At 37.1% G+C, this 144,179-nt stretch overlaps 3 protein-coding genes and 1 pseudogene across 6 annotated transcripts; 2 read left to right on the top strand and 2 right to left on the bottom strand.

Moving 5' to 3' along the window:
* The first annotated feature begins 4,686 nt into the window (after positions 1-4,686).
* Positions 4,687-5,265, top strand: LOC113315366. Its single transcript, XM_026563657.1, has one exon. It carries the CDS (start codon positions 4,687-4,689, stop codon positions 5,263-5,265), a length of 579 nt encoding a protein of 192 aa, XP_026419442.1.
* A 733-nt stretch (positions 5,266-5,998) lies between these two features.
* LOC113315365 lies at positions 5,999-6,511 on the top strand. The gene has a single exon (XM_026563655.1). The coding sequence runs from the start codon at positions 5,999-6,001 to the stop codon at positions 6,509-6,511; it is 513 nt and encodes a 170-aa protein (XP_026419440.1).
* Positions 6,512-29,392: 22,881 nt separating this feature from the next.
* On the bottom strand, positions 29,393-141,178 carry LOC113315364 (annotated as a pseudogene).
* Positions 63,668-70,659, bottom strand: LOC113317202 (ABC transporter B family member 19-like). Of its 4 annotated transcripts, XM_026565341.1 has the most exons (10): positions 70,399-70,659; positions 70,253-70,307; positions 69,755-69,930; positions 68,284-68,484; positions 67,629-67,888; positions 67,214-67,530; positions 66,901-67,124; positions 65,954-66,773; positions 65,558-65,799; positions 63,668-65,174 (listed from the first exon to the last, which is right to left on the bottom strand). In XM_026565341.1, exons 1-10 carry the CDS (start codon positions 70,657-70,659, stop codon positions 63,966-63,968), a joined length of 3,765 nt encoding a protein of 1,254 aa, XP_026421126.1. In that variant the 3' UTR covers positions 63,668-63,965. The 4 variants fall into 4 exon arrangements, with proteins under 4 accessions (XP_026421126.1, XP_026421129.1, XP_026421128.1 ...); XM_026565344.1 differs by lacking the exons at positions 70,253-70,307; positions 70,399-70,659 and adding an exon at positions 68,675-68,740 and having other exon boundaries at positions 63,966-65,174; positions 69,755-69,888; XM_026565343.1 differs by lacking the exons at positions 70,253-70,307; positions 70,399-70,659 and adding an exon at positions 68,617-68,740 and having other exon boundaries at positions 63,966-65,174; positions 69,755-69,807.
* Positions 141,179-144,179: the final 3,001 nt, after the last annotated feature.

Below are 144,179 nucleotides of genomic sequence, written 5' to 3'. Positions count from 1 at the left end.
GAGAGTCGGGTCATTACGTATATACATGCTTTCCGAACAGGTGTTTCAAAGGTTAACCCCACTGCTACCCGACTATAAATAACTATAAGATAATTATTAGCAAAGGTTTAAGGTTTATATGGGTTACTGATTAAAGTCTAATTATCGAGAAATTGTTCTTAAACTTGGTATGGCTCCGACTAACTCGTCTCTTAGCAACGGTTGAGCTCTAGTCGTTGTCCACAGTACCTAGTCAATCTATATAAACTCTTACTTTATCGTATTTATTGGTTATCTACATCCTCTGAGTACCAGTTGTAACCTGGTGTCATGTAGGTTTATAAAGGCTGATACATACAAATGTATCCCGATACTACAGATACATATATAGTAGAAATAGCCTTTTAATGTTAAAGATTGCACAATTTTTCTGATTTTTAAAAAAGAGGGAGGATCCCCTCACACTCTTAATTCACACTATCTAACATTTCAGGTGACATTATTCTTAATAAAACTTAAGTACTAACGTATTTGAAGCTAATATTTTGAGAATAGGCTCTTTTACAAAGCTCTACATACCCATAAGAAATAAGTGTGTCCCCAAAATTCCAAAAAAAATCAAAAAAAAAAATCAAAAACCTAGGGTTTGGTCTAGCTCCGGTTTTTTCTCTCCTTTTTTTCTCCTTGCGTTCTTTGTACTAAGATTTGGCGTCAATGGCGCTGAATCAATCAATTTCGCTTGATCTAGGAAACCATCAAAATCAGCAACGTCATGATCGTGCTCAAAATAGAAATCGATCACGTTCAAGGCCAAGATTTACTTACGCTCCAAAAAAAGGTAACCCTAATCATGGCGCGGACAATTCCAAAGATGGGAGTAGTTCGTATGCAAATATAGTTAAGAAGAAATCAATTGTTTTGTCCAATATTGATGCGGATTCTTTGTCACATCCTCCGGTTCGAGCCTCTACAGGGGAGATTGTGATCACAATTCCTAAGGATGTCATTAGACGTTCCAAAGAAATATGGAAATTCAGTATTATAGGCCGTTTTGATTTTAAAACCCTAGGTGCTAAGTTTGAAGATGTTAAGCGCATTCTATGCGATCAATGGAAATTAACAGGCCAAGTCCAGTTTATTCCATGGGTGAAAGGTTATTTTGTCATTAAGCTTAACAATGAGGTTGATCGTAAAATATTTAGCTACGAAGGTACGTGGAAAGTTAAGGAACAACAATTAAAGATGCTGCCATGGACACCTACGTTTAATCCTGAATCGGAAAAAAACTCAATGGCAACAGTTTGGGTGCGTTTTCCATATCTTCACTTTGAATATTGGGAGGAGGAAATCTTATTTCGAATAGCTCGTGGCCTTGGTAATCCTGTAGCTGTTGATCCGAGAACATTAAGAGTAGAATATGGTTATTTTGTTGCGATACTTGTGGATATAGATTTTTAAAAAACTTTGCCTAAGCTTGTCATTGATGATGAAGATTGTCCGGAGGGTTTTCGTCTTGATTATGATTTTTTGAATAAGCCATATTTTTGTGATCATTGTAAATCAGTTGGTCACACTTTATCCTAATGCAAAACGGCTAAGTATAAAGATTTGGAGAAGCTTCATGATGCTTAGGAGGATGCATTGAAACGTGCGGCTCTCAAGGCTGAAATGGATGAACTGAAAGATTATTGGAAGAAGGAAAAATATGTTAAGCCAAAAGATGAGCCTCCACCTCCGGCATACACTGGAGGAGGAGGAGAATAATCATTGGATCCCAAGGATAACAATGATTGGTTATGTATTGGAGGAGTTCGACATACTGGGCGCCGTACTCTGATTCCTAGTCCATCTTCGAGTATTGCTGGAGATGGCAATATTGCATACATTCCGCATGCCTTGCCTGAATCCGCTAGTACTAATCTTACAGCTGGTTCAGTTCCTTTGCGTGACCTTGTTGATGATGCTGCTACAATCTCTTTGGACCTTGAAAAGGAGGAAGAAGAACTTTACAAAGTCTATGATGAACAAAAAAATATAGTTGATGATATGGCTAAAGCTGCAGATCTTGCAAAAATAGAACAAGATGCTCTATTGGCTAAATTGCAAAATACTAGACAATTGCTTATGGCAAATATGAGGCAAGAGGTAGAGAAGAGTGCTCAAGAAGAAGATGGTATTTTGGACTTAGAGAAACAACAACAAGAAGTTTCTCAACAGGATGTTTCAAAAACGCAACAAACTCAAGATGTTACAGATGAGCTGCAATCTAATACTGTTTTGGAAAAAATTGATGATGGTTTTAGTTCTCCAACTAGAACGGCTAGAAGATCCTCTCCAGTTCGAACTGACGAAGTACTTGAGACTTCTAATATGTTTTAAACTGGTATTGAAGATAGAAAATGAAGAAGAAAGCATTGAAGCTGATGCATTTCCTATTAAGGAAAAGCCGCTAGATTCTTTGCAATCTGCTCGCAACGTTGAGACTGAGGCTGAAAAACTGGAATGGAGTGCCGCTAAAGATGAGGAAGATAAACTTAAAAGGGAGTTAGCTGAGAATAAGAAGTTGGATAATTTGGATAAGAAGGGCGCTGTTAAAACCGCGCCAAAAAGAAAAGCAAACCTGGTGCCAAGCCGGTTGAGGATGATGGCCAAGTTGTTAGAAGAGGTCGAAGTCAGACACGCAAAGAAGATGATAAGGGTTCAGCAAGCCCTTCAAGGAGCATGGTTAATTAATACGTGTTTTTTATTGGAATGCTCAAGGCTTGGCTAAGGATGGTGCAAGAGCCAAGTTGCAGGAGCTTACTTTCTTGCACAAACCTGACGTAATTTGCATTGCAGAGCCGCATGTTTTCTACAATGTACATTTTGTTAGGTCTCTTAAATTTGTTGATTTTTCTGAAGATGTTATTACAAATGAGATTGATGGAGAGAAAGGTAATATTTGGATTTTATGGAGGAATACTCTTTTAAGGCCTGATATGTTATCAACTTCAAAGCAAGCAATTACTGTGAATTTTGCGGGGGATTTCATTACGGTCGTTCATGCTTCCTATAATCCGGTGGTAAGAAAGAGACTTTGGCATCAATTGGGTTTAGGTTTTATATTTACTCCTTGGTTGGTGTTGGGAGATTTTAATTGCGTTTTACTTCTGAAGGAAAAGAAGGGTGGAAGGTCGATCAAAGAGGTTTATATGAATCAGTTTCATAGCTGGATTTCTGATAATGGTTTGGTTGAGGCTGATGCTATTGGTAAAAAATATACTTGGTCTAATTATATAAGTGGAGCTCAAAGAATTGTCTCTAAACATGATAGAGCGATTGTTAATGATGCTTGGTGCTATGAGTATGCGAACTGGAGATGCAAGGCCTTTCCTAGAGTTTGTTCAGATCATTCCCCCCTTTTTGGGTTTTCTTTTGAAAATCCAAGGCCGGCTAGAGTTCCTTTTGGAATTCAGAAGATGTGGATTTCCCATCCAGGTTGGAGTTTGGAACTTAATGGTGCTCCCCTTTTGTTTTTACTTATAATCTGAAGAGACTAAAGGAGGTGTTGAAGATTTGGAACAGAACTATTTTTGGAGATGTGCAATTTCGCTTGAAGCAGGCTGAATTGAAGCTTGAAACTGAGAATGATCTTCTTGATTATGATCCGGCCGATGAATTTCAATTCCTAAGGGTTGCGGATGCCAAAAATGATGTTGATGATGTGAGAACGGAGTTGGTTATTATGCTTAAGATGAAGTCGAGAGTAACTTGGTTGGAGGATGGTGACCAAAATACTCGTTTCTTTCATAACAACATCCGCATGAGGAGAAGTCAAAATACCACCTCAGAGCTTAAGATTTCTAATGATACGACTTTTTTTTTTGCAGGATGAGATAAAGGATTACATTGTTAACCATTATCAGGCCAAGTTCAATGGTGGTGACGTTCATATTGATCCAGTTTTATTTGATATTGATCATGAGAGCATTTCAGTTACTGAAAGTTCTTATATGGATGATATTCCATCTTTGGAGGAAGTTAGATTGGCGGTTTTTTACTTGGGAGCTGATTCTGCGCCTGGCCCAGATGGCTTCATAGGTTCTTTCTATAGACAGTGCTGTGACATTATTTCTAGAGATCTCTTTAATGTAATTGCAAACTGTTGGTCTATGCACAAAATTCCCAATGGCATTAACTCTAGTTTTATTGTTCTTATTCCAAAAAATAACAAGTCTGATGCTATTAAAGATTATAGGCCAATTGGCTTGAGTAATTTTTTATTCAAGATCATTACTAAGATTATGGATACCAGGCTTGGTACTGTGTTAAATAAGCTGATCTCTGAAGAGCAAGTGGCATTTATGAAGGGTAGAAACATTCATGAGAATATAGCTTTGGCGTCTGAATTGATCAATGAGATCAACACGGAAAGGAAGCATGGAAATGTTGGCCTCAAAATGGATATTGCCCAAGCTTTTGATACGGTAAGTTGGGATTTCATAGCTGAAGTTTTTCGTAAATATGGATTTTCTGATTCTTGGTGCATGTGGGTTCTTAATATCCTTAGCTCAGCTCGGATTTCTGTTATGATTAATGGCTGCCCTGAAGGTTATTTCAGTATTACTAAAGGTCTGCGTCAAGGTGATCCTCTCTCACCTTTGATCTTTGTTCTTATTGAAGATGTCTTAAGTCGCAAATCTTTCCAAGTTGTTTGCAAATAATAGTATGAATGTTATGGTTAGTAAAAAAGGAGTGGCGCCTACTCACTTACTTTTCGCGGATGATATCCTTATTTTCTGCAAAGGTAATCTTCATAGTTTGCAAAATTTGAAGAATATGCTTGTTTTGTATGAACGTGCGTCTGGTCAGTGTGTAAACTATGCAAAGAGCAAGTTTTATTTTGGAGGTGATAGAATTTCTCGTGCTATTGCTATTTATAACTATTTGGGTATGGAGAGAGCTATGTTTCCGGATAAATACTTAGGTATTCAATTGAAACCTGGAATTGTTCGGCATATTCATGTTCGCCAAGTGGTTGAGAAGATTATGGACAAGTTGGCGGGCTGGAAAGGTAAAATTTTATCATTTCAAGCGAGGCTTTTTCTAATGAAGTCGGTGATTTCTAGTTATGTTATTCATTTTATGGTTGTTTATAAGTGGCCATGCACGATTATTAAGCAAGTTGAGAGGGCCATTAGAAATTTTCTTTGGTCCGGGGATGCTGAGAAACGTAATATTTTACGGTTCTATATGATGATCTATGTCTCTCAAAGCGTGAAGGTGGTCTTGGCATTAAGAAGTTAAATGATGTTAATAGGGCTATGCTAATGAAGCTTTGGATTTTTATTCGGGATTCAAACAAGATTTGGGCCAGATTTTTGAAGGCCAAATACTTTAATATCAATGGCAATCTGATAAATTATAAGTTGGGTTCTTCAGTTTTTCCTGGAATTCGTTTGGTTTACAATTTTTTGCAGAATCATACACGCTCAATTATAGGTAATGGTGCTAATACTTCCCTATTTTTTGATAATTGGTGTAGTGATTTTTTTATTGCGCAAAGACTTGGCATCACTTCCAAAGGCCCTAATGATTTTAAGGCTAAAGTAAGTGATATCATTTTTGATGGTGCTTGGGTTATTCCTGAAAAAACAAGAGATTTGATGATTCGTTGTGATATTGATGTGGAAACTTGCCGGTTATTGCTGGTGGTGAGGATTATAAAATTTGGGATTTAGATAGCAACGGCGTTTTTTCAGTTAAGTCGGCTAAGGTCGCTCTTAAGATGCCGGCAGAAGTTGTGCCTTGTGCAAATCTGTTTACTAGACAGGTTTTTCACCCTTCCTTGAGTGTGAAATACTGGAAGATTTGGACCAAGCAATGATGTGCTAGTGAAGACAATAGTATTAAGAAGACTGGTAGGAGCATGCCTACTATGTGCCGCTTATGCAGGAAAAGTTGCGAAACTCTTAGCCACATCACTTGGCATTGCAGAGTTGCTAGGAGGATTTGGGCTTGGGTGGCTAGAATTTTCAAGATGGATCCAAATGAAGACCTGGTGGACTCGTATAAGGCTGCTAAGGGTCGAAGTAGAATGATAAAGGACCTGTGGTTGGTTGAAAATCTTGCAATTGTCACGGAATTATGGAAGTTACGTAACAAGTCTTATTTTGAGAATATGGTTGTTCAATGGCTAGGCTTTAAAGGGAGAGTTTATCAGGTTATTCGTGATAATTCAATTAAAATGAAAATCCACGTGCATAATACTTTAGAGGAGTTACGCATTCTGAATTATTTCAAAGTGCGACATAGATCATGCAAAACGTCTACTCCAATTGAGATTAGTTGGACTCCTCCTAATCAAGATGAAATAATGATCTGTTGTGATGGTGCTTCTTTCGAAAACCCAGGCCAAGCTGGTTCAGGTGTTGTTTTCCGTGATGAAAGTTCGGAGGTGCTTGGTGTTCTCTGTGTTGGCCTTGACTGGCAAACAAATTTCTACGCGGAAGTATGTGAGATTATTTATGGTGTGATTATGGCTAAGAGATAGAATCTGCGGATTATTTGCATTCGTTCTGATTCGAAGAGTCGCATTCAAGCTTTTCAAAAGGATGAGCTGCCTTGGCAGTTGGTGCATAAGTGGAAAATTGTGAAGTCTTTCTACACCAATGTTCGTAATATTCATAGCTATAGGGAGGTTAATTTTTCAGATGATGCCTCGGCCAAGCAAGCCTGTTTGCTGGCTGAGGATTTGAGTTTTTTGAGGGTAGGCCAGGTTTTATTCCATCTGTGGAATGGCCTGAAAGGGTTTATTATCGTTTCAAATAGGTTTTCTGGTGAGTGGCCTAGCGGTTAATCATTAGGAAGTCCTAGTCCATGTACAGATTTTTCGCTTTTTTATTTTTATTTGACCGAGAAAAAAAAAAGTATCCCCAAAATTCCAAACCTCACCGTCTACCAACCTTAAATTTAATGGTTGAAAATCCGTTTAATTTCGAATGTTGATTTTCAAAGTAGTAGATGGTGGGGTTATATGTTCACGGATGTGCTCTTTTTTTTTTTTGGGTATGTAGTGTTTTATAACATGAACATATCCCTAAAATATTAGCATCAATTGCACTACCGTTTGATTTTTGTTAAAAAAAAAAGGACCCAAAATATGAGATAGTATGAAAATAAGAGTGTTAGGGGATCCTTCCTCAGAAAGAGAAATGACCTATTATTTGTTTCCAATATTCAAGTTGAGTGCTTATTTAGAAAAACTGTTGAGTTGAAGTATAAAAAACTGAAACATATGTTTTTTTGCATGTCGGAAATATATATCGAGAAATCAATGGAAATTCAATCAACATTCTCAATATCCAAGTATTGTTGTTATAGCTAAGAGGAACCCTTGGCAAGAAGAAATTAAATTACTAGTGACACAATATAAAATGCTCTGCCAATTTCATTGTAATAATTTATGTGAAATACAACATTTTTCGAATTCGATATAGTTGATCATTTTACTTAAGTTATCTATTATTTCCACAAAATCAAAGCATGCGCGCCACTATACAAGATATGAGCCGACGAACTATATTGGGATGCCTGGTTTGGGACGCGTTAGATGCACGTACGAGGAGGAATCTATAAATGCAATGAAATTCATCAACCCAGGAAATTGAATGAATTACGCAGGGAAAAGGCTATCCAAAAAATCTAAAAAACAAGAGCATTAATGGGCATACATGCAGGGCTTAACTAAAATTGTACAAAATTGTGAAGTATACCAAAAATGTACCTCAAGAACTTATGCTTCACACGTAGATCTCAGCGTGGAAATCATCCATTAGCCTTCTTCGATATGGGGAATTGGTTAGTAGGACCTCCAAAAACACATGAACGAGGAATCAGAAATTTTTGTCAGTTGGAAAGACTACTTCACCGGATCGATGTCGTAGGGTTAGAAAGGATACGGGATGATGAAATCTTAAAAATATATAGAATAAAATCATAAGTCAATTTGGAGTACCATCAATAATAGTTTTAACAACGTGAATTAGATGGAAGAAAAAACGATCGACCTACTGACAGAAGCTTACAAGATCCAGATGCTCAAATCCACCATAGTTTACAGCAATTGCAACGTCAAGCTGAAACCTTTTACTAGAGGATCATGTCGAACGTGATGATAAATATCTAAAGCGAAACGTTCGCCGGGCATATATAACAACAAAACACGATACAACATAAAATTCGTTATTCTTGTTCATCAGTTACAAAATAAAGGTAGTTACATCCACGCAAGTTATCCTCCCGACTATGAAAACTAGGCATGCATGGAATCAGAAGCTGAATTCAAACCTCATCCTCGAACTAATAGACAACTTAAAGAACAAAGTGATTGTAGAGAAACAACAATATAAATGGTAAACTGTCGGCATCAGCGCAGGAATACAAGAAACGAGTATGGCTACATGACTATGTTTTAGGTGTAAAACAAATAAAATGAAAATGTGGATATCTATGATTCGAGAGATTAAAACTGTATGAGACTCGCATAAAAGAAATGATCGCTCGAATGCCGCTGCGGTCATAAGAGGACAAGACAGGGTTGATCTTAGGAAGGGAAACAGAGAAAGAGTAGAAGATCACAACGGTTGATATGATTTTCGGTAGGTATCTTATAACTGTGGATATCAAGTGCTTAGAATTTGCCGTAAAACTATTATATTGAGAATTCTATGATCTTGCTGAGAAATAACTTGTTGTAAGATGAGCTTATGAATATGTTGGGTTTCCGATTTATAGTGCTAGTAGCACACCAGTCTCCCACACTAAATGGAAAATATGTTGAAAATTGAAGAATCGAGTAATCTCGAGAAGATGAAAAACCTAGTAAAATCTCTTATGCATTACTGGGAAGATTGATTGCTACTTATTCACTTGTCCCTTCATTTTCTCAAGGTTTATCACGACGTAGTCTTTTTCACTTATGAGTGGAATCTTGCACACTACACCTGCCGTAAATCGTCAGACCAAAACCCTAAAGAATATCCTCCACGTGACATAATTGATGTCACGTAGAAATCAACAAGTAGAGTCAATATGCTACCACTGTTGAGTTGACGTCGTATGAGACCACTTGATTTAGTAGTTGAACCAAGACTCAATGTAATGCCTGATTTGTTTAGATCGAGCAGAGTCTGTCGAGTGTTGAGTCTTGTCGAGACTCGATGACCTTTAGCAAGTTAAGTAGAGTAGATTACCCGTGGCCGGTGAGTATTGAGATCCATGCGATAACGAGCTCAAACAATATCCCCGACTTTCCCAATAACAAGATCTGGATTCCTTTAGTCCCCTCAAAGGTATCCTTTTTTGTTTGGCTTTTGCATCACAATTCTATTATGACACAAGATAACCTTTCCCATAAAGGTGTGACCTTGGACAACAAGTGTGTTCTGTGTAAGGAAGAATTGGAGTCAATCAATCACCTCTTCTTGAATTGCAACTATACACATAAAGTCTGGATGGCTTTTATGCTGGATTACGGGAGGGATTGGGTAATGTGTAAGGATATAAAGCATATGTTTCTAGGTCAACACATACAGGGGCTAACTGAAAGGGGTCGTGCTCTATGGAAACTACTTCCCTTTGCCGTGTGTTGGGTCATCTGGAGAGAAAGAAATAAGAGGATTTTCGAGAAGCAAGAGAAGGTGGAAACTAAGGTTATTGAGGCTGTGAAGGCAACTTTCTGTACTGGAATGGACCTAACGTGGAATTCAGAGGTGTGGCTTATCAAGATCTTCTTAGACAATGGGGAAATGCAGTTAATAGACATTAGTTTCTCATATCTCTTCTGTGAGTTATTGGTTGGGGTTTATAGTGCAGTCTTGTTTATCGCTGTACCAACTCTTTTTTTTCTATCCTTTGGATCTGTCTCTTCCGTGAGATGGAGTCTCTTATTGTAACTCCTTAATAGTCTTTATATAAATTCGTTGTTGTATTGATCAAAAAAAAAAGAGCTCTAAGAGATGAGATGTAAGTAGTCAGTTATGAGAGATGAACTCTAGGCAATAAGGAGTGAGCGATGAACTCCGTTGATGCCGGTTGTAGGCATTTGAGTATATGTCGGGTACTCAATGACATAAAACTCCATCATTGACGTATGACAGTGAAAGAGAGAAGAGACGCCGAATATTAATATATATATTTGAAATATGCCAATAATTTAGAGATAATTTACATTGAAGTCATCATATACTAGTTGGCATCGGTTATTTAATTTTACCAGTTGAATCTGAAAAACAAAAGTTTTGATCAATAAAAAATTCTATGTTGGCGAATTTTGAATTTACTCGTATCATTACTTGGTGAATTAGAAAAATTCTAGCTTTTTTTTTTTTTGGTTTTTTTGAAGCAGAAAATTCCTAGCTAACTGCTAAACCTATACCCCTTGCCGTTTAATCAAAGAGTAACTGCTACTACATTTTTTAATTGATGCAAACTAATTAATTAAGAGAACGCCTGACAACTTAATTAGTCTACAGGAATATATTATATTTATTGGTAAGTTGATATTTGTTTTATCTAGTCTTCTGGACAAGATCAAAACAACAATTGTTTAAAGAAAATACTAATGTTTACAGATGATCATGGAATCTAAGTACAAAAATGCATGGTAACCTTCACTGGCCAATGTACGACGTGCTTTCGCATACACATGTTTATGACTCATTTACTCAACAGAAGCTAGTCAAACTTAGTACACCAACAAATTAAATAACCAATATTCAGTCAAACTTAGCTTAGGGATCAAAATTAATTGTAACATTGATGAGAAAACATATGGATCTCACAACAGTCACAACTGTGAATTGATCACCAACATAATAGTACAAACCAGCAGCAGCTCATAATCAATTAACCCCCATATATAGTGTCTGGTACTGAAAGTTATAATTGCACCATCCCTCATATATATACTCCACCCACATGTAAAATGAACTCTGTTAATTAAATGACCTGTGCAAGCAAAAGACCTTTTTCCTCAAGACACAGGCCAAAGGCCGAACATTTTGAAAGAGCATGGATTTTGCTTTCACATCCGGCATAGGGATGAAGGAAAATTAGTTAAAGCCAATTTTCTTTTCTTTTTTTCCTAAAGCATTAGGCCAAATATTGTAAAATGAATATGTTACATTTACGCAAATGTTTTTGAAAAGTTGGACGGACAATCGAAATACCAATTATGAGACCCCTTGATTCAAAAGGTGAATAAATCCATCAACTTCTTTATTTCTTTGTTTATTTGTAAATAAGGTGCATAGTGCAATTTTTATTTTTAATTTAATGATTTCATATATCAAATCTAGGCTTCTTTTAAATTTAACCATGCATTTATTATTAAAACGGGTCACCTAGCTTAGCTAGTCATCCACGTTCCACAGAGGTTTCATGCGTCCCAGGAGGTCTCAGGTTCGAGTTCCCGAAGGCGCAAAGTTTGATATGAAAGGTAGAGTTAGCTTGCCCCCTTACGACATAATCACAACCCCCTATCCGCTTCAGTTTCCTTGGCGTGGTTCCTTATGAGGCTCGCTGGTAGGCTAGCACGGCAACCTGTTTAGCAAATGTGGTAGTACGTTGTTGGATCTTAGCTTGTTAGGCTTCTAACTAGTTAATGTAATAGTACTTTTTATTCGATAATTATATTATTTATAAATGAAAAGCAAACAAGTCTTAATTTTTTTTGCTAATAATCAAACTTAATTGCTCATAATCAGAATCAACAATAATTCTTTTTTATAATACTTCTAATTAACGAAGAGAGAGAATGTCCGGATTTCTCGCGGCAAAAATAGTGAGAGGTTCGTCTTCTCAATTGTGCAAACAAGGGTTTTTGAATTTATATTTTTGAATTTAGATCGGAACATGCAGTGCATGTAGGGTACATCGAAGGGTTGCAGTGGTTAAGGGTAAAAAGGTTACGGGTTTGAAAGATACTGATGTTGTGAATCGAAATAAAGAAGAAAGTGAATGGAAAACGGTAACTGGAAGAAAGAATAAAGGAATGACAGATCGTGATGTTCAATAAATCTCGATTGATTGTAAGTACAAAGTTTTTGTTTTAACAAAAAAGATTATACAAAGTTTTTGTTTTAACACAACAAAGATTATACAAACTACTATTTGTCCTGAAGGTGTGATTTGGATGAAAAATATATTGAAGAAGGAATATAAGAAGAGCTACTATGGATCTTAGTACTGGACTTTTCATAGAGGAGATGAACATATTTTGTTTTCGCATAATCGGAATAAGCATGGAGAATTTTTCCGTGCAACTATGTCTAAAAACAGAATGAAACAATCTATGTGCTTTCCAACAGATGAAGGTTCATCACATTGGCTGAACTTTGTTTCAGCATTTGCTAAGGTGGTCTACAAAGGTTTTTAAATCTACTCAGAATAATATCAATATCTAACCACCAAAGGAAGTTGTTGTTCATCAGAATTCTCTTAAAGATTCTCAGCAACTTGAGGTGTTGGCTTCAGAGGTTACACAAGGCTCTAAATGGAATCAAGCTGTGATAATTGAAACATCAAAAGAAATAATATCTTGGAACAATATTGGTCAAGAAGCTGCTAGAAGATTTAAAATGGATTTTGATTTCGATATTTCTCCTTTTGATTCAAAGAAGGCTTTCTTTTTCTCTTCACAGCATGACCGTGATACGATGATTCAAAAAGGCTTATGGAATTTTGATGATATGACTATCAAACTTCTTCCTTGGTGGAATGCTTCTAACGCCATCACACTTACTGAAATCGACAATGAAGGATCATGGATTCAAATTCAAGATGTTCCTTTTAATCTTTGGGGTTCATCTTTTTCCAATGAATTCAGTCAAAAGTTCGGTGGTCTTATTGAAGTTCATCATTCAACTTCAAACTAGGAGGATGCTTCACCTATTCGACTCAAAGTTCGTAGTTATGATGGTATTATTTCATCTTTCTTATATCATCATGGAGGCTATTATTTTCCAATCAAAATTTCACCTTTGAAGTTTGTCAATGGAAAAGTGGATCAAACTCATCAGAAAATTAGGGTTCAGAAGTTGGAGATAGTTTCAGTGGATCTGATTAATTCTGAGGCAACAAAAGAATTCTCATTCAATGCAGATTGGCCGAGAATCCCTCAGCCAACTCTACGGACACATGATTTACGGAGAAAGAATATGTTCAGAAATTCGCGGGCGTTGAAAAGGAAATATTATCACACTTGTGGTAATTCCGAATTCAAATTTAAATTTGAATTTTGCCTCCAACGGTAAAAGACAGCGGTCCTCTAATTCGGAGTCAGAGTCGGGTTCGGTGGTTCAGTTTTCGGGGCAAACAAAAGATTCGGGTCGGGATCCAAATCTTAATTCAAATTCTTCAAACGATAAGGCTATTATCATCTCAAATTCAGAGCAACTTTCAATAACGGTTATTTTACCAAATTTTCAATCTGAAGCAGATGTTGATGAATATTTGGAGACGGTGGTATCTATTCCTTACTTACAAATGATTGATTCGTTTGTAACACGAACAACTGATTCAATGGTTTCTTCAAAGGAAACTTCTACAAATATTGGAAGCTTCGATTTCTTTTGGAAAACCTCAGAAAAATGGAGTACATTAAAACATAAGGTACCTCCTAATTTAAAAGATGATTTTAAAAATATTTTACTCCAAATGGCTATTGTCTGGCCAAAGTTAGGCATTCACTTGAAGGGGTCGAAAGATGAAGTCAATGATGTTATGATGGAAACTTTTAATTCCATCTTCAAAATTTTGATTTAGAGAATCAGAAATCTGCTTAAGTTGGTTAAGTGGTTACTCTCTGTTTGGTTGTTCAAGTTTTTATGGATTTAAAAATTGTTAATTGGAATATTCTTGGTCTCAATGACATTAGCAGAAGAGACGTGGTCAAAAAGAAAATTAAGGATTGGAAACCCAGTATTATAATGCTGCAAGAAACCAAACTTCAGAAATGCAATGATTTACTGGTTTGGTGATAGACACATTTTTGTGTCCGATTTGTCTCGATTCTATATATTGTTAAGGCTCATTTTTGTACTTATTATGGTGTTTTATTTATTTGTAGGTATTCTTGGCTAATAAACATTTTTGGAAAAATTGTCTCGAAAAGTTGTCGGAAAGCACCCGGATGACATTTGCTATTCGGACTCTCACTTTGGATAAGGGGTAACCTAATTACTAAGAGGCATCCCATTTCCAGGCAGTTGCTAATCGCACCCTTACTCTGGATAAGGGGCAACCATATTCAAAATTAAAAAAAAGGATTTTGGCGGGAAAAAAATGCATTTAAAGAGCAGTTTTGGAAATCGTGATTTGGAGGAGTTTGAGGTCGATTAAACCTATGATTTTCATAGGATAGACTCCTTATGGGTCTAGGAATCTGATATGGGTGTTTAAATCGATTAGATTGGGCTCAATCGACGGATTTTTCTCACAACAAGAAAATATGGAAAGTCACGTGTGTGACCTGTTTTAGGGAATTTTAGAGTGATTAAAACGCTGTAAACCTTCCCAAAGATTTGTATCTATCTAAGGAAGAGTTTAGAATAAAAAGGAAAGCTCAGAAACGCGTTGAAATCTTAAAACAAGAAATTGTCGCAACTTGGCCGTGAAGAGAAGGAAAGAGATTTTGGAAGATTTGGGAGAGATTTAATCTGTATTTTTGATATAAATAGATGTCTTGGGTCATATAGAAGAGGTGTCGAGAGTTTGGGAACCTAAGGGGGGCCAGAGAAGAAGAAATCAGAGCTTTACCAAACTCTGTTTCTGCTGCTGCTGCTGTTGAAGAAGAAGAACGCGAAGAACATTGACCTTCGGTAGACAGTCGCAGAAAAGTGTCGCTGTTTAACAACTGAAGAACATTAAGCTGTTCAGGGCAGTCTTATTCTAGGGTCTTAAAATCAACGACAAAGCAACAGTTTTTCTGTAACAGTTCCATTGTAACAGCTGTTTTGCAACACCAATACACTTTTGCAAACAGTCTGTGTTATTACTTTTCACTCTTTTAATCATGTTTTGAGCAACAAACACATATTTTGAGATCATGATTAATATGAGGAGCTAAACGACATTGCTGAGGCGATATAGGAAGCTATTTTTCCAACAAAAAGTGGTATATTCTATTTTATCTTTTTATTTGCAATAATTATATGATTATTTGCCTTGAACTATTATTGAATATGATTTTTATTTGAGTGATTGTGATCTATTTTGATGTAGTATGCTTAGTTTTAAGACTTTTGATGCTTCATGCTTGGTATTTACAATTATTACTTTTGAAAATCTACTTGTTGCAATATTTTAGAATCAAATTAAACAAGAAAATTGCATAAATATCACTTTGAACTTGGAAAATAGTGGAATCTTAGTCTCAGTGTTTCTTTTAGTATTGATATCATCTTTGATTGAGTTTGCTATAATTTTTAGTGAGTTTTCTATTTTAATATTAGGATTTAAGTCTAATTAGTATCCTTCACAAGTCTGAGAATCGAACCACTTTTACCACTATCTACAAATCACATCAATTTTTGGCGCCGCCGACGCGAACTTGTTTTTAGGGTTTTAGATTTATTTATTCTTGTTTTTATTATTTTTTTGTCTTTTTTATGTTTTTGAGTATTTATCTTGTGTCTACAAGTTCTGGATCATAAAGAAAATTGAGCCAAGGAGTTTGGTGATTTCATAAAGTCTTGGATCTAAAGATTAAAGCAAAAAGAACAGAAAAGAAGACAAATTTTTTTAAACAATTTTAGTTTAGGGTTTGTTTATTTTATTTTATTTTTTAAAAAAAAAATTGTATTAGGGTTTATTAGTTTTGCAATTTTTCTTTATTTTTTTGTACTTTTGGACTTTGGGACATTATTTTTTTTATTACTCTACGGAAGGGTACTTTAAATATAAATTGTTTGCAGAGAAGGAGGACAATTACGATATTGTCTCTGCACGTTGGGTTCGTACACTTGACATCGGAGTCAGTGGCCCGAGTCGACTACAACCGATTCATCCCCCGTCTGGAACGGGAGGTAAGATTCTAAACACTCGCGAATCCCCTGTCAGCGAGTTACTGGACTCCTTCGTATGCATATATGTTGAGGATTGAATACAGACATTTATTTTTCTAGTAAAGGGCAAGGCATGGCCATACAAGATAAGGGTTCGGATTTCATCGCCGTTCTCTTCTTTCCCGCTTTAGGAACACGTAACCTACGCGAAACTAAGCCTAAAATTTTGACTAGAACGAGACCGATAGGGTAACGAGCTTAACAGGAAAGTCATTCGAAAAAAATTGGTTACTCTTTTAAGCATACTTCGAAGTTCTTGCGGTTTCTGTAAGTTGAATGCGTGACTGCGCCGCCTTGTAATACCGGTGAGGCCTTGGGTATCAAATCTCCACCGAGCTTCCCTCGCCTCTATTCAACTTACGTTAACTCGGATTGATTCCAGAGAGGTTTGCTTAAATTGTAACGAATTCCCGTTCGGAGGATTAGAAGCTGGTCTAGAAACAATCTAAGTGGAGCCATCATGCTTTTTATTTGCTAGAAATCAATAGGTTTGATTTGGTTGAGTCGGACTTGATCTGTGTTTTCTTACCCTTCCAATTTAGAAAATTCTATTGTATGCCTGAACGTAAAAGAGACGCACTAGGTAGATTTGTTAAAGAGAAACCTAGTAGTTCGAAGCGTCTCGATTACCTTAATCTAGAAAGTCCGGCTTTTGAAGAGTATGTTTTTGAACGTTATTTGACTGAGGAGAGAATTCCTGTTTCTCCGATAGCGCCAGAAATGGCAACTTTGAAAGCTTTGTTGAATCCAACTAGGACTACCCGTCCTTCGTGTATTAAGTTAGTTGAAACGGAGGCACCCTATGAACTGAAACCTGGGACCTTACAGATGCTCCCAATCTTTTTAGGGAAAGAAAATGAAAACCCTTATTACCATGTTAGGGATTTTGAGGAGATTTATAGTACTCTAAGAATTAGAGGCTTAGATGATGATGCTTTGAAACTTAGGTTATTCACATTTTCCCTGAAAGATAAGGCCAAGTCGTGGCTAAATAGTTTGGAATCCGAGTCAATTGAGACATATGAACAACTTACATCTGCCTTTTTCAATAAGTTTTTCCCTAGGCACAAAATATCATCTATTAGGACGCAAATATGCACATTTCACAACAAGAGGGAGAATCTTTATATAGGTATTTGGAAAGGTTCAATGATTTATTATCCCAGTGTCCTCATCATGGTTTAGAAAAGGTTAGGCTAGTTCAGATCCTTTATGAGGGTTTAGATTATTCCACAACGACCATGGTTGAGTCTCTATGCACTGGTGGATTTGAAAACCAAACTGCTGATGCGGCGATGGAATTTTTTAATGAAATCGCCGAAAAAACCCAGCAATGGGAAAATAGTAGGGCACCCCAGAAAACAATTCTTTTAAGTAGAGGAAACGTTAATAGGGTAGAAGGAGGCTATGAATCAGATGCCAAAATTGCTGCTATAGAAAAAAGGTTAGAAGCCTTAGAAGTGGGCCAGACTAGTGGTAGAGTGGAGCCTTTTTGGGAAGGCCAGAATATTGAAGAGCAGGCCAATTCTCTTTATAATAACAGTAGATTTGATAACTGTCAAAAGATTGACCCATATTCATAAACCTATATTCCTGGTTGGAGAAACCATCCTAACCTTTCGTGGTTTAAGGGCCAAAGTCAAGGTCAGTTTAGTAATTCTAATGCTCCCCCAGGTTTTGGCTATACTAAGAATCCTTCAGAACTAGCTCAGTTTCAGAATCAGTCAGATAAGAAAATCCTAAGTTTAGAGGAATCTCTCGCCTTGTTAACTCAGCAAACTGCAAAATTCCAGTTATCCGTAGAGCAGATTCTACAAGCTAGTAACAGGATAGGACAAGAAAATAGTCAGGCTATTTCCGAGTTAAAAACCCAGGTTGGTCTGATAAGTGATTCTTTGAGAGAAAAAGGTAAGTTTCCTAGTCAAACACAACCCAACCCTAGAGGAGTTCATGAATTAGGTGCAGAACCATCGAATCAATTGAATGCTGTTAGAACCCTTAGAAGTGGTAGAGTTGTATACAATAAGGTAACCATGCCCGATAGTGAACATACTGTAGTTCACCCCTCAGGATCTCATCTCTCAGGACCAGTAGCTGAAGAGACTGATAAAGTTTCTAATGATGTGAATTCGGTTTCTGAAAGGTCTGATTTTAGGCCTAGAGCCCCATTTCCTCAGCTATTAGTACCAACAAAGAAGGAATCGAACTTTAATGACATAGTGGAGGTTTTTAAGCAAGTTACCATAAACCTTCCCTTATTAGATGCAATTAGGAAAATTCCTGCTTATGCCAAGTTCCTTAAAGATATGTGTACGCGAAAGCGAAAACTTAGCGTCCATAAGAAAGCCTTTTTAGCTAGTCACGTAAGTTCAATCATTCAGAACACCACAACTCCAAAGTACAAAGACCCGGGTTCTCTTACCATTGCTTGCACAATAGGTAACTTCCGGGTAGAAAAAGCTTTACTTGACTTAGGAGCCAGTGTGAACTTACTGCCATTCCATGTATACTTACAGCTAGGACTTGGTGAAATGAAACCTACTCAGATGACACTGCAGTTAGCTGATAGGTCTGTTAAAATCCCTCGAGGTGTTATCGAGGATGTTCTTATTGAGGTCGACAAGTTTATTTATCCAGTGGATTTCGTGGTCCTAGATACCCAACCTGTTCCTGACCCAGAGAACCAGATACCTGTGATTTGAGGTCGCCCATTTTTAGCTATGTCTAATGCGATCATTAACTGTCGAAATGGTGTGATGAGTTTATCTTTTGATAATATGACTTTGGAAATTAACATTTTTAATGTCAGTAAGAAACCTCATGAGCTAGATGACACGTGTGTTGAGGAGGTGAAAATGATAGAAGCCTTAGTTCAGGAGTCATTACCAAACATCTTGTCTGAAGACCCATTAGAGAGTTGTTTATCCCATTTTGGTTTATATTTTGACGACGATAGCAATATTGAACAGGTGAATGCTCTATTAGATTCTACCCTTGTGTTAGACACTGATAGATGGAAATCTAGGTTCGAACCGTTACCAGTTTCTGAGACTACCCTAATTACTTCTTTAGAAGAGCCCCCAAAGTTGGACCTTAAACCACTACCCGATACTCTAAAGGATGTGTTTTTAGTCCCATATGAGACTTTACCTGTGATTGTAGCTTCAATTTGGATAGTGATCAGGAAAGTATGCTAGTAAATGTACTTCAAGACAATAAGGAAGCTTTAGGGTGGACTATAGCAGACATTAAGGGTATAAGTCCTACTGTGTGTATGCATCAGATTCATTTAGAGGAAGACTCCAAACCTTCTAGGGAGATGCAACGTCGACTGAAACCTAACATGAAAGAGGTAGTTCGAAAAGAGGTGCTTAAGTTGTTAGATGCGGGTATTATTTACCCAATTTCAGACAGTAAGTGGGTCAGCCATGTTCAGGTTGTCCCCAAGAAATCAGGTATCACTGTAGTCCAGAATGATAATAATGAATTAATCCCAACCCGAGTGACCACGGTATGGCGTGTGTGTATTGACTATCACAAGGAAGGATCACTTTCCCCTTCCTTTTATCGACCAAATGCTAGAGCGATTAGCTGGACATAGTCACTATTGCTTCTTAGATGGCTACTCCGGTTATAATCAGATCGTTATTTCCCCAAAAGACCAAGAGAAAACCACTTTTACCTGTCCTTTTGGTACCTTTGCGTATAGACGCATGCCTTTCGGGCTATGTAATTGCCCCTGCAACTTTTCAGCGTTATATGATGAGCATATTTTCTAATATGCTAGAACGGTTCTTAGAGGTCTTTATGGATGATTTTTCAGTGTTTGGTTCATCTTTCGATGAGTGCTTGCATCATTTGACATCAGTGTTGACTAGGTGTAAGGAAAAAAATTTAGTGTTTAATTGGGAAAAATGCCATTTCATGGTTAAATCAGGAATTGCATTAGGGCACATCGTCTCTTCAAAGGGTATAGAGGTAGACAAAGCCAAAGTTGACCTTATTAAGACTTTACAGGTCCCAAAAACCGTAAAAGATATTAGGTCATTCCTATGGCATGCAGGTTTTTACCGTCGATTCATTAAGGATTTTAACTTGATTTCTAGACCTCTTTGCAATTTGCTTGCAAAAGATGTTAAGTTTGTCTTTGATGATGCTTGTTTAGAGGCTTTTGAGAAGCTTAAAACTTTACTCACTACTTCCCCGATAGTCCAGGCACCTAACTGGAACCTACCCTTTGAGATTATGTGTGATTCTTCAGATTATGTTATAGGCGTCGTTTTAGGACAACGAGAAAACAAATTACTTCATGTGATTTATTATGATTGCAAAACTCTGAATGATGCCCAAATGAACTACACAACTACCTAGAAGGAACTTTTAGCCATCGTGTTTTCCTTGGATAAGTTTAGGTCTTACCTATTAGGTTCTAAGATCATAATCTATACAAATCATGCTTCTTTGAAATACCTTTTATCTAAGAAGGATACCAAACCTAGATTGATTAGATGGATCCTATTGTTACAGGAATTTTCCCCAGACATTAGAGACAAAAGGGGTGCAGAAAATGTAGTAGCAGATCACTTGTCTATACTAGTTTTTAGTTCCCCTAGTGATTCCCTTCCTATAAGGGATAGCTTTCCTGATGAACAATTGTTCTCTGTTTCCCAATCACCTTGGTATGCAAATATAGTGAATTATCTTGTTACTGTTCGAACCCATCAACATTGGGGTAAGCAAGATCGTTCTAGGTTTTTAGCCGAGGTTAAGCATTTCTTTTGGGACGATCCTTATCTGTTTAAGTATTGTCCGGACCAGATTATTAGGAGATGTGTATCTGAGAGTGACCAGTCTAGTATTATCTCCTTTTGTCATGAACATGCATGTGGGGGTCATTTTAGTGCTAAGAAGACTGCTGCTAAGATTTTGCAGTGTGGATTTTACTGGCCTTCGTTGTTTAAAGATTCCCATAGTCATTGTGTTTCTTGTGAGCGTTGCCAGAAGTTAGGAACCATTTCCCGTAGAAATATGATGCCTTTGAACCCTATTTTAGTGATTGAGGTCTTTGATGTGTGGGGCATTGATTTTATGGGTCCATTTCCTATTTCGTTTGGTTATCTTTACATACTTGTCGTGTAGACTATGTGTCTAAGTGGGTTGAGGCGGTTCCGTGTAGAACGAATGACCACAGGGTCGTAGTCCAGTTTTTGAAAGAGAATATACTTACACGTTTTGGTACGCCGCGAGCTATAATTAGTGATGGAGGTTCACACTTTTGTAATAGACCGTTTTCTCTTTTAATGAAACAATACGGTATTACCCATAAAGTAGCAACCCCATATCACCCTCAGACTAGTGGTCAGGTAGAGGTTTCCAATAGGGAAATTAAACGTATTCTAGAGAAAACAGTTAATCCAAATAGGAAAGACTGGTCGTCGAGGCTTACTGATGCCTTATGGGCTTACCGTACTGCGTTTAAGACACCCATTGGAATGTCACCTTATCGTTTAGTGTTTGGCAAGGCATGTCACCTGCCTGTTGAGTTAGAGCATCGAGCCTATTGGGCTATTAAGAACTTAAACTTTTCACTTGACAAGGCAGGAGCTCAAAGAAAGCTCCAGCTCAATGAGTTGGACGAGATTCGTAGAGATGCATACGATAGTGCTAAGGAGTATAAGAACAAAATGAAACTTGTGCATGATAGGAATATTTTACGAAAGTCATTTTCTCCAGGTCAAAAAGTTCTTCTGTATGACACTCGTTTGCATCTATTCCCCGGGAAGTTGCGCTCTCGGTGGACCGGTCCTTTTGTGGTCCGTACTGTTTTTCCTCATGGCGCTGTTGAGATTGAGACACCAGATGGTAGTAGTTCTTCGAAGGTTAACGGTCAGCGATTGAAGCCCTTTTTAGAGCCTTTTCCTACAGGTGATGTTGAGGAGGTCCCTCTGGAGGACCCTGTTTACCTTGATTGACCATCGAGGCGATTTTGTATGTTGTATAATATTTTTGTAGGTTTTTGGTTACACTTCACCCAGGTACTATCTTTCCGACTTCTCTCTTTACTATTTCCTCATGTTACTTATATTTTTGGTACTGTTCTTTGATTAGAAACATTGAGGACAATGTTAGATTTAAGTTTGGGGGTGGGGTAGAACTTTTTTTACCTTTTCGTTGCAATAAATAAACTCCAGAGCCTAGAAATTTATCCCTATTAAGGATGGCACTAACCAATCTAAGTGGATGGAAGCATTTTGGTTGTAGGAGTTGAGGAACCAATCTGACTAGATGGCAACATCTAAAGAGTCTATTCATAAAAGCACAGAGCTCAGGTGTTAGAAATAACATGATAGTTTCACCATATCTCGTTGAGTCCTTTTCACTTCTGTTTTTATTTTGTTTTGTTTTTAAACTATGTTTCTCTAAGTGATTAGGTGGGGCTCACGATTCAAGTTGTTACCAATGCTAGGGTGAATTAGAGTGATTGAGATACAAAAAAAAAAAAAAAAAAAAAAGACCAGACCATCAGACCAACTGGAATAAATTCAATAAAGTCGACCACTGGAACCCTTGTATATGCCAGTTGTGTTGACCTAGAGTTAGGATTATCAATCACTGGTTCCCTTGTATATGCCAGTGTGTTGATATTAGTCAGACTAGTATCTCAGTCCATTAGGATAGGTTCATTTTGGCGGAGGCCTTCAGACAGATATGAGAAACACCGTTCACCTAGTAAACATCAAAACCATCTATGTTTTTCTATATCCATCTTCTTGATCTATCCATGTGATTAGTTTTGACTCCGGATATTGATGTCCATAGTGCGACTATCTGAGTAGAGCTCTGTCACTTCATATGAATTTTAGTATGCTTGAGTGCAAACTCGTGTACAACAATTGGAATTTCGCATCAGGGTACTTCCTCCTGTAGTCAATAAGTATGCCAACCAAGGAGATTCTTTAGTGCCTTCCAAGGTTCTGTGTAGATAGCTAGGGTCTGGAGTAAAAGGTTTTGTGGGTATACCTCTGGTAAGCCCTCCGGAGACAACACTCCGCCACTAGGGACACCTAGGGGTTTAAAGGCTTATTGCATACGCTAAATGCAATCGACGATGCCTGCGACAGTGAGTTAGGATTTTATTTCTATTTTTTATTTTTGCTCGAGGACTAGCAAATAATAGGTTTGGGGGTATTTGATAGACACATTTTTGTGTCCGATTTGTCTCGATTCTATATATTGTTAGGGCTCATTTTTGTACTTATTATGGTGTTTTATTTATTTGTAGGTATTTTTGGCTAATAAACATTTTTGGAAAAAATTGGCTCGAAAAGTTGTCGGAAAGCACCCGGAGGACATTTGCTATTCGGACTCTCACTTTGGATAAGGGGTAACCTAATTACTAAGGGGCATCCCATTTCCAGGCAGTTGCTAATCGCACCCCTACTCTGGATAAGGGGCAACCATCTTCAACATTCAAAAAAGGTTTTGGCGGGAAAAATGCAGTTAAGAACAGTTTTGGCAATCGTGATTTGGAGGAGTTTGAGGTCGATTAAACCTCTGATTTTCATAGGATAGACTCCTTATGGGTCTAGGAATCTGATATGGGTGTTTAAATCGATTAGACTGGGCTCAATCGACGGATTTTTCTCACAACAGAAAATATGGAAAGTCACGTGTGTGACCTGTTTTAGGGAATTTTAGAGAGATTAAAGCTGTAAACCTTCCCAAAGATTTGTATCTATCTAAGGAAGAGTTTAGAATAAAAAGGAAAGCTCAGAAACGCGTAGAAATCCTAAAACAAGAAATTGCGCAACTTGGCCGTGAAGAGAAGGAAAGAGATTTTGGAAGATTTGGGAGAGATTTAATCGGTATTTTTGATATAAATAGATGTCTTGGGTCATATAGAAGAGGTGTCGAGAGTTTGGGAACCTAAGGAGAGCCAGAGAAGAAGAAATCAGAGCTTTACCAAACTCTGTTTCTGCTGCTGCTGCTGTGAAGAAGAAGAACGCGAAGAACATTGACGCTCGGTAACAGTCGCAGAAAGTGTCGTTGTTTAACAGCTGAAGAACATTAAGCTGTTCAGGGCAGTCTTATCTAGGGTCTTAAAATCAGCGACAAAGCAACAGTTCCATTGTAACAGCTGTTTTGCAACACCAATACACTGTTGCAAACAGTCTGTGTTATTACTTTTCACTCTTTTAATCATCTTTTGAGCAACAAACACATATTTTGAGATCATGATTAATATGAGGAGCTAAACCCCATTGCTGAGGCGATAGAGGAAGCTATTTTTCCAACAAAAAGTGGTATATTCTATTTTATCTTTTTATTTGCAATAATTATATGATTATTTTCCTTGAACTATTATTGAATATGATTTTTATTTGAGTGATTGTGATCTAATTTGATGGAGTATGCTTAGTTTTAAGACTTTTGATGCTTCATACTTGGTATTTACAATTATTAGTTTTGAAAATCTACTTGTTGCAATATTTTAGAATCAAATTAAACAAGAAAATTGCATAAATATAAGTATTGGTTTAATCACTTTGAACTTGGAAAATAGTGGAATCTTATCCTTGTTTCTTTTAGTATTGATATCATATTTGATTGAATTTTCTATAATTTTTAGTGAGTTTTCTATTTTAATATTAGGATTTAAGTCTAATTAATATCCTTCACAAGTCTGAGAATCGAACCACTTTTACCACTATCTACAAATCACATCATTTGGCAATGTTGGAGTAATAAGTATGTTAAATGGATCACCCTCTGAAGGAAGTTCAGGGGGTATATTATGTTTGTGGGATTCCTCAAAAATTCAAGTTGTAGATTCTTTAATTGGGCCTTATTCTATTACTTTATTGTGTAAAAATGTTGCTGATTCCTTTGAATGGATGATTATTGATGTGATTTCAAATTGAGTTGTAGTAAAAAGTTCGTTTAGACTTGTGAAAGCAAAAGATTTTAGATTTAATGAAATTTAAAAACAAACAAAACTTAATTCAAGATTATTAGGAATAACCAAGACACTGAGTCCACTATCACACATGAATAAATTATGGCAAATAATCCAAAACTCTAATTATCTTTTAAGTCCCTTATTTCTTAATTCATAAATAATCAGACAAATCCTCAAATATCAATTATATTCCCTAATCATAGATTATCAATTGACTAAACAAAGTATAACCTATCAGACTGAATCACAACTAATTAAGAAAATTATGCAAAAAATTTAAAACTCTGCAAAAGCAGTGATTGAGTGAATTATAAATTAGAGAAAATAAAATAGTTACCAATTATTCATGCGTAAATAGTTTCTTCATTGCCTTGGTTGTGGGAGATTTAGCTTATTATCATGTTGGAAACACGCTCAAAAGTTGATTTCATTGCTCAAATGGTGTTTACAAATGATGAAAAGGGAGAAATAATTCAAAATCGGGTTTGTAACGCTTATAATTGTTGCAAATCAAAGAACGATACAGAGTATGTGTCACTGTTACTGTAGCTCTAAGACTGTCGCTGAGCAGCCGCAAATACCGTAGCAAAAACGACTGCTTCTGTGGGTCAATGTTCTTCGTGTTCTTCAATGGCAGCAGCAGCAGCAGTTTTCTCTGGTGATTGTGTTTCGCCTCTTTGATGATCCAAAGCCTTCCCAAACTCTCCGTCCCTCTTCTCTGTGATCCCAGCTCCCTTTATATACTCGAAAGGTCTCAAATCTTTCGTGTCAATTGTTGATAATCTTCACAGTAAAGAGAGAATATATATTTCCCAAGATATTTTTTTCTTTTCCTACCATGTTACGGGATTTGCTTCCCATTTTTATCTCTTTCACACGTCTTATGGTCGTTTACAGGTCTCATAGTGTTTTAAACATGCTCAGATCACAAGCCAATCCTTCCCGAGCATACTCCAAACTCTGTTTTGCTGAGAACTGTCCTGTTTTGTTTCAATCCACGTAAAGATCCTCGTCACTCGAATCCAAGTCACTTACCAACACTGATTCATCGAAACAGGCTGGTACTACTCCAATTCCATGCTTGAATCTCACCCAAATACTTCACAGGTCCGAATAGAATTTCCCGGAGAAGAGTAAACCCGAGAATACCATTTTCTTCAAATTCGCGATACTAGCCAATTATGGTCGAATCAAAGGCTATCACCAACCCGAGTTATACACTAATAACAAACCCAATTAATCTGAGCGATCGAGTCTCCCTCTAACAATTCCAAAACTTGAACCCTAACTTTTCTGGTGACTGCAACAATTTGATTTTGATTATCCAGCCAAATTCTTTCGAAAACAATGATTATACCTTGTCTGTTTAGTGTTAATTGAATCCAGTTATTGAATCTTTCCCGAACATGCCTTAAAATCAAACCCTAAATCTGATACTTCACTTCAAATTCTTCCCGCCAAAATCCAAATTCAAACGGAGAAGATGACCTCTCCATAATCCCGTAAGGGTGTCCCTTTAGCACTTTCCTTACAGGGTGTAAATAGTAAGGAAGGTGACCCTTATCCGTTGAGATGCCCCTTAGTAATTGAGGTGTTCCTTAACCAACATTGAGAGTCCGAATAGCACGTGTCCTCCGGGGTGCAAATATCACTTTTTGAGCAACTTTTTCCACACAAGTGTATTTCTCCAAAAACACCTACACAAACATAAAAACACCATAATAAGTACAAAATCAAGCACTAGCAATAGAGACACTGAGGAAAATTCAGACACAAAATTATGTCTATCAAATACCCCCAAACTTATTATTTGCTAGTCCTCGAGAAAATCTAATTTAGAAAATAAAATGACTACATTTAGCACGTGCAGCAAGCCGTTAAACCGCTAGGTGGCCCTAGCGGCGGAGTGTTTTCTACGGAGGTTTTACCAGAGGTGTACCCACAAAACCATTACTCCAGACCCTAGCTATCTACGCATAACCTTGGAAGGCACTAAAGAATCTCCTTGGTTGGCATACAAACATTGACTATAGGAGGAAGTACCCTGATGCGAAATTCCAATTATTGTACACGAGTTTGCACTCAGCATACAATAATTCATATATAAGTGACAAAGCTCTACTCAGATAGTTTCTAGACATCATAATCAGAGTCAACCAATCAAAATAGATGGTTAAAGTGAACGGTGTTTCCCATATCTGTCCGAAGGCCTCTGCCAAGATGATCCCATCCTAATGGACTGAGATAATGGTCTTACTAATATCAACACAACTGCATATACAAGGGGACCAGTGGTCGATAAACCTAACTCTAGGTCAACACAACTGGCATATACAAGGGAACCAGTGGTCGACTTTATTGAATTTATTCCGGTTGGTCTGATGGTCTGGTCTCAAACCTTTTTTTTTGGTATCTCAATCACCCTAATTCACCTAGCAATGGTAACAACTTGAGTCGTGTGCCCCACCAAATCACTTAAGAAATAAAAGCAGAAGGGATTAGGATTCAACGAGTTATGGCGAAACTACCATGTGTTTTTTAATTCTAACACCTGAGCTCTGTGCTTTTATGAATAGACTCTTTAGATGTTTCCATCTAATCAGATTGGTTCCTCAACTCCTACAACCAAGATGTTCCCATCCACTTAGATTGGTTAGTGCCAACCTTAATAAGCATAAATTTCTAGGCTCTGGAGTTTATTTATAGGAACTAAAAGTTTCTTCCCCACCCCCAAACTTAAATCTAACATTGTCCTCAATGTTTAAAAAGAAAAGTAACGTGAGGAAATAGTAAAGAGAGAAGTCGGAAAGATAATACCTGGGTGAAGAGAGAAATCAAAAACTAATATACAACATACAATCGCCTCGATGGTCAATCAAGGGTAAACAGGGTCCTCCAGAGGGACCTCCTTCAACATCACTTGTAGGAAAGGCTTCTAAAAAGGGTTTCAATCTCTGACCGTTAACCTTCGAAGAACTACTACCATCTGGTGTCCGATCTCAACAGCTCCATGAGGAAAGACAGTGTGAACAATAAAAGGACCTGTCCACCGAGAACGTAACTTCCCAGGGAAAAGATGCAAGCGGGTATCGTACAGAAGAACTTTTTGACCTGAAGAAAATAACTTTCTTAAAATATTTCTATCATGCACAAGTTTCATTTTGTTCTTATACTCCTTTGCACTATCGTAAGCATCTATACGAATCTCTTCCAACTCATTGAGCTGGAGTTTTCTATGGGCTCCTGCCTTGTCAAGTGAAACATTTAGCTGCTTAACAGCCCAATAAGCTCTATGTTCTAACTCAACAGGTAAATGACATGCCTTTCCATACACAAGCCGATAAGGCGACATTCCAATGGGGGTCTTAAACGCATTACGGTAAGCCCATAAGGCATCAGTAAGCCTAGACGACCAGTCTTTCCTATTAGGATTAACTGTTTTCTCTAATATACGCTTTATCTCCCTATTGGAAACTTCTACCTGACCACTAGTCTGTGTATGATATGGGGTATCTACCTTATGTATAATACAATATTTCTTCATCAAAAGCCTAAAAGATCCATTACAAAAGTGCGACCCTCCATCACTAATTATAGCTCGCGGTGTACCAAAACGTGTAAGTATATTCTTTTTCAAGAACTCAGTCACAACCCTATGGTCATTAGTCTTACATGCAACCGCCTCAATCCACTTAGAGACATAGTCTACAGTGACAAGGATGTATAAGTTACCAAAAGAATTAGGAAATGGACCCATAAAGTCAATACCTCATACATCAAAGACCTCAACAACTAAAATAGGGTTCAAGTGCATCATGTTCCTACGGGAAATGGTTCCTAATTTCTGGCAACGCTCACAAGTAACACAGTAACTGTGGGAGTCTTTAAACAACGAAGGCCAATAGAATCCACACTACAATATTTTAGCAGCAGTCTTCTTAGCACTAAAGTGACCCCCACAAACATGATCATGACAAAAGGAAATAATACTGGACTAGTCACTCTCAGGTATACATCTCCTAATAATATGGTATGGAGAATACTTAAACAAATAAGGATCATCCTAAAAGAATTGCTTCACCTCGGCTAAAAACCTAGAACGATCTTGTTTACTCCAATGTTGGGGCATTCGACCAGTAACAAGATAATTCACTATATTCGCATACCAAGGTGCTTGGGTAACAAAGAATAGTTGTTCATCAGGAAAACTATCCCTAACAGGAGGAGAATAATTAAGGGTATCCACAACAAGCCTAGACAAGTGGTCTGCTACTAAATTTTCTGCACCTTTTTTGTCTCTAATGTCTAAGGAAAATTCCTGCAACAATAGGATCCATCTAATCAATCTAGGTTTAGTATCCTTCTTGGAAAGAAGATACTTCAAAGAAGCATGATCAGTAAAGATTATGACCTTAGAACCTAAGAGGTAGGATCTAAACTTGTCTAAGGCAAACACAATAGCTAATAGTTCCTTCTCCGTAGTGGTATAGTTCAACTGGGCATCATTCAGAGTTTTGCTAGCATAGTAAATCACATGAAGTAACTTATTTTCTCGCTGACCTAGCACAACACCAATAACATAATCTGAACCATCACACATGATCTTAAAGGGTAGGTTCCAGTTGGGTTCCTGGACTATGGGGGCGGCAGTGAGTAAATTCTTAAGCTTCTCAAAAGCCTCTAAACAAGCATCATCAAAGACAAACTTAACGTCTTTTGCAAGCAAATTGCAAAGAGGTCTAGAAATTAAGCTAAAATCCTTAATGAATCGACGATAAAAAACTGCATGCCCTAAGAATGACCTAATATCTCTTACGGTTTTTGGGACCTGTAAAGTTTTAATGAGGTCAACTTTGGCTCTATCTACCTTTATACCCTTCGAAGATATGATATGCCCTAGAACAATTCCTGAACGAACCATGAAGTGACATTTCTCCAAATTAAGCACTAAATTCTTTTCCTTACACCTAGTCAAACCTAATGAAAAATGATGCAAACACTCATCGAAATACGAACCAAACACTGAAAAATCATCCATAAAGACCTCTAAGAACTGTTCTACCATGACAGAAAATATTCTCAACATACAACGCTGAAAGGTCGCAGGGGCATTACATAGCCCAAAAGGAATGTGTCTATACACAAAGGTACCAAAGGGACAGGTAAAAGTGGTTTTCTCTTGGTCTTCTGGGGCTATGACAATCTGATTATAACCGCAATATCCATCTAAAAAGCAATAATGGCTACGTCCAGCTAATCTCTCTAGCATTTGGTCGATGAAGGAAGGGGAAAGTGGTCCTTCCTAGTGACCTTGTTCAATTTCCTATAGTCAATATAGACACGCCAACCCGTGGTCACCCAGGTTGGGATTAACTCATTGTTATCATTCCGGACTATAGTAATACCGGATTTCTTGGGAACAACCTGAACGGGGCTGACCCACTTACTGTATGAAATGGGGTAGATAATGCCTGCATATAACAGCTTAAGAACCTCGGTTCGAACTACTTCTTTCATATTAGGGTTCATTCGACGTTGCATCTCCCTAGAAATTTTGGCGTCACTCGCTAAATAGATCTGATGCATACAATCAGTAGGACTTATACCCTTAATGTCTGTTATGGTCCATCCTAAAGCTTCCTTGTTATTGTGAAAGACATTCACTAGCCTACTTTCCTGATCACTATCCAAGTCGGATGCTATAATCGCAGGTAAAGTTTCAGATGGGCCTAAAAACATATACTTCAGGGAATCTGGTAATGGTTTAAGGTCCAACTTAGGAGGCTTTTCTAACGAAGAAACTAGGGTAGACTCAGAAACGGGTAGAGGTTCGAACTTAGGTTTCCAGCCATTACTAGTGTCTATCAAAGGGGTTGAATCTAACAAAGCATTCACCTTATTAATCACATCGTCATCATAAAAATCAATCCCAAAGTGGTCCAGGCATTTCTCTAATGGATCTTCTAACAAAGTGTTTGGTAATGACTCCTCGACTAATGTTCCTATCATGTTCACCTCTTCTATGTTCAAGTCATCTACTTCAGAGGGTAGCTTACTAATATTAAAAATGTTCAGCTCAATAGTCATATTACCAAAAGACAAATTCATAATACCATTTCGACAGTTAATGATCGCATTGGATGTAGCTAAAAACGGGCGACCTAAAATCACTGGTATTTGGTTCTCTGGGTCAGGGACAGTTTGGGTATCTAGGATAACAAAATCCACTGGATAAATAAACTTATCGACCTCAATAAGAACGTCCTCGATAACACCACGAGGAATTTTAACGGATCTATCAGCTAACTGAAGTGTCATCTGGGTAGGTTTCATCTCACCAAGTCCTAGCTTAAGGTACACATGGTATGGCAGTAAGTTCACACTGGATCCTAATTCAAGCAAAGCTTTCTCGACACGGTATTTACCTATTGTGCAAGAAATAGTAGGGGACCCTGGGTCTTTATACTTAGGAGTAGTGGTATTCTGAATAATATAACTCACATGACTAGCTAGGAAGGATTTCTTCTTGACACTAAGTTTTCGCTTTCGCGTACACATATCCTCAAGAAACTTGTCATAAGTGGGAATCTGCTTAATCGCATCTAACAATGGGAGGTTGATAGTAACCTGCTTAAAAACCTCCAATATATCATTAAAGTCGGACTCCCTCTTAGTTGGAACTAGCAGATGGGGGAACGGGGCTCGCATGGTAACCTTGTTGTCAACTTTCTTTCCACTCCTAAAGATTGTTATAGAATTCACATGATTTTACGATTTCTCTCCTTTAGGGTTAGGATCAGTTTGACTAGGGAATCTTCCATCTTCTCTTTCACTAAGAAACTTAGCTATTTGGCCGACTTGAAGTTCTAAGTTAGCAAGAGACTGGGAATTATTCTTAAAATTCTGTCTGGTTTCTTCTTGAAAACCACAGTGGTTCTTTGATAACATCTCATGGTTCTTTGCTAACATAGTTAGGGTTTTTTCTAAGGTGGAGATCTTTTTCTCATTCTGAAACTGGGGTTGATCTGAAGAGTTCTTAGCATAACCAAAACCTGGGGGAGACTGAGAATTACTAGACTGTCCTTGATTCCGACCCTTAGACCAAGAAAAATTAGGATGGTTTCTCCAACCAGGGTTGTAAGTCTCTGAGTATGGGTCAAAATTCTGACGTTTCTCAAACCTAGCATTGTTATAGACAAGATGGGCTTGCTATTCACTAACCTGACCTTTCCAAAACGAGTTATTGGGTTCTATTCCACAACTAGACACTTGAGAGGCTCTAAACCTATCATCAGGTTCAACAAGAGACCTATGTTTAGGATGATTCAATTCCAAAGCTTCTAACCTTCTAGACAAAGCAGCAAACTTAACATCAGACCCGAAGCTTGTATCTACCACATTGGTGCTACTTCTATTGACCAAGAGTCTTTTGGGGGGTTCAACACAAGACTCCCACTGTTGGGATTTTTCAGTGACATCTCCTAAGAAGGTAAAAGCATCATCAGCAATTTTACTAGTGAACTCACCAGTGCACATAGACTCAACCATGGCTTTGGTTGAATAGTATAAATAATCTCTACGAGTTTCATATTATCAAATCCATGGTGAGGACACTGGGATAGGAGATCATTGAATATCTCTAAGAACCTATAAAGAGACTCTCCCTCTTGTTGCACACTAGCACTAATTTTCTGCCTAACAGACGCAGTTTTATGCTTAGGGTAGAATTTCATATAGAAAGCAGCAATAAGTTCCTGCCATGTTTCAATGGATTCAGGTGGTAGGTTGTTCATCCAGGTCTTGGCTTTATCTCTCAAGGAAAAGGGAAACATCTTAAGTTTCAAGACTTCATCAGTAAGGTCTTTTATTCTAATTGTCCCACAAATTTCCTCAAAGTCCCTAATATGAAAATAAGGGTTCTCATCATCTTTCCCTAAGAATATGGGGATCATCTGAAGAATACTAGGTTTTATCTCGAAATTAGCTGTAGTGGCTGGAAATTTAATGCGCCAAAAATTGATGTGATTTCAAATTGAGTTGTAGTAAAAAGTTCGTTTAGACTTGTGAAATCAAAAGATTTTAGATTCAATTAAATTTAAAAACAAACAAAACTTAATTCAAGATTATTAGGAATAACCAAGACACTGATTCCACTATCACACATGAATAAATTATGGAAAATAATCCAAAACTCTAATTATCTTTTAAGTCCCTTATTTCTTAATTCACAAATAATCATACAAATCCTCAAATATCAATTGTATTCCCTAAGCATAGATTATCAATTGACTAAACAAAGTATAACTTATCAGACTGAATCACAACTAATTAAGAAAATTATGCAAACAATTTAAAACTTTGCAAAAGCAGTGATTGAGTGAATTATAAATTATAAATTAGAGAAAATAAAATAGTTACCAATTATTCATGCGTAAATAGTTTCCTCATTGCCTTGGTTGTGGGAGATTTAGCTCATTATCATGTTGGAAACACGCTCAAAAGTTGATTTCATTGCTCAAATGGTGTTTACAAATGATGAAAAGGGAGAAATAATTCAAAATCGGGTTTGTAACGCTTATAATTGTTGCGAATCAAAGAACGATACAAAGTATGTGTCACTGTTACTGTAGCTCTAAGACTGTCGCTGAGCAGCCGCAAATACCGTAGCAAAAACGACTGCTTCTGTGGGTCAATGTTCTTCGTGTTCTTCAATGGCAGCAGCAGCAGCAGCAGTTTTCTCTGGTGATTGTGTTTCGCCTCTTTGATGATCCAAAGCCTTCCCAAACTCTCTGTCCCCCTTTTCTGTGATCCCAGCTTCCTTTATATACTCGACAGGTCTCAAATCTTTCGTGTTAACTGCTAATAATATTTCCCAAGATAATTTTTTCTTTTCCTACCATGTTACGGGATTTGCTTCCCATTTTATCTCTTCCACACGTCTTATGGTCGTGTACAAGTCTCATAGTGTTCTAAACATGCTCAGATCACAAGCCAATCCTTCCCGAGCATACTCCAAACTCTGTTTTGCTGAGAACTTCCCTGTTTTGTGTCAATCCACGTAACGTTCCTCGTCACTCAAATCCAAGTCACTTACCAACCCTGATTCATCGAAACAGGCTGGTACTACTCCAATTCCACGCTTGCTTCTCACCCAAATACTTCACAGGTCTGAATAGAATTTCCCGGAGAAGAGTAAACCCGAGAATACCATTTTCTTCAAATTCGCGATTCTAGCCAATTCTGGTCGAATCAAAGGCTATCACCAACTCTGATTATATATTAATAACAAACCCAATTAATCTGAGCGATCGAGTCTCCCTCTAACAATTCCAAAACTTGAACCCTAACTTTTCTGGTGACTGCAACAATTTGATTTTGATTATCCAGCCAAATTCTTTCGAATACAATGATTATACCAAGTCTGTTTAGTGTTAACTGAATCCAGTGATTGAATCTTTCCCGAACATGCCTTAAAATCAAACCCTAAATTTGATACTTCAGTGCAAATTCTTCCCTCCAAAATCCAAATTCAAAACGAGAAGATGACCTCCCCCTAATCCTGTAAGGGTGTCCCTTTAGCACTTTCATTATAGGGTGTAAATACTAAGGAAGGTACCCCTTATCCGTTGAGATGCCCCTTAGTAATTGAGGTGTTCCTTAACCAACATTGAGAGTCCGAATAACACGTGTCCTCGGGGTGCAAATAGCACTTTTTGAGCAACTTTTTCCACATAAGTGTATTTCTCCAAAAACGCCTACACAAACATAAAAACACCATAATAAGTACAAAATCAAGCACTAGCAATAGAGACACTGAGGACAATTCAGACACAAAAATGTTTCTATCAATTACTGGTCTTTATGCACCTTGTGCCTAAAACACTGAAGATTTAAAGCTTTTTTGGAGGGAGATTGAAGAAGTCAGGTGCTTCTGGAATTATCCATGGGTTGTAGGAGGAGACTTCAATGAGATTAGATTCACTCATGAGAAAACTTCAGGTGGGGAAGTAACTTCTGGTATGAACAAATTCAACAGATTCATCTCAAGACATCAGTTAACTGATCTTCCTTTAATTGGTGCCACATACACTTCGACCAACAATCAAACTCAAAGCATCAGAAGTAGAATTGACAAAATATTAGTGTCTCCTGATTGGGAAAGTTGTTACCCTAATGTGATTCAACAAGCTCTTGCAAGGCCTTGTTCTGATAATAATCCAATTGCACTTATTTCACAGGGGCTGAAGCATGGACCACCACCATTTAGATGTGAGTATTTATGGTTTTCTCACCCAAATTTTCTTAATTTTGTCAAAGATATGTGGCTCTCTTTTCCTGTTTCAGGAAGTGTTAGTTATATTTTTTGCAAAAAGCTTCAAATGCTTAAAGTAAAGCTCAAGGAATGGAGTAAACTGGAGTATGGTGCAATAGATAGCAGGCTTGAAGAATTGGAGGATATTTTCATGAATCTTGATGCTGCTGAGGATGCTAACAGTGGTCTTACAGATATGCAATGGGAGGAAAGAGCAAATGCAAGGAAAGATTATTGCAAACTAACTACCATCAATGCTGAGAAGCTGAGGAGCAGAGCAAGAGTGACTCATAATAAGGACTTTGAGAACAATACCAAATACTTCGATAGGCTAGCTAATGATAGAAGAAGAAGGAGTTATATTGGGTCCATAGAAGTTAATGGCACTATGACAAGTGATGAAGCAGAGATTAAATATGGCATTGTTTCTTACTTTCAAAACATTTTTCAAACTCAAAGCTCAAGAAATATTTCACTGGATGCCATGAATTTCAATAAAATTTCAGAGGAGATGAATGCAGCTTTACAAAAAGACTTTGATGAAGATAAATGTTTGGCAGCAATAAAACTTTTGGTTCAATTAAAAGCACCATGGCTAGATGGATTCCCTGTCAAATTCTACCTGATTTGTTGGAGCATCATATAAGAAGATTTTTTCAAAGTGATGAATGAACTTCAGAATAAAGGCTTTCCTGATTGGAGGTTGAAGAACACATGCATTGCTCTAATTCCAAAAACAGATTCAATTGAACAGATCAAAGATTTGAGACCTATAAGCTTAATTCATGGTGTGTACAAGATTATATCCAAGATTCTTGCTGAAAGATTCAAGATTGTTCTTCCTCATATCATTTCTCAACAGCAGTCTGCTTTTGTGAAGAAAAGGCAAATCTTAGACGGTGTCTTAATTGCAAATGAGTTGATTGATTCTAGACTAAGAAGTGGCAAACCAGGTATTCTCTGTAAAATTGACTTTGAAAAAGCCTTTGATCATGTCAATTAGGACTTCATTGATGAAATACTTCAGCTCATGGGGTTTGGTGACAAGTGGAGAAGGTGGATAAGATGTTGTGTAGAGTATGTAAAATTTTCAGTTTTCATTAATGGTAGTGCAACTGGTTTTTTACAAGTAAGAAGGGTATCAGGCAAGGTGATCTCATTTCACCTTTCCTTTTCTTATTGGTGGGATAAGCTTTAACTTTCATGATCAAGAAAGCTCAGGATGAAGGAATCATTTCAGGTTTTCAAGTTAAACCAAATGGTATGCTCATGCAATTTGCAGATGACACATTAATCTTTCTTGATGTAGATGTAGATGTGGAACAGGTTAAAAGTGTAAGACTCATTCTACTCTCTTTTGATATGCTCACTGGTTTGAAAATTAATTTTGCAAAGAGTCAAATATATGAAGTAGGCTATGAAAGTGATTTATCAGTTTTCTCATCCATTTTGGGTTGTTATAGTGGTTCTCTTCCCATCACTTATCTTGGACTTCCTTTAGGTGATATATGTGGTGGCATTGCTAAATGGGACAAGGTCATAGAAAAATTTACTCAGAAACTTGCAGGTTGGAAGAAACCACTCTTATCTAGAGCTAGAAAAATTACTCTTATTAATAGTATCTTGGCAAGCTTGCCTATCTACTACATGTCCTTGTTTGAAATGCCTACATCAGTGCTTAAAAAGATTGAAAGGATCATGAAGGAGTTTCTATGGAATGATAACAAGCGCAAGAAAAAGCTGCATTCAGTGAGATGGAATGCTTTAGCAAGAAGAAAGAAAGTTGGTGGTTTGGGCATAAAGAATTTGAAGAAAGTCAATCATGCTTTACTTACTAAATGGTATTGGAGATATGCAGTGGAAGATAAATCCTTATGGAGATCTTTAGTAGAAGAAAAGTATGATTCTGGAGAAGTCAGTTGGGCCACAAAAACTCCTACTTGTACTTATGGCAAATCTGTGTGGAGAGCCATCATGAAGTATCATCCCACTTTTCTTAAGTACATTCAGTTCAAGGTAAATAATGGAATTCTCTGCAGGTTTAGGATGATAATTGGTTATACCAGCATTCTCTTAAATCCTGTTACCCAAATTTATATGTTGTTTCTAGAGCACAAAATTTTACAGTTGCTGCAGTGGGAAATATTGTTGACAATACAGTTATATGGAATCTTCATACTCCAAGAAGAATTAATGTTGCTGCCAGAGCTGAACTTACTCTTCTTTCTGCTGATTTGAATGATTTCAGCTTCAACATGTCTTCTCCTGATGAACTGCAATGGTCTCGCACTAAGTCTAAGCAATTTTCTGTTAGTTCTGTCTATGACATTCTTGCTGCTAATGATGTTACTTTGCTTACTGGACCAATTTTCAATCTTATCTGGAAGTTGAAGTGTCCTCCTAAGATTAGTTTCTTCCTGTTGTTATTGGCTTACAACATACTACCTACAAGAGATCTGTTAAGAAGAAGGGGTATGGAGGTGCCACAAGTGTGCTTGTTCTGTGATGAAGATGAAACTTCTTCTCACCTATTACTTCATTGCACATTTTCTAGACAGGTATGGAATAATTTTATGTGTCATTTGAATTGGTTTTTTCCTATGCCTTCTGATATGACTACAATGTTGCAAGCTTGGGTTTAATTCAGAGTAGTAAAGAGAGTACTGTAGTTTGGTCTTTAATTCCAACAGCCATTATGTGGAGTCTGTGGAAAGAAAGAAATGCTAGAGCCTTTAATGACAAGAGCAGTAATGCCAGAGCTGTAATCAATAAAGCAGTCTACTGCTTGTTCACTTGGTCCTTAGCCATCAAAGAGTTTGAGTCTGTGGATGCAAATACTGTGTTTTGAGAAATTGGTCTTCTATTTACTTTCAGCATTAAGATTGGTAGTATGTTACTATCTTATTTTTGTTTTTTCTCTTTGTAACTCAGGGTTGTATAAGGCTTTTATACCTTCTTCTTTTTTGATCTATTTAATCTCTTCTTTGCCGATAAAAAAAATACTTCTAATTAACTGTAATTGTTCACTCAATATTCTCATAATATAGACATTAACACTATAATTAACTGTAATTCTTCACTCAATATTCTGATAATATAGACAGTAATACTTAATTTTCTCCAAAAACAAAAATAAACCCTTATTTTTGCTTATCTCTAATATGATTTTTCCCCCTCAATCATGATTATATTAAAATCGACTAATGATATATATTTTAATCGAAATAAAATTAACTAAAATTCTGATTCTTTTTCTAGAATCATTCTCCCAAAAATCCAAACATAATCTATATAAAAAAAATCCCTAATTCTAAGATGATATTACACTAAAATTGATTTAGGGCATTGGCTATTCTTCAAGATTATCAATTAATCAAATATCTTACGTAAATTTAAATATGAAAAATTAAGTAATTAAATTATTGTATTGATTTAGAGATTTGATGATTTATCCAATTATACTGGGCTATATAATAATTATGTAGAATTTCATGGGATATGTGGAATGATTATAAAGGTATGTTTAGTTAATGTAAACACTTAATTTATATGGGTTATGAGGATATGGGGTCTCTTTTCAATAAGAGGAGCAGATATAATAACTTAAATTCCGCACTTAATTATATACTAAATTGTTTCATCATCAATGCAATGTTGGGTGAAGATTAGAACCATATCAAGATGAGATTCTGGAAAATAAGAAAATTAATAACAACCACACATCAACTTATATCGTATGGCAGAAAAATTCAATATAAAATCAAATCAGGAGTCAAGAGATCCCAACGGTTTATAAATAGTCATGAGACTTGTCTAACATTCCAGTTTTGTCTAAGTATATATTATGCATATGATGCTAGAGCATACAATTCATATATATAATTTATTGGATGACAAATTGCAGTACTACACTTATTGAAGAAGTCTAATTTTTGGATTATACGTACCATAAGATATTTTGGGAAACTTAGAGATCCAATAATTTCGTGATGAGACGTCTTTTTACTTTATGATTGTTATTTTTTTTTGAATTTATACCTCATTGAAACAAAACATATTATAAAAAGGCTTTCATTTTTGTTGGTTGGCTTTATTTCATTCAAAGGAATTGAAATATTGTAAACCCCTAACAAAGATTGGTCCTCAGATGAGTTGATATGATTAACATTAAAAAACTGAGACATTTTGTCTGTGAAATGAACAGAAAAAAGATAGTTTGGCATCGCTATCCATTATTGCTTGTGATTGTTTTGTTTTATCGCCTCCTTAGCCAATGCATATGCAGATTGATTATTCATTCTATGATTAATCATAAACCCAAAAAATTGTCACAATATTATGCATGGGATTTTCATAGCTTTGTTGATAATTGCTTGCTTTCTCCGTTGAGCCATATTGCCTTTTCCTTTGGAAAAATATAGAATTCTCTAACAATCACTTTCGATCCAGAAATCATGAAAGCTGTTATTTTTTGCCTAGTATGCTACTTCTATAAATGCTAGAAATTTTGCCTCTTCACAGTTGGTGGCATAAAAGGTCCCAGATATAGTTGTGATAGCTTCACCTGTGTATTTATGAAGAATGAGACCATATCTTGCATTTATAAATTTATTTATCAAAGAAGCATCAAAGTTTAATTTAAAGTGATGTGTAGGAGGAGCTGTCCATCCCTGCAGATGAGAAGGAACATGGGGACAATTTCTTGCATTAATTCTGTTAATCCCAGAAACATTATGATTATCATGTACCATTTCAGTAAGAGTCTAGAAATTCATGTGTCTTTGGATTGCTAAAGAAGTTTATGGACTAGTATTAGATTTTATTTGGAAGATTCAAAAGCATCCCTTCTTCCAAATAAATCAACATTTAGTAGCCATGACTTCTGGAACTCCATTTTCAATATTTCTGCTTTTATGTTACCTACAATCCATTTTGAATAAGTTTCCAGAGAAGAAGACTTTGCATTCACATCTATGTTAAGATCTATTATAGGAAGGAGATTCCAAACAGATTTAGCATATGGATATTCAAAGAATATATGTTTTAAAAATTTACAGGGGTTATTACATGAAACATAGTGTAAATTGCTATCTTTTAAAATATGTCCCAGTTTTTTCCTAGTTGGTAAGTCATTGTTTACGCATTTCAATAAAAAGATTTTAATCCTTTGTGAAAGATCTAGTTGGTAAGTCATTGTTTGGTAACAGATGGAGAAGTTGGATCAAGTGGTGCATTACTACTCCAAGGTTTGCTGTTTTGTTGAAAGGGTAAGCAAATAATTTGTTCAAAAGTCAAAAAGGGATTAGGCAAGGTGATCCAATATCACATTTTCTATTCATTCTAGTAACTGAAGTTCTTTCTTAAATGTTCAAAAATGTTGCTGCTCAAGGCTTGATAACTGCTTTCAAGGTAGCAAATCATGGTACTGTAGTAACTCAATTACATTTTTCAGATGACTTAATTGTGTTTTTAGATGATAATGAAGTACAGGTTCATAACTTAAAGAGCATTCTATGGGATTTTAAAGCTATTTCTGGTCTTAAAGTTAATTTCAGAAAGAGTACCATTGTTGGTCTTGGTCAACTTCACAATGGGGAGTTTTTTGCAGATATTTTTGGCTGCAATATGTCTCAGTTACCAATGAACTATTTGGGTATTAAGCTGGGAAGTAAGTCAAAGTGCAAAGAGGTATGGACTGATATTATTCAGAAGCTCCATCAAAAACTTAGTGGCTGGAAAAGAACTTATTTATCTAAAGGACAGAGATTAATCTTGATTCAAAGTGTGCTGGCTAGTCTTCCTGTGTATTACCTTTCAATGTTTCAAATGCCTGCTAGTGTGGTTAAAGAAATTGAAAGAATTATGAGGAATTTTTTGTGGGGTTCAGGGGAAAATTCTAAGAAGAGAAGTTGGATTAAGTGGACAAAGGTGAACTTACCCAAATGCAGAGGAGGAATTGGTATAAAGAAGTTGCAGTTGGTTAATAAGGCTCTACATGGTAATGGATCTGGAGATATGGCAGTAAAAAGCAAGCTCTATGGAGGAGGATTATTAACCAAAAGTTTGGAGGTAAAACTGAGGCTTTATTTCCTAATCAGACAAACATGTCAGTTTGCATAAGTTTATGGGATGGTATTCTAAAATCAAAATTTTTTGTTATGGCTGGCACAAATGTGATTCTGGGTGATGGTGGCTGTACTTATTTCTGGGAAGATATCTGGATAGGAAATCAACCTTTAAAAATTGTTTTTTCTACTTTGTTTAAGATTTCCAAAAACAAAACAGCTCTAGTGAAAGAGATGATATCTGATCAAGGTGCCTGGGATTTTAAATTTGCTAGAGCTTTGAATGAAAATGAACTAGCTGAGGTGGTTCATTTACTTCAACTGATAGGTGACCTTAGCAATTCTATTTCTACAGCATCCAATGACAGAATTTGGGTTTATGGTAATGGAAAAGGTTTCTCAGTAGCTAGTGCTTACACTGCATTAGAAACTGATGGATTTCTAACTTTCCTTGACAAGCAGCTTTGGAATCCAAGAATTCCACTGAAGTTTAGTTTTCTAGTCTGGACCTTATGCTACAATGGTTCCCCAACTTTGGATCAATTGTTTAGAGTAGGTATGGTTCAGTGTGACAAGTGTTTTCTTTATGGTCAGTTTGCTGAAACTAACTCTCATTTGTTCTTGCATTGCAAAATAATTTTTGAGATTTGGTCTAACTTCTTGGAAAGCTTTGGAATCATATGGGTGTTCTCAAGTGATGTTCGAAAAACTTTATGGGAATGGAAATCTAAGAAGAGTAAAAAGAGGCTAAAGTGTTTGTGGGGTTATCTTCCATTTACTATCTGGTGGTGTTTGTGGGGAGAAAGAAACAACAGGCTATATAAAAATGTTTCAAGAAACATTAAGCAGATCATTATTGCATTAAAGTCCTTGTTGTTCAATTGGACTATTAACACAGACATTTTTGAGGGTTTTAGTCTTTCCACCTTAATTTGTAATTGGGATGTTGTAACCAACTCATCCATGTAACTCTTATTTGATCTCTTAGTCACTTCTCTGGTGACTTTGAATCTTTCTCAATATATTTTGCATTTTGTCAAAAAAATATTTATTTTCCAAAAGGATTACTGTGAGGATCATCTTCTGTTATTATTCTAAAAAGGATTTCCAACAAAATCTTTTATGATTTTTTTGAAAAGTACTCATCAGTCTCTTCGTGAAACGTTAAATCTTTTTGAATAAAATTGCATCATTCATATATTTGAGATTTTTACTTTACACAGTCTTATCACTTGGAAAAAAACACCTCTCAATATAAGAAAATGATTTCCCTTGTTGCAGTATAAATTTGGGCTGATAATCAACCTGAAGAAGAAACTCAGTCTCTTTTTAGTTACAAGTTTAGTAAGTGCACATAATTTGCTCCTTTTTATGCTAATATATTGGAGGGATAATCCCCTCACACTCTTAAATTCACACTATCTCACACCTTGGTAGACATTTGTTCTGAGAAACCTAACCGGTAGCGTGTTTTGGGTATATGCTCGTCTTACAGTGATCTGCATACCCACAAAAAATGAACACATTTCGAAATATCAAACCTCACCATCTACCAATCTTGATTTTAACGGTTGAAAATTCGTTGATTTTCGACGGTTGATATTCAAAGCATTAGATGGTGAGGAGTTATATATTTCAGAATGTGCTCGGTTTTTATGGGTATGTAGAGATTTGTAAGACGGGCGTATTCCCAAAATATTATCTTCAAATATGTTAACGTTTGATTTTTTTGAAAACAAAGAAGCTAGTGTCCAAAGTGTGAGATAGTGTGAAAATAAGAGTGCGAGGGAATCAGAATCATCCAATGACATAAAAGATTGATTTTAGCTCGCACGAGCGACAACACTTTGAAAAGTGAGACTAATATTGCTTTTATTTTTATTCTTCAGCCAACATTCACAAATTAAATAGAATAAAAATATTATATTGAAGTCCATGGAACTAACTCGCATCGAACATCACCTTGCGAGGTTAGAGTTGCTTAAGGCTTATTAACTGCAAAATCTTAAGTTACTCATATAATATGGGACTAATCAACACAACCCCTCACATGTAGCCTTCCTGGGTCTACTACATGGACAATTAAAAGAGTGAGGTTGTCCATATAATATGGGAATAATCTCAACACGCCCCGTCACATGTAGTCTATCTGGGCCTAACACGTGGAAAATTAATCGGGTAGTGTTGTACGTAAAATGTGAGACTAATCTCAACATGCCTCCTCACATGTAATCACTTTGGATCTAATACATGGACAATTAATAAGATTTGCCAGGAGTTTATGAACATTTCCAAAAACAAACCAATATTGATCACAAGGCCCGACAGCATTAGAAACCAACCATTTTTTTTTTATACCAACCATTTAATATTTGGTTTGTTGTGATAATACTTATAAAATCATTTGTTAAATAAAAAACTTTTTAAAATTAACTAGACTGATTAAATATCGCAGATATTAAAATGACTGGTTTTTAATGTTGCTGGAATGGATAATAAATGCTCGAGCAACCCGCCAACAAGACACTCATCGTCTATCTCGAAGCACATGAGTTTGATCTCATAGATAGGCTGGACGTCAAGTAACGAGGTCTCTTTCTTAATTTCCCTTCATGTTTGGCCTCCTAGTTACAATATCTGCAGAAGGGCTAAAATGACCTTAGAAGAAAATCACCTTACATCCCATTCTCTAACAAAAAAGATCTACACCGATCTTTGTTAATTAAGTAATCTGTCAACAGGAAGATCAACGATCTTATGACATTCAAATAAAAAAACTTAGCATACTTTGTCTCCATTAGTTTCTATATGATCGTCATCACTAACGTCAAGAAAAATTTAACTTATGCAATCAGAACCTAATATTAATCGTTTATAAAACCTTATGTACGTGTTGGAAGATTAGTTAATTAGTTATTATGGGGACTGAAAGAGCTAGTGAGTAGGCTAACAGAGTACCAAAGTTACCACACGACTCTCATCGTCGAGGCAAGGAAGGTCCCCAGCTAGAACAACTTGTCTGGTATAGAGCGTGGAGTCTCGATCCTGACAACGCCTCAGACTCGCGCACTTGGCGAATATTGAACTCCCATGATGCTAATAAAAAATTTGAGATTACTCACTACCGTGGGCAGTAAGCAGGTGAAGAAGTCACTGATCGATTTTGGCTGAAGCATTGAGGTGGAATCGGGTTTCTGTTACTGCAAGGCATATCCGAAAGCAGTGCATGCACGTGTGATGAGCTCTAGAGAGCTACTAGGCTACCAGCTCTTCCCTCCACAAATGCATCGATATAGAGGAAAATTTAACGGAAAATAGGTCATTTGTCCAAATATTTTTAAAACATGGTTCTAATGGACGAGTAAAAGTTAGTATGGATGAAATTGACAGAAAAAAATATAGTAAGAATGAAATTAGATTTATCCTAATGTAAATTAAAAATAAAAAAAAAAAGTATTTGAAAATGGGTAGGATGAAACTGTTTACATCCTGACTATTTTTATATTTTTATCCGTTTAAACAATATCAAAAGTTAGATGTCTTTCAGAAATTATTGATTTTGGTCTTTTTAACCAAGTTCGTGAAAATTTAAAGATTAAAGAACACAAAGCTTGGTTTCAAACAAGTCTGCATCGAATCGAGGGATTTATAATCTAAAACCACGTCGATCAACAAGAAAATGAGGAAGCCTGGGAAGACAATTAAGAGACTCTACCTAGCTAATTTGTAGCCAAGACAGACATAGAGTAGGTCAGTAGCCCACTACTCAACTTCATAAAAGTTAAGAGTTAAGATTTTTTTTCTTGTTTGTTTTTTCTATAGAGAGTACGTGCGCACTACATGAACGTGAGGGCATTGTACTTTCTTTGGGTTTCGTGAGAGACGGAGTTGTAGTTTATAGCCTAGCAAGTTAGCCGCCCTCACGGTTGTTATTTGGAAAAGAAAAGTTTCCGTTTATTTTTTTCACTATTTGGGCAACTTGGCTAGTTTGGAGCTTGGGCCATTTACTTGGGGCCTATATATTTCTTCATCCATCCAAGAAGGATAAAGGGTGTCTCATTATTGGCAAAGTCAGCTTGGAAGCTATGTACTGACGGATCTTCAATAATGTCTAAATCTCTTCATGCCAAATATTATCTGGATGGCGAGATTTTTGAGCTTAAGAAGAATACTAATACTACCTGGTCTTGGTTTAGTATAAGTTCTGAACTGCCCTTTATTAAGAGTCACAGTTGTTGGAATATAGGAAATGGAAAAAACATACTTATATGGAAACACAGATGGATTTTGGATTCTCAATTCTTCTCTACCAAAACATGGTTGTGCCATTCATATTAATTACTCTCATGTTTGTCAGCTATTTGTGGCAGACTCATCAACCTTGAACTTGTCTCTTCTTAATGAGTTGTTTGATCCTACTACAGTTGATCATATTCTGCAGATTACTATTCATAGAAATTATGAAGACAGACTCATCTTGCATCCTGAGAAGAAGGGAATTTTTCAGTTAAGTCATGTTATCGAAAGATGTATGAAGAAGCTAATCCTTATCGGTCAGTACAAGAATGCAGAAAATTTATACTAAGATGTGGAAACTCCCTATTTTGCCAAGGATCAAACAATTTTTGTGGAAGGAAATATCTGGACTTCTTCCCAGTAAAGATGTTCTTGGTCATACTATCGTGGGTGTAGATGATAAATGTCCTTTCTGTAGTCAACAAGTAGAATCAGCCTCTCATGTTATCATGAACTGCCATTTTTCAAGAGCTGTCTGGTTCTCTGTCACTGGGTGGTCTTCTAGTAAATCTCAAAAATTGATTGATTGGGTCTTTTCTTGGTTCGATGGTCTGGAGAATAAACTAATTTCTGAATTCGAGGTAGTAAAAAGGTCCATTACTGCGTGGTGTATACATACTGAAAGGTGCAATAAAGTGTTTCAGCGGAGTAACTCAAATCCAGATAGAATTATTCAGAGATGCAAGCTCCTAGTTGAAGAACATGCAGTTCGAATTTCTACACAGTCTGCTAGAACTCAAAGGGTTATTACACATAATGTTCATTGGATTCCTCCTCCTGTTGATTACTTAACTATTAATTGTGATGGCTCTTTTCAAATATCTAATAATACAGGTGGTATTGGATTGATCATTTGAAATTTTGCAGGGACTCAACAAGAAGCAAGATGTATCCACCTGAATGACATAAGGAGTGTGAAACAAGCTGGGTGCCTGGGTCTGTGGAATGTAGTTCAATGGGTGAAAGAATTACAGTTAGAGAAGGTATATTTTGAGCTTGATGCGCAAGTGATCGTGAATGCTGTCAACAGAGAAGATGGAGCTATGTATTGGAGATTGCACTATTATATATTTGATATTAAAACTCAATATATTACTTTCAATTCTTGGAAACTTTCTTATGTTCCAAAAGATAAGAATAAAGTAGCAGATTTGCTATCCAAATTAGCTAGAGTAGAGTCTTTAACTAACACTTGGAGTACTACTGATCCCTGTGAGATTAGAACTCAATTATTTGAAGATGCAACTCATGTAATAGTTTGATTTCTTCATTATCATTAAACTTTTCTCGTTTCAAAAAAAGAGATAAGGGGTGTCTAAAGTGTATTAAAATACTAAATTACCATTATACAAACTTGATAATTCTAACTATCTAAAACAAATACTAAAACCTAAATCATTTCTATTAAAAAATTTCAATCAAAAAACTAAAACTCAATCCATCAAAATAAAAAAACTAAAGCATACTCACAAACAACAATTCAATTCTCCATTTTTGGTTTTCGGACAATATTTCAGCGACAAACAAATTCGAGTGATTGAGTTAAACCCCTTTAATTCCTTCCTTTTAAGAGGGATTCATCAATGATTAACTATGCATATATGAAATTTCTCATTAAATTTTTCTGAAACCAAACCATAATCGGTTGATAAACATAAAATGATTTTTATTGATATTCTACATAATCGGTATATATGGTACACCTACATAAACCGATTCTGGGTTGATTTGATTAACATCAATCACAATCGTTTTATGCTAATGCACAAATAAACCGATTCTAGAACCATGTTTGAGTTTGTACAAATATCAAGAATCAATATATGTGTAACAGTCGAGAAAACCGATTGTTCACAATCGGTTTTTATATCTAAGTATATCAACCGATTAAAATTTTGATGATTTTAGAGAAAATTTCCCCAAAACAACAATCGGTTCATGTTGAGTAACATGTAATCCGATTTATGTTTGCATTTTCCTGTACAAATTTTGTCTCCACAATCGGATTACATATATGCATACATAAATCGATTGTACTAGAATCAGTTTGTATGGTGATGAACAACGACAGATTGTCGTTCCCAATTTGGGAACTTAACCCAGAATCGGTTTATGTGGTGCTATCTAACAAACCGATTCTGGGTTAAAATTTTAATTTTTTCCCCATATATGGGTGATCATAAGATGCACCCACTTCTTCATCACCACTAGAGTCTTCATCCTCGTTATAAAATTTCATTTATTCAAACAAAATCACCAATCGTTGTTTTTCTTTTTTTCCCATCTATTTCTTCTTCTTTTCCAAACCTTGAAAGAGGAAGTGAATTTCTACTCTAATCCTAACATTATAATAAAACTCAAACACTAATTAATTTAACTAATACTAACTTAATTAATCATCACTAATGAATAAGACATATTAGTCATTAACATAAATAGGTAGATAAGGGGTTTCTAGAGATTACTTCTTAACGACCCTTTTTATATTTTAGTACCAGGCCCCAAATAATCATACTAGGCCCCAAACTAGCCATGTTGCGCAAGGTCGTGGTTTATTTAATTCTAAGCATGAGAATTTATTAAATTAAGAAGCACATGTGGTTATGTTATACCCATAGAGTCAGCCATTACAATTAGATTAACACATATGAGGCGTTTTATAGTCCCAGATTGTCGTTGACAAATTCCCTATTACGCTGTCGTCTACTGCTTTTTTTTCACATCCATGTGCTGCTTGATTTCCTTTCATTTAGTTGTGCTTTATGGTGCAGTGTGGTATTTGAACCATTCTAAGCTTGATTTTATCTATCATATTGCTTAAGTACCAAGGTGGTTCTGTGGTCGGGGTTATAAATCTCAGTAGATTTTCCGAATCCATTTCAAGTTGCACCTTTGGCCATCCTCGTTCTGTATGTAGCCATTGTTGACGCGATAAACATGTCAGACGTTTCAGCTGTGAGCGCGATTGTTATGCCCAGAGGTTGGGAAATTGCTAAGATTATGACATCTTCATCGTTTCTGCATATAATACCCACTCCTTCTAGTCCCGGGTGTCTTATAACTTCCCCATATATGTTTATTTTGATCCAATATAAATGAGGTTTGGCTTCCCCACTGAGATTGTAGTTGAACTGGGAATCATATATGCAGGGTTTGCAGCTAGATGCATTCCATGAAGCACGGTTGGGAGGTTGTGCTGAGCCCATGAATATTCCTTCTGAAGATTGGTGGCCATTTGCATTATTCTTGTGGGATTCAGTTATTTTTGGTTATATACTACATCGTTTCTAGCTAGCCATAGGGGAGCAGAATGCTGTAATGACTTCATCACGGGTTTTTGTTGAAGGAGCTGGGATATAGTTTTTTGATGGTTTACGGAGGTGGACTTGTTAATTGCAACATATCATTTTTATATTTTCGAGGATCGAATCGTATATTATCACGATTAACAATGCAAAATAGACTCACATGTATATGGGAATTCTTCTCCAGAATCATAATTTTTAGGTTTCATTTAATTCAAATCACAATATCTTTAGTTTGATCCTAGGTAAAAACAATTACTCTAATAGAAGGTATTCGATGAATGCAACGAAACGATACATTACTTATTGCATATAATTTACAGGTGCATCAGATTACTTATTGCATATAAATTTACCATTCTGCATGTAACTGGCAGCAAAAGTTTTCTTTCTATTATTTTCTGTTTAAGATATGTTCTGGGGAAACTGGTAACAAAATTTACAGGTGAGATTGCTTTAAAAACAATTTTTTAGTTGTGCATGGTAGACGTACATGTTGAAAATTAACATCAAGTGTTACAAACTTTTTCCCGCGTGTCTGACATCTTTGGGCCATGGTTTTTTGCAGCAGTCCTTACTGTAGTAGGTTTCAACCTATGATTGTACTGAAGTCTTTAAGATCTCAATTTCTGATAAATTGGCATGTTGAGCAACCGAGAAAGCCTAAATCTTCTGGCAATTATGGGGTTATCTGGGGTTTCAAAGAATGGTTATATGGGAAGTGGGTATCGTTGTATTGTCTTCATGGATATTACTGTTTGTTTGCTAGTTAATATGCTGAAGTATGATAGATCTCAAGTGCACATAGATGGCTTAGTGAGTAAAATAGAAAGCTTAAGACTTCTAGCAAATTTATGTGTATTTCTTTTTCCCAGTATTGCTATTTGGATTTCATACCATTGTTTATTTGAAGCATGGGAGATTTCCACCGCACATAAAATTGGCTTGTTCAGTAAAATAGAAAGTCTAGGACCCCATAACAAGCATATCTCTTTTCTTCTTAACAATGATAGAATCTTCCACCATTAATGGTTGTTAACTCTGGTTTTAGGTTTAAATTATTATTTTTTCTTCAGGAAAAGATAAGATATCGGTGGTGAAAGTTGTGGGATTGATACGGTTTCAGCATTTTGGGATTGGAGCAGTATTAGAGTGTGGGTATTGTACTCTCTCAACTAAATTGAGAGTTTTGGTCACCGCTCAACGTGTGGGCGCTTATGACTTAGGTTGGGTTTGGTAATGATTTTTTTTCAAAAGAACTTTCTACACATATTTATAGTAATATTTTTTTCATATTAGTGTTTGGTAAAGTTTTTACAAAGTGCTTTTTATCCAAAGCACTTCCTAAATTCCCCACTCTTAAAATCTACAAAGGCATAAGTTGTGGTCTCACCCTAATTTAATACTTTGTTTTCTTTTTTATCCTTATTTTATTTTATGAATGACAAAAATAACACTTAAATCTATATACAATCAGTTTGTTACTCCATATAATTTATTCTTTAAAATTGTTATCTTTCATTTTCAAACTATTTTATATACAATTTGGATGAATATTTTTGTTTAACTTATCGATAATAAAAATAAGAGAAAATATTAAATAATCATTTAATTTTAGCTTGAGTTTTTTAGAGTTATATCTATAATGAAATTTGATTAAGTAAAATATTATTTTTGAAGGGTACGTCATGTGGACGCCAAGGTTTGATGGTACTTGGTGCTCTCACCGGGATGGCTGATGTTTTTGCGGAGGATTTGTTGGCGTCTATCAGTGTTGTGGTGAACCTCTGGATGGATGGATTATGCCCTACAAATCTTGGGAAGTATGTCGCTAGCGCACCACTTACTCTATTGCTTAAGCCGGATGCTGGTATACGACTATTTGTTGTTGGTACCGTGTGGAGACGTTTGGTTTCTGAAGTCGCAGCTCATTCCGTAGGAAAAGACATGCTCCGTACCCTGCGGATTTCCAGGTAGGGGCTCCATGCGGAGGGGAGGCTATTTTACATTCAGTTAACATGCTCATTCGGGAAAAAAGTAATTCTCATTCTATGACCATGTTGTTTGTGGATTTCAAGAATGCCTTTAATTTGGTGAGTAGGTCTGTTATGTTCCAAGAAGTGAGATCTATGTGCCCATTCATTTCTAAGTGGGTGGAGTTTTGTTATTCTCAACCACCGAGACTATATTACAACGACTCCACTTTGTCGTCTTCCCAAGGAGTTCAGCAGGGAGATCCTCTTGGTCCCCTTCTTTTTGCTATTACTTTAAACACATTGGTCAAGAAGATTGCAGATCAGTGTCAGTTGGATTTGCAAGCATGGTATTTAGATGATGGCACGATCATTGGGGATACTATTATGGTTTCCAAGGCGCTGAACATTATCCGATCTTGGGGGGCGCTTGTCCTCCATCTAAATATCACTAAGACAGAGGTTTTATGGCCCTCAGTTGATCCATGAAGGCTTTATGCCTTTCCTTATCATATAGGAAGACCTGCAAAAGGGGTTAAATTATTGGGTGGGCCAGTGATCCTTGATCACGGGTTCTTGTTTGTGGGTGAAAACTGTTTGTGCTGATTTTGATAATTTTGGGTGTGTGGATGAGAAACAAATCTAAACCCAAAACAATGTACTGCATGGGAGTACTTTTGATTCGAGAGATCAATCTGTACAATCTTGGCCTAAACCAAGAAATGGCCGTTCCAGGCTTGCTTCGGTCACAAAGTGAAAGAGAAAGGTTGGCCTTAGGGAGGGAAGGAAGAGAGTGTTGAGACCATAATCGTTGATTCTGAAGGTGTGGTTGTTTATGACTTGTATCTGAAAGTAGAACTGGCTAGCAGAATGGAAAATACCAGGTGATTTCTAAATACTGTGTTGTTGCCGACCAAAACTTGTTGTTTGGTGAAAATAGGTGAAGCCTATTTATACAAGCCATATTGAAATGTACCCTGGTCTCGTAGGAAGTGGAAACGATTGAGTGGTGGAAGAATAGAGTAACGTGTAACTGTCAGACGTTATGCTTCCATGATGAAGGAAGTGAATTCGTGTAACCGTTAGACATTACGCTTCCATGATGGAGGAAATGAATTGTTTACACCGTTACTTTTACCACCACTAATTGTCCTACTTCGTGAAACTTTATTGTAACGGGTGCATTGCACGCCGCACGCTGTAAACCGCCAGACCAATACCCTGGTAAGCATCCCCCATTTTGTGACATGTTTGATGTCTCGAGTGTTTTCGTGGAAAACGTGTAGCACTTTGCTACGTGTGGTAAGTCAAATTCAAGGGACTTACCGCAGGAAAATAGCATGTAAGGCTATTAGGCTCGTTTTGGCTAGTCGCCTAAAACTTGCCACAAATTTGTCAGTTCGGTGGCGACCTTCAGTGGCTGAGATCGCATCTCATGAAGGAGGGTAGTCGTTGATTATGGCTACCTTGTATTGGCGCATGATAATTGCGTAGTGGCGTTTTGGTGTACGCCAATGACAGTGTAGCATGGCTGGCATGGCTCGTTCATGCCAGTGGCACGTTGATGCAAGTGGCGCCTGACATAGTCATAGACACTAGATTTAGGCAACTGGTCGCCTGAAACTCACCACAGGTATGTCAGTTTGGTGGCGAGCTTGGATGGCCAAGATTGCATCTCATGAGGAAGAATGACCATTGATTATGGCCTCATCTTGTTGTATAGCGGAGTGGCGCCATTGGCATAGCAGCATGCTAGTGGTATGCCAGTGGCGTAGCCATGGGATAGCAGCATGTCAATGGCGTAGCCGTGGCATAAGAGTGTGCCAGTATATGTGGCATATAAGTGTGCCAGTAGCCGTGGCATAGCGACATGCCAGTGGCGTTGTGGCATGGCCACGCCTGTGGCGTTGTAGCACGGCCAAAGAAAAGATTTGACTCTGTGGCCAAAGTTAGGGCTTGGCGGCATGGCCAAGGCTAAGGTTTGGCGCCATGGCCAATGGTAGGGTTTGGCGCCGTGGTGTTGGATCCACATGTGGCGTGGAAACATTGTCCATATTGCCACATCAATCCTATTGCTTTGGGAAACGTTATTTGGCTTTGGTAGCAACTTGCCCAAATTAGGGTTTGGCATGTCGAAACCCTAATTAGTGTGTGTGGCATGCGGCCTCGGCATGGCGATACTTTTGTGCGAATGGAGCTTTGGCTATGCCAAAGGAACTATGGCTAGGCCGTAGTGTGGAAACGTCTACAGGAGTAGGGATTGTCGTGTGGTGGCTATTTATGGCAGGTTACCACAAAGTGGCATATTACCGTGACAGAGTGGCGTGTTGGCATGTTACCGCGGTAGAGTCGCATGTTGTCATGTTACTGCGGTAGAGTGGCATGTTGGCATGTTACCGCGGTAGAGTGACATGTTGGCATGTTACCGCGGTAGAGTGACATGTTGGCATGTTACCACGGTAGAGTGGCATGTTGGCATGCCGATCGATATGTTGTCGTGGCAGGGCGCATTTTTCTTTCCAGTTAGTATGGTGGCGCGGCAGGGTGCGTTTGGCCTTTAATGTATGGTGACAAGTTTAGAGCAACTTGATTGGCCACGAAAAGGGGGTCGGCCAAACATAAGGCACGACTACACTTCTGGCGAGAGTGTGGCGGCTTTAGAGCGGCCTGATTGGTCGATGGGAAGTGGGGCCGGCAAGCATGGGCCCAACCACAACTTATGTGCGCGTGGCGAGTTTAAAGCGACCTGATTGGTCGTGGTAAATAGGGTCGGATTAGGATGGGGCGTGGCCAATGGCAAGTGGCGCCAGCTGGCCTAAAGCATGGTCGCGCCTCCCTTTGCTGTTGCGTCTCCCTGTTTTTCTGATTCTGGGCGAGGTTTTTCACCTGCTAATCCATTGCGGATTAATTACCTAGTTTTCCTAGGCTTAATTTTGACAAGCAAGTTCTGGTATACTGCGCGAGGCGCGAAACCCTTATTTCTGCAAGTTAGTCAGGACAATTGATTGAATTCTATGTGTTGACACATAGTTTTTTTAAGTTCATTTCCAGAGAGCAGCATGCTTTTCTGATTGAATACCTTATGCAAAGATCATATCCTTGATATTTGGAGATTCGTGCTACTCTGCTATGAGTGAACACAAATCGTCATGCCATATCAACATTAAGGGTTCAGCCGGAGAACATAACATAGAAGGAATTCAAAGGAACTTACGTATAGGCAAGGCGCCGAAATTTACAGGACATCTGGGATGGTTGCTACATTCGCCAGTCTGGGTAAGTTTCATGTAGATATATTGAACGACTCAATAAATATGTCGGTGGAGAGGTTATCACTCACGACACCGTTTTCTTGCAGAGTGACGTCACATCAGATGCAAGGTTTTAATATTTTAACCCTAAGCTAAAAACCACCATCAATATTAAGTCCCCTACTTAGCACGTAACAGTGGCATTGTTGCGGGGTAAGCATGAGATGGTGACAGACAAGAGTAAAATCGAAAGAGCAAGACGTGAAGAGATTTCCAAGGAAATGTGGAAGGCATGAGGAATCCGTGTTGGCGGCTCTACGTAATTCCAACTTGGCCATAGGGTGTTGGAGTCAGCGCTGAAATTTTGGCTACTGATTGGCAGAGATGGCATTGCAATTTGGTCCTCGAATCGGTGAATGGAACTAGATGGCTAGGTCACAAACGTATGGAGATGGCGCTGCTTTGAACGGCCAAGGTGGCGTTTCCTTGGATGGTGGAGATGGCGTTGCTTTGAATGGCTAGGATGGTGCTTCCTTGGCTGGTGGAGATGGCGTTGCTTTGAACGGCTAGGATGGCACCGCTTTGGCTAGTGGAGATGGCGCTGCTAGCTGGAGTAGCGGATGGGATCCGCTAGCTTGGCATGGCGGATGGCGCGGCTAGCTGGACTAGCGGATGGCGCGGCTAGATGGAGTAGTGGATGGGCGCGGCTAGCTCGGACGCTGAATGGCCGAGATGGCTGCTGAATTGGACGCGGACCTTTGGCACGAAGCTTGAATATGGACTGTTGGCGCTGGCGTGGTGTTGCTGTCTTGGATGCGTCCGTGGCATGGTGTAAACTGGCTTCGGTCCGGAGAATGGTGGAAAATGGCTTCAGTCTGTGGAATGGTGGAAATTGTCTTCAGTACATAGAATGGTGGAAACTGGCCTTAGTCCGTAGAATGGTGGAAACTGGTTTCATCCGGTGGAATGGTGGAAATGGCGTTGCAACTTTGGCCACAAAACACTTGATGATGGCGCTGCAACTTTGGCCACAGACTATTGATGCTGGCGCTCGGGGCGCTGGCTTGACCATGGAGTGCTGGAGCCACGGAGTGTAGATATTATCACACGTCTTGTTTGTCTTTGGAGCATGAGTGTGGTGCGCCCAGTCATCTATTCTCGTTCGTGGAGCAAGGGGGAACCTTCTTCTATTAAAACCCTAGGAACTCTGTTCGTATGAAAAGGGGTATCGACCCTCTTCTGTTTTTTGTTGATCGTCCGGCTCTGTGCTTTCATCTGCAGCGTCTAACTCCTCTTCGTCGTTTGTTATCGGTGGTAGAGCGAGCATTAACGGCAACAAAGAAATCTTCAATAGTTATAATCAGCAGCCAAGGCGATCCAGGAGAATTCAAGGTAGTTGTTCTTGCATGTATCGTCCCAACAATACCATCGATCTTATCCAGAATGTGTACTAAGGTTCTAGCTCCAGAAGAATGAGTATCTAACCTCTTCAATGGATTTTAAAATTTACCAAACTCCATTACACTCTTGGGATGAATGGATGAAATATATGCTCAGCAATGATCATGTTAGGGATAATCTTGGAGATTGTGGTTGTGTTATTGGTCAAAATCTTCTGTAACCATTGGGCGCGAAGTAGATGAGTTGAGAGGCGCTCCGTCGCCGATGTGCTGCTACCAGGACTTCATTTCAAGCAACATCCTATGAACCATCTTCTGAATCTTGGATTATTGTATGGAATGGGATGCGGTGAGCAGTCCCCAGTTATACTTCTGTTAGATCCGATAGCGCGGCTGGAGACGTGAATGTATCTCTGTGGCGTGCTTTTGGGGTTTTGATGCACGTGTACGGCTTCATGTTGAGAAATTCTTGCGGCTCGTAAAACTTCGACAGTGATAATGTTGAAATCGGAAATAACCTGGTTGAGGGCAGTGAAGGCATGCCATTCTGGCATTCCCCACGTGTAATTATCCTGAGCCTATTTTCTCGTGGAAGATGTGCTTCTGCTGCATTCACTGGTAAGGTAGTGACTGCGTTTAAGCTTCTAAACATGAAGGAGGTTTCAGTCCCCAAGTGTATCCTACTTTGATTTCGTCGCCTTGAATCCACGCCTATGGGATTTGATAATCTTATCATACTCCCCTGGATGTGATACTGGGATGCTTGGAATATCACATGGACGAAACATTCTGGATAACGAAGAGGTAGAAGTGAGAGAGTTATGTCGTTAATTATGGCTCCCTCTGTATCTTCAAGAAAAATGTTTCAGTCGCGTCCCTGGAGTTGTCTCATGAATGCTTGATTGTTGTCGAGGATGGACCGTGATGAGCAGTCTCCAGTCGCACTTCTCTTTGGTTACTGAAGTTGCTTTCTCTGAGTAGTCTCGGTATCCACCGCGGCCTCGTAAAATGTTGCATGCGCTTTCTGGACAGATAGGTGATGATATTCTTACGCTATACCTTTGAAGGGTGGATGACCTTGTCGTGCCCATGACTTTTTGGTTGACCGTGTCTTCTGAGCTTTGACAGTGAAGGGATCCCGTGTAGAGCCTCAGTCCCCAAGTGAGGTTTACATGTTTCCATCTTGTATGGTCGGTGAGTTGACCATGATAAAGATATCATCTTGCATCCGTACTGGTGACTCTATTATTTCTTCCACGTGAAAATAAAATATGGAGAAGTATGGATTACCTTTGTAGTGGTTGTTGCTATGGTAAAGGTCTGGCTGGTATCGACAAACGAGCAGCAACAGTTCTTGGCAGCAGATGTGATCAGAAGAGACTACATCGTCGTGGGAACCAAAATTGGTTGGCTGGAATTGCATGGGCGTCCATGGAAGCAAAGGGATCGGCTGGATGCGTAAGCGAGTAAATTTGGAAGGAAAGAGTGTGGCGGCTAGGCACGATCTTTGGCAGGAAGAAGTGGCAGCTACGACACGATCCTTGGAAGGAAGGAGGCGTTGAAGCGGCTTCGGCTCTTGGAGAGGACGTTGAAGCTTATGGAGCAAAACGTTGAAGCTTCGGCTTCGGATCCTGGAGCAGCTTATGGAGAGAATGCTGAAGCGGAGCGGCTGCCGGAGCGAACATTGAAGCGGAGCGACTTCTGGGGAGAACGTTGAAGCGGAGCCGCTGCTGGAGAACGTTGAAGCGGAGGACTTCTGGAGAGAATGTTGAAGCGTCTCTTGGAGAGAAACGTCAAAGCGGCTCTTGGAAAAAACTTCACTGAGGGATCTATTAACCCTTGACTTCGAAAAAAGACTTGATATGATATGTCATATGGGAAGACGTCACAAATAGTGTTGGTCGGCAAGACGTGTTTTTCTCCTCATGGAAAAGAACACGCTTATTCTGTTTGATTTTCCCTTGCAACTCTCAGAGTCTTGAGGGTTACAATGTTGAAGCCGGAGGCCGCGTCAATCAGCGTGTTTTCAAACTCGACATCCTTCAAGTGAACAGTGGTAAGGAGTCCCCAGTTCCATCTATCAATCGTGCTTTCCATGAGAGGTTGGGGTTTGGGAACGGCTTCCTTGGCTGGAAACAGCTGCTTTCTTGATGTAGTGCGGTTGAGGGATGCAAATATGTCTTGAAGCTGCGCCTTGGAGAAATACAGAATCTCACATAAATGTTTCATCATAGATTGCACGATTTTGTGGGTGAAGTCCCCAGAAATCATGCAGCTCCTGACGGGAAGAAGGTCTCTGTGAACTCAGGAGGGTTGTTGATTTTCTTTGCCTCGATTTTGGAGAAGTCGTTCCTGATCTTCACGTATGATGAAATTGGATTGCGGATTCCTTTCTACTGGGCGTTCAAGAGCAACGCGAGCCTCTTCATCTATAAATGTGCATCCTGCTGAAGTGTCTGCGCCGGATGTTAAAAGTATTCCTTGTCAGCTCCATCTGGGGTTGACGTGACTCTTGTGGTAGCCGCTCCGTTAGTGTCTTGAAGAAAATAGGTATCTCTTTCTGAGTTGTAGCCATGTATGTCTGAGCCTTACGAGAACCTTTTGTCTTTCCACCAAATCAACAATGGTAAGAGGAGATCGGCTTCTTCTGGCTCCTCCATTCTATCGTCCTGATCGTGGAGTAGCAGCGGCTCTGGTGACGGTTGGAGCTGTCACACTTGAAGAAACGTTGGGAGTGGCGGCAGCGGCTCTGGTGATCGGCGGTGTAACACCTGAAGGAACATTTTTCGCGCCCCTGGTGTTGGCAGGTGGCGTATTAATGCCACTGGAAGGAACGTTAGTACCGAGGATGATTTCAGCGCTAGTGTTCTCAGGGTTTGTTGTTGATCCGGACCTGAGTTATACCATCTTGAGATCAAAATTGAAAAATGAAATTGAAAATTGGAAATTGATATTGCAACCGAGAGATTAATCTCCCACTGTGGTCGCCAATTGTTTGTGGGTGACAACTGTTTCTGCTGATTTTGGGTGTGTGGATGAGAAACAAATCTAAACCCAAAACAATGAACTGCATAGGAGTATTTTTGATTCGAGAGATCAATCTGTACAATCCTGTCCTAAACCAAGAAATGGCCGTTCCAGGCTTGCTTCGGTCACAAAGTGAAGGAGAAAGGTTGGTCTTAGGGAGGGAAGCGAAGAGAGTGTTGAGACCAGAATCGTTGATTCTGAAGGTGTGGTTGTTTATGACTTGTATATGAAATTAGAACTGGCTAGCAGAATGGAAAGCTACTAGGTGATTTCTAGATACTTTGTTTTTACCGACCAAAACTTGTTGTTTGGTGAAAATAGGTGAAGCCTATTTATAAAAGCCATATTGAAACGTACCCTGATCTCGTAGGAAGTGGAAACGATTGAGTGGTGGAAGAATAGAGTAACGTGTAACTGTCAGACGTTATGCTTCCATGATGAAGGAAGTGAATTCGTGTAACCGTCAGACATTACACTTCCATGATGGAGGAAATAAATTGTTTACACCGTTAATTTTACCACCACTAATTGTCCTACTTCATGACACTTTCTTGTAACGGGCGCATTGCACGCCGCACGCTGTAAACCGCCAGACCAATACCCTGATAAGCATCCCCCAGTTTGTGACATGTTTGATGTCTCGAGTGTTTTCATTGAAAACGTGTAGCACTTTGCTACGTGTGGTAAGTCAAAGTCAATGGACTTACCGCAGGAAAATAGCATGTAAGGCTATTAGGCTCGTTTTGGCTAGTCGCGTAAAATTTGCCACAAGTTTGTCAGTTCGGTGGCGAACTTCAGTGGTTGAGATTGCATCTCATGAAAGAGGGTAGCCGGACACTTTGGTCGTTGAACTTCTCCATTAATGATAATCAGTTTTCGATATAATTCAAGGCTGGGTGAGCTTAGATGCTCTGTAGGTGGCAATTCAGTTAAAAATATACCTTAAGAAGTAGTTGATCAATCATATAGTCATTATGCCTTTTTTAATCATTCGATATGGAAGAATTATCCTATTATTACTTTCAATTTTGGTTTTTCAGCTGTATCAGACTATCCCTCTGACTTTGATAATACACATTCACTGCTTCTTCTGAATAAAATTTGCTATTCTTCCCAGCTTCAACAGCATCTATCTACAGAAGGTTACCCATTTCATAATTACGGTAGGGTAAGCATAAAAATCCTTCACAATTGGAGTTCTGCATCGTGGTTTCAAATCACAAAGTTTTTGTATCGTTTTTTGTTGCTTACCGATGGCCTTGGAAGAAGGGTACAACACCACTGTATTAGCAAATTCAGTATTTACCTATGTTCGAACTTTATTCCATGACAAGCTATTGGCGTCCTTCCCAGGACCATCCCGTTGAATTCTTTATGGCGTGTGATAAAACAAGTATCTTAATTAATTATTGGAATATGCTTATTCCTTCATTTTGGTTTACCAAGTATATATACCTTATGTGCTTACTTAGTGTTTATGCTATCAGCTTTGTCAAGAATTAGGCAAGTGTTGGCTAGCTCTAGCTGATGAATTGCCAAAAGGAAGTTTATGAAGTACATACCGTCAGTAAGTTTTAGATCCACTACCGATTTGCGTTTCTCATAAGGTGCTGCCCGTTTTTATATTTATATTGGCAATGTCTGTGAACCTGAGGAATGTTTCCCAGCATGTAATGCTTCAGAATTTGTAAATCATGACAGGAAATAACTTACCTCAGTGTGTCATCAAGAAGAATAGGCCTTCTGTTAAGTATTTGTTCATTTAAAATTCAGTATTATATCTATTGCTGTCATTTGGTACTAAAGGAAAATATTTGTATTAGCTCAACTTTAGGGGTATCAAGAACAAAGCATATCGCTAAAATTGTTGTTTTTATGTTGAATGTCTCCATAGAAGGTTTTTACTTCTGGGATTGCTCATTATGGGCGATTAAAAGTCTTCACTCTGTTCATATAAAATTTCTTTCTCAGAATCGGTTTGTTGCTGAGGTAAGTAATGGTTTCTTCTCAAGTCTGCTTTTATCTCAAAATACATTTATTTCGTTACAAATTGGCTAAATCCATTATTCTTAGGTGAAATTATTATGACAAACCACAGGTAAATTGGTTGATATCAGTTGGTGTTTAAGTACAGATTAGAATGCAGGCCAGGTTTTCTTCTCTTTTTTTTTTTTTTTTTTTTTTTTTGAAGAAAGAACTGAATGAATTGATTTGATTAAACTTGAGTGTTTACATGTGATTTGTCCTCTTGTAATTGCATTACAATATCATCAGGAGGATCTAATAACTAAACACTAATTAACCTATCAACTCTAGCTAGCTTTGATAAATTGTCTGCGACTTTATTTTTCTCTTTTGGCACATTGCCAAAAACTAAAACTTGAAAAGAAACTTTTAATATCAAGGATCATATTCCTGATTTTCCAGTCTAAGTTAATGTTGTTTTTATTCACTGCAGGCCAGGTGTTTGTGCTCCAATATTTGGCTATGCTAGACTGCCTACAGAATAAGGCTCATAATGTCTGCAGAATATCCGGACACTGTGGATCATAGTGACTTTCCGTTCCCAACATGAGTAAGCTCCAGAGTCTAATGGATCTGATTATCCGACTTTGATGTCTTGATAAGTATTCCCTCCATTCCTTTTTAATAGGCTGGTTTTGTTTTTAGAGAAATTTAAGGAAATTAAGAGAACTAATCATTGAAAATGGTCCTCAAGACACTTGTCAATAAAAGAAGTGAAGTGAAATGGTCCACATGACACTTGTCATCAAAAGAAAAAATTAAAGTAACATTTGACTTTCCCAATTAGAAAACCAGCCTATTTTTTTGAAACATTTATTTATAAAAACCAGCCTATTAAAAAGGAACGGAGGGAGTAGAAGGAACGAGACTAAAATGGGATAAAATTTAAATAAGCTTTGTTACAACTACAATAAATTTCACCGGGTTGAAAGGAGACGGCATACGGTGCGCACATTGCCGAGATCAGTCCGTCTTTACTGACATCCAGTTCCAGGTTTGTCTTCTTTGCGGGGTCTTCTTCTGCCATGGTTAGATTTAAAGATTGACCAGTTTCACCAAAGAGTTGGTTGCCATTGGCCGATAGGCAACTTACCCATAGGGAGCTTTATCTGTTTCGTGTTGACAGTAGTTAAGTGTTCCCTAAAAATTGTGCAAAGAAGTTACAATCCCATACCACAAAATTATTGTGGTTTCCCAACCAAAGTCGGGGATGTATCTTAGAGTACCAAAATGATAATATATAAAAGAAACGAGATAATCAAACACTAAATCCTTTGTTCGAGAACCAGCAACATGATTGAGAAAAATAAATTCTCTGCAGATCCGTCGGTCTCAAGATGGCAAACCAACAACCCCAAAGATGAAGAAAAAATTGGCAGACCAAAACACTTTACGTTATACCATCAGTTTTTCTATACTCAGCTGAAAAGGTGTACTGCAGCGATGAAGACGTACTATCTAGTGTTCTGTGATGCGTGAGGCATCGGCACCAAGCCAGTCGCCTCAAGCGTCCTTGCTTAAAGCGATCAACTGTACTATAACAAGTGAGTTTAGAGACTACTCTCCATTCTCTTGATTTTTGTTATATAAATGGCAACTACTCTCTTGAATAGAATAAGTCAAACTATGATCTGTGTAAATTAAGCCCCGACTCTCTTGAATTAATCTTTTGATTTCTTTCCCAAAAACCGAATACATTCATATCATGGTAGTTATTTAGAGCAAAAAAATCTTAATCCATTGGTATTTATTTAGAGCGTCATTGAACAAGAACGAAGGCAAAGGAGAGAACTAATAAGGAAAGGATATATAAACCATTAATATCATGATTGCCAGAAAGTTACTGTATTTGATTAGAAGAAGACATCCATTTAGAGAATATATATGTCTAACTTCTGTCCTTGATTGGATACTTTCCAATTAATTAGCTATTGAGATCTGCGACTCTTACGTTGGAAGCTGTTAAATTAGGGTCCGTATCTTCTGTGCCAAAGCATTGGTGAGCCACCTGTGCCAAGCCAATAAAACGGTGATACCTGTTCCATTTGATTTCTGTGCCAAAGCATTACTTTGATGCTGTTACCTAACAGAGAAGAGTAGAAAAAGAAAACTCCACCCGGCTTTGCTGTTACAAATCAAATGGAACAGGTGTCACCAATTTATTGGCTTGGCACACGTGGCTCACCAATGCTTTGGCACAGAAGATACGAACCCGTTAAATTATGGTCATGCCAATTTTACCTCTTTAATACCTTATTAATTTAGCCTTGGACTAATATTCCTTAAATGTACCAAATTTGGTCTATAAATGTAGATGAATATCACGACCTGAAATATCATCACAGTTTTTCTACAGAGAAAAAACAGAAGGAGACAAAAGTTCAAACAAAAAGATGAATCCATCAACCTCACTACTTTCCTTCATCTCTTCGCTTTTCATTGTTTTTCTTGTTCTGAACTTCATAGTGTAAAGGGTGATTTAATTAGTGATGTATGCAAGTATGCTACGAAAAACACGAAAGCCGATCTGTTCACACTTGAATATGATTATTGTGTTCCATCTCTTTCAGCAAACGCCAAGAGTAAAAATGCTGATCTTCGGGGACTCGGAGTAATATCAATGCAAACTTGTCTACAAAATGCAACATCTATTCATTCGTATATTGGTAAAGTTTTGAAAGACGGAAAAACACGACCAGACATAAAGCCAATAATATTGTGGTGTTTAGATTACTACTCGAATGCTATACGTTCTGTTCAAGAAGCTACTGCAAGTTTTAAAAGTAAAGATTATCGTAGTGCAAATACACAATTGAATGTTGCCTTGGATGATTCACTTATGTGTGAATATGGGTTTAAGGAAGTTCTTCTTGGTGATTCACCTGTGATTTCTCCGTTAACCAAACAAAAACAAAATGGTGATCTTGATCTACCTGTGGTTTCTCCGTTTACCAAACAAAATGGTGATATGTTTCAGCTGGCTCGAATCTCTATTGCCATTACTAATATGGTACAATAATGTTTCTGTTTTTTTCTTCAGTGGAATAATATATCTGCTTCATGCACTGGTACCATTTTGCTTTACATTACAGATTCTTTACCAAATCTTTCATCAACATCGCCTAGAGTTTAACTCACCATCCTCGATATCTACGCCCACCATAGCCACCACGCACAGAGAATAGCTAAAATGCAGATGAAAAATTGTGTAGCAACGAGTCCTAAAAACATGATACCATAACACTTATTATCCTGACAACCCCTGAATCACATACGATGATGTTGCAACTGCAAGAGTCTAGAATAAGCACCCTCGCTTCTACTCACCAATTCAGAATGACTACCTTGTTCTATTATGCGCCCATCTTGTACTACTCCTATACAGTCAACCCGTCTAATTGTCGATAGTCTATGAGCTACAATCACCGTGGTTCTTCCTCTCATTAACCTCTCAATTCTTTCTTGCAATACACACTCTGACTCTGCATCAAGTGCGCTTGTCGCCTCGTCTAACAACAAAATTGCTGGGTCTTTGAGGATAGCCCTGGCAATTGCAATCCTCTGTTTCTGTCCACCTGATAGTTGTATACCTCTCTCCCCTACTTGAGTCTTGTACCCATCTGGCAATCCACTCACGAAACCATGTACATGTGCTGCGCGTGCTGCCTCGATTACTTCTCCCTCTGTCGCTCCTTCCTTCCCGTACACGATATTCTCGAGAATGGTCGCTCCAAACAATGCTGGTTCTTGTTGCACAAGTCCGATCTTCAGACGTAGTGACTTTAAGTTTAAACGTCGAATGTCCTTTCCATCAATCATGACTTTACCGGCTGTTGGGTCGTAAAACCTCAAGATCAGTGAAATGATAGAGCTCTTACCAGACCCACTTGCGCCAACAAGAGCCTGGCTTCGTCCAGCACGAACTCTGAGGCTGAGATCTTTAAACACATTGAGCTCGGGTCTAGATGGGTAACAGAAATCAACATGCTGTAATTCAATATCCCCCCGGACAGTTTTTACTGTTTCAGCTTCTGGATCATCAGACTCAATTTCCGTTGACCGGTCAAGGATTGAAAATACTGAGCTGATTGCATCTCCACCACGGATAATTTCAGGGGCTAGGCTGACAGTTTCTGCAACAGAATTAGCAGTGACGACGAGGACGACGAAGACCTTGATGACCTTGGAAAAGGTGGAGATACCTCTGCCGACTAGATGGACGCCGTACCAAAGAACAAGGGACTCGGATGCATAGAGAGCAAGCTGGGAAAGACCAAAGAGAAGGCCTGCAGACTGACTACGGCGAAGGCTTTGGAGTTGTGGGACCCGCAATTCATTACAGAAGAGTTCGAGGATCTTTTCTTGTGCATTGAACGCTGCTACAGTGCGGATGTTGCTCACACCTTCCCCAGCAATCATACTGGTTTTTGCGTGTGCCTTGGCAGTGTCTCCAGCAAACCCTTTCAGAGAAAGTTGCTGCATAATGAAATGAACAGCAGAATTTGCAGTCAGCATATGGACGTCTCAATGTTCTTTTCACATTCTTATGTGTCGCATGTAATGATAGATAAGCAAGAGCAACTCTTCCGATATGCAATTACGTTCTATTTTGTGAATCTTGGTTCTGACTAACCTACTGCAACCGAGATGCAGTACCAACATATAAGGATGTAGCTCTACTGCTACAACGAGGCTTTGGCTCATTTGAACTGTATACTTCCATATGAAATTCCAACAATGCTAACTCTAAAGAACACATGCAAGGGTCTAGGATCCATAAGACCTATGGTGACAAACGTACATTTACATCTACGGAATCGACTATCAACAATTCTTAGAGGAGGAGAAAGAGGGCTTACCTGAGCGAAATTCGCAAGGACTAGAAGAGGGAAAATTGCAAGAATGAGAAGTGAGACTCTCCACTCAATAATGAAAGCAACTATGAAAGATGTTAAAAGTGAAGTCATGTTCTGCAGTATCACAGAAGTCCTCTCTGCCATAACAGACTTCACATCTGCAGCATCGGTGGCCAAACGAGCAGCAATGAGGCTTGAGTTGTTCTCCTCCTCGTCGAACCAACCCACTTCATTCCTTAGGATTGCTGGAGCAAGAAAGCATACTATATGAGAACAGAAAAATAAAGAATTCCGTTTGTAATAGTAAAGAATTATATGAATTTGCAGCCATGGTTCTTTAAGTTGGCGTAGTTAAAACCACAAATAATAGCTTGAGAAGGAAGGAAACTAGAAATTAACCTGCAAGCATCATTCTTCGCACTCGAGTTGTTAGGTTTTCACCAACAATACTGAAGAAATAATGCTGAATCAAATACGCGCCTACTGCGTAAATCCCGGTTCCAATATATATGAAGACAAACACCTTTGTTTTCCTCTCCATTGCCAATGCATCTCTATAGTAAAACACCTCAATCATATTGCTCATGACGATAGCAAAGGTTGGGCCAATGAATCCAGAAAAGACTGATCCCGCTGCCCCTATAATTGCATATGGCCATTCAGGTGCGTTCAATTTAAGTAGCCTAAAAAAGTACCCATCTGGTGCGGGATTCTTCCTTTCAGTGTCAGTGTTGGATATCATTTCTATCCGACCATCTGCCCCTGTACTATACTGATAACTCAATTTCCTTAAGCTCCCTGATCGGAGGCTTAACGACCTGGTTGATAATGAATGGCTTAGACGTGACGACCGTGAACGGTTGGATAAGGAAATACTGAAGTCTTTATATCTCGCCATCTCCTGGAAATGAACTAAGGATGCATAAGCCCCGACTTTGGCAATCAATTCTTCATGGGTCCCAGACTCAACAACTTGGCCTTGCTGGATAACAGATATCCTGTCAACGTTTCTGACGGTGGAAAGGCGATGCGCAACAACAACTGTAGTTCTGCCAACCATGAGGCGGTCTAGAGCCTCTTGGACAATGCTCTCAGAGCCTGCATCCAAGGCACTGGTGGCCTCATCAAGAAGAAGAATTTTGGGATCCTTTAGCATGGCTCTTGCTATGGCAATTCTTTGTTTCTGACCACCAGATAATTGGACTCCTCGTTCTCCAACCTGATCTCATTTGGAAAGAATAAATTGTTTAGTTGCATTGCCAAGTTAGAAGAAGCTTTATGTCAACCGACTCTCTAGAACAGTTAAATTGAGTTAATTCATTTCAAGTAACTAAAGAAAGTCTTACCTGTGTGTTATAACCATCATAGAGTAATGAAATGAAACTATGTGCATTGGCAGCAGCAGCAGCAGCTTCGATTTCTTCCATGGTTGCATCAGGCTTTCCATATAGTATGTTTCCTAGAATGGTGGTAGCAAAAAGAGCTGGTTCTTGGTTCACCAATCCAATCTGGTCTCGTAGCCATGACAATTGCAGGTTCCTAATATTTGTGCCATCCAACAAAACCAGTCCTGCAAAGCATAAAGTTGAAAGAATTATTGATGCAGCTTTAGGAGTTTTTTTTTTTTAATTTCTTACATGAAGTTCAGTTTTCACTTACCCTCATGTGGATCATAGTACCTTTCCATAAGAGATACAACAGTACTCTTTCCAGATCCACTTCCCCCAACCACAGCAACTGTCTTTCCAGCAGGAAATGAAATCGAAAAATTCCGAAAGATGATGACATCTGGTCGGGATGGGTAGCTAAAGGTTATGTTTTTTAGTTCTATGTTCCCCTTAAGCTCTGTCAAACATTTCCCATTAGTGGAGTCCTGTATTATCGAAGGCTTTTGCTTGATAATTTCCATTAGTTTGTACCCAGCTGCTTTCCCTTTGCTAAAGGCTCCCAAGTTCGAAAATGATTGTCCCAAGCTCCTGAAAACAATGAGCAGTAACAAGGATTAACACATGCCAAAATTTTGCGTACATCAGTTTTTATAGAATAATCTTTCAGGCAAGACAAGTGATCTTACATGCCCCCAACAATGGCCGAGAAAATTGCTGTGAAGGCCTTCCCGCCATCTGTCTGCCCATTCCTTATGAAAACTCCTGCATACCAGAAAACCAAGGCCCAGGACATGCATGCAATACAATATGTACATCCGATTCCTAGGCCTTTGGCCATTCCAGCTTTGTAACCAAGTTTCAATGTGCTCTGTATTGCATCTGAGTAAGAATTTAAGGCCTTATTCTCTCCCACGAACGAGTAAACTGTCCGTACTTGTGCAATGGCCTGCAAATGCAATAAGGAACTCAGGCAAATTGATCGAATAATTAATCAAATTTATAAATGAAAACAGAAAGCAGAAGAAACTATAAGACGGGATAATTTTACATATGGAAGATTACTAAGATCGAGTAATCGACAAAGAAATGTTGAGCATTGAAAAACAACTACCATTTTTTTTCTCGGTTGAACTTAATTTTAATGATACTTTTATATTCATAAGAAGTAAAAAAGGATAAGAAGATTAACAATCAACAAAAAACTACAAGAGATTGACTTAACATTACTACAATTGGGCTCCGGAACAATCACGTATGCAACCAATAAAATGACATTTTCCAATTAAACAAGACAATACCATAGTTTTGAACCAAAATGCTACTGATATTAGTTCACTTTACCTGCTCGGCGACTATCCCAGCATTTGCATAGGATTTTCGGCTCTTCGAAGTGAGACCAGTGAGGGTATAAGCATATAAACCACCAGCAAAGGCGATCCCCGGTATCACAGCCACACTCAATAGTGCCAACTTCCATGCTGATATGAAACCTACCACTAATCCAGCTAGAAAAGTTGAAAGATAGTGTATGAAATTTCCCACCTAAAATCATTAGAAAAAACAAATGAAAAGAGAACACCAAATCATTAAAAGATTAAAAAAAAAACACAATAATGTTTTCTCTATTCATTCCTAGGAAAATGCTATATGACCCGCTGGGTAACAGCTGATTACCAGCGGAGTCTTGCGTGGCAAAGGATGCGTAGGAAAGAGTGACTTTCTATTTATCCACCTCACCATCTTCCTCCATCGTAGTTTTCTCTTTCAACAATCAATTTTTTTTCCCTTCAACATTAACCTGTTAGTAATGTTACGCCATCATCATCATAACCGTGAATATCATGCCACTCCCACAAACATCTAAGGTCCAATGAATAAAACTTATGTTTATTTTCCGTCGTGATGATTCTTTATCTAGAAAATACTCTGCCAGAATTCACACTTCAATAAACATTACTCAATATTTAAGGAATACTGTCCAAACCCTTATATTTATTCGAAAGTTTCTCTCATTTCAATAAACAAAAACCTAATTAGACACGATCTAAAATTTGATCTAATGATTTGAGAAGAATTGATTGCTTGATTGAAATAGCTCGGAAGTAAGCTGATGGTGATCATAAAAAGATTATATTCAATGTATAATTTCTAATCACTGAAAAAAGAAGCCAATCATCGATTGATGGAACTGGAAATTTTGTTATTCTAGATCTGTGTTCTTAAATCGATTGATAAAATGACAAAGTGATACTTGAAGATTGAGTAAGACTCAAAAGCTTGGTGTACAGAAATTAAAACCACCATGGAGATTTGAGGAGTAAGAGATAAAAAAATTTAGGAATATAGAAGATACAGTCCCTCCTTTGTAGTTTCATCTCTCTGACGTGTCAACAACAAAAGATCCATCTCACTGCCAAATTACAATCTTCAAGTGAGATGGATCTTTTGTTGTTGACACGTCAGAGAGATGAAACTACAAAGGAGGGACTGTATCTTCTATATTCCTAAATTTTTTTATCTCTTACTCCTCAAATCTCCATGGTAGTTTTAATTTTTGTACACCAAGCTTTTGAGTCTTACTCAATCTTCAAGTATTACTTTGTCATTTTATCAATCGATTTAAGAACACGGATCTAGAATAACAAATCATAAGAAATAATATTTGAAAACAGAAAGCAGTAGTACTGTATATTGAACAAATGAAATCATGAAAAAGTAACTAAGCATGTTGAAACAGTTTTGCTAGCTGAAGCCAAAACAACAAGTACTTTAAAAATTCCATAATTGCTAGTGGGTTTCAGAGAAATCAAACCTTTTCACTAATGGCATCTTGAACAAGAAGAGTATCAGTAGAAACGCTAAAGACAATATCTCCAGTTCTAGCATCTGTATCAAAGAATCCAACATCTTGTTTCAACACTGCTTCTAGATATTTCTTCCTCAATGTAATCACTTGTCTCTCCCCAGTGTACATCCAACATGATATCTCTGTATAGCATTAAGAAATCAATTCAATAATGCCCAAGAATAATACACTTGGAAATTAAAAAACAAAACAAAAATTATAGCCTTGGAGAATTGATCAGAGATTAAAATAGAGCAATTTGGGGGAATTGACATATGATAGCAATTGAGGAAGAAAAGGACAACACTATCCACGTCAGTAACCCAAAGCCTTTATTGTGGTGAGCCCTTGATGTTAAAGTTCGAGCAGCTTTACTCTCTTAACTGCTCGAACTTTAACTAAGATAACAACGAGAAGAAGAACAGAATAGAAATTTCTACAGTGGCAGAGACATGGTGATCTTACCAGCGTAGGATGAAATGCAAACAACAAATCCGAAGTAGACGAAATACAGAGCATACTACATTAGTACAAGAAAACAAGATTTTAAGTTTAAGAAATTGGAGGATAAAATTCTGATTTTAGATGGAAATTTATGAGAATTGACTAACCTTTGAAACTTCACTAGTCATTTTCTGAAAATCAGATTGATTTTTACCAAACCCGTTAACCATTTCACCAAATAAAAGGAAAAAAACAGGAGTAGCAGAACCATGAATAATAGCTCCCACAGTTCCCACACTCATAAGAAATAAATCATATTTGTCTGCAAATGAAAAGAGTTGATAAAAAGGTAAACTCTGTTCTGCTTTCTTCTTCTCATTTAATTCTGCTTCCATGGGTTTTGTTGGTGTCTCTGTATTTTCTGCCATTTTCCTCCAAATAGAAACTTATGGAAAGAAAGAGTGAAATTTGATACTATCTGTCTGCTTGAGAAAGAACTAATCAAAACCCCTTCTTAGCATTCCGCTCCAGGTTTCCAGTGTGAGAATATGGACGGCAATGAGCTTAACAATTGGTAATGAAGTGAAATGTGTCTGTCTCCGGCTTCTATATGCAGTGAGACTATGAATGTTCCACCATCAAAATCGAGCTTCAGAAATGTTTGCTTCTTTGAAACATCAATAATGTCGGGGTTTTGGGTTTACACAAAGAGATTAGTGTGTTGGGTGGGGATGAGTCTGAGAGAATGTTGTTGGGATTAATTCTGTCCGGAGAAGAAGTTATAATTTGGCTGGAGGTAGCAGTAGTACTGTTGACTGTTGAGGAGGAGGAGTACGTTATTTTATAGGGAATGAAAATCAAAGTAGGTGAGGAGGAGTCAGCCCAGCCGTGGCTTTCACTTTTAACCGGTGGTTAAACATGGAATTACAATGCGGGTAACAAATTAAAGTACTGTAGTAATTAATAGTAATAGGCTATAGCTTTAGCTTTAGCTTAGTTTATTGGTGTTGCATGGATTTGTGCTAGAATGAAGGAGAGCAAAGATAAAGTCAGTACTTACTGAAATTATTCTTTAATCTCTTTAACTTTTTGTTACTTTGATGTTCATCTTTAGTTACCAGTTATACCACTGTGGTCTGCGGTGAAAGTTACATTTGAAGATTCATACCGTATATTATTGAGATGTGCCGTTAACTTGAGTTTGAAACTGATCAGCTAACAAATTCTTTATTTTTTAAGCATCATAGATGTTTTATCTTGGTTGGCGTGGATGATCTTAAGTGCATCGAGTATAGACAGGCCAATGCCTTGAGGTATTCCATATATCAAAAATCAAAACTTTGAAGTAATTTTAGGAGTGGAAGACAACATGATGATTATACGTAAAAGTTATGATTTGTTATTATTAGACAAGATGATTATAGCTTTCCAAACAGCAATTTTTTCATGTAAATCCGTGAGTCTGCAAATTATCATTCATTAGTTGTTTCCTTTGTGCAGAGGAGAAAAGAGAAAAATAGTACTCCACTCCAGGAATCTTCCATTTTCTTAGTCTAGAATTTGATCGTCAAACGAGAAGAAAAGAAATAAACAATTCCTCTCACCCTTACCACCAACCTCCATTGTGGTCACGTATTCTAACCAACCTACATGTTTTTGCCACAAATCCTCGTATCATATTTTGGTCGAACTCTCTTAATCCATTAAGCGGGGATTTGCGCGTAAAGTCGTTCAATTTTTGAGCCAATAAACACAAGCAATGGCTCTTTCTTTTTTTTTGTTATTCTTTTTGAAAACTTCATCCATTTTTCGGAGGAAAAGATTTCTTTTCTCACCATATCTTTTTTTGTTACGTAAAAAAACAAAAAAAAACATTTCTGTAGGATAATGGAACGGAAATGATTTGTGCACCGTGTGAGAGAAAAGTGGAGCCCACTCCTGCCCCACTTCATATATTCCAATATTGAGAGGTAATCCAGGACTGTCTTATCCCCTCTCGGTGTATAAATTACGGTGTATCTAACAAAGCGGATAATGGAAACCACTACTAAGTGCCGGCCCTTAATTATCAATGGAGCTGACTGCTGAGACCATGGAGCATATGAGCGATGAGTTCAAAGAATGCAATGCCAATGAACGTCCCTTGTAAAGAAAAAAAAGTTGTACACCGGCGTAATACCATTTTCACTGGCAGTCATGAGTCTTTAGTCAAATATAGATATGTTGCATTACCATAGATAATCATTTGACATACTGATTAAAATTATCCATACGGGATTTAATATTCATTAAAATGAATCTGTTAATAATCAACTTATCGTGCAGGCCTGTCTTCTCCCGCTTCTGAATTAACCGCAATTAACTAAAATAACATTTCAAGAATATGCTTATCTAACAAACCACACAAATCAGCTAAAAAAGATCGTCACTCGATTATCAGACACAAAATCTTTGTTGTTTGCTGATGATTCTAGGGGAATCGCATGAAGCGTAAGTCACTACCTAATTGGTTGCAACTTGCAACGGAATTATTTGTCTTGACACAATCCTAATCCTTTCTTACTGTTCTAAACTTCTAACAGAATTTGGAATTAGTACCCAAAACTCATTCCCTTTAAGTTTGATAGATTAGGTGAATTTTCTAATATTAAATCAAAACCAGAAAATCTGCTAGAGAGATATTTGTTGTTTGGTTCAATTAGACCCCATGCAAAAATCATCTACATGGTTAGGGGATTATTTAATCAGTTGCACAGACAAAAGCATCTTAAATCTTTATCCATCTCAGGGACAAAGAACTTAACTTTAAATCTTGATGGACCACATAGCTAAGCTAACAAAAGGATTAGCATTATTCTAATGAAGGATTTAGAAAAATTAAAATAAAATTTCATTTCCTTTCCAACCTAATCCATGATCATTAGGTTGATGAAATTTGATTCTTAAACCCATATAGTACATTTTTTAGGGGCTGTGTTTGCTAATCCATGATGATCCCTAGTGAGTTTCCTTTTTGTTAAAAAAAAGTCTCTAGCAAATGAGTAAGACTACCCAGCTGTTTGGTCTTACAACTTTAGACCTTTAAAACCCAACTGCATGGCCAGAAATGCATTTAAGTTTATAAGCTATGTAGTAATGATCAATGCAACCTACAAAAACAGTTTTAGGACCACAAACAAAACCTAAGCTCTAGAAGAGGAAGCTTTTAATTAGGACTCCCACCTAAAACAGATCATTTATATGCCTAAACAGCTAGATGATCATAAAGTCATAGTACCCTGCCCAATGTTTACTAAAATTAGTACTACTAATTAGTCCTTGAGATCTTAAATAACCTGCTGCCTAGCAATTTAATCTAGAATTGAAATGGAGTGTACATACGTAAAACACCTAGTTTTAGGTTAAGTGAAAAAGGAGTAGTAAAAGCTACCCAAAACTAATTATGGTACTACTCATCTGATACACTATCTAATTAGCACAAAACATTGATTAACCCACAAATTATGTGTCGTTTAGCAACGTGGACCCGTGGCTGAAGGGTTAATCCACTTTATCTATTAAATTTAAAACGTTAGCGGTGATTATACTACAATTGCCTAGTAAGCTCGTATGATTTCTAGCATACTGTTAGCACTTATAGAGCGTCCACTGTTTCGGACCACAATGGAATCGCGTATGCATTCTTTAACTGGTGATAATTAGTTTTGCATGTTAGTAATAACGTCAAAAGCTCAGCCTTTTGATACCTGTTAACAATGCATATACAATTTGAAGTAAAAGACTATGCCTATGTTTAGCTAGCTGGTTCATACAAATTACTAGCATTCAAAGTAAAGAAGATCGATTTCAGGGATTTGTTAGATCTAATCAGATGTTCTTCTTTGGCTTCTTTTTCTTTATCTTGTTATGTCTACCTACGCCCTAGTAGTAATTAGTTTTCACATAGGGGTGTGCATGTTCTTTATTGTTGTAGCAACGTAGCTAATAGGATTAGCATGGAGATCTGTTAAGAAAGCATCTTTTCTTCTTTAATACGGCAAAAGTTGAAAGCTTCACAACATTCTTAATCTTTAGCGTGTTGTACGCCCGAATCATTAATCCTGAGGAGATAAGACCGAGGTTACACTTGTTGGACGTTACATCCTTTAGGGAGGGGTATTCACGAAACGCATGATGATGATTTTTACCCAAGCAGATTAGGGAGGACTTGTGCGCGCTTATGGCAACATTGCTAGTTGTGGCTTAGATGCTGGGGGTGAACGAGGGACGTCTTTGTTGTGGTTGCGCTACTATCCCGAAAGTATCCTTCATCTCTAAAAATATTTTTCATTAATTACATGGCTTACGAGCATGACTTATCCACTTTGCCAATCGTGTCTCCGATGATACGACACAGAAATTGAAGTAAAAATAAAATTCATTTCCATCATAATTTTTTTTTTTTTTTTGAAAATAAGACTTAGATTACTGGCTTCCGTCATTGCAGATTGAGTCTCTTCAGAGATCAACTCTTGTTGAGTAGCTCTTCCAATGGCTGAATCTCTAGTATTAACATCGGCTTGAAAACTTACAGAAATATTGTTATTTTACATTACAAAGTTCACAAGCTTTGACAGTGTCAAAAGCAATTGAAGGAATTAAAAAACTAGGAGCTTGGGCATTCCAAAAAGTTGTAATGTTGATGCTTCTTCCCTTCTTTGCTAACAAATCTGCCACCTTGTTTGCTCTCCTGTCTACATACTGAAAACCTAAAAAATAGACTAGTTTCTCTGCTAATAACTTAACTTCTTCTAAAATAGATATGCATTGCTATTGGACTGTTGAATCCTTTCCTTGTAGGTAATGATTGTTGCCTGGTTTTCCTCTTCAATCACCAAATGTTGTATGTTGTTTGTAACAGCTCATCGAGTAGCTCTGAGAAGAGCTACAGCTTCTGCCTCTTCTGATGAGAAGGTTCTGCAACTCCCTATTGCTGCTGCTTGGAAAGTTCATGTCCAATTACGCAATGTGAATCCAAACCCAGTATTAGTAATTTCAGACAACCATGAAGCATCACAGTTAATCTTATTTGTATTTGTAGAAGGCAAGTTCCATTTGATATTCAGGATACTTTGCTTACTACTAATTGCTTTGTTCTGTGTCCTATTTGTTGGATGCTAATAAGCAACATGTCTGGTGATATCTATTGCTAATTGTTCCGGTGTTCTATTTTTGTTTTCAAAAACTCTAAGGCACCGTTCTTTCCATATAAACCAACATTTAGTTGCAACCAAAGCCATAGAGATAGATTGTAGATTTCCTGTTTTTCATTCACTGTAATGATCTAAGAAAGATTTACTGTTAGAGATAAGATGTACTCCCTTTGATGGCATTGGAGATAGATTCCAAACTGTTAGAGCATTGCTCGGTCGAACTCGCATGCGTTGCTATCTCAAGAATTTTTGTCAATGTTAGTGATCAAAACTATAAGTCTTGATTTCTAGCCTATTTATGGATGTCTCGGACTAGGATATAGATAGTGTAGTGAGCTTAGATCTCTCGGCGTTCGTCTCTTGAAGACGAAGAACTACTAAGGGGAGCCTGTGGAACTTCTTCGACAAAAGGTATGTGGAGAATTGAACTCATTTATCACTTGGAAAATCTATTTCTACTATCTCTTATATTGAGACATAAGTCGTGTTACGCTATAGTTTTCTCTATACACATTTGAGATTTCGAGCTGAGTATATCTCGCTTACATATTTCTCGAAATATGTGTTGGTAAGCTTTCGCTTCGACCAGGTTCATCTTATATCATAAGAAAATTTCCGAGTAACATCTTACATGGTTTGTGTGATACAATCATTTGATGTAGACTTGGAATGTTTCGATAATGATTATTTTAATATCTTAAAAATTGCTTTGATGCTAATAGCGTGTGAAAACGACTATTTTCATTATAGAAGAATGTTTCAATGATTGAAATAAAGAGTTGAGGATGTAACCATCTTTGGATATAAGCATATATAGTGTGTTCGCACATTAGTGTATAAATCCATAGACCGGGAACCAGGAGTATGCATATGTGTGTATGCGGAATTGGTGAAGGAGACAAGGTAATATGCTACTGCCAAACTCCTCGTGTTAATTGATAAGCATGTTAAAGTTATGATCCAGAGACAAAGGATTATTGTTTTATTTGGAATTGGCAGTGGTAACAATACAAGGGAGTAATGTTAATTTGGATCTATTCTATACGTATTCACCCTTTTGACCTGTGTATTTAAATTTTATATACTAAAAAAGGAGAAATGTTTGTTACATGTTATCTTTTAAACAGACTTATAATCTTTTGCTTATACCACACGTAGAAGATCACTTCATTTTCGTCTTGTAGACCTGTATGTATTGAACATGTTTTTCTGAATGACATGAACTGTCATGCAACTTCCATTACATAACTAAAAAAATGTACATATTTCTTATCCAATAAAAAAATATTGTTCAGATATTATTCAATTATAAAGCCAATCTTCGATCTGCATTTTACGACTTAGGCTTGGTTGTTGCTAGCAGACCCCAGTTGGACCGGGACTAAAGGCTGCGTTGTTGTTGTATAAAATCAATCTCCGGATTTTTTCTATGAGCTTATTGCTATGAGCTTTTTTGTTTGATGTTGTGGGAAGTGTACGAATACCATGACATTTGGCTAGGAAGTTTGGTACATCAATTCAACTGTGTTTTTTCATTATCTGCAAATTGTATGAAAAACTTTATATGATACAATTGTTACTGCATAGGATAATAACTTTTATTAATGGTAAGATGACTTTGTTAAAATTACAAAAAAACTTTCTTGTAATTGTTGAGTTTTAGTGGTCGGATAAGGCTTAACAATTAACATAAAATATAGTTTGGTGTTACCGTGTTGCTCAAACCTTTGGCAATTTGAGGTTGCTGGCGTTTAGTTCCAAAGGCTTACGCAACTAGGCAATAGGTTAATTGTTGAAGCTTAGTTGCATAAATATGAGGCTACTAGTGTGTTTTATTAAGTTTCCATATGTTTGTTGCTGATGTTTTTGGAAACTAATGAAAACCGTAGTTGTGATTAACATGTTGCCTAAGTATATAGGAACTAGCAGTTGTCGTTTCCTAGTTTCGAAAGCATTAGGATACTAGCATATTTCTTGTAGTTGTCATTTTTTTGTTGCTAAAGAATTCAGAAACTAATAAAAGTAATAATTGCGATCAATTTGTTGCCGAAGTATACAGGAACTAGTAGTTGCCATTGACTAGTTCCCAAAGCATTTGGCAACTAATTTTTTGAGGTAGTTGCGAGATTTTAGTGGCCTTTGCTAGGATTTTTTGTAGTGTAAGTATACGCACCCGTACGCATACTGGCGGAAGTTTTCGAACCGAAAATATCAGCTGAGTTTGGGAATTATAAAATCCGGTTGCTTAAGTACATATACCCATACGCATACTGGCGGAAGTTTTCGAACCGAAAATTTCTGCTGAGTTTGGAAACTTAACAAACTCAAAATCCTGTTACTTAAGTACGCATACCCGTACGCATACTTAAGCTGGTTACTTTGTCAAATCAGTCAGTTCATGAACTTAAACATTTAAATCATAAGGAATGCAATCTTTGCAAACCGTGGCTATAATGTTCATGATTGATTCAAGTGAATCAAACCGATTTGGTTTTGATTGTGTTTTCTATACAATTGAACAACTCTTTAACTAGTTTCATTTGAGTCATTTGAATTACTTATAGTTAAGATGGATAAGGTTGATATGAGAGTAATCATATGGATAACCTCGGTTAACTATTTGTGAACCAACCTGGTGTACACGTTTAGGTACGGTTACATAAACCTAAATGAGGGTACATTTCATTTGTGTGACACAAGCTAAGTTCGATCTAACGGTTGAAATATATTAGCTTGGTTGAATCAGGTTTTTAATCTCACGGTGTATATTGAATGCTTTGTTACCAAGGTAACTTGGATTGCAAACCCTGATTTGAAAACTATATAAAGGAGAACTCTAGCAACTGGGTAACCTAATCCCCACACCTCATGTGTGTTACCAGTTGCATAACTAGAGTCGATTCTACTTTAACCTTAGGTTTTTTCTCGAGTCCCTATAGGTTAGCGACTTGAAGACTTCATTGGGATTGTGAAGCCAGACCTAACTATTATCTTTGTAGTTGCATGATCTGATTTTGTTATTTCTATCGTGTTGAGTGCAATTGAAATAATTGGCTCGAGATTTTATATCTCCGATAGGCAAGATAGAAAAGTAATCACAAACAAACTTCGTCTCATCGTTTGTGATTCCATAATAACTTGTTTCGCTAGTCGATTAAGTTTACTGTGAGGTGATTGATAATTCTAGGATGTTCTTCGGGAATATAAGTCTGGCTTTTCAATTGGTTCTTGTTCACCTTGATTTATCAAAATACAGAACAAAAACTCTTGGGTATTTTCGTGGAAGACAGATTTATTCAATCCTATAGACTTTTCTGTATGAGAAAGATTTGTCTATCGAGTCTTCGACTTTGGGTCGTAGCAACTCTTGGTTGTGGGTGAGACCAGCTAAGGGAATCAAGTGTGTAGTATCATGTTGGGATCAGAGACGTAAGGAGCGCAACTGTACCTTGAAACATTGTGAGATTGATTAGGGTTCAACTACAGTCCAGTCCGAAGTTAATTGGTAGTAGGCTAGTACTGTGTGGTTTTCAATCTGGACTAGGTCCCGGGGTTTTTCTGCATTTGCGGTTTCCACGTTAACAAAATTCTGGCGTCTGTGTTATTTCTTTTCTGCATTATATTTTGTTATATAATTGAAATATCACAGGTTGTGCGTTAAGATCAATCAATTAGAATATCCAACCTTGGGTTGTTGATTTACATTGATTGACACTTGAATATCGGTCTTTGGTACCGTTCAAGTTACTCTTCTTATATTCAATCAGTCTCGCAGATTTCTATTTGCTGATTGTGGATTGAATTAAGAATTGGAGATATTAAACTCTTTGATATACTTTATTCTGATTCTCTAGAAAGTGTATTGGAGTAAGTCCTCTCAGATTGCCAAACGAATTGTTGGGTGTGGTTATTAGACCCCCACATTTTCACAAACAACTCTTGCATATGCACATTCGAAAAACAAGTAATAAGTAAATTCCTTCTCTGAGTGATAGAAACACAATTGTTGTCTTTATCAATAGATGATTTAATCTTTGTTTTAGTTAGTAGTACATCTTGCAAGCATTTCCAGATAAAAAGTTTTATTCTTTGAGATATATCCATACTCCATAAACCCTTCCAGAATCTCCTTGTTTCATGAGAAACCAGAATGGAAGGATTGAGAAGTTTTGCATATAATGACTTGCCAGAAAATTCCCCATTTTTGGTTAGTTTCCGTCGAAATTTGTTTTTTCTCAGGTTACCAGCTCTTGTTGTGAATAGGTTGATATTAAGAATTTCCTGCACTATAGAGTTATCAAAGATAGAGTTGAGTAATTGAATGTTCCACTTCTTTGTGTCAGAGTGAATTAGCTCATACAAAAGTGTTATGTGGGTGTTAGTCATTTGGACAGACTTTGCCAGAGTTTCAGTTATGGCAGGATGCTATCTGTCTTCCTAAATATTGATGGATGAACCATCTCCTACCTCCCATATATTGTATTGTTTTATGTGTGCTATGCCTTGTAGAATACAGTTCCAAATCCAAGAAGCATTTGATTTCTTCTTGGATAGTAAAGCTCCAGCTTTTTTGAAATACTTTCTCTTTAAAATTTGAGCCCATAAATCATTTGGATGACTAAATAATCTCCATGCTAGTCTACTGATCATTGCCTGGTTAACTTTATTAGCTTCTTTAAAACCCAGGCCTCCTTGTTCTATAGGTCTGTATAAGAAGTCAAAAGCTTTTATGTAGATTCCTTTAGAATTTGTGTGTTTTCCCGACCAAAAGTCTCTTTGAATATTATTGATCCTTTGGGTTATCTTTATTGGTAAGACAAAGCATCCTATGATAAAATGGGCATACTAGATAGCACAGATTTATTTAGAACTATCTTACTAGGCTGTGAAATTATTTTTCCTAACCAAATCTTTATTCTTTGTTCCATTTTTTCTATTATGTTATCAAAGGCCTTGAGTTTTGATCTGCCAATGAACAGAGGGATTCCTAAGTGTGTGTCTTTCATATTGATCTTCTTTATTTTCATTAACCTACAAATTATGCCCTTGTGTTTGTTATGGACTTTCTTACTGAAGAAAAGTCTAGATTTTGTGAAGTTAATGACTTGTCCTAAAGCTTTACTAAACAATTTTATAGCTTCCAGTAAGTTATTACAACTGATAAGGTCTGCTTTTATAAAAAAAAAAAGTAGGTAAAATGCAAAGAACAGATGTGATATTTCTATGGCATTAGGAGTTAGTTTAATCCTCTATACGTTTTTTGAGTTTCTAAGTGGCTAAGCAATCTAGAGAAGACCTCCATACACAGAATGAACAGATAAGGGGACAAAGGGTCCCCTTGTCTTATGCCCCTAGTGGGTTTAAACTCATCACAAAGATTTCCATTTAGTCGAACATCTATTGAGGAAGTTGAGATGCATTGATGGATTAAAGTGTACCAATCTTCAGAGAAACCAAAAGCTCTTAATGTTTTTATGAGAAAATTCCAATTTACCCTATCAAAGGCCTTGGACATGTCGATCTTTAGACCTAGGTTACCTATTTTCTTTTTGCATTTTTTTTCATAGAGTGAACAATTTCATGTGCAACAATAATGTTGTCTGAAATCTTCCTAGATGAAAGGAAAGCTGATCGTAGAGGTGATATTATGTTTTCTAAAGATTTTTTGAATCTATTTGCCATCAGTTTTGTTATTATTTTGTAAGGAGTGTTACAGAGTCCTATAGGTCTGTAATCTGCAAGGGACTTTGGGTTTTTTGTTTTTGGGATGAGGAACATAAAAGTCTTGTTAAGATTGTCATCTAACTTCTTATTTTTGAAGAAGTCCTGGACTACTGCTACTAGCTGAGGACCCACAATATCCCAATTGTGTTTAAAAAAGCTTACAGGGAAACCATCTGGCCCTGGAGCTTTGTTGGATTTCATCTTTTTTACTACTAACCAAATCTCTTCAGAAGAAGGGATTTCAGTAACAAAAGAATTTTTTTCTTGTGAAATCGTACTCTTAATGTGTGTGAAAATGGTTTCTTCTGAGTCAGTTGAGGATTCAGTGAACATCTCAGAGAAATAAGATGTTAGTACTTCCTAAATTTTTTCTCTTGATGATACTACCTTATTATTTCTATCATGTATGCAGTATGTGTTATTTCTTTTCCTCCTCTTTAAGGTTTGAATGTGAAAAGAATTTGTATTCCTTTCTCCTAAAGCTATGGTATTGTTCCTAGATTTTTGCTTTGCAATTTCTTCTTATGTATCATATAGGGATTCTAGTTCCAGTACTTTTTTGTTAATTAAGTGTTATGTATTCTGTGTATTTGGTCTAGCTTCTAAGGTTTCTATGTTCCTGAGTAGGCCCTTAATCTTTTTACTTAGTTTTCCAAAAATATCCTTTTTTCCACTTGCTAAGGTTAGTACCTGCATTTGAAATGTTCTCAATTAGATCTATGACATGACTATTTGTATTTGAAATCCAAGACCTTTTAATAACCTCTATACAAGATGCATCCTTAAGCCAAGTGTCATAGAACTTGAAAGTTGGGACTAGGATAGAGTGTGAAGGATTCAAAGTGAGACATATTGGCCCATGATCTGAGCCAATTGCTACCAAATTTTTCAAAGATGCTTGTTGGAATTCATCACTCCATTCAGCAATAGCTATAGCCATATCTAGCCTTTGTTTAATATTTGCAGTTCCTTCTCTTTTGTTACTCCAAGTGAATATATTTCCAGTGAAGCCTAAATCTTTTAGACATGTTCTCTGTAATAAGTTTAGTATTGGCTCTACTTTTTTCCTATAAAAAGGAAGACCCCCTTGTTTTTCTTCACTATTGAAAATTATGTTAAGATCACCTATTACAAGACAAGGCATTGTATTTAAGATAACTCTCTGTTCTATGTCTTCTAGATAACCCATAATTTCTAACTTGTTATCATCTTTAGGTGAACCATAAAAGCATGTTAAGAGCCATTCTTTATAATTGAATTTATTTTTAACAATGATATTGATCATGTTAAGGTTCCATTGAACCACTTCAAAGTGAAAATCATCCACCCAAGCAATTGCTAGACCTTCAGTTATTCCATATGGATCTAAAATGTGGGTGGTTGGGAAATGATTAAGGATTTTTTTTTTCATCAAGCTCCTCTGAGACTTGGTTTCAAAAAGAAAAAAAATGAGTTTTCACCATAGTTGGAAGTGCTAAATATCCTTCAATACTTTCTACAAGCATTGATTAACGAAAAGAAGATTCTTTGCAGGAGAAAACTCTTCTTCTTCTCTATGTTTCTCTCTCCAAAAAAAAAAAAGCTTTCATCAGCTTCTTACTCAGATTTGGTCCAAAAGGACCAGATCTGAGCAAGATTTCTTTTGTTTTTTAAGTTTTAGTCATTAGTTAATCAAATAAAACATGTTTTCTTTTGTTTTGATGTTTTTCGGCGTATTTCTTTTGCGTGATTGTCTCTTCGCTTTGCGGGCGATTTTTTCAAATCTTCATGGCTGGATCGTGGCTTGCTATTTTTAATTAAAAAACATCAATCATCTAACATGGTATCGCTTTGAATCTATTTTTAATGTAAGAGATTTAGGGCATCCGGGTTCGTTTCGGTGTACAAGATTACGGGAAAAGTACTCCTTTCTTTTAGGAGCATCTCTTATCAAAGAAGAAAAAAATCATATTCAATGGTCGGAATTGATTATGGATAATACCATCATTTTTCCCTACTACATAAACAAAAATTGAGTATCTTTACGGTTTATAGCTTTTTCTCTCCGCGATATACTTATAATTGGTATCTTTAATTGTATTAGGGGTTTAATCATCAACTTGTATTTTTATGTTTTTGTTATTCTTGTAAGCGATCATGTAATCAGTATTTTGGTTTGAATGAATTTAAATATGTTGACTGATCCAAAAAAAAGGAACGAAGAAATTCTACTAAATCATCTGGTAATAATTTTAATTTTGGGTTAGAAGAATTTCCAAGCTTGACAAACTCTTCTTTTCCATCTGAAATGATAAGATTTCAAATCTGAATTTTCAGGAACCCAAAACAACTGGTCTTTCTTCTTTCGGGATCCTGTTAGGGCTTCTTAATCAACAAAGCTTGCTTTTGAAGAACCTAAAAACCTTGATGACTTTTTTTTATCTCCAGGTGAATTTCAACCCCATATTGAAACTTGTGAGAAATATGTTATAAGATCTTTTGTGTTAAGAAACTATTTTTTTAAATACTAAACTGAGAAATTTTATTAATGAGATTTGTTAACAAAGTTTATTGCATCTTCTAATATTGCAGAAGCAATGAAAGGTGGAAGGTGTGCATACCACACTTGAGAAATTATATGAGTTTTAGCATGCCTCGCCACTCTATCAGCTAGGTTGTTTATTTTCTTACTTATAAACTTGCAAAACCAAAAAGGATGTTTATCTAAGATAGACTTTATCTCTAAAATTAAAACTTCGTTACCCCATGTTGCTATTCAGAAATCTCCATTGACTGCATTGATCATCAATTTCACATCCATCTGGAAGTAAACAATTTGTAATCCTAGTTCACCCACACACAACATAGATTGTCGTAGAACTATCTATAGTTTCGGCGTTCAAGAGTCCATTCGCATAGGTGCAGCTTGCTTGGATTAAATGGCCTGCAAAAGAATGACATATTAATCCCCATCTTGAATGACAAGTAGAACAAACAATTTTAAAAAAAGCATCACAACTAGCAGATTGAGTAATAAGGATAAGTTGGTGGTATCCATTTGATAATGGAATACTACTAGTAACACCAGAATGGTGTTTCTGAACCATTTTTCATCCATGAGGAGTTCTTAAGTAAATTAATTATCCTGATAACCTCAACCAGGTTCGGTTTAACATCCTCAAAAACACATATACATCGTGCCTTAAAAATTTCCCAGGATGTAATGTCCATCTTGACAATCCAGTCATCATCGAGTTTAAAGAAGTTATTGCTAAACCATCTTTTGACCGAGTCTTGCACACAGGTATCTGGATTCAATATACTTTCTCTCTCTCCTGGTCGAGATGTCAATACTTATTTGGAAAAAGGATATTCCCACAGGATATGTCTTGTAGTTTCTTAAAAAAGCGGGGGTCTGACAACCACACCCAATATTTCATTCGTCAATCTGTATGGTCTAACTCCAATATAATTCCAAGCGAATCAACTAGACAGACTGACTCAATCAAGAAAATATATCCAAGAGTTGTATCTCAATTTCTCAATACAATCCGCAATCGAACAGATAGAGATCTGTGAGCCTGATTGATATGACAAATAACTTGAACGATACCAAAGACCAATGTTCAAGTTTCAATCAATTTCAATCAACAACCAAATGTTGGATTTACCAATTGATTGAACTACGTACAACATGTGATATTTCAATTATATAACCAAATGTAATGCGGAAAAGAAATAACACAGACACCCGAAGTTTTGTTAATAAGGTAACCGCAAATGCAGAAAAACCCCGAGACCTAGTCCAGTTTTCAACACCATATTGTATTAAGCCGCTACAGACACTATCCCACTACAAGTTAACTTCGGACTGGAATGTAGTTGAGCCCTAACCAAGTCTCACACCGATTAAGGTACAGTCACGTTCCTTACGCCTATGAATCCCAGCAGGACTCTGCGCACTTGATTCCCTTAGCTGATCTCACCCACAACTAAGAGTTGCTACGATCCAAAGTCGAAGACTTTATAAACCAATATGTCTCCACAGAAAAGTGTATTTTGGTAGATAAATCTGTCTCCCACAGAAATACCTATGAAGTTTTTGTTCCGTCTTTTGATAAATCAAGGTGAACATGAACCAATTGATAATCTGATCTTATATTCCTAAAGAACATCCTAAAAATATCAATAACCTCACAATAGCTTAACTATATGGTAGTAGAACAAGTTATTGTGGAATCACAAAAAATGAGAAGAAGAGCTTTGTGGTTACTTTTTATATCTTACCTATCGGAGATAAATATCGAGCCAATCTTAGAGAAGATAGTACTCAATACGATAGAACAAGTAAGATCAGAACACGCAACTACAGAGAAAATAGTTGGGTCTGGCTTCAGAATCCCAATGAAGTCTTTAATTCGTTAACCTATAATGGTTTTAGGAAAAACCTAGGTTAAAGGAGAATCGACTCTAGTACGCAACTAGTATCACACAGGAGGTGTGGGGATTATGTTTTCCAGTTGCTAGAGTTCTCCCTTATATAGTCTTCAAATCAGGGTTGCTCAGAAAAAATCAGTCAATATTCACCGTTAGATGAAATCCTGATTTAAGATTCAAGCTAAGTTGCTTAACACCAAAGCAATATCTCTCCACCGTTAGATGGTCTTAGCTTGTTACACACAAATGAAATATACCTTCATTTAGATAAGGGTAACCGTACCTAAATGTGTATATTGAGTTGGCACAACAATAGTTAACCGAAGTTAGCCATATGAACACTTTTGTATTAACCACATTTATCTAACACTTCTAGATCAAATTATAATCAAATGAATCTAATTTTGTTACTCAAAGAGTTGTTCAATTATTTATATTCTCATAGAAGTATACAAGACACAATTGAAACAAAATTGGATTTGATTCAAGAGAATCAATTCATGAACATTTAGCCACGGTTTGCAAAGATTGCATTACTTAATTTATAAATATATTTGTTCATGAGTATGAAATCATACTTAACCGATTTTATAACTTAAAACACCTCAGTTTGCAAACGGGTACGCAAACTTAAGTTCCGTACTTTGGTCTTGTCCGACAGTTCGCAAGCCGGTATGCATACTGTCGTTCCGGACCTAACTCAGGTAGAACCGTTCGCATACTGGTATGCAAACTTGGTTCCCGGACTTTAACAGTTAAAACCGTTCGCATACTGGTATGCAAAATTGGTATCCGGACCTGAATCATACCACAACAGTTTGCATACTGGTATGCATATTGTGCTATATCCAGACAATGGTTAATAGTTCTAAACTACCATTTTCATTGAAACATCCTTAGAAGACGACAATAGTTGTCTCACACAAACTATTAGCTTATAAGTAATTTTCAAGTGATCGAATGATCAATACGAAACATTCCGAGTCGATATCAAATGACTGTCTCACACAAATCATGTAAGATGTCTCAAGGCAATTTTCACATGATCATCTTTTGACTTATTATTTAGTTTCCAACAAATAAATTGTTTCCAACTAAACTCGCCAAGAATAATGATGAACGTAGCTAAAGCAAAAAGCTTTCGACACATATTTCGAGAAAGATATAAGTGATTTAAACTCAGCTGGAAATATCAAATGTGTATAATGTAAAAGTCTATAGAGCTATACAAATTAGTCTCAATAGAAGATAGAATATAATAGACTTCTGAGTGATAGATAAGTTTTAGTTTTCATATACCTTTTGTTGATGAAGTTCCTCCAAGATCTCCTCAGTAGATCTCCGTCTTCGATCGATGAACGTCGTGAAGTTTAAAGCTCAACTACACATTCTATCTTAATCCGATACATAGCTATAAGCAAACTAGAAATCAAGACTTATAGTTTTGTTCACATAAACTTGACATACAAGCTTGAGATTTGAAAAACAAGCTTGAGATAGCAACGCTTGTGAACAGTTTCAGTTTCTTGCTTACACATCTTGTATTGCTTACCAGATAATTTTATCACCCTAGCCATTTTCTTGTTTGATGGTACGATATTTGTAATGCTTCTCCATACTTAAGTAAGAATAAATACCGTGATATGGGGTCACCCTGTCATATGCTTCTGGTTGGTGTGAACGCTTTACTTGGTGAACCATTAAGAAGGACTTGTATATAAGAAGTATTTACACATTCTTTGATAAGGTCACACCATTTGATGTTGAATCCTAATTACTTTGTACAAAAAGGACCACTCGGCATGGTCAAAGCTTTAGATATACCGAGATTTAGAGCCATAAACCCGGTCTTGGTTTTTTCCTCACTATACAATGGATAAGTTCATGGGCCGAAGTGGTGCTGTCACTTATCTGACGTCCGGGTACGTACGTTGCTTGCATGGGTAAAATAATTTTATCCTACCGCACCTTGAGCCGAGTAGATAAGATATTCGAGATTAGCATATAGGTTGTGTTGCATAAAGAAATTGGCGTATAATCTCCTGGGGATTGATAAAACTTATATTTAGGTATTAAACATAGGTTTGTCTCGCGCACCTTTTTTTTTAAATCTTTCAGAGACAAAAAATGAAAAAGCGGGGGTCTAAAAACCACACCCAGTATTTCATTTAGGCAATCTGTATGGACTAACTCTGGTATAATTCCAAGAGAATCAACTACACAGTCAGACTCAATCAAGGAAAATATATCTAAGAGTTATATCTCAATTTCTCAAATCAATCTGCAATTGAACAGATACAGATTTGTGAGCCGGATTAATAACAGAAATAACTTGGATGGTACCAATGACCAATATCCAAGCGTCAATTGTTGGATTCACAAATTGATTGAACTACGCACAACCTGTGATATTTCAATTATATAAAAATATAATGCGGAAAAGAAATATCACAGACACCAGAAAATTTGTTAAATAGGAAATCACAAATGCAGAAAAACCCCGGGACCTAGTCAAGATTTGGACACCATACCGTATTAAGCCGTTAAAGACTCTAGGCTACTACAAGTTAACTTCAGGCTGGAATTAAGTTGAGACCTAACCAATCCCCCACTAATTAAGGTACAGTCGCGTTCCTTATGCCTCTGAATCCCAGCAGGACTCGACGCACTTGATTCCCTTATCTGATCTCACCCACAACCAAGAGTTGTTACGACCCAAAGTCGAAGACTTGATAAACAAATATGTCTCACACATAAAAGTCTATTGAATAGATAAATTTGTCTCCCACTGAAATACCCACGAGTTTTTTGTTCCGTCTTTTGATAAATCAAGGTGAACATTAACCAATTGATACACCAGACTTATATTCCCGAGGAACATCTTAGTAATATCAATTACCTCACAATAATCTTAATCGTATGGTAGCGAAACAAGATTTTGTGGAATCACAAAGAATGAGACGCAAATCTTTGTAACTACTTTTTATCTTACCTATCGAAGATTAAATCTCGAGCAAATCTTAGAGAAGATAGTACTCAATACGATAAAACAAAGTAAGATCAGAATGCGCAACTACAGAGAAAATGTTGGGTCTGGCTTCAGAATCCCAATGAAGTCTTTAAGTCGTTAACCTATAATTGTTTAAGGAAAAACCTAGGTTATAGGAGAATCGACTCTAGTCGCAACTAGTATCACACATGAGATGTGGGTATTAGGTTCCCAATATCTAGAGTTCTCCCTTATATAGTCTTTAAATCAGGGTTTGCAATCAACACTACCTTGGTAACAATGCATTAAATATTCACCGTTAGATGAAAACCTGATTAGAATCAAGCTAATATTATTCCAACCGTTAGATTGACTTAGATTGTTACACACAGATGAAATGTGCCTTCATTTTGATATGGGTAACCGTACCTAAACGTGTACACTTGGTTGGCTCAACATTAGTTAACCGAAGTTATCCATATGAACACTTTCATATCAACCTTGTTCATCTTTATCACAACTAGTTCAAATGACTCAAATGAAACTAGTTATAGAGTTTTTCAATTGTTTATATTCTCATAGAAGTATACAAGACACAATTGAAGCAAAATCGTCTTTGATTCACTCGAATCCATTCATGAACATTATAGCCACGGTTTCCAAAGATTGCATTCCTTATTATATAAATGTATATTTTCATGAGTATGTAAACATACATAACCTATTTTAGAACTTAACCCACTCAGGTATGCAAACCGGTACGCATACCTAAGTTCCCGGACTTGGTCTTGTTCGCCAGTATGCAAATGAGTATGCATAATTGTCGTTCATGACTGAACTCAGTTGAATCAGTATGCATACGGGTATGCATAATGTAGTTCCCGGACTTCAACTGTTGAATCAGTATGCATAGGGGTATGCATATTAAATTCCCTGACTTGGAATACACTTGCACCAGGTAGCTTAAAAGTACGCATACTGTGCTATATCCAATCAAAGGTTAATTGTTCTAAACTCCCATTTCAATCATTGAAACATTCTTGGAAGATGAGAATAGCTGTCTCACACAAAATATTAGCTTCACAACAATTTTCAAGTGATCGAATGATCAATACAAAATATTCCGAGTCTACACAAATGATTGTCTCACACAAATCATGTAAGATGTTACCAGGCGATTTTCACATGATCATCTTTTGACTTTCGTCAAGAATAAAAGAAGAAATTGGTTAAAGAGAAAGCTTACCAACACATATTTCGAGAAATATGTAAGCGAGTTAAACTCAACTCGAAATATCAAGTGTGTATAATGTAAAGTCTATATAGCTATACGACTTTTGTCTCGATGAGAGAGAATGGAAATAGACTTCTGAGTGATAGATGAGTTCAAGTCTCCACGTACCTTTTGTTGATGAAGTTCCACAAGATCCCCTTAGTCGTTATTCGTCTTCAATCGATGAATGTCGTGAAGTCTAAAGGTCAACTACACATTGCTATAAGTAGACTAGAAATCAAGACTTATAGTTTTGACAACTAAACTTGACAAACAAGCTTGAGACAGAAACGTTTGCCAGTTCAACCGAGCAGTGCTCTAACAAAAAAGCTTTTGACAATTTTAACCATTTCATCCTTAACTGTGTTCTAGTTTGATTGAAAATATCTTGGTGGGAAGACGTCCGATCCCAGTGCCTTCCACGGACCACGGTTGCATTAGCTTTAGAGTGTTCAAAATCTCATTTTCATCTGGTACCCGTGTAAGTGCCATGTTGTGGTTAAAAAACTTATTTTTCCTATTGTGAAAGAAACTATAAACAATCAATGGAAACTAAAGGAGAACTAGTAAACATATTGAAAAGTAAAGATATAAAGGGAAAGTTGTAAACAATGATAATGAGGGCACTAGGATTGTCAAATCCACCTCTAACCTACACTATGTATTCAAATGTTAGCATTATTCTTGTCCTTATAACAGATTCAAGTTTACCCTATATCTAAGGTGTTTTTCCGATGGATAATTTAATCGCAACTAATGTATCTCTCCAAAGCATTAATTGTCTTGTTAAAGCAAAACTAATCTAAGGATCAATAACAGTCTAGTTTATCATGAGTTGCAGCACAATCAACAATGGTATTCTAACTACAATGGATACATGGCATACACTGTGAGAGAAAAATGTTGAAGTACTAAGATTAATTCTATCCTAAACAATTTAAGTATTCAAGAACAACACTACTAGAATGAATAACACAGTAGAAGGATAGGGCTTTATCTAAACCCTAGTAGATGAATTTAGAACATGATGAAGATGATTAAAACACTTTGATATTATGAAAACTAGTTGATCCAGCTAGAATTGGATGATTTTGTTACACAACAATAACTTCTATTTAGACACCAATTTCCTCTCAATCACTACAATTCGAAAATTAGAGAACACCCACTCACTCATAACAGTTTTTCTGACAAACCCCTTCCGCAATACAACTCTACAGCTCCTTGATTTGATATTTTCCAGGTGTGAAGATAACCCTATTCTTATCTCTCTCAATCCTAGCTTCTAGGGTTACTGTTTGGGAGAAGAAGCTAAGATGGATATAAATAGAGACTAGGAGGTCGATTGATGGCTATTGAGAAGGTGGCTGATAGGGTGGGTGTGCTCAGAGGTGGTCGGGATGGAAGTGATGGAGGAAGGTGAACTGAGAGATGAAAATGACGTGAAGGAGTTGTTTGGTTTATGCTCGAGTAAGGGAAGAATGGTAGGTGCTAGGGTATTGGGCAGGTGGAGTAGAATTTGATGCATAGTTTGGAGATGTCGTTGGATACTTAGCAGCTTCATCGAATATGATGGTTCAAAATGGAAACGTATTTGGGTCTTAGATCTTGGGTTTTATCTCTTGGAAGATCTTATTCTAGGACCAAACTTTCTTTAAAGCTAGTATCTCAAGCCCACTTATAGTTTTGAGTCTTGCAAACAACATTCTTCACTGCTTTTTAGTGGTAGGTTTATTATCTCTCTTCCGTTGTCAACAATTCTCTACTCTTTTGGCTTCTCTATTCATTCAAGCTTTATTTAGTACCTAAAAACACAAAGTTAATTAGTAAAGTTATTTATTCTTGAAGACAATGAAAATACAACATTTGGGGTAATATATGATTTTAAAGCGCAAAAGATGAGATAATTGCCAATAAAAAGGTATAGATATATGAAATATTTGGCACTCATCAAATACCCCCAAACCTGAATTTTACTTGTCCTCAAGTGAAAAAGAAATTACAAAATCCTAACTATACCATTGTCGCTGGTCTCTGGAATGCATTTAGAGAATGCACTAAGCCTTTAAACCCCTAGGTGTCTCTAGTGGACGAGTTGTAGTCCCGTGAGGGTTTACCAGAGGTGTACCCACAAAACCTTCTCCAACTTCAGAGCGTATTAGAGTCCTAAGCATCCAAGGAGCTATGAGGACATAGAGTTTTTGCATGCTAGTAACAAGAAGTTGGAAATACCAAAGAACGCATTCTCATCCTTAAGAGTTGAGCGAGAAATAACCACACCATATGAAAAAATTCGGGTTCGAGGGTGATCACAAGCCTCGACTTCTGCCTCACCAATAGGGTTTTATGATAATTGCACTCAAAAAGACCGCTTTTTGAGTCTCTCATATGTGCAGGCAGGAATGAAGAGAGAGATCCTGCACACGTTGAATGGTGGGAAGGAGAACCTTCCGAAATAATTTCTGGAGACTCCACTAAATTGTGGGAATAAAAATATTTTTCTGATGATCGGTAAGAAAGGAAATCAATCATTAGCAAGGATGGGAGTACTATCTTACCTTCACATCTGATCGGCAATCAACACCGCTCTCACAACATCCATAGATATATCTTTGTCTTCAGTCTCTTTAAATGTTGATGATGAACTTCTGAACTTTGTAGAATCTTGACAATTCGTAACTCTTTTCTTCAATTTCCTTGTTGCTTGAAATTTCTTCTTAAATTCTTCTTCTTTACCATGGTGTTATTAAACAAAACTAAGAAAATAAACTTTTTTTTTTATTAAAACAAGATACAAATTAACAACAAAATAAATAATGAAACTACTAAATCCATGGATGAAGGACTTTATCACTCAATTCTTCGCAACTTGTATTGTCTTAATTTCATAAACTTCACCAATTCTCATCTTATTTGATTTTCTTTGCTCTTGTAACATAAGCATTCAATTTTGTATAACGAATTCTGCTCTTTTATTGTATCTTCACTTTGGATATGAATTGTTACTCTTCCTTGTATTGTTGCATGTAAACCCATGACTATTTCAATCCTTCTTCATAAAATTTTGTGTTGCTATGCTCGTTGATGATGATGTGTTTATATGGATCAGTTGATGTTGTCGAGAGAAAGAGAGAGAGCGGTGCTAACTGCAAATCAAACTACAAGAAGGAGTTTTCATATTTGGACGTCATCCTCATGATTGAAGGAATTAGCACTCAAGAGATCAAAAATAATTCTGAAAGTGGTGCGAATTTGGGTAGGTCAATATTCCTACCCGAAATTTACGTACGGTGACACACACTCTAAAAAGACTTTTTAGATAGTCACAAAAATGAAGGTCGGTGCCTCGCTTGATGTAAAAATAGGTAGTCTCCACTAAAGGTGATCACAACTCTAATACCAAATAATTTTGTTGCACCTAATTTTCCCATCGGCATGGTTAAATCCAACTTTAACGCTCAGAAAAACAAGAAACCCGATTGTGTTCTCTAGTACTTCTAAGTTCAGTTATTTCGGTCAGACTCTATATGTAAACATAGATAGAAGCATGCTACTGACTCTAAAATCTCAAAAAGTTGGAGGTTTTATGCAAGTATTTACAAATATTTGAATTTTTTGATTTTTTTAAGGTGCAAAAGACTAAAAAATCTATATGCAAAATACTCCCCCAAACCTAAATCTAACATTGTCCTCAATGTTTCAAAAGATGATAAGAATTACAAAAACATACCATGAGAACATCGCATAGTATATTTAAGGAAAGATATTACCAGATGCAAACATGATGGTGCTAAACCAAAAGTTTATGAATGCTTTAAAAGCAAACAACAAGGTATAGAACGATAAGACAAAAAGTTTGGTTAACACACATAAAAATGATGCAAAAAGAAAAAGAAAAGGGACAGAGAATGGACTTTTAATCCATATGTATGTACACAGGTGAACCAGTTTAGTCCACATAGACGGGGTCTTCCAAGTCAGTGGTCTCAACCTCTGTTGGAAGTGGCTTCAGAAATGGTTTCAATCTCTAACCATTAACCTTGAAGATGGTCTTGTTTGTTGTATTTTCAATTTCAACATCTCCATGGGGGAAACAGTACGTACCAAGGATGGACCTGACCATCGAGAATGTAACTTTCCTAGAAAAAGATGCAAACGAGTGTTGTACAATAAAACTTTTCGACCAGGTCTGAAAGATTTGCACAAAATGCGCTTGTCATGAAACACTTTCATTCCATTTTTGTATATTTTGGCACTCATATGCATCATTTCTTAATTCTTCCAACTCATTGAGTTGGTTGAAGTTTCCTTTGGGTACCAGCCTTATCAAGATCAAAGTTCAGTTTCTTTACATCCCAATAAGCACGATGTTCTAGCTCAACAGGTAGATGATAAGCTTTACCATACACAAGTCTATAAGGGGACATGCCAATAGGAGTTTTCTATGCAGTTCTATAGGACCATAAAGCATCATTTAAATGTAAATACCAGTCTTTCCTAGTAGGATTAACAGTCTTCTCAAGAATATGCTTAATTTCCCTATTATAAACTTCTACTTGGCCATTGGTCTGAGGATGGTAAGGTGTTGCTATCTTATGGGTGATTCCATACTTGTGCATAAGTGATTCAAAAGGTCTATTGCAAAAATGAGTACCACCATCATTGATTATTTCTCTAGGTGTTCCGAAACGAGAGAAAATGTTTTTTTTAAGAAAAGAAAGAACTACTTATGGTCATTTGTTTCGGAGGAAATGACTTCTACCCACTTAGAAACATAATCAATAGCAACAAGAATGTATAACTTACCTTAAGAGTTAGTAAAGGGACCCATGAAATCAATACCCCATACATCAAACAATTCAATAATCAAAACAGGTTGTAAGGGCATCATGTTTCTTCTTGAGATACTTCCTAATTTCTGGCATCGGTCACAAGAAACGCATAAAGTTTGACTATCTTTGAACAATGATGTCCAATAAAAACCACTCTGCAAGATCTTTGCAGCAGTTTTCTTGGCACTAAAATGGCCTTCACATGCATGGTCATGACAGAAAGAGATGACATCTCTTTGTTCAGAATTGGGGACATAACCCCTAATGAGTTGGTCAGGGCAGTATTTAAACAAGTATGGGTCATCCCAAAAGAAATATTCCACTTCAGCAAATAATTTAGAGCAGTCTTGTCTAGACCAATGAAAGGGAATTCTACCAGTAGCAAGGTAGTTAACAATATCAGCAAACCAAGGCATTTCAGAAACAAGCATCAATTGTTCGTCAGCGAATGATTCTCTAATAAGCAAAGACTCATCAACAGACTCAACATTCAACCTACACAAGTGATCAGCAACAACATTTTCAGACCCTTTCTTATCTCGAATTTCGAGATTGAACTCTTGTAACAAGAGTATCCATCGAATTAGACGAGCCTTAGCATCTTTCTTAGACAAAAGATATTTTAATGCAGCATGGTCAGAATATATGATGACTTTAGACCCTATAGAATAAGATCTAAACTTATCCAATGGAAACACAACAACTAGTAATTCTTTCTCAGTTGTTGAATAATTTAGTTGAGCATCATTAAGTGTGTTACTAGCATAGTAGATCACATATGGGAGTTTGTCCACTCGATGACCTAAAACAACTCCCACAGCATAGTCAGACGCATCACACATAATTTCAAATGGTAAGGTCCAGTCGGGTGGTCTGACTATAGGGGCAGATGTGAGAATAGATTTCAATTGCTCCCATGCTTCCTTACAAGCATCATCAAAGACAAATGCAACATCTTTTTCAAGAAGACTACACAAGGGTCTTGAAATTTTACTAAAGTCTTTGATGAATCATCGGTAAAAATAGGCATGGCCTAAGAATGACCTTATCTCCCTCACAGAGCGAGGTTGAGGCAAGTGTTGAATGAGATCAACTTTGGCTCTATCTACTTCTATGACTTTTTCAGAAATGATATGCCCTAGAACTATGCTTGAGTTAACCATGAAATGATATTTTTCCCAGTTCAAAACAAAATTCTTTTCTTTACATCAAATCAGCACAAGAGTAAGATGATGCAAACATTCATCAATAGACGACCCAAAGACAGAAAAATCATCCATGAAGATTTCCAAAAATTTATCTACCATGTCAGAAATGATGCTCATCATGCAACGTTGAAAAGTAGCGGGTGCATTAGACAACCAAGAGGGCATACGACGATAATCAAATGTACCATAAGGACAGGTAAATGTGGTCTTTGGTTGATCTTTGGGTGCTGTATGAATTTGGTTATAACCTGAGTAGCCATCTAATAAACAATAGTGACTATGCCTTGACAACATTTCTAGCATTTGGTCAATGAATAGAAGAGGAAAGTGGTCTTTCTTTGTTACCGTGTTCAACTTCCTAAAGTCAATATAAACTCGCCACCATGTGGTCACACGAGCGGGGACTAGCTAATTCATTTCATTTTGAACTACAGTAATGCCAGACATTAAGGGGACAACTTGAATGAGACTGACCCATTGGCTATCTGGGATTAGGTATATCATACCCGCATCAAGCAATTTCATAATCTCATCTTTAACAACATCTCTCATGTTGGGTTTAAGTCTCATTTGAATTTCCCTAGATGGTTTAGTGTTTTCTTCAAGATTTATATGATGCATGCAAATTGTGGGACTTATACCTTTAATATCTGAGATGGTTCAACCTAAGGCCTCTTTATGTTCTTTAAGCACTTCTAAAAGTTTACTTTCCTGTTTCGAGTCTAAACATGATGCAATAATCACAGGAAAAACATCATAAGAACCTAAGAAAGCATATTTCAAAGTATCAGGCAATGGTTTCAGATCAAGCTTAGGTGGTTCGACCAGAGATGGGGCATATTTGGAATCAGAGAGTGAAAGTGGTTCCACTGCAGTCTGCCATTTAGCAATGTCCATAGGTGGCACAAATTCAAGCAAAGAGTGTACTTCACTAATGTACTTAGAATCAAAGATATCTAAGTCAAAGTTATCTAAACATGCTTGCAAAGGATCCATACACAAAATGTCAGGCAAGGAGTCTTATATTAGACTCTCAATCATGTTAATATCATGTAATTCATTATCATCAAAATCTATGGGTAGTTGGTTAACATGAAACACATTCAATTCCACAGTCATGTTGCCAAAAGACAAATTTAATATTTTGCTACGACAATTTATGATAGCATTGGACGTTGCCAAGAAGGGACGTCTTAAAATGACTGGAATATGACTTTCTGGATTTTGCACATGTTGAGTATCTAACACAATAAAATCCACGGGGAAATAAAATTTATCAACCTTGATTAACACATCTTCAAAAATACCACGGGGGATTTTTACAGATCTGTCCGCTAATTATAGCGTAGCAGGGGTGGGTTTCAACTCCCCAAGACATAACTGCACATACACAGAATATGGCAATAAGTTCACACTAACAACTAAGTCCAATAAATCCTTTTTGATCGTGTGATCACCTATAGTGCAATAGGTAGTTGGACTACCTGGGTCTTTAAACTTAGGTGGGGTCTTGTTTTGAATAATTGAACTTACCTGCTCAGTAATAAAGGCACGCTTGTGTACATGAAGATTCCGCTTTTGTGTGCATAGATCTTTCAAGAATTTAGCATAAACATGTATTTGTTTGATTGCTTCAAGAAAAGGAATATTTATATTGACTCGCTTAAACATCTCCATCATCTCATTGTATTGGGTACCTTTCTTCTGTTGTACCAACCTTTGGGAAAATGGGGCAATAGGTACATTAGATGGTGCAGGGATATTAACATCAGTATAATTCTTAGAGTCATTATCATGCTTAGACTTTTTCTACCCTAGATGTTTTTTGTGGTGTTTTGTGCAATTGTGAGTCTGACGTAGAATCATTTGACTATGATACACCTACATTATTATCAAAAACTTTACGACTACAAAGAGTAGTGACAGCATTCACATGATCATGTGAGGACTCATTGCAAGATGGCGTACTTGCCTGAAATACTCTCTTGGTATTTTTTTGGGGCTGACTAGGGAGTTTGACCTTTTCTCTCTCTTTTAGAGCATCACAGATTTGACCCATCTAATTTCTAGACTTGTGAAACGTTGTTCCGCAATCTTTTGAAATTGCAAAAGTTTTTGGATCAACAGACCGACACTATCCTCAAAGCTAGGCTTTTTCACGTCAGGGTATTGGTTGAACGAATGTACTTAGGGTTTCTAGGATATGAATATCCTTGGTTATTACTCATTTTATCCCCTTGTATGACCCGTTTAGACCATGAAAATTTAGGGTGATTCCTCCACCCTGGGTTGTAAATATGATAATAATGGTTTTTCTATTGCTTATGATACAAAACATTAGCCTGCTCAAGTTTAGATTCTTGAAATGCACGTAGGTATGGATAACTATCCACTAGGTGATGTGAACTGCGGCATGCGGCACAAGTGGCTGTTTCAATTTGATCATGGATAGTAGGGGCAGTAGGTTTCACATTCTTTTGCAGCTCTAGCGCTTCTACTCTCCTAGCCAAGGATGAAACCATTGTATTCCCTTCAAAGTCGGAGTCAATTATATGGACATTGGCTACAAGCGCAGTCTTTTTAGGTTCATGGATGGACTCCCACTGCTGAGTCTTTTCAGCGACTTCGATTAAGAAAGTCCAAGCCTCTTTAGCACTTTTGTCAATAAATGCACCGTTGCACATTGACTCAACTGTAGTTTGGGTACTGACATCTAAACCTTCATACAAATTGTGTACAAGTCTCCAATTTTCAAGACCATGGTGAGGACATTGAAACAATAATTCATTAAATCTCTCCAGGTATTTGACCAAGGTTGTTAGAGCACTGCTCGGTCGAACTCGCATGTTGATATCTCAAGCATGTTTTTCAATGTTAGTGATAAAAACTATAAGTCTTAATTTCTAACCTATTTTTAGATGTCTCGGACTAGGACATAGATTGTGTAGTTGAGCTTAGTTTTCACGGCATTCATCATTTGAAGACGAAAAACTACTACGGGGAGCTTGTGGAACTTTTTCGACAAAAGGTATGTGGAGACTTGAACTCATTTATCACTTGGAAAGTCTATTTCTACTCTATCTCCTATATTGAGACATAAGTCGTGTTACGATATAGTTTTCTCTATACACATTTGAGATTTCGAGCTGAGTATATCTCGCTTACATATTTCTCGAAATATGTGTTGGTACGCTTTCTCTTCGACCAAGTTCATCTTATATCATGAGAAAATTTCCGAGTAACATCTTACATGGTTTGTGTGATACAATCATTCGATGTAGGCTTGGAATGTTTTGATAATGATTATTTCAATATCTTGAAAATTGCTTTGATGCTAATAGTGTGTGAAAACGGCTATTGTCATCCTCTAAGAATGTTTCAATGATTGAAATAAAGAGTTTAGAATCTTGTAACCATCTTTAGATATATAGTGTGTTCACACATTAGTGTATAAGTCCAAAACCGGGAACCAAAAGTATGCATACTTGTGTGTATACAAAATGGTTGAAGGAGACTGGGTAAATATGCATACCCGTACGCATACTGGTGGAAATTCACGTCCGTGAATTTCTTCTGAGTTTGAAAACCAAACCAAACTCAAATCTGGTTACTTAAGTATGCATACTTAAGTGGGTTACTTTCTAAAATCGGTTGTGTACATGAACTTAAACATTTATTAATAAGGAATACAATCTTTGGAAACCGTGGCTATAATGTTCATGTATTGATTCGAGTGAATCAAACCGATTTTTTTTCAATTGTGTTCTTGTATAATTCTATGAGAATATAGCAATTGAACAACTCTTTAAACTAGTTTCATTTGAGTCATTTGAACTAGTTATGGTTAAGATAAATAAGGTAGATATGAGAGTTATCATATGGCTAACCTCGGTTAACTATTTTTGAACCAACATGGTGTACACACTTGGGTACGGTTACATAAACCTAAATGAGGGTACATTTCATTTGTGTGTAACAAGCTAAGTTCGATCTAACGGTTGAAAGATATTATCTTCATTGAATCAGGTTTTTCATCTAATGGTAAATATCGAATGCTTTGTTACCAAGGTAACTTGGATTCAAAACCCTAATTTGAAAACTGTATAAATGAGAACTCTAGCAACGGGGAAAACTAATCAACACACCTGGTGTGTGTCGTAAGTGCAATAAAATTAATAATCTTATTTCCACACAATTAACTGGTAATATAATGGAAGTAAGGATCACTCCCATGAAGAGCAGTGAGTTTTAGTTGTCAAAGTGTCACAAAGGGGGGGTTTTGTTTTAGATTTCGAACAAAGTAAATAATCAAAGCAAATAAAGTTGTATTGTAATCAATAAAGAGAGATATGATCTAGGAATCCTTCTTCGTTAATAAACCGTCAATGAGTTATTATAATTTCCTACTCGTCGTTAAACATAGACTATCACCAACCGTAGAATAACAGCTAGATCAGTGTTATCACCTAAATTCCTTATATTACTGGATACGGAAGTTCTCGTCTACCAGATTCTATTCAACGAACCACCAAGTAGTAGATCACTCAAGGTGTAATCCAATCGAACGCTTTATCTTTTGTGAATTTATAGGTTGATCCTACTAGTTAGACTCTTAGATCAAGGTCCACTTTTTAGTGTTGTTTATACACACAATCGCTCCACAGAATCCCTCTGCAAGGTTTTGTGTTCTCTACTTGTGTACAAGTTGTTCGATGATTACTTATCACCTAATTTAATACTAGCAATAAATTGAATCAACAAATCAATTTATTTGGCCACCTAAATAATCTACCAATCAATCATAAATGTTCAAATAATATAAACAAATGATAATCATATGAAGAACTTTAAAGTAGATTAATATAATAACTCAAATCTTGTTTACAACTTAGAATTCATCCTCAATCAATAGGTGTTTAGCTACTCATGGATGTAGAAACATCCATGATATACATATAAGAAAAGGTTAGAGATATTGTTACGATTGAGAATCGCTCTGAAACCCTAGCTTTCACTCCGTGTGATTTTTCTCCTCTCCAAGCTTTAAAATTTCGTGATCTCTTGATGTGATGATATTTACATACCCTAATACCTTTTTATAGGTTTACATTGCTTGGCCTTCACGTATTTAGTTTGGTTCAAGAACCCGACCCAAAATAGCAAAATAACGAATCTAAACGTGCCCTTAAGCCTTCCAAGATATGAATACACGTTTTCCCACTTTCTAAGTACACGTACTGATGGTTTTTCAAATAGTGATTGTAGTTGAAGTGGTAAAACGGATTCGTATCAGACTTGTGAAGAAAATAGTTGTTAGATTTAAATTTAAACAGGCAAATAAAAAGAGTTGTTCAAAGTTATAGAGAAAAACACCAAGACTAGGATTCCACCAATGACCATTTTAATAGTAAACTCTAAATAGTTCTTATGCAATTTTATCATTAATATCAATTCTAATATTTGCCTCAAATAAGTTTTTGAAGTAATAATTGTAATTAAAAAGTATAAAACATCAAAAGTTACTAAAACCCAGCATGCTTCATCAAGTCAATTCACAATTACTCAATAAAAACTATTAATTCAATTTTAATTCGTGCAAATAATCAAATAATAATATTGCAAATAAATGTAAAAATTAGAATTATACCAATAAATTTTGTGCCAATGGCTTCCTCCGTCGTCTCGGCTAATAGGTTTAGCTCCTCATCCCAAAAACACACTCACAAGATAAATTCATGGCTAAAATAGGTGTTTTTATTGATGATTATATGATGAAATAGGAATTAGCAACGCTGTAGAAGTGTTACAGCGTCACTGTTACAAATGGTGTAAGTGCTGAGAAGAAACGATAGAACTAAAGTGTTGTAAATAGCGACACAGGGTGTAAGCTGCTGGAAATAACGATACAAGTCGTGTGCTGTAAACAGCGACACAGCGTGTTCTGGTTTTAAGACTGATGAAGAACGACTGCCTTAGCAGGTCTGTTCTTCCTCTTCTTCTTCCTCCTTGAACAGCAGCAGCAGCAGCAACAATCAATGGTATCTTCCTCGTTTCGGCTCTGAACTCTCTCCTATTTCTCTCTAAACTTTTCTAACCCCTCTAAGACTCGAAAACCACCTATTTATATCTCAACAGAGTCCCTTAAATTCGATCAAATATCTGATTTCTATTATCTGCCAGTTGGAACGATAATCCGTTCTCTTTTGCTTTTTCACGCTCTGTTAGCTATTAAATAGGTACCAAACTCTTCTTAAGACGTGAACAAGACTAAATACATTAATTTCCAGCGTCAAACTCTCCCAAATATCTCTCCCAAATCTTTGAAACTTGAACAACAGCGTACGTGACCTGTTTGAGCTTTGATCTCTTCTTCCGGCTTATCCAGCCCAATTGGTTGGGTTTAATTGCTTATACTGATCTTTTTATAGTCTAGGAATTCCAGCCCAGTGAAAATCCGATGTTGAATCTCCTTAAAACTCGCTCAAATTCGAACCCCTAAAACTGTTCTTCTGCGGAGTTCTTTTCCCGCCAAAATCCAGTTTTGAAACTTTGAAGATGACCTCCCCCTATCCAGTTCCGGTCTCCCTTTAGCAGATGCCTGGAAATGGGTCACCCCTTAGTAATTAGGTTACCCCTTATCCAAAATCAAGGGTCCGTATAGCAAGTGTCCTCTGGGGCATTTTCCGCACTTTTTTCGGGGTTCCTCCGGGGTATTTCTGGGATACTTCCGGTACACTTCTGAGGCTCTTCCGGTACGTTATCAACGGAGGTCCAAATGCCACATTTTTAGCCAAATTCGCCGCAAGAGATTATTTTCCAAAAACACCTACAAATACATAAAATAATCAAATAAGTAAAATATCGAGTACTAACAATATATACAAATGAGCTATATTAGACACATAAATGCGTCTATCAAATACCCCCAAACTTATTATTTGCTAGTCCCGAGCAAATCAAAACTACAAAATAAAATCCTAACTCACTGTCGCAGGCATCGTCGATTGCATTTAGCGTATGCAATAAGCCTTTAAACCCCTAGGTGGCCCTAGTGGCCGAGTTATAGTCTCGGGAGGGCTTACCAGAGATATACCCACAAAACCTGTACTCCAGACCTTAGCTATCTACGCAGAACCTTGGAAGGCACTAAAGAATCTCCTTGGTTGGCATACTTATTGACTACAGGAAGAAGTACCCTGATGCGAAATTCCAATTGATGTACACGAGTTTGCACTCAAGCATACTAAAATTCATATAAAGTGACAGAGCTCTACTCAAATAGTTGCACTATGGACATCAATATCCGGAGTCAAAACTAATCACATGGATAGATCAAGAAGATGGATATAGAAAAACATAGATGGTTTTGATGTTTACTAAGTGAACGGCGTTTCCCATATCTGTCTGAAGGCCTCTGCCAAAATGAACCTATCCTAATGGATTGAGATACTAGTCTGACTAATATCAACACACTGGCATATACAAGGGTACCAGTGGTCGATAACCTAACTCTAGGTCAACACAACTGGCATATACAAGGGTACCAGTGGTCGACTTTATTGAATTTATTCCTTTTGGTCAAATGGTCTGGTCTCAATTTCTTTCTTCTTTTTTTTTTTCAATTTTTTTTCAACTTTTTTTTCAACTTTTTTTTTTTTTTCTTCATGGTATCTCAATCACTCTAATTCACCCTAGCATTGGTAACAACTTGAATCGTGGGCCCCACCTATCACTTAGAGAAACATAGTTTAAAAACAAAATAAAATAAAAATAGAAGTGAAAAGGACTCAACGAGATATGGTGAAACTATCATGTTATTTCTAACACCTGAGCTCTGTGCTTTTATGAATAGTCTCTTTTAGATGTTTCCATCTAATCAGATTGGTTCCTCAAACTCCTACAATCAAAATGCTTCCATCCACTTAGATTAGTTAGTGCAATCCTCAATAGGCATAAATTTCTAGGCTCTGGAGTTTATTTATTGCAAAAAGGGACAAAAAGTTTCTTCCCCACCCCCAAACTTAAATCTAACATTGTCCTCAATGTTTCTCATGAAAGAACAGTACCAAGAATATAAGTAACATGAGGAAATAGTAAAGAGAGAGTTCGGAAAGATAGTACCTGAGTGAAGTGAAACCAAAAACTGAATACAAAAATTATACAACATAAATCGCCTCGATGGTCAATCAAGGGTAAACAGGGTCCTCCAGAGGGACCTCCTCAACATCACCTGTAGGAAAAGGCTCTAAAAAGGGCTTCAATCGCTGACCGTTAACCTTTGAAGAACTACTACCATCCAGTGTCTCGATCTCAACAGCTCCATGAGGAAAAACAGTACGGACCACAAAAGGACCGGTCCACCGAGAGCGCAGTTTCCCGGGGAATAGATGCAAACGAGTGTCATACAGAAGAACTTTTTGACCTGGAGAAAATGACTTCCGTAATATGTTTCTATCATGCACAAGTTTCATTTTGTTCTTATACTCCTTCGCACTATCGTAAGCATCTATACGAATCTCGTCCAACTCATTGAGCTGGAGTTTCCTATGGGCTCCTGCCTTGTCAAGTGAAAAATTTAGCTGCTTAACAGCCCAATAAGCTCTGTGTTCTAACTCAACAGGTAAGTGACATGCCTTGCCATAAACAAGCCGATAAGGCGACATTCCAATGGGTGTCTTAAACGCAGTACGGTAAGCCCATAAGGCATCAGTAAGCCTAGACGACCAGTCTTTCCGATTAGGATTAACTGTTTTCTCTAATATACGTTTTATCTCCCTATTGGAAACCTCTACCTGACCACTAGTCTGTGGATGATACGGGGTAGCTACCTTATGTGTAATACCATATTTCTTCATCAGAAGTCTAAAAGTCCCATTACAAAAGTGCGACCCTCCATCACTAATTATAGCTCGCGGTGTACCAAAACGTGTAAGTATATTATTTTTCAAGAACTCAATCACAACCCTATGGTCATTGGTTTTACACGCAACCGCCTCAATCCACTTAGAGACATAGTCTACGGCGACAAGGATGTATAGGTTACCAAAAGAATTAGGAAACGGACCCATAAAGTCAATACCCCACACATCAAAGACCTCAACAATTAAAATAGGGTTCAAGGGCATCATGTTCCTACGGGAAATGGTTCCTAATTTCTGGCATCGTTCACAAGTAACGCAGTAACTGTGGGAGTCTTTAAACAACGAAGGCCAATAGAATCCACACTGCAATATCTTAGCAGCAGTTTTCTTAGCACTAAAGTGACCCCCACAAGCATGATCATGACAAAAGGAAATAATACTGGACTGGTCACTCTCAGGTATACATCTCCTAATAATCTGGTCTGGGCAATACTTAAACAAATAAGGATCATCCCAAAAGAAGTGCTTAACCTCAGCTAAAAATCTAGAACGATCTTGTTTACCCCAATGTTGGGCATTCGACCAGTAACAAGATAGTTCACTATATTCGCATACCAAGGTAATTGGGTAACAAAGAACAATTGTTCATCAGGAAAGCTATCCCTTATAGGAAGGGAATCATCTGGGGAACTAACAACTAGCCTAGACAAGTGATCTGCTACAACATTTTCGGCACCCTTTTTGTCTCTAATGTCTGGAGAAAACTCTGCAACAACAGAATCCACCTAATCAATCTAGGTTTAGTATCCTTCTTAGACAAAAGATATTTTAAAGCAGCATGATCAGTATATATGATGATCTTAGAACCTAAGAGATAGGATCTAAACTTGTCTAAGGCAAACACAATGGCTAATAGTTCCTTCTCGGTAATGGTATAGTTCAACTGGGCATCATTCAGAGTTTTGCTAGCATAGTAAATCACATGAAGTAACTTATTTTCTCGCTGACCTAGCACAACACCAATAGCATAATCTGAAGCATCACACATGATCTCAAAGGGTAGGTTCCAGTTGGGTGCCTGGACTATGGGGGGGTAGTGAGTAATGACTTAAGCTTCTCAAAAGCCTCTAAACAAGCATCATCAAAAACAAACTTAACATCTTTTGCAAAAATTGCAAAGAGGTCTAGACATCAAGCTAAAATCCTTAATGAAACGACGATAAAAACCAGCATGTCCTAAGAATGACCTAATATCTCTTACGGTTTTTGGGACCGGTAAAGTTTTAATAAGGTCAACTTTTGCTCTATCCACCTCTATACCCTTTGAAGATAAATATGCCCTAGAACAATTCCTGAACGAACCATAAAGTGACATTTCTCCCAATTAAGCACTAAATATTTTCCTTACACCTAGTCAAAACTAATGACAAATGATGCAAGCACTCATCGAAAGACGAACCAAACACTGAAAAATCATCCATAAAGACCTCTAAGAACCGTTCTACCATGTCAGAAAATATGCTCATCATGCAACGCTGAAAAGTCGCAGGGGCATTACATAGCCCGAAAGGCATGCGTCTATACGCAAAGGTACCAAAGGGACATGTAAAAGTGGTTTTCTCCTGGTCTTCTGGGGCAATAACGATCTGATTATATCCAGAGTAGCCATCTAAAAAGCATAGTGACTATGTCTATGTCCAGCTAATCTCTCTAGCATCTGGTCGATGAAGGGAAGGGGAAAGTGGTCCTTCCTAGTGACCTTGTTCAATTTCCTATAGTCAATACAAACACGCCAACCCGTGGTCATTCGGGTCGGGATTAACTCATTGTTATTATTCTGGACTACAGTAATACCAGATTTCTTGGGAACAACCTGAACGGGGCTGACCCACTTACTGTCTGAAATAGGGTAGATGATGCCTGCATCTAATAGCTTAAGAACCTCAGTTCGAACTACTTCTTTCATATTAGGGTTTAGTCGACGTTGCATCTCCCTAGAAGGTTTGGTGTCTTCCTCTAAATAGATCTGATGCATACAAACAGTAGGACTTATACCCTTAATGTCTGCTATGGTCCACCCTAAAGCTTCCTTGTTGTTTTGAAGGACGGTTACTAGCCTACTTTCCTGATCTATATCCAAGTCGGAAGAAACAATCACAGGTAAAGTCTCAGACGGGCCTAAAAACATATACTTCAGGGTATCTGGCAATTGTTTTAGGTCCAACTTAGGAGGCTCTTCTAAAGAAGGAACTAGGGTAGACTTAGAAACGTAGGGTTCGAACTAGGTTTCCATCCATTACTAGTATCTAACAAAGGGGTTGAATCTAACAAAGCATTCACCTCATTAATTACATTATCATCATCAAAATCAATCCCAAAGTGAGCTAGGCATTTTTCTAATGGATCTTCTAACAAAGTGTTTGGTAATGACTCCTCGACTAATGTTCCTATCATGTTCACCTCTTCTATATTCGAGTCATCTAGTTCAGAGGGTAGCTTACTAATATTAAAAATGTTCAGCTCAATAGTCATATTACCAAAAGACAAATTCATAATACCATTTCGACAGTTAATGATCGCATTGGATGTAGCTAAAAACGGGCGACCTAAAATCACTGGTATTTGGTTCTCTGGGTCAGGGACAGGTTGGGTATCTAGGATAACAAAATCCACTGGATAAATAAACTTGTCAACCTCTATGAGAACATCCTCGATCACACCACGAGGAATTTTAACGGACCTATCAGCTAACTGAAGTGTCATCTGGGTAGGTTTCATCTCACCAAGTCCTAGCTTAAGGTACACATGATATGGAAGTAAATTCACACTGGCTCCTAAGTCAAGCAAAGCTTTCTCAACACGGTACTTACCTATTGTACAAGCAATGGTAGGGGACCCTGGGTCTTTATACTTAGGAGTAGTGGTATTCTGAATAATAGAACTCACATGACTAGCTATGAAGGCTTTCTTCTGGACACTGAGCTTACGCTTTCGCGTACACAAGTCCTTAAGGAACTTGGCATAAGAGGGAATCTGCCTAATTGCATCTAATAATGGAAGGTTGATATTAACCTGCTTAAAAACCTCCAATATATCATTAAAGTTGGACTCCCTCTTAGTCGGAACTAGCAGCTGGGGAAACGGGGCTCTGGGAACAAATCCGTGCTTAACAGGACCCTCATTGGTCTCTTTGGAGACTCTATTAGTCTCCTCATTTTCTGGCTCAGCAGGGTGAACTACACATGTTCATTATCAGGCATGGCGACCTTGTTGTCAACTTTCTTTCCACTCCTTAGGGTTGTACAGCATTCACATGATTGTACGATTTCTCTCCTTTGGGGTTAGGATCAGTATGACTAGGGAACCTTCCTTCTTCTCTCCATTGATAAACTTAGCTATTTGGCCGACTTGAAGCTCTAATTTAGCAAAAGACTGGGCACTATTCTTAAAATTCTGTTTGGTTTCCTCTTGAAAATTACCCTGGCTTTTTACTAACATTTCCTGGCTTTGTGATAGCATCTCCTGGCTCTTCCTTAATATATAAGGGTTTCCTCTAAGCTAGCTATTCTATTCTCAGATGGGTTCTGGGTCTGACCTGAAGAGTTCTTAGTATAACCAAAACCTGGGGGAGGCTGAGAATTACTAGACTGGCCTTGATTCTGGCCCTTAGACCAAGAGAAATTAGGATGGTTTCTCCAACCAGGGTTGTAGGTTTCTGAGTATGGGTCAAACTTCTGACGGTTCTCAAACCTAGAGTTGTTATAGACAGCATGGGCTTGTTCTTCACTAACTTGACCTTCCCAAAATGAATTATCGGGCTCTATTCCACAACTAGAGACTTGAGAGGCTCTATTAGGTTCAACAAGGGACCTATTTTTAGACTGACCCATTTCTAAAGCTTCTAACCTTCTGGACAAAGCAGCAAACTTAGCATCTGACGCAAAACTCGTATCTACCATATTGGTGCTACTTCTATTGACCAAGAGTCTTTTAGGGGGTTCAACACAAGATTCCCACTGTTGGGATTTTTCAGCGATAGCTCCTAAGAAGGTAAAAGCATCATCAGCATTTTTACTAGTGAACTCACCAGCGCACATAGACTCAACCATGGCTTTGGTCGAATAGTCTAAACCATCATAAATAATCTGTACAAGTTTCATATTATCAAATCCATGGTGAGGACACTGAGATAGGAGATCATTGAATCGCTCTAAAAACCTATAAAGAGACTCTCCTCTGTTGTTGTACACTAGCACTAATTTTCTGCCTAACAGCTGCAGTTTTATGCTTAGGGTAGAATTTCATATAGAAGGCAGCGATAAGTTCCTGCCATGTTTCTATGGATTCAACGTAGGTTTGTTCAGCCAGGTCTTGGCTTTGTCTCTCAAAGAAAAGGAAACATCTTAAGTTTCAAGACTTCATCGGTAAGGTCCTTTATCCTAATTGTCCCACAGATTTCCTCAAAGTCCCTAATATGAAATAAGGGTTCTCATCATCTTTTCCTAAGAATATAGGGATCATCTGAAGAATACTAGGTTTTATCTCAAAATTAGCCGTAGTGGCTGGCAATTTAATGCATGAAGCTCGGTTGGTCCTAGTTGGGAACATGTAATCTTTCAAAGTTGCCATCGCTGGCACAACAGAAGTACTAGGGGTACTATCCTCACAAGAGATAATTCTCAAAACTGAAGTTTCCAAAAACAGGGCTCTCAAAGAAGAGTCTTCGAGCTCCCTGCTTAAATCAGAAGAACTACTAGGTTTTTCGCTAATCAATCGACCTAGAGTATCTCTTTTCCAAGCCCTAACAAAATCGGGCATACACTAAAAAGAATTCAAAAAGAAATAAAAATCCTAACAGGAAGGTTCTAGCAATCACACAGCAGGCTGACTCGACTTTACCACAGCAAACCTAAAGATTTCTAGCAAACAACAAGCATGATGGCTCCACTTAGATTGTTTCTAGACCAGCTTCTAATCCTTCGAAAGGGAATTCGTTACAATTTAAGCAAACCCCTCTGGAATCAATCCGAGTTAAGTAAGTTGAATCGAGGCGAGGGAAGCTCAGTGGAGCTTTGATACCCAAAACCTCACCGATCCAATGCGGCGCAGTCACGCATTCAACTCGCAGAAACCGTCAAGAACTTCGAGGTGTGCTTAAAAGAGTAACCAATATTTTTCGAATGATTGTCCTGTTAAGCTCGATACCCTATAGGTCTCTTTCTAGTCCAAATTTTAGGCTTAGGTTCGCTTTAGGTTTCGTTTTCCTAAGGCGGGCAAGAAGGGAGCGGTGATGAAATCCGAACCCTTATCTTATGGTCCAGTCCTTGCCCTTTACTAGGAATTTAAAAACAGTCCATATTCAAGTCCTCAGCATATATTCACCTTAAGGAGTCCAGTAACCCGCTTGCAGGAGATTCGCGGGTGTTTAGAATTTTACCTCCCGTACCAGACGGGCGAAGAACCGTGAAGTCGACTCGGGCCACGACTCCTATGCGTGTGCGAACCCGAGGGGCCGAGACGATATTGTAATCGTCGTCCTTCCCTGCAACAGTTTATATTTAAGGGTACCCTTCCGTAGGGTTTAAAAATAAAAATAAAAGTCCAAAATTAATGTCCAAAGTCCATAAAAAAAAAACAAAAGAAAAGAAAGTCTAAAAAAAAATTACAAAAATAAAAATGTCTCTCTTTTTTTTTCTCTCTTTTACAAAAAAAGAAAATCTTCTTCTTTCGCTCCTTTAGCTTTGCTTTTCGCTCCCAAACTTTAAGTAAATCACCACAAGCTTTGGCAAAATTGTCTTTCGCTCCAATCTTCAAAAATCTGCAAGGAAACAAAAAAAACCCAAAAACGTAAAGAAACAAAATAATAAAAATAAAAAAAAATCTAAAAAAATGCTAACTAAACACAGGTCCGCGTCGGCGGCGCCAAAAATTTGATGGTTTTTCAAATAGTGATTGTAGTTGAGTGGTAAAACGGGTCTTCAGACTTGTGAAGAAAACAATTTTTAGATTTAAATTAAACAGGCAAATAAAAAATTGTTCAAAGTTTAGAGAAAAACCAAGACTAGGATTCCACCATGACCATAATAGTAAACTCTAAATAGTTCATGCAATTTATCTTTAAAATAATTCTAATATTTGCCTCAAATAATTTTTGAAGTAATAATTGTAATTAAAAGTATAAAACATCAAAAGTTACTAAAACCCAGCATGCTTCATCAAGTCAATTCACAATTACTCAATAAAAACTATTATTCAATTAATTCGTGCAAATAATCAAATAATAATATGCAAATAAATGTAAAATTAGAATTATACCAATAAATTTTGTGCCAATGGCTTCCTCCGTCGTCTCGGCTAATGGGTTTAGCTCCTCATCCCAAAAACACACTCACAAGATAAATTCATGGCTAAAATAGGTGTTTTTATTGATGATTATATGATGAAATAGGAATTAGCAACGCTGTAGAAGTGTTACAGCGTCACTGTTACAAATGGTGTAAGTGCTGAGAAGAAACGATAGAACTAAAGTGCTGTAAATAGCGACACAGGGTGTAAGCTGCTGGAAAGAACGATACAAGTCGTGTGCTGTAAACAGCGACACAGCGTGTTCTGGTTTTAAGACTGATGAAGAACGACTGCCTTAGCAGGTCTGTTCTTCCTCTTTTCTTCCTCCTTGAACAGCAGCAGCAGCAGCAACAATCAATGGTATCTTCCTCGTTTCGGCTCTGAACTCTCTCCTATTTCTCTCTAAACTTTTCTAACCCCTCTAAGACTTAAAACCACCTATTTATATCTCAACAGAGTCCCTTAAATTCGATCAAATATCTGATTTCTATTATCTGCCAGTTGGAACGATAATCCGTTCTCTTTTGCTTTTTCACGCTCTGTTAGCTATTAAATAGGTACCAAACTCTTCTTAAGACGTGAACAAGACTAAATACATTAATTTCCAGCGTCAAACTCTCCCAAATATCTCTCACAAATCTTTGAAACTTGAACAGCAGCGTACGTGACCTGTTTGAGCTTTGATCTCTTCTTCCGGCTTATCCAGCCCAATTGGTTGGGTTAAATTGCTTATACTGATCTTTTATAGTCTAGGAAGTCCAGCCCAGTGAAAATCGATGTTGAATCTCCTTAAAACTCGCTCAAATTCGAACCCCTAAAACTGTTCTTCTGCGGAGTTCTTTTCCCGCCAAAATCCAGTTTTGAAACTTTGAAGATGACCTCCCCCTATCCAGTTCCGGTCTCCCTTTAGCAGATGCCTGGAAATGGGTCACCCCTTAGTAATTAGGTTACCCCTTATCCAAAATCAAGGGTCCGTATAGCAAGTGTCCTCTGGGGCATTTTCCGCACTTTTTTCGGGGTTCCTCCGGGGTATTTCTGGGATACTTCCGGTACACTTCTGAGGCTCTTCCGGTACGTTATCAACGGAGGTCCAAATGCCACATTTTTAGCCAAATTCGCCGCAAGAGATTATTTTCCAAAAACACCTACAAATACATAAAATAACCAAATAAGTACAATATCGAGTACTAACAATATATACAAATGAGCTATATTAGACACATAAATGCGTCTATCACGTACCTGGTCCACAAACTTCAAATTCCAGCAGAAATTTTCGGAATTAAGTATGCATACCCGGTATGCGAACCTTACTGTCTTCGGTATTGATAAAAACTTTTTTTGGCCACAACTTCTTCATCCGTACTCAGAATGACCTAATTCTTTTTGCATTATTTTATCTTTCAATTCTATTCAAGATGATGATGAGAAATTCTTAATTTTAATGAGTTAAGATCGGTCTTTGTCCCTTCTCTTGATTTTGAGCATTTCATTCCTTTTCGTTGTACTTCTTCCACTTCTCTTGGACTTGGGCACTTAGATACTTGGAATGCTTATCTTCATAGATATTTTCAGCACTTTGTATATCCTTTTTGGATGATTCACCTAATTGAGACACATAATAGCAAACAAGACTAACTTTACGAAAATATGCAAGAATAATAGCTAAAACAAGTATGGAATGGACACTAAAATCTTATGAATTGTGCACTTATCAACACCTCCTGTGTGTTACTAGTTACATAATTAGAGTCGATTCTCCTTTAACCATAGGTTTTTTCTCGAGACCCTGTAGGTTAAAGACTTGAAGACTACATTGGGATTGTGAGCCAAACCCAACTATTCTCTTTGTAGTTGCGTGATCTGATCTTGCTGTTTCTATCTTGATTGAGTGCAATCGTAAGATTGGCTTGAGATTAATTTCTCCGATAGGCAAGATATATAAGTAATCAAAAACACCTTCGTCCCATCCTTTGTGATTCCAAAATATCTTGTTTCGCTAGTCGATTGAGATTATTGTGAGGTGATTGATAATACTAGGCTGTTCTTCGGGAATATAAGTCCGGTTTATCATTTGGTTCCTGTTCACCTTGATTTATCAAAAGACAAAACAAAAACTCTTGGATATTTCTGTGGGAGACATATTTATTCAATCCTATAGACTTTTCTATGTGAGACAGATTTGTCTATAAAGTCTTCGACTTTGGGTCATAGCAACTCTTAGTTGTAGGTGAGATCAGCTAAAGAAATCAAGTGTGTAGTATCCTGCTGGGATCAGAGACGTAAGGAGCGCAACTGTACCTCGAAACAGTGGGAGATTGATTAGGGTTCAACTACAGTCCAGTCCGAGGTTAATTGGTAGTAGGATAGAGTCTGTAGTGGCTTAATACAGTGTGGTGTTCAATCTGGACTAGTTCCCAGCGTTTTCCTACATTTGTGGTTTCCTCTTTAACAAAATTCTGGTGTATGTGTTATTTCTTTTCCGCATTATATTTTGTTATATAATTGAAATATCACAGGTTGTGCGTTAAGATCAATCAATTAGAATATCCAACCTTTGGTTGTTGATTTACATTGATTGACACTTGAACATTGGTCTTTGGTACCGTTCAAATAACTCCTCTTATATTCAATCGGGCTCGCATATTTCTATTTGCTGATTGCGGATTGAATTAAGAGTTAGAGATATTAAGCTCTTTCTTTTTTTTTTCTTTTCTTTTTTTTTCCTCCGGCTTAGTCTTTATGAGTATAATACAATTATCTATGGGGATTTTATATACTCAACCAATGATTACCTTGCTACAACATCCACGAAAGTATCAGGATCCCACCAAATCATCTTAGAGAAACATATAACTGCAAAAATAAAAAGAAAGTGATTCAGTAATGATTAATTGCGAGGATGAATCTTTCAAACTAGTACCATATCTTAGTTTCGCATTCAATTATAAACATATATTTTAAACAAAAAAATTAGAACGATAAAGTAGAACTCAATATACAACTGTGAGAACTGTTTCAACCTGAAAAGGTTTAGAGTGTCATCCTAAATAGCTCATAAGTAACTTCAAAATATGAAGTCTCAAGAATGCATGAAATCACAAAGTAATTATTATTTATTATTTTCATATGCATACAGTATGATACTAAATGCTTCCCCACACTTAAACTCAATATTGTCCTCAATGTTCAAAACCGAAAATTCTGATTTCTGACATAACATCTCTGAAAAACTCGAAAAATGTACCAATGGGAAGGGAATTAGAAAAAACATTCTAAGCAAAAGTTATTCACCTACATCTTTTCTATAATGTCCTAAAAGGGCACAATGTTTCGATAAACGGTTTGACTTTGATGGCATCCGGACTGACTGACATGCAATCTGAAAAAGTTCTGGGAAAATACCGAGACTCAAATGTTCAGGCCTATGGCTCCAACTTAACAGACTCCAAATTAATATTTTATTTTTGGAAAAGAGATGTGAGTCTGTCCTTTTTAAAATTTGGGGTTAACCACTCAAATCGGACTCCGTATGAAGTCTCGAGAGCTATTTTCATGACAAGCGCGCTGTCAGAATTTTCTGACGAGAATTCGTCCAAACTTTCATTATAGATATAGGACTTGTAAAGTCTAAGATGGGAATGCAAAATATGATATGCAAAACTAATAAAACTAAAAACAAAATGGATAGAGATAAAACCGATGGGTTGCCTCCTATTTAGCGCTTAGTTTAATGTCCTCAGCCCTACTAGGCATCCTTTTAATTACTCCTCCAGAGGGAGATAATCATGAAATTCTTGCACATCCATATCCAGATAAGCAATTCTTTCATAATATGGCTTCAACCTATGGCCGTTCATCTTTATATTTGTTCCATCTCTAAGACTAGAAATTTGAACTGCGCCATGAGAATAAACATTAGTAACAACATACATCCAATCCATTTGGACCTTAGCTTACCAGGAGATAGTTTATGACGAGAATAAAATAAAAGAAATTTTTGACCCACAACAAAATTCTTTCGAGAAATCATCTTGTCATGGAAAAGTTTCGTCTTTTCCTTGTAAATACGAGAACTCTCGTAAGAATCATTACGTATCTCCTCTAGCTCATTGAGTTGTAACTTCCTTTGTTTCCCCGCATTGTCATAATCCATGTTGCACATCTTTATCGGCCAAAATGCATTGTGTTCAAGTTCAACTGGAAGCTGACAAGCTTTGCCATAAACCAACTGATATGGAGACATACCAATCTGTGTTTTGTACGCCGTTCTATATGCCCATAATGCATCATTAAGCCTATAACTCCAATCTTTCCGTAAAGTGTTCACGGTTTTCTCAAGAATGGATATAATCTCACGGTTTGAGATTTAGTCTTCCCACTAGTTTGTGGGTGATACGGCGTACCAACCTTGTGTGTTATGTTGTACTTCTTGAGTAGCGCATGGAAGGATTTCTGAAAATGGGAACCTCCATCGCTGATAACCACTCTTGGTGTACCATGTATAGAAAAAATATATTCCTTCACAAACTCACAAACGACTTGAGAATCATTAGTAGGGGTGGCTTTAACTTCCACCCATTTAGAAACATAATCCACAACAAGAAGTATATAAAATTTTCCATTAGAATTGACAAAAGGACCCATAAAATCAATTCCCCACACATCAAATACTTCAACAACAAGAATTGGTGTGAGTGGCATTTGATTTCGAGCACCTAGATTGTCCGTTCTTTGAAATCTATCACAATATTTGCAAAAAATATATGCATCCTCAAATAGGATAGACCAATAAAATCCACTTTCAAGTACTTTGAAAGCGGTACGTTTAGAACCAAAGTGACCACCACATGCATAAGTATGACAAAAAGTAAGAATAGATTGAAATTCAGAATTAGGTACACACCTGCGGATGATTTGATCGGAACCATATTTACACAAGTAGGGCTCATCCCCACACATACTGCTTGGTTATTTTCTTAAGCTTAAGCTTTTGGAAATTCTACATTGTACTAGGTACTTGTCTTTTAACCAAGTAGTTCACTATATCCGCGTACCAAGGTTTTGAATCTTCAATTGAGAAAAGTTTTTCGTCTGGAAAACGATCTTGTAAAGGAAGTTCTTCTTCGGAAACAACAAGTCTACTAAGATGATCTGCAACGGTATTTTCAATACCTCCTTTATCCTTTATTTCATAATCAAATTCTTACAATAGTGATATCCACCGTATAAGTCTTGGCTTAGCTTCTTTCTTCTTTAATAGGTACCGAAGTGCTGCATGATCAGAATAACAATCACTTTTGTACCCACCAAATAGGATCTAAATTTTTCTAGTGCAAACATTATAGCCTAAAATTCTTTCTCGGTGGTAGAATAGTTGATTTGTGCATCGTTTAAGGTTCTAGATGCATTGTAAATCACATGAGACAGCTTGTCTACTCTTTGACCCAAAACGGCTCCAACTGCATAGTCAATTACATCACACATTAATTCAAATGGAAAACTCCAATCCGATGACTTGATAACTGGTGCAGTTGTTAACAATTCTTTCAGTTTATCGAAGGCATCCTTGCACTCCTTGTTGAAGTCAAAAATAACCTCCTTTTGCAATAATTTGCACATTGGCATTGAGATTTTGGAGACATCCTTGATAAACCGCCTGTAAAAACCTGCATGACCAAGAAAAGAACGAATCTCCCTAACCGAAGTGGGATATTGTAAGTTTCTTATTAAGCTTATCTTTGCTTTGTCAACTTCGAGCCCTCGAGAGGACACAATATGACCAAGCACTATTCCATGGTCTACCATGAAATGGCATTTCTCCCAATTTAAAATAAGATTAGTGTCTATGCATCTTTTAAGCACAACTTCAAGATTTTGTAAACAAATATCAAATGAATTTCCATAAACACTAAAATCATCCATAAATACCTCAATGATGCGCTCCACATAGTCAGAAAATATACTAACCGTACACCTCTGAAAAGTGGCAGGCGCATTGCAAAGACCAAACGACATTCGTCTATAGGCAAATGTACCAAAAGGACAAGTGAAAGTAGTCTTCTCTTGATCCTTTGGTGCAATAAAAATCTGATTGTACCCCGAATAACCATCCAAAAAGCAATAATGTGAATGTATCGCTAATCTCTCTAACATCTGATCAATAAAGGGCAAAGAAAAGTGATCCTTTCAGGTTGTTGTATTAAGATTTCTGTAGTCTATGCATACTCTCCATCCTGTTTGAACTCTTGTAGGAACGAGTTCATCATCTTGATTTCTAAAAACAGTGACGCCTGCTTTCTTGGCCACTACTTGAACTGGGCTAACCCATTTGCTGTCAGAAATTGGGTAAATCACCCACACACTTAGTAATTTTAGGATCTCTTTCTTCACGACCTCCATCATTGGGGGGGTTAAGCCTACGCTGAGCATCACGTACTGGCTTAAAATCATCTTCCATTAGGATTTTATGCATGCACATGGATGGTATAATGCCTTTTATATTAGCAATTGTCCAACCAATAGCCGTTTTGTACTCTTTCAGAATCCTAAGTAGACGTTCTTCTTGAATTGGGGGTGAGGTTCTTTCCAATAATCACCGGAAGTTCGTCTTTATTATCCAAGTACGCGTACTTTAGGTCGTCTGGAAGCGGCTTTAGTTCTAGTTTCGGTGCCTGCACAATAGAAGGTAAAGGAACCTCATTAGTTATGGGTAATGAAATATAAGAAATATCACCCGTTTTTACTTCTTGTAGCGATGTTAAGGCACTACACATCTCCACTAGCTCTTTGGCTAAGTCAACGTCCAGGTTCGGTTGCCCGTGAACGTCCACATTAATGCTATTGTGTAACACAACTCCAAGTTCATCTTCAGCGTTCAAATCAAACATTTGTTGTGCTAACGAACCAATAACATCAATAGAGAAAGTTGAGTAAATATCACTAGGATAACGCATGGTTTCAAAAATATTGAACCGTATGATCTCCTTATCAAATTCCATAGTGAGTGCACCACTATCAACATCAATCTTTGTCTTTGCAGTTTTCATGAACGATCTCCCAAGAAGTAACGAAGTAGATGAACAATTATCTCCATTGTGCATATCCACAATGTAGAAATCAAATGGAAAGATTAACTGATTCACTTGAACTAACTCGTCCTCAACGACTCCCTTAGGATATATATTGGACTTGTTAGCCAATTGAATAGTGATCTTCGCATCTTTTAAAGGTCCAAGATTCAAAGAATCATAAACATCGGCTGACATAACACTTATTGAAGCTTCCAAATCAAGCAAAGCACGCTCAAATCGTCGGTTACCAATGGTAACGTGAACTGTGAAACCGCCAGGGTATTCACACTTTGTAGGCATCTTCTTAATTAACATAGTTGTAGCACTTTCTCCCACCTGAGTAATCTCATTAGCAATCAACCTATCCTTCCTTGTACACAAATCCTTCAAAACCTTGGCATACCTGGGTACGGTTCTGATGGCCTCAATAAATGGAATGTTGATGTGTATCTTGCTGAAAATATCCATGATCTCCTTGTATTGAGCTTCTTTCTTGGATTTGGCAAAACGACTAGGAAAAGGAGGTGGTATGGTAAAAGTGGGAACCGTGTCCTTAGGTTGGCCAATTGAGGTTGGATTTTCCTTTGGTACGGTTTCCGCCTCTACTTCCTTTTCAATATCGTCATTTGGTACACGTACTGCTCCCGCATCCAGATTAGAACCTTGTTGTTGCGGCTCCTCAACTTGTCTTCCACTTATTAATGTTATTGCATTGACGTGCTCTCTTGGGTTTACGAAAGATTGTGATGGAAACTTTGTTGAAGCTTGTGCCTTCAGTGGATTCACATCAGTTGATATTTTCCCCATTTGTAATTGTAGATCTTTGACAGTAGCATCATTCTTTTGTTGATAATGTGTGTTATATTGTAATATTGCATCTTTTTTCTGCATCATGGCTTTCATCATCTGTTCTAAACTTGAGCTTTGATTTTGCTGTTAATGTCGATGTTGTGATTGGAATTGTGATTGTTGAAAACCACCTTGTCTTCCGAAAACAGGGTTGGAAACTGCAACTTTCTTGTTTGCATAACTGAAATTCGGATGATCTTTCCACCCGGGATTATAAGTATTAGAGTATGGATCATACCTTTGCCTCTGATTCGGAAACACAACGTTCACCTGTTCGGCCTCTTCTTCATAAGCAGGAATGATCACAACCGCCATTTGTTGCATCATCTTCTCCATATTACCCATTCGTTCCTCTAAGTGTGAAGAAGAACTGACTTCGTCGAACCTCCTATCCATCTATGTGCCTCTTGTATTAAATTGCTTCATGTTTGCAGCCATGTTCTCGATCAGTTCCGTGGCTTCATCAATGGTTTTGTTGGTTAATGCATCACCACTAGCCGCATCTATGAGATTTCTCTCTGATTGAAGCATCCCATCATACAAATACTGCACTATGAGTTGCTCACTGATTTGGTGGTGTTGACATTTAGACAGTAATTTCTTGTACCGTTCCCAGTAATCATAAAGAGTTTCACCAACAATTTGCTCAATTACAATTATTGCTTTACGAATAGTTGCTGCTTTGGAAGCGGGAAAGTACTTTTCTAAAAACACTTTCTGCATATCATTCCATGATGTAATACTTCCTTGTGGAAGGTTGTAAAAGCATTCTTCCGCAAAATTTGTCAAATAAAATGGAAAAGTTGTAAGTAAAGCTTTGTCTTTATCAGTTCCAGTTGGTTTCAAACTTGTCAACCTATGTTGAAATAGTTGCAAGTGTTTATTCGGATCATCTCCAGACAACCCTTTAAACTTTGATAACCAATGTATCAACTGATATTTAAGTTCAATAGAATCATCTAAGTTAATGCAAAGCTTTTGTTGATCAAACGATGGAGATGTTAGATCTTTAAGCGTCCTTCTTGGCGGAGGAGGTGGTAGAGGATCTGTCTCGTCGTATGTATTCACCATCTCTTCTGTAGAGGGTTCTTGTTGCAAGTGATGACGTGCTTGTAGTACTGTTCCCTTGCGAGTTTGGATTCCGCACCTCTGGTATTCCCAATCTTTCGATGCCAGATATTAAGTACCTGAAAATAAAAATCTAGATAACAAAATTAAAAAATAAAAATAAATTCTACAAACAAGATTAGAACTAATAAAAATAACAACTAAAGCTACCGATTGCTCCCCGAAAGCGACGCCAAAATTTGGTGCGTGTAGTAAGTGCAATCAAATTAATAATCTTATTTCCACACAATTAAATGGTAATATAATGGAAGTAAGGATCGTTCCCACGAAGAGCAGTGAGTTTTAATTGTCAAATTATCACAAAGGGGGGGTTTTGTTTTAGATTTCGAACAAAGTAAATAATCAAAGCAAATAAAGTTGTATTGTAATCAACAGAGAGAGTTATGATCGAGGAATCCTTCTTCGTTAATAAACCGTCAATGATTTATTATAGTTGCATACTCGTCGTTAAACATAGATTATCACCAATCGTAGAATAACAGCTAGATCAGTGTTATCCCCTAAATTCCTTATATCACTGGATTAGAAGTTCTCGCCTACCAGATTCTATTCAATGAACCACCAAGTATTAGATCACTCAGGGTGTAATCCAATCGAATGCTTTATCTTTTGTGAATTTATAGGTTGATCCTACTAGTTAGACTCTTAGACCAAGGTCCACTTTTTAGTGTTGTTTATACACACAATCGCTCTATAGAATCCCTCTGCAAGGTTTTGTGTTCTCTACTTGTGTACAAGTTATTCGACGATTAGTTATCTCCTAACTTAATACTAGCTATAGCTTGAATCAACAAATCAATTTAGTTGGCCACCTAAACAATCTATCAATCAATCATAAATATTCAAATAGTATAAACAAACGATAATCATATGAAGAACTTCAAAGTAGATTAATATAATAACTCAAATCTTTTTTACAACTTAGAATTCATCCTCAATCAATAGGTGTTTAGATACTCATGGATGTAGAAACATCCATGATACACATATAAGAAAAGGTTAGAGATATTGTTACGATTGAGAATCGCTCTGAAACCTTAGTTTTCACTCCGTGTGATTTTTCTCCTCTCCAAGCTTTAGAATTTCGTGACCTCTTGATGTGATGATATTTCACATAACCAAATACCTTTTTATAGGTTTACATTGCTTGGCCTTCACGTATTTAGTTTGGTCCAAGAACCCGACCCGAAATAGCAAAATAACGAATCCAAACGTGCCCTTAGGCCTTCCAAGGTATGGATACACATTTCCCACTGGCTAAGTACGCGTACCTAGTCCAAAAACTTCAAATTCCAACAAAAATTTTCGGAATTAAGTATGCGTACCCGGTATGCGAACCTTACTGTCTTCGGTATTGATAAAAAACTTATTTTGGCCACAACTTCTTCATCTGTACTCGGAATGACCTAATTCTTTTTGCATTATTTTTATCTTTTAATTCTATTCAATATGATGATGATAAATCCTTAATTTGACTGAGTTAAGATCGGTCTTTGGCCCTTCTCTTGATTTTGAGCGTTTGCTCCTTTTCGTTGTACTTCTTCCACTTCTCTTGGACTTGGACACTTAGATACTTGGAATACTTATATTCATAGATCTTTTCAGCACTTTGTAGCTCTTTTTTGGATAATTCACCTAATAGAGATAAATAATAGCAAACAAGAGTAACAATACGAAAATATGCAAGAATGATAGCAAAAACAAGTATGGAATGAACACTAAAATTGTATGAATTATGCACTTATCAACACCTCCTGTGTGTTACTAGTTGCATAACTAGAGTCAATTCTCCTTTAACCATAGGTTTTTTCGCGAGACCCTGTAGGTTAACGACTTGAAGACTACATTAGGATTGTGAAGCCAAACCCAACTATTCTCTTTGTAGTTGCGTGATCTGATCTTGTTGTTTCTATCATGATTGAGTGCAATCGTAAGATTGGCTTGAGATTAATTTCTCCGATAGGCAGGATATATAAGTAATCACAAACACCTTCGTCTCATCGTTTGTGATTCCACAATATGTTGTTTCGGTAGTCGATTGAGATTATTGTGAGGTGATTGATAATATTAGGTTGTTTTTCGGGAATATAAGTCGGTTTTATCAATTGGTTCCTGTTCACCTTGATTTATCAAAAGACAGAACAAAAACTCTTGGGTATTTCTGTGGGAGATATATTCATTCAATCCTATAGACTTTTCTGTGTGAGACAGATTTGTGTATAAGGTCTTCGACTTTGGGTCGTAACAACTCTTAGTTGTAGGTGAGATCAGCTAAGGGTATCAAGTGCGTAGTATCCTGCTGGGATCAGAGACGTAAGGAGCGCAACTGTACCTTGAAACAGTGTGAGATTGATTAGGGTTCAACTACAGTCCAGTCCGAATTTAATTGGTAGTAGGCTAGAGTCTGTAGCGGCTTAATACAGTGTGGTGTTCAATCTGGACTAGGTCCGGGGTTTTTCTGCATTTTCGGTTTCCTCCTCAACAAAATTCTGGTGTCTGTGTTATTTCTTTTCCGCATTATATTTTTTTATATAATTGAAATATCACAGGTTGTGCATTAAGATCAATCAATTACAATATACAACCTTTGGTTGTTGATTTACATTGATTGACACTTGAACATTGGTCTTTGGTACCATACATAACCCATTCATGAACATTATAGCCACGATTCCCAAAGATTGCATTCCTTATTATATAAATGTATATTTTCATGAGTATGTAAACATACATAACCTATTTTAGAACTTAACCCACTCAGGTATGCAAACCGGTACGCATACCTAAGTTCCCGGACTTGGTCTTGTTCGCCAGTATGCAAATGAGTATGCATAACTGTCGTTCATGACTGAACTCAGTTGAATCAGTATGCACACGGGTATGCATAATGTAGTTCCCGGACTTCAACTGTTGAATCAGTATGCATAGGGGTATGCATATTAAATTCCCGGACTTGGAATACACTTGGACCAGGTAGCATAAAAGTATGCATACTGTGCTATATCCAATCAAAGGTTAATTGTTCTAAACTCCCATTTCAATCATTTAAACATTCTTGGAAGATGAGAATAGCTGTCTCACACAAAATATTAGCTTCACAACAATTTTCAAGTGATCGAATGATCAATACAAAATATTCCGAGTCTACACAAATGATTGTCTCACACAAATCATGTAAGATGTTACCAGGCGATTTTCACATGATCATCTTTTGACTTTCGTCAAGAATAAAAGAAGAAATTGGTTAAAGAGAAAGCTTACCAACACATATTTCGAAAAATATGTAAGCGAGTTAAACTCAACTCGAAATATCAAGTGTGTATAATGTAAAGTCTATATATCTATACGACTTTTATCTCGATGAGAGAGAATGGAAATAGACTTCTGAGTGATAGATGAGTTCAAGTCTCCACGTACCTTTTGTTGATGAAGTTCCACAAGATCCCCTTAATAGTTATTCGTCTTCAATCGATGAATGCCGTGAAGTCTAAAGGTCAACTACACATTGCTATAAGTAGACTAGAAATCAAGACTTATAGTTTTGACAACTAAACTTGACAAACAAGATTGAGACAGAAACGTTTGCCAGTTCAACCGAGCAGTGCTCTAACAAAAAAGCTTTTGACAATTTTAACCATTTCATCCTTAACTGTGTTCTAGTTTGATTGAAAATATCTTGGTGGGAAGACGTCCGATCCCAGTGCCTTCCACGAACCACGGTTGCATTAGCTTTAGAGTGTTCAAAATCTCATTTTCATCTGGTACCCGTGTAAGTGCCATGTTGTGGTCAAAAAACTTATTTTTCCTATTGTGAAAGAAACTATAAACAATCAATGGAAACTAAAGGAGAACTAGTAAACATATTGAAAAGTAAAGATATAAAGGGAAAGTTGTAAACAATGAGAATGAGGGCACTAGGATTGTCAAATCCACCTCTAACCTACAATATGTATTCAACTGCTAGCATTATTCTTGTCCTTATAACAGATTCAAGTTTACCCTATATCTAAGGTGTTTTTCCGATGGATAATTTAATCGCAACTAATGTATCTCTCCAAAGCATTAATTGTCTTGTTAAAGCAAAACTAATCTAAGGATCAATAACAGTCTAGTTTATCATGAGTTGCAGCACAATCAACAATAGTATTCTAACTACAATGGATGCATGGCATACACTGTGAGAGAAAAATGTTGAAGTACTAAGATTAATTCTATCCTAAACAATTTAAGTATTCAAGAAAAACACTACTAGAATGAATAACACAGTAGAAGGATAGGGCTTTATCTAAACCCTAGTAGATGAATTTAGAACATGATGAAGATGATTAAAACACTTTGATATTATGAAAACTAGTTGATCCAGCTAGAATTGGATGATTTTGTTACACAACAATAACTTCTATTTAGACACCAATTCCTCTCAATCACTACAATTCGAAAATTAGAGAACACCCACTCACTCATAACAGTTTTTCTGACAAACCCCTTCCGCAATACAACTCTACAGCTCCTTGATTTGATATTTTCCAGTTGTGAAGATAACCCTATTCTTATCTCTCTCAATCCTAGCTTCTAGGGTTACAATTTGGGAGAAGAAGCTAAGATGGATATAAATAGAGACTAGGAGGTCGATTGATGGCTATTGAGAAGGTGGCTGATAGGGTGGGTGTGCTCAGAGGTGGTCGGGATGGAAGTGATGGAGGAAGGTGAACTGAGAGATGAAAATGACGTGAAGGAGTTGTTTGGTTTATGCTCGAGTAAGGGAAGAATGGTAGGTGCTAGGGTATTGGGCAGGTGGAGTAGAATTTGATGCATAGTTTGGAGATGTCGTTGGATACTTAGCAGCTTCATCGAATATGATGGTTCAAAATGGAAACGTATTTGGGTCTTAGATCTTGGGTTTTATCTCTTGGAAGATCTTATTCTAGGCCCAAACTTTCTTTAAAGCTAGTATCTCAAGCCCACTTATAGTTTTGAGTCTTTCAAACAACATTCTTCACTGCTTTCTAGTGGGAGGTTTATTATCTCTCTTCCGTTGTCAACAATTCTCTACTCTTTTGGCTTCTCTATTCATTCAAGCTTTATTTAGTACCTAAAAACACAAAGTTAATTAGTAAAGTTATTTATTCTTGAAGACAATGAAAATACAACATTTGGGGTAATATATGATTTTAAAGCGCAAAAGATGAGATAATTGCCAATAAAAAGGTATAGATATATGAAATATTTGGCACTCATCAAATACCCCCAAACCTGAATTTTACTTGTCCTCAAGTGAAAAAGAAATTACAAAATCCTAACTATACCACTGTCGCTGGTCTCTGGAATGCATTTAGCGAATGCACTAAGCCTTTAAACCCCTAGGTGTCTCTAGTGGACGAGTTGTAGTCCCGTGACGGTTTACCAGAGGTGTACCCACAAAACCTTCTCCAACTTCAGAGCGTATTAGAGTCATAAGCATCCAAGGAGCTATGAGGACATAGAGTTTTTGCATGCTAGTAACAAGAAGTTGGAAATACCAAAGAACGCATTCTCATCCTTAAGAGTTGAGCGAGAAATAACCACACCATATGAAAAAATTCGGGTTCGAGGGTGATCACAAGCCTCGACTTCTGCCTCACCAATAGGGTTTTATGATAATTGCACTGAAAAAGACCGCTTTTTGAGTCTCTCATATGTGCAGGAAGGAATGAAGAGAGAGATCCTGCACAAGTTGAATGGTGGGAAGGAGAACCTTCCGAAATAATTTCTGGAGACTCCACTAAATTGTGGGAATAAAAATCTTTTTCTGATGATCGGTAAGAAAGGAATCAATCATTAGCAAGGATGGGAGTACTCTCTTACCTTCACATCTGATCGGCAATCAACACCGCTCTCACAACATCCATAGATATATCTTTGTCTTCAGTCTCTTCAAATGTTGATGATGAACTTCTGAACTTTGTAGAATCTTGAAAATTTGTAACTCTTTTCTTCAATTTCCTTGTTGCTTGAAATTTCTTCTTAAATTCTTCTTCTTTACCATGGTGTTATTAAACAAAACTAAGAAAATAAACTTTTTTTTTTTTATTAAAACAAGATACAAATTAACAACAAAATAAATAATGAAACTACTAAATCCATGGATGAAGGACTTTATCACTCAATTCTTCGCAACTTGTATTGTTTTAATTTCATAAACTTCACCAATTCTCATCTTATTTGATTTTCTTTGCTCTTGTAACATAAGCATTCAATTTTGTATAACGAATTCTACTCTTTTACTGTATCTTCACTTTGGATATGAATTGTTACTCTTCCTTGTATTGTTGCATGTAAACCTATGACTATTTCAATCCTTCTTCATAAAATTTTGTGTTGCTATGCTCGTTGATGATGATGTGTTTATATGGATCAGTTGATGTTGTCGAGAGAAAGAGAGAGAGCGGTGCTAACTGCAAATCAAACTACAAGAAGGAGTTTCATATTTGGACGTCATCCTCATGATTGAAGGAATTAGCACTCAAGAGATCAAAAATAATTCTGAAAGTGGTGCGAATTTGGGTAGGTCAATATTCCTACCCGGAATTTACGTACGGTGACACACACTCTAAAAAGACTTTTTAGATAGTCACAAAAATGAAGGTCGGTGCCTCGCTTGATGTAAAAATAGGTAGTCTCCACTAAAGGTGATCACAACTCTAATACCAAATAATTTTGTTGCACCTAATTTTCCCACCGGCATGGTTAAATCCAACTTTAACGCTCAGAAAAACAAGAAACCCGATTGTGTTCTCTAGTACTTCTAAGTTCAGTTATTTCGGTCAGACTCTATATGTAAACATAGATAGAAGCATGCTAGTGACTCTAAAATCTCAAAAAGTTGGAGGTTTTATGCAAGTATTTACAAATATTTGAATTTTTTGATTTTTTTAAGGTGCAAAAGACTAAAAAATCTATATGCAAAATACTCCCCCAAACCTAAATCTAACATTGTCCTCAATGTTTCAAAAGATGATAAGAATTACAAAAACATACCATGAGAACATCACATAGTATATTTAAGGAAAGATATTACCAGATGCAAACATGATGGTGCTAAACCAAAAGTTTATGAATGCTTTAAAAGCAAACAACAAGGTATAGAACGATAAGACAAAAAGTTTGGTTAACACACATAAAAATGATGCAAAAAGAAAAAGAAAAGGGACAGAGAATGGACTTTTAATCCATATGTATGTACACAGGTGAACCAGTTTAGTCCACATAGACGGGGTCTTCCAAGTCAGTGGTCTCAACCTCTGTTGGAAGTGGCTTCAGAAATGGTTTCAATCTCTAACCATTAACCTTGAAGATGGTCTTGTTTGTTGTATTTTCGATTTCAACATCTCCATGGGGGAAACAGTACGTACCAAGGATGGACCTGACCATCGAGAATGTAACTTTCCTAGAAAAAGATGCAAACGAGTGTTGTACAATAAAACTTTTCGACCAGGTCTGAAAAATTTGCACAAAATGCGCTTGTCATGAAACACTTTCATTCCATTTTTGTATATTTTGGCACTCATATGCATCATTTCTTAATTCTTCCAACTCATTGAGTTGGTTGAAGTTTCCTTTGGGTACCAGCCTTATCAAGATCAAAGTTCAGTTTCTTTACAGCCCAATAAGCACGATGTTCTAGCTCAACAGGTAGATGATAAGCTTTACCATACACAAGTCTATAAGGGGACATGCCAATAGGAGTTTTCTATGTAGTTCTATAGGACCATAAAGCATTATTTAAATGTAAATACCAGTCTTTCCTAGTAGGATTAACAGTCTTCTCAAGAATATGCTTAATTTCCCTATTATAAACTTCTACTTGGCCATTGGTCTGAGGATGGTAAGGTGTTGCTATCTTATGGGTGATTCCATACTTGTGCATAAGTGATTCAAAAGGTCTATTGCAAAAATGAGTACGACCATCATTGATTATTTCTCTAGGTGTTCCGAAACGAGAGAAAATGTTTTTTTTTAAGAAAAGAAAGAACTACTTATGGTCATTTGTTTCGGAGGAAATGACTTCTACCCACTTATAAACATAATCAATAGCAACAAGAATGTATAACTTACCTTAAGATTTAGTAAAGGGACCCATGAAATCAACACCCCATACATCAAACAATTCAATAATCAAAACAGGTTGTAAGGGCATCATGTTTCTTCTTGAGATACTTCCTAATTTCTGGCATCGGTCACAAGAAACGCATAAAGTGTGACTATCTTTGAACAATAATGTCCAATAAAAACCACTCTGCAAGATCTTTGCAGCAGTTTTCTTGGCACTAAAATGGCCTCCACATGCATGGTCATGACAGAAAGAGATGACATCTCTTTGTTCAGAATTGGGGACATAACCCCTAATGAGTTGGTCAGGGAAGTATTTAAACAATTATGGGTCATCCCAAAAGAAATATTCCACTTCAGCAAAGAATTTAGAGCGGTCTTGTCTAGACCAATGAAAGGGAATTCTACCAGTAGCAAGGTAGTTAACAATATCAACAAACCAAGGCATTTCAGAAACAAGCATCAATTGTTCGTCAGCGAATGATTCTCTAATAAGCAAAGACTCATCAACAGACTCAACATTCAACCTACACAAGTGATCAGCAACAACATTTTCAGACCCTTTCTTATCTCGAATTTCGAGATTGAACTCTTGTAACAAGAGTATCCATCGAATTAGACGAGCCTTAGCATCTTTCTTAGACAAAAGATATTTTAATGCAGCATGGTCAGAATATATGATGACTTTAGACCCTATAAAATAAGATCTAAACTTATCCAATGGAAACACAACAACTAGTAATTCTTTCTCAGTTGTTGAATAATTTAGTTGAGCATCATTAAGTGTGTTACTAGCATAGTATATCACATATGGGAGTTTGTCCACTCGATGACATAAAACAACTCCCACAGCATAGTCAGACGCATCACACATAATTTCAAATGGTAAGGTCCAGTCGGGTGGTCTGACTATAGGGGAAGATGTGAGAAGAGATTTCAATTGATCCCATGCTTCCTTACAAGCATCATCAAAGACAAATGCAACATCTTTTTCAAGAAGACTATACAAGGGTCTTGAAATTTTGCTAAAGTCTTTGATGAATCGTCGGTAAAAATAGGCATGGCCTAAGAATGACCTTATCTCCCTCACAGAGCGAGGTTGAGGCAAGTGTTGAATGAGATCAACTTTGGCTCTATCTACTTCTATGACTTTTTCAGAAATGATATGCCCTAGAACTATGCTTGAGTTAACCATGAAATGATATTTTTCCCAGTTCAAAACCAAATTCTTTTCTTTACATCGAATCATCACAAGAGTAAGATGATGCAAACATTCATCAATAGACGACCCAAATAAAGAAAAATCATCCATGAAGATTTCCAAAAATTTATCTACCATGTCAGAAATGATGCTCATCATGCAACGTTGAAAAGTAGCGGGTGCATTAGACAACCAAGAGGGCATACGACGATAAGAAAATGTACCATAAGGACAGGTAAATGTGGTCTTTGGTTGATCTTTGGGTGTTGTATGAATTTGGTTATAACCTGAGTAGCCATCTAATAAACAATAGTTACTATGCCTTGACAACATTTCTAGCATTTGGTCAATGAATGGAAGAGGAAAGTGGTCTTTCTTTGTTACCGCGTTCAACTTCATATAGTCAATATAAACTCGCCACCATGTGGTCACACGAGCGGGGACTAGCTCATTCATTTCATTTTGAACTACAGTAATGCCAGACATTTAGGGGACAACTTGAATGAGACTGACCCATTGGCTATCTGGGATTAGGTATATCATACCCGCATCAAGCAATTTCATAATCTCACCCTTAACAACATCTCTCATGTTTGGTTTAAGTCTCATTTGAATTTCCCTAGATGGTTTAGTGTTTTCTTCAAGATTTATATGATGCATGCAAATTGTGGGACTTATACCTTTAATATCTGAGATGGTTCAACCTAAGGCCTCTTTATGTTCTTTAAGCACTTCTAAAAGTTTACTTTCCTGTTTCGAGTCTAAACATGATGCAATAATCACAGGAAAAACATCATAAGAACCTAAGAAAGCATATTTCAAAGTATCAGGCAATGGTTTCAGATCAAGCGTAGGTGGTTCGACCAGAGATGGGGCATATTTGGAATCAGAGAGTGAAAGTGGTTCCACTGCAGTCTGCCATTTAGCAATGTCCATAGGTGGCACAAATTCAAGCAAAGAGTGTACTTCACTAATGTACTCAGAATCAAAGATATCTAAGTCAAAGTTATCTAAACATGCTTGCAAAGGATCCATACACAAAATGTCAGGCAAGGAGTCTTGGATTAGACTCTCAATCATGTTAATATCATGTAATTCATTATCATCAAAATCTATGGGTAGTTGGTTAACATGAAACACATTCAATTCCACAGTCATGTTGCCAAAAGACAAATTTAATATTTTGCTACGACAATTTATGATAGCATTGGACGTTGCCAAGAAGGGACGTCTTAAAATGACTGGAATATGACTTTCTGGATTTTGCACAGGTTGAGTATCTAACACAATAAAATCCACGGGGAAATAAAATTTATCAACCTTGATTAACACATCTTCAAAAATACCACGGGGTATTTTTACAGATCTGTCCGCTAATTATAGCGTAGCAGGGGTGGGTTTCAACTCCCCAAGACGTAACTGCACATACACAGAATATGGCAATAAGTTCACACTAACACCTAAGTCCAATAAAGCTTTTTTGATCGTGTGATCACCTATAGTGCAAGAGGTAGTTGGACTACCTGGGTATTTAAACTTAGGTGGGGTCTTGTTTTGAATAATTGAACTTACCTGCTCAGTGATAAAGGCACGCTTGTGTACATGAAGCTTCCGCTTTTGTGTGCATTGATCTTTCAAGAATTTAGCATAAACATGTATTTGTTTGATTGCTTCAAGAAAAGGAATATTTATATTGACTCGCTTAAACATCTCCATCATCTCATTGTATTGGGTACCTTTCTTCTGTTGTACCAACCTTTGGGGAAATGGGGCAATAGGTACATTAGATGGTGCAGGGATATTAACATCAGTATAATTCTTAGAGTCATTATCATGCTTAGACTTTTTCTACCCTAGATGTTTTTTGTGGTGTTGTGTGCAATTGTGAGTCTAACGTAGAATCATTTGACTATGATACACCTACATTATTATCAAAAACTTTACGACTACAAAGAGTAGTGACAGCATTCACATGATCATGTGAGGACTCATTGCAAGCTGGCGTACTTGCCTGAAATACTCTCTTGGGATTTTTTAGGGGCTGACTAGGGAGTTTTCTCTTTTCTCTCTCTTTTAGAGCATCACAGATTTGACCCATCTAATTTCTAGACTTGTGAAACGTTGTTCTGTGATCTTTTGAAATTGCAAAAGTTTTTGGATCAACAGACCGACACTATCCTCAAAGCTAGGCTTTTTCACGTCAGGGTATTGGTTGAACGAATGTACTTGGGGGTTTCTAGGATATGAATATCCTTGGTTATTACTCATTAGATTCTTGAAATGCACGTAGGTCTGGATAACTATCCACTAGGTGATGTGAACTGCGGCATGCGGCACAAGTGGCTGTTTCAATTTGATCAGGGATAGTAGGGGCAGTAGGTTTCACATTCTTCTGCAGCTCTAGCGCTTATACTCTCCTAGCCAAGGATGCAACCATTGTATTCCCTTCAAAGTCGGACTCAATTCTATGGACATTGGCTACAAGCGCAGTCTTTTTAGGTTCATGGATGGACTCCCACTGCTGAGTCTTTTCAGCGACTTCGATTAAGAAAGTCCAAGCCTCTTTAGCACTTTTGTCAATAAATGCACCGTTGCACATTGACTCAACTGTAGTTTGGGTACTGACATCTAAACCTTCATACAAAATGTGCACAAGTCTCCAATTTTCAAGACCATGGTGAGGACATTGAAACAATAATTCATTAAATCTCTCCAGGTATTTGACCAAGGTTGTTAGAGCACTGCTCGGTTGAACTCGCATGTTGCTATCTCAAGCATGTTTGTCAATGTTAGTGATAAAAACTATAAGTCTTAATTTCTAACCTATTTTTAGATGTCTCGGACTAGGACATAGATTGTGTAGTTGAGCTTAGTTTTCACGGCATTTATCATTTGAAGACGAAGAACTACTACGGGGAGCTTGTGGAACTTCTTCGAAAAAAGGTATGTGGAGACTTGAACTCATTTATCACTTGGAAAGTCTATTTCTACTCTATCTCCTATATTGAGACATAAGTCGTGTTATGATATAGTTTTCTCTATACACATTTGAGATTTCGAGCTGAGTATATCTCGCTTACATATTTCTCGAAATATGTGTTGGTACGCTTTCTCTTCGACCAAGTTCATCTTATATCATGAGAAAATTTCCGAGTAACATCTTACATGGTTTGTGTGATACAATCATTCAATGTAGGCTTGGAATATTTTGATAATGATTATTTCAATATCTTGAAAATTGCTTTGATGCTAATAGTGTGTGAAAACGGCTATTGTCATCCTCTAAGAATGTTTCAATGATTGAAATAAAGAGTTTAGAATCTTGTAACCATCTTTAGATATATAGTGTGTTCACACATTAGTGTATAAGTCCAAAACCGGGAATCAAAAGTATGCATACTTGTGTGTATACAAAATGGTTGAAGGAGACTGGGTAAATATGCATACCCGTACGCATACTGGTGGAAATTCACGTCCGTGAATTTCTTCTGAGTTTGAAAACCAAACCAAACTCAAATCCGGTTACTTAAGTATGCATACTTAAGTGGGTTACTTTCTAAAATCGGTTGTGTACATGAACTTAAACATTTATTAATAAGGAATACAATCTTTGGAAACCGTGGCTATAATGTTCATATATTGATTCAAGTGAATCAAACCGATTTTTCTTCAATTGTGTTCTTGTATAATTCTATAAGAATATAGCAATTGAACAACTCTTTAAACTAGTTTCATTTGAGTCGTTTGAACTAGTTATGGTTAAGATAAATAAGGTAGATATGAGAGTTATCATATGGCTAACCTCGGTTAACTATTTTTGAACCAACATGGTGTACACACTTGGGTACGGTTACATAAACCTAAATGAGGGTACATTTCATTTGTGTGTAACAAGCTAAGTTCGATCTAACGGTTGAAAGATATTATCTTCATTGAATCAGGTTTTTCATCTAATGGTGAATATCGAATGCTTTGTTACCAAGGTAACTTGGATTCAAAACCCTAATTTGAAAACTGTATAAATGAGAACTCTACCAACTGGGAAAACTAATCCACACACCTGGTGTGTGTCGTAAGTGCAATAAAATTAATAATCTTATTTCCACACAATTAACTGGTAATATAATGGAAGTAAGGATCGTTCCCATGAAGAGCATTGAGTTTTAGTTGTCAAAGTGTCACAAAGGGGGGGTTTTGTTTTAGATTTCGAACAAAGTAAATAATCAAAGCAAATAAAGTTGTATTGTAATCAATAAAGAGAGATATGATCTAGGAATCCTTCTTCGTTAATAAACCGTCAATGAGTTATTATAATTTCCTACTCTTCGTTAAACATAGACTATCACCAACAGTAGAATAACAGCTAGATCAGTGTTATCACCTAAATTCCTTATATTACTGGATACGGAAGTTCTCGTCTACCAGATTCTATTCAACGAACCACCAAGTAGTAGATCACTCAAGGTGTAATCCAATCGAACGCTTTATCTTTTGTGAATTTATAGGTTGATCCTACTAGTTAGACTCTTAGATCAAGGTCCACCTTTTAGTGTTGTTTATACACACAATCGCTCCACAGAATCCCTCTGCAAGGTTTTGTGTTCTCTACTTGTGTACAAGTTGTTCGACGATTACTTATCACCTAATTTAATACTAACAATAAATTGAATCAACAAATCAATTTATTTGGCCACCTAAACAATCTACCAATCAATCATAAATATTCAAATAATATAAACAAACGATAATCATATGAAGAACTTTAAAGTAGATTAATATAATAACTCAAATATTGTTTACAACTTAGAATTCATCCTCAATCAATAGGTGTTTAGCTACTCATGGATGTAGAAACATCCATGATATACATATAAGAAAAGGTTAGAGATATCGTTACGATTGAGAATCGCTCTGAAACCCTAGCTTTCACTCCGTATGATTTTTCTCCTCTCCAAGCTTTACAATTTCGTGATCTCTTGATGTGATGATATTTACATACCCTAATACATTTTTATAGGTTTACATTGCTTGGCCTTCACGTATTTAGTTTGGTTCAAGAACCCGACCCAAAATAGCGAAATAACGAATCTAAACGTGCCCTTAAGCCTTCCAAGATATGAATACACGTTTTCCCACTTTCTAAGTACACGTACCTGGTCCACAAACTTCAAATTCCAGCAGAAATTTTCGGAATTAAGTATGCATACCCGGTATGCGAACCTTACTGTCTTCGGTATTGATAAAAACTTGTTTTGGCCACAACTTCTTCATCCGTACTCAGAATGACCTAATTCTTTTTGCATTATTTTATCTTTCAATTCTATTCAAGATGATGATGAGAAATTCTTAATTTTAATGAGTTAAGATCGGTCTTTGTCCCTTCTCTTGATTTTGAGCATTTCGCTCCTTTTCGTTGTACTTGGGCACTTAGATACTTGGAATGCTTATCTTCATAGATATTTTCAGCACTTTGTATCTCCTTTTTGGATGATTCACCTAATTGAGACAAATAATAGCAAACAAGAGTAACAATACGAAAATATGCAAGAATAATAGCTAAAACAAGTATGAAATGGACACTAAAATCATATGAATTGTGCACTTATCAACACCTCCTGTGTGTTACTAGTCTCATAACTAGAGTCGATTCTCCTTTAACCATAGGTTTTTTCTCGAGACCCTCTAGGTTAAAGACTTGAAGACTACATTGGGATTGTGAGCCAAACCCAACTATTCTCTTTGTAGTTGCGTGATCTGATCTTGCTGTTTCTATAATGATTGAGTGAAATCGTAAGATTTTCTTGAGATTAATTTCTCCGATAGGCAAGATATATAAGTAATCACAAACACCTTCGTCTCATCCTTTGTGATTCCACAATATCTTGTTTCGCTAGTCGATTGAGATTATTGTGAGGTGATTGATAATACTAGGCTGTTCTTCGGGAATATAAGTCCAGTTTATCATTTGGTTCCTGTTCACCTTGATTTATCAAAAGACAAAACAAAAACTCTTGGATATTTCTGTGGGAGACATATTTATTCAATCTTATAGACTTTTCTATGTGAGACAGATTTGTCTATAAAGTCTTCGACTTTGGGTCATAGCAACTCTTATTGTAGGTGAGATCAGCTAAAGAAATCAAGTGTGTAGTATCCTACTGGGATCAGAGACGTAAGGAGCGCAACTGTACCTCGAAACAGTGGGAGATTGATTAGGGTTCAACTACAGTCCAGTCCGAGGTTAATTGGTAGTAGGCTAGAGTCTGTAGCGGCTTAATACAGTGTGGTGTTCAATATGGACTAGTTACCAGGGTTTTCCTACATTTGCGGTTTCCTCTTTAACAAAATTCTAGTTTCTGTGTTATTTCTTTTCCGCATTATATTTTGTTATATAATTGAAATATCACAGGTTGTGCGTTAAGATCAATCAATTAGAATATCCAACCTTTGGTTGTTGATTTACATTGATTGACACTTGAACATTGGTCTTTGGTACCGTTCAAATAACTCCTCTTATATTCAATCGGGCTCGCATATTTCTATTTTCTGATTGCGGATTGAATTAAGAGTTAGAGATATTAAGCTCTTTCTTTTTCTTTTTCTTTTCTTTATTTTTCCTCCGGCTCAGTCTTTATGAGTATAATACAATTGTCTATGGGGATTTTATATACTCAACCAATGATTACCTTGCTACAACATCCACGAAAGTATTAGGATCCCACCAAATCATCTTAGAGAAACATATAACTGCAAAAATAAAAAGAAAGTGATTCAGTAATGATTAATTGCGAGGATGAATCTTTCAAACTAGTACCATATCTTAGTTTCGCATTCAATTATAAACATATATTTTAAACAAAAAAATTAGAACGATAAAGTGGAACTCAATATACAACTGTGAGAACTGTTTCAACCTGAAAAGGTTTAGAGTGTCATCCTAAATAGCTCATAAGTAACTCCAAAATATGAAGTCTCAAGAATGCATGAAATCACAAAGTAATTATTATTTATTATTTTCATATGCATACAGTATGATACTAAATGCTTCCCCACACTTAAACTCAACATTGTCCTCAATGTTCAAAACCGAAAATTCTGATTTCTGACATAACATCTCTGAAAAACTCGAAAAATGTACCAATGGGCAGGGAATTAGAAAAAACATTCTAAACAAAAGTTATTCACCTACATCTTTTCTATAAGGTCCTAAAAGGTCACAGTTTTTCGATAAACGGTTTGACTTTGATGGCATCCGGACTGACTGACATGCAATCTGAAAAAGTTCTGGGAAAATACCGAGACTCAAATGTCCAGGCCTATGGATCCAACTTAACAGACTCCAAATTAAGATTTTATTTTTGGATAATAGATGTGAGTCTGTACTTTTTAAAATTTGGGGTTAACCACTCAAATCGGACTCCGTATGAAGTCTCGAGAGCTATTTTCATGACAAGCGCGCAGTCAGAATTTTCTGACGAGAATTCGTCCAAACTTTCATTATAGATATAGGACTTGTAAAGTCTAAGATGGGAATGCAAAATATGATATGCAAAACTAATAAAACTAAAAACAAAATGGATATAGATACAAAACCGATGGGTTGCCTCCTATTTAGCGCTTAGTTTAATGTCCTCAGCCCTACTAGGCATCCTTTTAATTACTCCTCCAGAGGGAGATAATCATGAAATTCTTGCACATCCATATCCACATAAGCAATTCTTTCATAATATGGCTTCAACCTATGGCCGTTCATCTTTAAATTTGTTCCATCTCTAAGACTAGAAATTTGAACTGCGCCATGAGAATAAACATTAGTAACAACATACATCCAATCCATTTGGACCTTAGCTTACCAGGAGATAGTTTATGACGAGAATAAAAGAACTTTTTGACCCACAACAAAATTCTTTCGAGAAATCATCTTGTCATGGAAAAGTTTCGTCTTTTCCTTGTAAATACGAGAACTCTCGTAAGAATCATTACGTATCTCCTCTAGCTCATTGAGTTGTAACTTCCTTTGTTTCCCCGCATTGTCATAATCCATGTTGCACATCTTTATCGGCCAAAATGCATTGTGTTCAAGTTCAACTGGAAGCTGACAAGCTTTGCCATAAACCAACTGATATGGAGACATACCAATCTGTGTTTTGTACGCCGTTCTATATGCCCATAATGCATCATTAAGCCTATAACTCCAATCTTTCCGTAAAGTGTTCACGGTTTTCTCAAGAATGGATATAATCTCACGGTTTGAGATTTAGTCTTCCCACTAGTTTGTGGGTGATACGGCGTACCAACCTTGTGTGTTATGTTGTACTTCTTGAGTAGCGCATGGAAGGATTTCTGAAAATGGGAACCTCCATCGCTGATAACCACTCTTGGTGTACCATGTATAGAAAAAATATATTCCTTCACAAACTCACAAACGACTTGAGAATCATTAGTAGGGGTGGCTTTAGCTTCCACCCATTTAGAAACATAATCCACAACAAGAAGTATATAAAATTTTCCATTAGAATTGACAAAAGGACCCATAAAATCAATTCCCCACACATCAAATACTTCAACAACAAGAATTGGTGTGAGTGGCATTTGATTTCGAGCACCTAGATTGTCCGTTCTTTGAAATCTATCACAATATTTGCAAAAAATATATGCATCCTCAAATAGGATAGACCAATAAAATCCACTTTCAAGTACTTTGAAAGCGGTACGTTTAGAACCAAAGTGACCACCACATGCATAAGTATGACAAAAAGTAAGAATAGATTGAAATTCAGAATTAGGTACACACCTGCGGATGATTTGATCGGAACCATATTTACACAAGTAGGGCTCATCCCCACACATACTGCTTGGTTATTTTCTTAAGCTTAAGCTTTTGGAAATTCTACATTGTACTAGGTACTTGTCTTTTAACCAAGTAGTTCACTATATCCACGTACCAAGGTTTTGAATCTTCAATTGAGAAAAGTTTTTCGTCTGGAAAACGATCTTGTAAAGGAAGTTCTTCTTCGGAAACAACAAGTCTACTAAGATGATCTGCAACGGTATTTTCAATACCTCCTTTATCCTTTATTTCATAATCAAATTCTTACAATAGTGGTATCCACCGTATAAGTCTCGGCTTAGCTTCTTTCTTCTTTAATAGGTACCGAAGTGCTGCATGATCAGAATAACAATCACTTTTGTACCCACCAAATAGGATCTAAATTTTTCTAGTGCAAACATTATAGCCAAAAATTCTTTCTCGGTGGTAGAATAGTTGATTTGTGCATCGTTTAAGGTTCTAGATGCATTGTAAATCACATGAGACAGCTTGTCTACTCTTTGACCCAAAACGGCTCCAACTGCATAGTCAATTGCATCACACATTAATTCAAATGGCAAACTCCAATCCGATGACTTGATAACTGGTGCAGTTGTTAACAATTCTTTCAGTTTATCGAAAGCATCCTTGCACTCCTTGTTGAAGTCAAAAATAACCTCCTTTTGCAATAATTTGCACATTGGCATTGAGATTTTGGAGATATCCTTGATAAACCGCCTGTAAAAACCTGCATGACCAAGAAAAGAACGAATCTCCCTAACCGAAGTGGGATATTGTAAGTTTCTTATTAAGCTTATCTTTGCTTTGTCAACTTCGAGCCCTCGAGAGGACACAATATGACCAAGCACTATTCCATGGTCTACCATGAAATGGCATTTCTCCCAATTTAAAATAAGATTAGTGTCTATGCATCTTTTAAGCACAACTTCAAGATTTTGTAAACAAATATCAAATGAATTTCCATAAACACTAAAATCATCCATAAATACCTCAATGATGCGCTCCACATAGTCAGAAAATATACTAACCGTACACCTCTGAAAAGTGGCAAGCGCATTGCAAAGACCAAACGACATTCGTCTATAGGCAAATGTACCAAAAGGACAAGTGAAAGTAGTCTTCTCTTGATCCTTTGGTGCAATAAAAATCTGATTGTACCCCGAATAACCATCCAAAAAGCAATAATGTGAATGTATCGCTAATCTCTCTAACATCTGATCAATAAAGGGCAAAGAAAAGTGATCCTTTCAGGTTGTTGTATTAAGATTTCTGTAGTCTATGCATACTCTCCATCCTGTTTGAACTCTTGTAGGAACGAGTTCATCATCTTGATTTCTAAAAACAGTGACGCCTGCTTTCTTGGCCACTACTTGAACTGGGCTAACCCATTTGCTGTCAGAAATTGGGTAAATCACCCACACACTTAGTAATTTTAGGATCTCTTTCTTCACGACCTCCATCATTGGGGGGGTTAAGCCTACGCTGAGCATCACGTACTGGCTTAAAATCATCTTCCATTATGATTTTATGCATGCACATGGATGGACTAATGCCTTTTATATTAGCAATTGTCCAACCAATAGCCGTTTCGTACTCTTTCAGAATCCTAAGTAGACGTTCTTCTTGAACTGGGGGTGAGGTTCTTTCCAATAATCACCGGAAGTTCGTCTTTATTATCCAAGTACGCGTACTTTAGGTCGTCCGGAAGCGGCTTTAGTTCTAGTTTCGGTGCCTGCACAATAGAAGGTAAAGGAACCTCATTAGTTATGGGTAATGAAATATAAGAAATATCACCCGTTTTTACTTCTTGTAGCGATGTTAAGGCACTACACATCTCCACTAGCTCTTTGGCTAAGTCAACGTCCAGGTTCGGTTGCCCGTGAACGTCCACATTAATGTTATTGCGTAACATAACTCCAAGTTCATCTTCAGCGTTCAAATCAAACATTTGTTGCGCTAACGAACCAGTAACATCAATAGAGAAAGTTGAGTAAATATCACTAGGATAACGCATGGTTTCAAAAATATTGAACCGTATGATCTCCTTATCAAATTCCATAGTGAGTGCACCACTATCAACATCAATCTTTGTCTTTGCAGTTTTCATGAACGATCTCCCAAGAAGTAACGAAGTAGATGAACAATTATCTCCATTGTGCATATCCACAATGTAGAAATCAAATGGAAAGATTAACTGATTCACTTGAACTAACTCGTCCTCAACGACTCCCTTAGGATATATATTGGACTTGTTAGCCAATTGAATAGTGATCTTCGCCTCTTTTAAAGGTCCAAGATTCAAAGAATCATAAACATCGGCTGACATAACACTTGTTGAAGCTTCCAAATCAAGCAAAGCACGCTCAAATCGTCGGTTACCAATGGTAACGTGAACTGTGAAACCGCCAGGATATTCACACTTTGTAGGCATCTTCTTAAATAACATAGTTGTAGCACTTTCTCCCACCTGAGTAATCTCATTAGCAATCAACCTATCCTTCCTTGTACACAAATCCTTCAAAACCTTGGCATACCTGGGTACGGTTCTGATGGCCTCAATAAATGGAATGTTGATGTGTATCTTGCTGAAAATATCCATGATCTCCTTGTATTGAGCTTCTTTCTTGGATTTGGCAAAACGACTAGGAAAAGGAGGTGGTATGGTAAAAGTGGGAACCGTGTCCTTAGGTTGGCCAATTGAGGTTGGATTTTCCTTTGGTACGGTTTCCGCCTCTACTTCCTTTTCAATATCGTCATTTGGTACACGTACTGCTCCCGTATCCAGATTAGAACCTTGTTGTTGCGGCTCCTCAACTTGTCTTCCACTTATTAATGTTATTGCATTGACGTGCTCTCTTGGGTTTACGAAAGGTTGTGATGGCAACTTTGTTGAAGCTTGTGCCTTCAGTAGATTCACATCAGTTGCTATTTGCCCCATTTGTAATTGGAGATCTTTGACAGTTGCATCATTCTTTTGTTGATAATGTGTGTTATGTTGTAATATTGCGTCTTTTTTCTGCATCATGGCTTTCATCATCTGTTCTAAACTTGAGCTTTGATTTTGCTGTTAATGTTGATGTTGTGATTGGAATTGTGATTGTTGAAAACCACCTTGTCTTCCGAAAACAGGGTTGGAAACTGCATCTTGCTTGTTTGCATAACTGAAATTCGGATGATCTTTCCACCCGGGATTATAAGTATTAGAGTATGGATCATACCTTTGCCTCTGATTCGGAAACACAACGTTCACCTGTTCGGCCTATTCTTCATAAGCAGGAATGATCACAACCGCCATTTGTTACATCATCTTCTCCATATTACCCATTCGTTCCTCTAAGTGTGAAGAAGAACTGACTTCGTCGAACCTCCTAGCCATCTATGTGCCTCTTGTATTAAATTTCTGCGTGTTTGCAGCCATGTTCTCGATCAGTTCCGTGGCTTCATCAATGGTTTTGTTGGTTAATGCATCACCACTAGCCGCATCTATGAGATTTCTCTCTGATTGAAGCATCCCATCATACAAAATACTGCACTATGAGTTTCTCACTGATTTGGTGGTGTGGACAGCTAGACAATAATTTCTTGTACCGTTCCCAGTAATCATAAAGAGTTTCACCAACAATTTGCTCAATTCCACTTATTGCTTTACGAATAGTTGCTGCTTTGGAAGCGGGAAAGTACTTTTCTAAAAACGCTTTCTGCATATCATTCCATGATGTAATACTTCCTTGTGGAAGGTTGTAAAACCATTCTTCCGCAAAATCTGTCAAATAAAATGGAAAAGCTGTAAGTAAAGCTTTGCCTTTATCAGTTCCAGTTGGTTTCAAACTTGTCAACCTATGTTGAAATAGTTGCAAGTGTTTATTCGGATCATCTCCAGGCAACCCTTTAAACTTTGATAACCAATGTATCAACTGATATTTAAGTTCAATAGAATCATCTAAGTTAATGCAAAGCTTTTGTTGATCAAACGATGGAGATGTTAGATCTTTGAGCGTCCTTCTTGGCGGAGGAGGTGGTAGAGGATCTGTCTCGTCGTATGTATTCACCATCTCTTCTGTAGAGGGTTCTTGTTGCAAGTGATGACGTGCTTGTAGTACTGTTCCCTTGCGAGTTTGGATTCCGCACCTCTGGTATTCCCAATCTTTCGATGCCAGATATTAAGTACCTGAAAATAAAAATCTAGATAACAAAATTAAAAAATAAAAATAAATTCTACAAACAAGATTAGAACTAATAAAAATAACAACTAAAACTACCGACTGCTCCCCGACAGCGACGCCAAAATTTGGTGCGTGTAGTAAGTGCAATCAAATTAATAATCTTATTTCCACACAATTAAATGGTAATATAATGGAAGTAAGGATCGTTCCCACGAAGAGCAGTGAGTTTTAGTTGTCAAATTATCACAAAGGGGGGGTTTTGTTTTAGATTTCGAACAAAGTAAATAATCAAATCAAATAAAGTTGTATTGTAATCAATAGAGAGAGTTATGATCGAGGAATCCTTCTTCGTTAATAAACCGTCAATGATTTATTATAGTTGCATACTCGTCGTTAAACATAGATTATCACCAACCGTAGAATAACAGCTAGATCAGTGTTATCCCCTAAATTCCTTATATCACTGGATACGGAAGTTCTCGCCTACCAGATTCTATTCAACGAACCACCAAGTATTAGATCACTCAGGGTGTAATCCAATCGAATGCTTTATCTTTTGTGAATTTATAGGTTGATCCTACTAGTTAGACTCTTAGACCAAGGTCCACTTTTTAGTGTTGTTTATACACACAATCGCTCTATAGAATCCCTCTGCAAGGTTTTGTGTTCTCTACTTGTGTACAAGTTATTCGACGATTAGTTATCTCCTAACTTAATACTAGCTATAGCTTGAATCAACAAATCAATTTAGTTGGCCACCTAAACAATCTATCAATCAATCATAAATATTCAAATAGTATAAACAAACGATAATCATATGAAGAACTTCAAAGTAGATTAATATAATAAATCAAATCTTTTTTACAACTTAGAATTCATCCTCAATCAATAGGTGTTTAGATACTCATGGATGTAGAAACATCCATGATATACATATAAGAAAAGGTTAGAGATATTGTTACGATTGAGAATCGCTCTGAAACCTTAGTTTTCACTCCGTGTGATTTTTCTCCTCTCCAAGCTTTAGAATTTCGTGACCTCTTGATGTGATGATATTTCACATAACCTAATACCTTTTTATAGGTTTACATTGCTTGGCCTTCACGTATTTAGTTTGGTCCAAGAACCCGACCCGAAATAGCAAAATAACGAATCCAAACGTGCCCTTAGGCCTTCCAAGGTATGGATACACATTTCCCACTTGCTAAGTACGCGTACCTAGTCCAAAAACTTCAAATTCCAACAGAAATTTTTGGAATTAAGTATGCGTACCCGGTATGCAAACCTTACTGTCTTCGGTATTGATAAAAAACTTATTTTGGCCACAACTTCTTCATCTGTACTCGGAATGACCTAATTCTTTTTGCATTATTTTTATCTTTTAATTCTATTCAAGATGATGATGATAAATCCTTAATTTGACTGAGTTAAGATCGGTCTTTGGCCCTTCTCTTGATTTTGAGCGTTTTGCTCCTTTTCGTTGTACTTCTTCCACTTCTCTTGGACTTGGACACTTAGATACTTGGAATACTTATATTCATAGATCTTTTCAGAACTTTGTAGCTTTTTTTTGGATAATTCACCTAATTGAGATAAATAATAGCAAACAAGAGTAACAATACGAAAATATGCAAGAATGATAGCAAAAACAAGTATGGAATGAACACTAAAATTGTATGAATTATGCACTTATCAACACCTCCTGTGTGTTACTAGTTGCATAACTAGAGTCAATTCTCCTTTAACCATAGGTTTTTTCGCGAGACCCTGTAGGTT

Source organism: Papaver somniferum, chromosome 10 (genome assembly GCF_003573695.1).
Source record: "Papaver somniferum cultivar HN1 chromosome 10, ASM357369v1, whole genome shotgun sequence".
NCBI classification, from domain to species: domain Eukaryota; kingdom Viridiplantae; phylum Streptophyta; class Magnoliopsida; order Ranunculales; family Papaveraceae; genus Papaver; species Papaver somniferum.
The sequence above is the reverse complement of the archived record's forward strand: the minus strand, read 5'-3'. Positions and strand labels throughout refer to the sequence as shown.

Bases quoted from the DNA above. Each gene is read 5' to 3' on its own strand.
- LOC113315366 (XM_026563657.1), top strand. From the start codon at position 4,687: ATGAATGTTATGGTTAGTAAAAAAGGAGTGGCGCCTACTCACTTACTT.
- LOC113317202 (XM_026565341.1), bottom strand. From the start codon at position 70,659: ATGGCAGAAAATACAGAGACACCAACAAAACCCATGGAAGCAGAATTA. The intron at 67,531-67,628 runs GTAAGATCACTT...CATTGTTTTCAG, and splicing joins TCGGCCATTGTTGGGGGCAT to GAGCTTGGGACAATCATTTT. The intron at 67,125-67,213 runs GTAAGTGAAAAC...TATGCTTTGCAG, and splicing joins GTACTATGATCCACATGAGG to GACTGGTTTTGTTGGATGGC.
- LOC113315365 (XM_026563655.1), top strand. From the start codon at position 5,999: ATGGATCCAAATGAAGACCTGGTGGACTCGTATAAGGCTGCTAAGGGT.